The following is a 117537-nucleotide window of genomic DNA, read 5'->3' as shown; positions in this document are numbered from 1 at the left end:
GGTGATGGACTGGGGGCATCTGTGGCTCCAACCCTCCTCAGTTCCCTTGGTCTAGCATGCTGATTGGTGACCTTTTTTGCACAGACCTCTAGCATCATTTCCAGGGTTGGCAGTGGATCAAAAGGTAGACTCAGGATCACAGCTTTGCGTTTTTTTATTGGCATTCTATTTGGTGATCTCCATGTGTATCTCTTGCCTCACCTCCTGGTCTTGTAAATCCACTGCCCTGCGCAGCCTTTCTACAAACTTTAAAAATTATTCAGCAGGAAGTTGGGTGATGGTTAGATAATTATCAATGGGTACATCAGGACACAGCCCAAAAAAAGCTTTTTCTGCGGCCTTGAAACTCTCCCAGAGCACCTCCCTCAGGGAATTTTCTCTGCCTGCTTTTGCCCCTCTGCCCACTCCCCTTCCCCACAAACATGGTCTATTCAAAGCACTAAATCATCATCATTGACCACCATTCTGGGGTCAGCCCACAATGTTGGTAACGCAGCACAAACTTCTTTCTTCCATGCAGTCTCCCATAAAAGGAATTTGGTGGGGCATAACAAGCTTAAGTTGCCTGAGATCAGCTGGGTTAAGTCATTAGAGAGAGCGGCTCTCAGGATCCCTCTAAAATATTTGCTGTCTCAGCTGAATTGTTTCTGGGCTTTGCATAATTCTTTGGTCACCTGGTAGGTGAAAGGCAACCATTGGGGCTGGGCCTTCCCATCCTGCCAGGAGATGTAAGTGACAGGAGTAGCAGTGAAAGCAGGGATGGTTTCTGGGTTCCGGTTTACAGGATCCCTGCTCTCTGGAAACCCAAGCGTGGAAACCAGAAGCAAGGCTGTGGGAACTCTGGGAATGGGAAGTGACATCAGAGGGGTTGTGGCCAGGACAATGGGAGGGGACACATGATGGACATGTCCCTGGAGGGGTGGAGCAAGGAGGTGGAGTTTGGGGGGAGGTAGGAGGAGCTGGATAAGGAGGTGGAGTGCAGGAAGAGGAGGGCTCAAGGGAGGAGTCAAAGGACAGGAAGGGGTTGGTCAATGGGGGATTTTGGGGAGGAGGAGGAAGAGGGTTATGGGAAGAAGGAGAACAAGTGTCAGGAATGGCCACATGCCATCCACCATCTTGTGCCCGCTGGGGGCCATTTTGAGGGGAGTTGGGGTCAGGGCGATTAAAACGAATGGAGGATTTTTGGCACAGGGCTGTACATTTCGAGGAAGCTGGGGGAGAGGGGAGGTCCCTAACAATCTGGTCAGGACTGCTTGGGCAGGGGTCTTGGGGAGTCAGAGGGGAGCCAGGGAGTTGGTAGCAGCCCTGTGTCTGCTGACGGGTTGCTCCCTTCAGAATCTCCATTCTAGGGTAAGAGGGTGAGGGATGAGAGCTAGGACAGGGAGAACTGGGGTTCAGTTTGTCCTTGGGTGGCTATTCCTACATTTCATAGGAGAACTTTAAAGTATTTCTAATTTTTATGGCCAGAAAGACACATTTTGAAAGGAACTATTGTCCCAATTGTAATAACTCGTTCCCAACTAAATCCCAAAATTGCAAATTGTGAATTTTTTCAGCCAGAATGTTGGGGAAATGCAGGAACAACCATCTGACAAACTGTTTAACTTCTTTTTTAGAAAACTGATTTTGCCCCCCAGCAAGGATTCCCACAACTTGGTAATAGACCCCTTCTTGGGAAACTGACAGCTGAGCACCCATTGTGGCTGCAATCTAAACCTGGTCTCGCAGACAACTCACTGACACCAGGATAAAATAAAGACAAACACCTGCAGCTGACAGCCTGCCAAAGTGAGTTGCTGTGTGGCAAAATCAAAAAGCTACAGTAGTAGCAAAGCAAAGCTCCCTAAGGGGAGAAAAACTTGTCTCTTTTCCCAGAGTGCAAGGGGGAGAAAGGCAGGCAAAAAGAATTCCCCACCCCGCAGGGAGAGGACAAAGGAAGGAAAGAGGATACTTACAAATCCAGGCTGCAGGAAAGGTAAAGGTTTCAGCAGTGTCCTCCACGTGGGACTAACCTCCATGATGCCCCAGAGGCTACCAGTCCCATCCCCAGGAACGTCACCCACTAAAAGGGGGTCTGCTCCCACTGGGGTAGCTTGCTGGCCAAGAGACTGATTCCAGCCATCTCTGAGGGATAAATCCACCGGAGTGTCTGGCCATCTCCTCTGTGGGATCTGGAGATGATCAAAGGCCCCACATTGGGCACCAAGCTACAACCGTGCCCACCAGAAGCCCGTTTGGCTTTGCCCGACCAGCTGACACAGTCAGCTGTGGGGTGAAATAAATGGGCAGGAGATTTTTCTCTTTTTTTAATGCCTTTATTAGGATCAACTTGGGTGGAGGCCTGCCAGGTTGCATGCACGCCGTCACTGCTCACAGGAGTGGCATGGAGGAGGAGGTATGCACCTTTGTTCACTGGAGTGCAGGCAGTGCCAGGCCTTCCATCCTTATGAGAGCAGCAGGACATTCCCCTTAAAGGCTTTGCTTTGACATATGAGGTCCTCTTTGTAGGTGATATCTCTTTGGGTTAGGGTGAGAGGTTAAAAAGTTTCAGCAGACACTGGATTCAGTTGCTTACCCTTACATGTCACTTGGATTGTTTAATTCTGTGGTGGCTCATTGTTTGAGGGGTTTTCTTTGCTGGACTTGGCAAAGTGTTTCTTCATTCACATATGAACTCTGATGTCACTTTCTCCTCACAGTCCTGGGTGCCATTTTCCAGGAAGTAGCAGGGGTACTCCCTGACAAAGGGGGATTTCTAACAATTAAACTATTAACAACAGGTAATTAGAGACCATAACTATTAACAAAAGGTAATTAAAGCTCTAACTTAGTAACAATTGGTTGAACTTGTTAACTCTATGACTTTTAAAAAAATGGACAACATTAGGCTTGAAGCATAATGATTCTATTCAGCATATAAACTGGGGTCTAGTATCCCCAGGTCCCATCTTGAGCCCAAGTAGCTGATCCATAAGTTTCAATGATTTCTCTTCAGGTCCAAACCTTGCTTTTTCAACTTGGGATCCCCCCCAGTTTCAATTGTGGTTCTTTTCTTTTGTTTGGCTTGTCTTAAATCATCATATATAGGGACTCCCAACTTTGATCCAGATTCTTTTGGCAATAGAAAGAAGGCTGGTTTTATAATCCCAATGGTGCGACTCCCAGACCAGTCTCCTGGCAAATTAGTGTATGTTGTAGTACCACAGATCCAAAACAGGTGCTTGGGGGCCTCCCAAAAGGTATTACTAGTTTCTGTTGGGCATTCCCAATATTTACAATTTTTTTTCCATTCCCCAAAAGGGGTTTATTCCTTTTTCAGCACATTCATAGTGTCCATACACTTCATGGTATATGCACTTGTTCCCTTTTTTCTTTTCAATGGACCAAAATCTATTTGGATCTCTTGGGATCCACCAGGCAACAGAGTTCTTTACTGTCAAATACCTTTTACAAGCCATTCTTCCTACTTGTGTACTGTACCCCTTTCCTCTTCTTGAAATACATTCCTCTCCTATTATTCCAGCTTTTAGATTCCATTGTTATTTCCCTCTCACCTTTGTAACCCTAGAATCTGGGTTATACTGTATCCATTTTTAAATCTTTCATAATAAGCTTTAAAAATAAGTTTGGCCATAAGTTCTGCAGGAGTTGTTATGGTTTTGTGTGGCAGGTGTGGCAGGAACTTAGTAATTATGAGTGGATCTTTTAGTGTGCTGTTCCATTGGAATAAAAGCCCGTGGAAATTCGGGCACTTACCTAACACGTAGAAATTCAGTGGGAGGGACGGGACCACTCAGTGGGCTTGGCGGGACTTCAAGGCCTGTGCAACTCTCTCCAGGGCTCTGCAGACATCAGATGTTAATTTTTGTGGAGAAGCTAGATCACCATCTCCTTGCAGGAGGTTGAAGAGGGGCTCCAGCTCCTCTGTGGTGAGTCCCAGGAGAGGTCAAATCCAGGTGATGGTCCCACAGATCTGTTGAAAGTCCCGCAGTGTCCAAGGGTCCTCCTTGATGGTGAGTGTCTGCGGGGTGATGGTCCTCCCTGTGATAAGAAAGCCCATGTATTTCCACGGTGCTGACAGTTGGATTTTGTCCTCACCTATTTGAACTCCAGCTGACTTGGTGGCCTGTATAGTCTTATTAAGTGCTGCATTGAGATAAGTCTTTGTGGCTGCACAAACAAGGACATCATCCATGTAATGTAAAATGATTGCCTCAGGGAAAAGTCTCCTCACTGGTGAAAGCACTTGAGCAACAAAAGTCTGGCAGAGGACCAGAGAGTTTTTCATGCCCTGGGGCAAAGTGGTCCATTGGTACCTTTTGTAAGGTTCGCCTCCATTGACGGAGGGTACCGAAAAGGCAAACCTGGGAGCATCTCCAGGATACAGCAAAATGTTGAAAAAGCAGTCCTTGATGTCAAGGACTGCAAGCTGCCAATCCCAGGGAAGCATGGAGGGGGAGGGGAAGCCTGGCTGAAGGGGGCCCGTGTCTTCAATGACCTTGTTAGCCCTGGTCTTGAAGCAGGCACCATTTGTCCCTGCCTGGTTTCTTGATGACAAAAAGAGCAGTGTTCCAAGGGTTGGTGGAAGGTATTAAATGCCCCACGCGCACCTGCTCCTCCACTAGTTCATTGAGCGTTTTTAATTTTTCAATTGGAAGGGGCCACTGATCCACCCATACCAGCGTGTCAGTTCTCCAATTCAAGGGTGGGGAGGTGTTCTCTGCAGTGGCCCATACTAAAAATCCCACCTTGGGTCATGGAGGTCAAGGCAGGCACCCCATTGGGACAATATGTCCCTGCCAAGTAACACAGTATTTGAGGTGGCAACAAAAGACTTAATTGTGGTGATCTGCCCCTCCCGTCCCTCCACACTTACCAGATGTTTACTGTAGAACGAATTAACAGCTCCTCCCATGCCAGAGATTGTGCCACAAGCGGATACCGGCTCCCAGTCACACAGCCACTTTGCCTGAGGGATGATGGTCACATTAGCTCCAGTGTCTGACATTAGGTCACTAGTGATGAACTTCCCCTGCAAAGAGATCTCGGGGAACATTTTGGGTAAAAAAGGTGGTCATCGTTAGCGTCACAAAGGTCCTGCCCATCCAGGATGGGCATTAATGCAAAAGACCCATTTCCAAAGTGTAAATGGGGACTCTTCACAGATGAGAGAGACGGGTAAGGGTCCACACGAACTACCTTGGGGATGATGGCTATTTCATCAGGTGTGTGACGGCTGTCTCCGAGGAGGAGGACAGTCATGGGCCAATCATGGTAGGGTGGGGGCAGGAACCCAGTGGGGTCATGCACCAACTCCTCATCTGGCAGCATGAGATGGACAGAGCTGCAGAGGACTCGGCGGTTGTCCTGGTTTAGTTGGGAGGTTCTGCGGGAGAGCCGGAGCCCATCCTCATGGCTGCGGTCCAAAGAATTGTACTGTCCAGGCAGTGGTTTTCCTGGAGTGTAGGGAGGCCGGGGCCCTGAGGCCAGCCATTTTCTGTCATCACACAGCCCCGCATCACGCTCCACCGCTTGTTTCCCGGCTGGTATTGCTGCTGCTGGTAATTCCTGTGGGGGATCTTGGGGATGGTACATAAGGTTGATGGAAATAATCTGGTGGCCAGTGAGGGCAGTTCATTTGCACATGTTCCAACTGGCCCCAATTAAAACAATAAACATTGTTAAGATCCACCACTCACTTCCCCCACTCCTTTGCTTACAGCAAGGACCACTGTATGTTCCATAGATGAAGCCTTTGTGTATGCCTCAACCTCTGGGGGATGGTGGGTTCTGGGGCCTGAGGCAATGCCCTAAGTACCTTTTTTGTCTCAGAGTTAGCATTTGTGATGGCCATCTTTCATAGAAGCTCATCCCGAGCCTCCACGTTATCAATTTGTCTTTCGATGCCCTTTTAACCTGCCTACAAAGGTGATAAATATTTCCTTGGGGCCTTGTAGAATAGATGAAAAGTTTTGTAAAAGTAAAAGGAGTACTTAAAGAAATGAGGCTACGCAGGGTGCCTGCTCCCCAGGCATAAAAGACACACTCACCGCAGAAAGGGCGCAGGCAAAAAGAAGCAATGTCGTGGGACTGGTGGTTCCTGTCAGTCCTTTGGCTCTCGGGAGCTTCCCTCAAAGCTGCAGGTTCCAGAACACCTTAAGGTGCTGACAGGCCAGGAGAAAGCTGTCCTTGCGACAACAAAGGCAAAGCTCCTCCTGGAGCTGGTCCTTGAATGGTGCTTTTGTTTTTCCCAGAGAATGCAGCCCATGGCGCTCTCAATCTTCAGGAAACACTTTGAGGGACTGGACTGGGCAGGTGTCCAACCTGTTCAGGTGCCAGTTGCAGGCTGCCTTGGGCAGGTCTTGTTGGGGTGCCCGCTGATCTGGGAACGTCTCTGCCCCAGGCCCAGCGAACAGCTCCCCCAGCCAACCAGACGCCCAGGCCCAGATGTTATAGATTTTCTCCTCACCAAAAGAATGGGAGCGCACTCCATGTGGCAGTCCAACAGGGTTTATGGAGGGTGCAGACAAGGATCCAGAGAGGAGCAAGGAAGGTAGATAGGCTGGGTGGGTAGCAGGTAAAGCAGGCTGGGAAACAACCACTGTTGAAGGAGGCTAGGGATGGAGAGCAGGTGGCAAAAAGCCCAAAAAGCCCCCTGGTAAAAAGGCCCCTGACTAGGGTGGGTTCAGGGTGTATCAATTGGGAGAAGGTAGGAGGAGACAGGTTTCACTGGGCCAATGAAGGTAAGGGTTGAGGGAAGAGCTGGGGTGGTATGATGCATGAGCAACCAATGCAGAACAAGAGGGGAGTGACTGTAACAAACAAGCCAATGAGGGAGCTGGGGATACAGAACTTTCTAGTGTCAGGGAGTGAACTTTGAGTGACAGGCACATATTCATTTTCATTTGGGAGAGAGGGATCTTGGGAAGTTGTCACACCTTCTCGCCTTGAGCTAAATATTGGAGTCTTCCCAAGGCATCCCTGTTTTGTTACTCTCAGCCCCAGCTCCCACAGAGATGCTCTTAGGACAGCAGTGATCTCGGCAGCTTCTGCCATGTCACTGCAGAAATTGAATTTAATTTTCTTCTATATACCTTCAAGCATTATCAATGACACTAGAAGTGATCTCAGCTCCTATGGACAAACATAAGATATCTGTATAGTGCTACATCTTTGTTACTTTCCTGTCAAGGCTGTCATTGGGTCTGGGGTCTTCAAAGAGGCAAGAACAGTTGTTGGTTGCTATAAAGTTGTTTATTGCATGAATACATCAGTCTCGAAGGCAAAGAGTTCTAAGCAGCAGCAGCAAGAGTTGTTCCCAGGCACACAGTCCAATGTCCCAAGCAGCAGCAGCAGGAACCACAGCTTCTTTCTTCTTTGTTTTCTTCTTTCTTCTATCTTCTTTCTTCTTTCTTTTTCCTTATTTTCTTCTTTCTTTCTTCCTCCCTTCATAACAAACACCTTAAAACAGGGTGTTTTTATTTGTAAAACATCCAATCAGCTAAAAGCACGATTCTAAAACATTCTTTCTAAACCAATCTAAACTTAGTTCTAATGTGTGAAAGTAGTACAAAAGTATTGTTAGTTCTTACCTAAAAAAATATGTGTGTAATATTACAGTCAGCATTGACCATTGCAGAAAAGCAGCTTTTCACTAGCTTAAATTTCACACCTGGAAGAAAATGCAGAGTAATTTTGCAATTGAGAGAAATGTTCTTTCACTTACTACCTAGCAGTGTAGGTAATTTTGCTAAACTTCTGCAGCTGAGGGAGCAGACTGCAGTCTGATTTCTGACCAAAGTCTGCATGTGTGGAATTTTTCTGTTCCCATGTAACTGGCAGTTTTGTACAGACTAAAGAGAGACAAAAGTTTGTGCCAAAGATTAAACTCAAGTTACAAAACACAGGGGTCATGGTAAGACTTGCAGCCAACCTCTGCCACCTCAATAATTGTGGAAAACCCTCCTGTACCTCCTGGGCAGTGTTCCTGTGTGCTGCCAGAAACTATCTCTACTTCCTGATGACTCTATGACAGCTTGCATCTGTCCCACCATATCTGGTTCTTCCTCAGCCCTAATTGCACCATTTCAAGAATCTAGGAAATAAACAAGCCACAAAAGGAGAAACTAAACTGCTGGACTTTAAAAATCCAGAACAGGACCTCATCAACTAGCTTCCTTGGAAGAGACGTCTGAAGAACGCAAATATATGATGGCCAAAACGCATTAACAGTTACATGATTTACAAATTGTAACAAGTTACAAGAAATATAAAGGTGTCCCAGCCCTCCACAGAAAAGTACTCCATTCCCTATTACACCTACCTGGCACCAAATGCTGCCCTGCCAGCTGCACTGGGAGTCATCAGAGATCCCTCATGTTTAGCTCACATCTTAAATATAACATCCTTTAACATTTAAAAGGGTGGAGGATTTAATCAACCCTCCTCAAAGATTTGGTGTTTTCTTTACTTTTTCAAAATATATTTGGGATTTGGGATTACTTCTTTTGCATTTCAAATTCAGTTTAAACACTTAAGGGGATGTTCTTCCAATTTAAAACAACTGGTGTGTATTAGCAGCTACATTTTCTGGAAGGGCTGGAAGTCTGAAAGACTAGACATGCCTGCCAGGCTATAAAAGCAGAAATAGGAAATACTGCCACATTCCTTCCATCATAATTCAGTGTCCTGAAGTTCAATTAGATGCCACTGGTTGTTGGCTGTCATAGCTTTGCTTTATCTCAGAGCTTCGGAGTTCATGGAAATAGGATTGCAGAGAAAATGTGGAGATGCTGCTCAGAGCTCTGTCTGAGGCATTGCCAGATGTGTCTGTGCTCAGCACACTTCTCCTCTGCTGCTGTTCACGTTGGTACCTAAGGGCAGAGAAATCAATGAGGCAATTATATTTACAGCTATGCATGCTTGATAACAAAATCACTGTGCTCTTGGGGGCAATAAATCAGGTACAGAGTGTGTGTCTGGGCTCAGCAGGTCAATATTAATTTATAATTTTATTACCCATAGGGATTTGCTTGTTTGTTTATTTATTTATTTCACCCTATACTTTTTTAAAATTATGTATTATGCTCACATCACTCTGGAAACTAAGCTATCACCTTTGTTTTCTCCCACATAATAAAGCAAAAATGACTAATTATTTTTACACTTAAGCATTGGAAAGGTGCAGAAGATGATGTGGTGCCTTACAGATCCACAACCAGAAAAGATAAAATCAAACAGAATGGGAACACTTGCATGGTACTTTTTTTGTGTATTCATGCTGTCTCAGGAACAACTGCAGCCACTCCAGGTGCATCAAAAGCATCAAAGTACAGACAACAACCAAAATTCATGGAAACCATTTAGAGGCAAGGGAGACTTTTTGGGTAGTTTCTCCAGGTGAAAGGAGTCAAGGCTGTTTATATAGAAAATACCAGTTCACCCCTAGCACTACAATGAACAAATCTAACAGGAAATAACATCGATGTGAACACCTCTGTGTTGATTTTTAGCTGCAGGTGCTGCACTGGCAGTCAGATTTTAGGCTGAAACTCCTCTCCTCTGTGTGTGCAGTGCACAGTTCAGAGGGCTCTGGATTAAAGCAGAAGTCTGACTTCCAAGATACACTGTAAAGCAGACATTCCTGTCTCAGGGAGTAGTCTAGGTGAAAAAATAGAAGATATTTAAGAGGAAGAGTTCTTGTTTATAAAGACATCTCTTAGTGTTTTTACATCTACAGCAAAAGGATTCTTTTACAGCTTTAGTCTTTGTTCTCTGCAAAAGTCTATGAACAGAACATTACTATTGTTAAACACATAAATTAGATATTATTAGGTACTAATAATTTTTATTACATAAATATAATAACCACTGTTATAGTGAAGCAGAGATATCTGTATATAAATTTTTATTATGATAAGCAATTATTTACATTTATTTCTTTATTTATGAAGTGTAGACTCCTTCTGTGTAAAATTCTTGAGGAGTCACTTTTCAAATAAGGATAAGAATTTTCCAAGCTAAGGAGGAATTTTCCAAGTTTAAGGACTTTTTTTCTCCTCCTTCAGAAAAGGAGGGGGAAAAAGGGATTTTTTAGTTTCTAAAAATAAAAAGTGCTTTTGCCTAAAATGTTTCCGTGCTTTACCTGACCTGAGTTTCTGATGAAAGATCAATCTCTCATTATTAGCTTTCCTTAAACTGAATGTCCAGGCTTGAATGTGAGCTACTTTCCACTGATTGTAGTTAGGCTTCTTTCAGTTACAATACATATAACCCCTAATAGCAGTATATATTTTTACAACCAAACTGGTGAAGTTGTGGCACTTTACATACCTCAATATTTTTTCCATGGAATAACATATTCAAAATAACCCAGATTAAGAAGGAAGAAAAAGCAACACTTCTTCAGTTTTATTTATCAGGAATTTTTCCAAGAGAACATATAAATCAGGTAAATTTAAAATTAGGGGTTTTTTGTTATTAAATATGTGATCGTTACAAAGCAGCTATTAGGTCTATGAGATTAATATAAGTATCTATACATATATAAATTGGTTTATAATGAAATTATTTTTTTTTCTTTCAGAAAAGCTTTATATGTTAGGCAGTTTCCAGCATTTTTGTAATAAATTTACATTTATTCTTCTTTATTTACGATTCTAGCAATTTTTGTAATTACCAGCCAGCCTGTCTACTAGTTACCCCTTATATGTTGCACAATACAGGAAACTCTTGCTAATGATAAAATATATTTTAACATTATATATAACTTTTAATTGTGAGAAAAAAACAAAAAATATAATACTATGTGCTGTTTTGAATATTTGGAATTCTTTTTGATTGTTATTTCATTATTACCTTTGTGCATTTTACATTAGCTGCAAGCAGATTTGACCTAAAATTCTTATTCTACACCCTTTTCAGACTTTTGGTGTACATTCAGATGACCTAAATATAGAGAATTTTGAACTGCTAATGATACATCCAACATTATCTACAGAGAGAATGGAGCAGAGTTACTGAAATGTCATTCCAACAGATTTCTGTTTTCAGATTTCAGTGTGCTTTCTTCTAATGTGTCAAAATCATTATTTCTGTTCTGCATTAGAACCTAAGTGGATAAGTGATTGCAAATGTACTTATGGAACCTGATATTTATTTAAAAATCACACCTTTCTTTCACAATGCCATTTGAAAATTCAGGCAAATTAAATTTATTTTTCAGGATCTCTTCAGTAAATTTCCTGCTGTGGTGTTGTTTCCTAAGCCTCTGATGGAATATCCAACAGCTCAAACCAGAAAGGTGTTAATGGTTTCATTGATTATTGAAAATATGATCCCTAAGTAAATACTGGTAGCAACATCAGCAGCTGTAAGTATTTAAACATTTAATTAACTTGTCATTAGGGCAAATTACCCACTGAGCTCTGCAATGCCTGCTACAGATCCAGTGCAGTAATTTTAAAGTAAGTCAGGTATCTTCACTGTTCTGCACTCCTTTTTCTGCACAGAGGGGGTAGTCTAATAGATACCTGTCAAAAAAGAAAAACCAAATAAAAGGATCTTCTTTCTTCTCCCTTAAACAGTTGTACACCCACCAGCCACTCTCTCTGCACTCTTCCTCTTTGTTTTCTTACATTTGTTGTCAGATTGCTCTGGGATTTCTTTGCCTTGGTAGTGTTGCCTCCACTCCAGCCCCAAGTGGAGGGGCAATTGCTGTTTTGGAACCGTGATTCTCATTTCACTATATCTGAGAAAAATATCTCATTTTAATATATCTGTAAGCTAGCAGCAGCTGTTCATCTGCTGCTTCACAGTGTCTGAGATAAAACCCTGAAAATACAGGTGCAAAATCAGGATGGGGCACAAATAGTTTGTGCCCAAGATCAAAGATTATGAAAGAAGCATGTGTAAGTTACTTAACAATGTGCAGATAGAGGAGATTCACAGGCTGGTCTGGTTCTGGTCAGCATGACCTTAGTAAAGCCCTGTTGTATCCTACACAACTGGAATTCTGCCCACAGTGCAGTAGAAATCCTTTATACTTCTCTGTTTGTTTTAGTTATAATTTATTCTTCTAGAGACACTGATTATTGCTTTTATATTGCACCACCAAGGCAAGGTCTGTGCTGCTGGAGCAAAACCCATCACCTGGGGCTTCTGCTGAGTGCTGAAAATTTGGTGGCCAGCAAAACACAGACACATCAACATTTTCTCTTCATTCCAAGTAGACCACTAACCTCTGCAAAAATTTATTATTAAAGAAATATCAGCACATAGGCTGTGGAACAAATGGTAGTGATATTAGGGTTTGTTAACAAAGAATAAATTAAACCATAGAGCAATAAGAGTGCAAACTTATTTTGTGGCTTATTTTGTGTCACTGCCTCACTTTTTTTTTTGGCAGGATTTTTTGAAGAGGCTGTGAGTGGTACTCAAAGGTGTCACAGGGGGCACAGGAGTTGTGATACTGGAAGGTGGTCAGATTTCTGGCTCATTTTTGGGAGTCCTTTGCACCAGCAGAACACAGCCCCTGCAAAAATTAGCAGCAGGCTTCTTATTTGAGAAATTAATCGAAATAATACATGTTAGGTTTCTAAACATCAGGGGATCAGGTTCACAAAGCCCTAAGCAAGGCACTACTTGAGGTCCAGTTTGACTAATTTTATTTCATACTGTAGGACATATAATTGCCTGTAAATACCTCAGAGATGTTCTGTGAATAATTAAAACAAATACACACAAAATTTTGTTTTAATAGCATTTTGAAGATAGAATCATATTCTTGCCCCCAATGCACTCTTATCTCATATGCTGAGTATCATCAGGTCTCTAAAAAGAATTCTGCTACCTTTCATGGACTAATAACTTCAAGCACTAGAGGAAGTCGGAGAGATTTTAAATATTTCGAAGCAAAGTCGAGCACGAGCCACAGGGTGCCGCTCTTCTGCCAAATAAAGAACATTTCCTGCATTTTACTTGCCAGTGAATCTGGGACAACAGGAAAAGTTGCGGTGATACCTCGGAAGAGCTGAGGAGTGGTTTTGCATTCGCATCCCGATGACTCCCCTTGAGGAATTACGGGGTGTAGTACGGCTGCTCCACTGCAATCAGCGAAATCATTAAAATGAGGAGTGAACATGAGTGAAATGAGGCATGAACAGAATGACAGAAGGGAGTAAAAAAGCACAGGCAGAGCCAGACAAGCTCCAAACAACTCTTCCTTTCCACTCTTAACACCACACAAAATTCTGATCAGATGCTTTAGTCTACGGTTTAATTAGTGTGTACTGTGTTTAGACAGGCTCCTAACATTTGAAGTTGATCCTCCAAGATCTTGATGCTCCACCTGTTCTGGTGTTATGCACAGAGTTCCTAATTTAAAATCTTTACAATTCCTGAGCTGCAAATACCTTCTTGGCAGCCTTGTCCTTCTGTACCTGGGACAAAGATGAAGTTAAGTAGTAAATGGCTCTTCCCAGCATTGCTTCGAGAAAAACTGCTGTGCACTGACTGAGTAAATCTATATTGAAATGGCCGTGGCAGGGATTGACTCTCCTTGGTCAACAAAAAATATTTATTCTGTTGCTTTATAACCAAAGCTGCAGGTACCTTGTCAGGAAAATTGTAGTGCCTTGAAGTTTCTTCTTGTAGTAACCCTGAAGTGATGAAGTGCTTCCTCATCTTTATACTGATTTTGTAATTCCTTGCAGTGATAATTTTCAAGAATAGCAGATTCTCCTGCTTTTTAATAGCCACCTTGCTGAGGAGAATGTAATTACTTTTCTATAACCTCCTGTAGAAAGATTGTATTTGTTTCTATTCAGTAACATGCAGTATTTGCAGTATAATTCCATAATTGTCTGCAAAATTCCCCACCCCTCCAAAACTATTAGGCAAATGTTAGAGCAGTACTAAAAATAATGAATGTATCAATAACAACCCGTTATAGATTCTATGGCCACACCATTTTAGCTACTGAAAGTAATCAGTGAGAAAGATGTTATTCCAACTATTTATTTATGAGTTTTTCAATGTTAATTTACAATTAATTATGTCATTCTGTACCCATGCTAGCACACCATGGTTATGATTAAACATAAGATTTAAGGTACTTAAAACTTCATGTGGTTATATGAAAACTCAGCAAATGCAAGGAACATTTGGAAGCTCATTAGACTGAAGACCTGCTAATTAAAATTACATTCTAAAACTGTGAAGTGTGATTCCTTGATGGATTTATACTGTCTGGCTGAAGAATCCTAGGCACATTTTAAAAGAATTAGAACTATACTGGATATAAACTTTGAATTGTGGTTATTGTTCTGTTCTGACAAAGCCTAAGTCCTCGAACAGATAATTACACACAATTTTTGAGCCTCAATTTTGCCTCCTGACAAGATTCCACTTAGCTAAAACCAAAGGGACATCACAGCATCTAAAGTGGACTTCCCTGAACTATAAGGAAAAACTTGTAAAAAGAGACCCCAAATGCTGTATCTCAGTCATGTCAGTTTAATTTTGTTCTCCAGTTAAAAGAAATAAATTACTACTAACACTGCACATCATCATCAGCATCAATCCAGATTTGTTACCTTATCTGTTATTTTTTTTACAGTAATATTGTATTGACAAAATGTTTATGCACTTTTCTTGGCACCCAACTCTGAAATAAAGATCTGTAAGGCAGCATGAACTCCTGTTTTCTCGAAATACTAGTTTTCTGCTAGTTAACAGGAAGACGGTAAAAAATAGGACTGTAGTTCTTCACCTTTTGCCCAAGATTGCACCCTAAGGAATAAGTTTTGCAGCATGACTCACCAAATTCCTGTCAACACAGCCCCAGTGAAGCCAAAATAGGAGTTCTGCATTTTCTTCTACAACTTTCTGCTTCAGATAAATTTACCTTGTCCTTTGTACGGCAGTACTAACCCAGAATTCACTAATTATTCTTGCCTACTTAGATATCTTTTTGCTTTGTTCAGAACAACTGTCTCAGTATCTTCCTCTTTATCTCACCAAAGAAATACATACAATACTGACACAAAACCTTGAAATGTAACAGCAAAAAAGCCTCTGCAGGTGTTCTCAAAAATCCATTCTGTTGAGTATCTGCTGTATTATTTCGATGCCTGGGCAGCATGCAGTCACGTTCCAGATATGTTTCATGAACAAGAACTTTCCTTGAAGCTACAGGCTGCCAGGCAGCAGGGTCCTTTTTCTTTTCCAGAATATGAAACAACGGTGGAAGTAGAAGAAAACCACAGAAAATTAGGTGAATATATAGATAGTAGCCAGTAAAGGTACCAAATGATTACCTGTTTTGTGTCCCATTAGTTTCTGAACTACTGGAAATAGCTGTTTCAACACAAACAGAAAGTAGCAGAAATTCTTTCTAATGAGCTGAAGCATTGCAGAAAACAATCTTACATGTGTAAGTATATAATAATTAAATTTGTTTATAAATAAGTGCTAAAAATCCATTAAAAATTGTTTAGAGACGTTGTATGGCAAGATCTAGGTAGACTAAAGAATGAACCAGTGAAACAGGGGGATGATTTTGAGAGTTTTCCCAGTTATCAGCTTGACAAGACACACTGTGTGTGATGTTCCACAGTGGCAGAATAAAACAAGATGGAAACAGAGAACCCAGAGGGATTAAAATGATGTCTTACTTCTGTAGAACTGGAAACTAAACTAACAGGAGGAAAAAAGAATAGGAAGGAAAAAAAAAAAGGAACTTAACCAGATACATTTTCATTTGGACAGGAGAGATGTCTAGAATATAGAATTTTCAGCTTAAAGTACCTGTGTTTGAGGATTAATTCACTGACAAAGGAAGAAAAGAAGTGAATATTGTGGAATCCTCCCTCCTTTTAGCTATTTTCAACCCAGTAATCTACACACCTGCACAAACAGAGAGCTGATCAGGAAATAAAGGAGTCATTAGAAAATAATAAATTCTTTTTCCTATATGCCTACTGAAAGCTACACAGTCTTGTTAAATGTTGCTTCTGGATTAAAAATTGACTTTTGGGGTAGAAAAGACAAAATGCCTGCCTACAGTTTATTTAAATTGTGGGAACTCCAGCGTAATCTCTCCAGGAAAGTGTGGAATCTCCAGTGAAGTAATGAATTAAATACCCTGAAATTAAATCAAACAGAAGGAACAGAGGGAGTGAGTAGGATGATATAGCTGCATTGATTAGGAATAAAATGAAGAGTTCATATTTTATAGCACCTGTGCACCAGTTACAACAGGATTGCTTTAATTGGAAATGCTATTGCAATGAAGTTGCCATCCTTTCTGGCTGTTTATTTGATGTAGATCTCAGAGCAGTCAATAAAGTATGATGAGGCACTTTATACCATTGTCTCTTACAACTTTAATTACGGCAACACCCCAGGCAGGAGTTAGCCCATCATGTGTCTCTCTGCAGTAGGAAAAAAAACATTATTAGAAGCTTAGCTCAATAGGGCTTGTGATCAGCCCCACTCAGAGATCCACACAACACTCCACAACTGATTTTTGCTTCTGTCAAACCAAGTTCTTGAGATGTTTAGGCAAGGATAATCTGTAACTCAACACAATTTTTGTAACAAGAGGTTTTACACAGAAAGTCAGATCTCTCATCTGTGGAAAAAAATATCATTGTAACATCACATGCTAGATCACATTCTGGGCAGGAAAATAATGCAGGTAAAGGCCTAGCAGCAAATGAAGATGTTTTTGTGTGACTTTAGGTTCTTGTTTAAGAACAGTAAATCCACAAGGAAGGCATTCTCATGCTTTGTAAAAGTTCTCTTCAGGAGACAGACTCTATATGAATTTTGAAGCTGCACCCATTTGCTTTTGTTCATCTTCCATCTCACTGATAAAAGAAAAATGTTGTCATACAAATCACTCATCACATCCCTAGGCCAGGAAAATCCTCCGCAGCTGAACCACTATGAGGATTTTTCTCTATCAGGGTCAAATGCACCTTTCACTTTTAATTTTGGAAAAATATTATAATTTATTTTAAATCAACACAGAACACAACGCTGCTGCTGTTATAATTAGCAAAACACAAAACACTTAGCAGAAAATGTCCATGGCATTAAAGGGAATGGGTTATAACATTAATTATGCTCATAGTCAGTCAATTATTTACTGGGGAAACTGCAGAAAGAAACAAAATTTCCTTTAAAAAAAATCATGCGAATAGATTTTTTTGTGCCACATGCTGACTTTAATCTGCTAGCTAGGTTTAAAACTATTGTAATTTCAAATGTAAAAGCACAGCTTTTTTATTCAGGTGGACTTCAAAATACAGAGTTTTAACACTAACACTTCTTGTTAGCTTTTTAGCAAAGGGGCAGAATATGACTTGTGTTTCACCATAAAATAATGAATTAGGAATAACAGCAAAAATCAACTTCTGCATGGTAGTAACCCTATCTTGCATGGCTTTGAAAGAAGTGTTAAGAGTGTAAGGTATTAGAAGAAGGATCTATTTCCTTTAGAAACCCATATTATGTGGGAGAAAGTAAAAGAAACACATATAATATTAGGTAGTACTTCATTACTGAACACATCATTGCAAAGCACAAAATCAGCCTGAAAAACTAATTGTTCTTCATTTGAAGACCATACCAGAGCCTCACATTCAGTCTTTTCCCTCATTTTCTTTCAAACTGTGAATGTTTTTTCAAGTGGTGAGGCTTGCAGGGTTTTACAGGGAGAGGCCTTGAGAGACAAAGCATTGGAAGATATTTCTAGGAAGAAGGTATGAACATATAGGAGTAAAATGAAATTTCTGCTGTTCACTTTGTAATGCCAAACAAATGCTATTTGTTCACGTATCACTTATGAGCAATCAAAGGGATAGTGAGCATGTGATGGGAGAGTTTTGGTTAGCAAAGGGACTGCTGCAATCCTCACATAATTTACATGGCCCAAAATTATGCACATTATTTCACTGTCCTGTTATTCTTCAACTATATAATCAGAAATGAGGGGAGTAGGGCATTTGCAGACACCATCTACCAGAGCAGCCTTAATTTGTTTGAAAAATAAGTGTTTATCCTAGATTCCATAAAAACTTCCATTACCCTCAAACACTTTCCACTGAGCCAGAATTTATGTAAAGCCAATTTTACTATTAGAAAAGCTGCTAAACACAACTCAGTCTTAGCACTCAGAGCAAACATACCACAAATTATTTTCTTTGCTGCATGCAAAAGAATGGCCTGACCCAAGACTTTTTAAAGGGAAGAGAAAGAATAGCATTGATTTCCAATAGGCTCTGGCTTAGCCTGGAACCAAGTGCTCTCTTGGTGCTCAGTAAATTAATTTTTGGATACCATGTGTCACCATGGCAATGGTCCAATAGAAAACAGGAGATACAAAAATAAAACCAGAGTTCTGCTCAAATTGCTGTTGCGCAATGGGTCAATTAATGTGTCACCATGTCTAATACTCAGATGATCCTTGAGCTAGCAGACAGTGAAAAGTTAATGGGCAGGCAGTCCCTTCCCTTCTGCAGGTCATTTAAGCAAATGAAAATGCTTCTCCACTGGCATTCATCATTTAAGGAATGCATTATGGGTTTTTCTTAAAAGCATATTCCTCAAGGTGCTTTTCCTCAGGCTAAGATCTCTAAAAGCTGTTCTTTTTACAACAACAAAAAAAAAATTCTCTCATATTAGAATCAAATTCTCTAATACATTTTTCTGGCTCTGCTCCTTATTGAAGTTACTGAATGTGTGATGCTGTGATTATTTTTTCAATTTGTCACCTTTTCCATACTCAAGTTATTTGAGCATTAAGAATTTCACTTTTCACAAAATTATTCCTTCCCCAAGCAGCCTGTTCCAATGCGTGGAACAGTGAAGAGTGTTTTAAACTTAATATCCTAAACCTCCCCTGGCCCAGCCTGAGGCCGTTCCCTCTGCTCCTGTCCCTGTTCCTGGAGCAGAGCCCGACCCCCCGGCTGTCCCCTCCTGTCAGGAGCTGTGCAGAGCTCCAGGTCCCCCCTGAGCCTCCTTTTCTCCAGGCTGAGCCCCTTCCCAGCTCCCTCAGCCTCTCCTGGGGCTCCATTCCCCTCCCCAGCCCCGTTCCCTCCTCTGGCCATGCTCCAGCCCCTCAGTGTCCTCCTTGGAGTGAGGTGCTCAAAACTGACCCTGGGATTTGAGGTGTGGAATGGCTTTAAGCTGAAAAAGTGTAGATTTAACCTAGTTATTAGGAACAAATCTTTCCCTGGCAGGGTGGGCAGCCCTGGCACAGGTGCCCAGAGCAGCTGGGGCTGCCCCTGGATCCCTGGCAGTGCCCAAGGCCAGGCTGGACACTGGGGCTGGAGCAGCTGGGACAGTGGGAGGTGTCCCTGCCATGGCTGGGGTGGCACTGGGTGGAATTTAAGGTCCCTTCCAACCCAAACCATCCTGGGATTCAGTGGTTCTAACTCAAAATGACATAGAGAAATGAAATAGAAATCTGGAGGAGAACCAAATTGAATGCAATCCATCAGAGCATGAGTTCTTTCTAGTTAGGATTGTGAAACCATGTCCACACTTTATTTAAGAGATATATTTATAAAGAAAAAAAAAAAAAAAAAAAAAAAAAAAAAAAGGAAGACTTATGGCATGGCACCTATGCAGGAAATTTAGCCATTGAGTCATAACTGCCCTTGAAATTTAAGGGCATCCTTTGTGCCATAATGAAAACTAGCATGGAGTTGCATTTCTTTCAGATGTCAGAACACATTTTTAAATATCAAACTTTACAGCAATCCATCTCACTCCTAAGCAAAGTGATAGTGAGACATGCTCTAAGTAAATTCTTTCTGCATCTGTCACTATGAAGATTAAGATTAATCTCATAAATATTGGATTAAAACCAAAGCTAATTTTGTGCTGAGATATCTACAGTGGTGTATCAAAAAACTGCCAAAACAAAACTGGTTAATTGTAAAACAGATGTTTGTAGCATAAGAAAGCCTTTTTATTAAAAAAAAAATCTTTTTTTTCCCATTTCTTAACCCTCTTTTTTTTTTTTTTTTTCATACTTATGCTGTATTATATACAACCTGATCTGAGGGTGACACCAGCTTATACCTGAGTGCACAACAATAAACACATCTGGCAGTGTAAGAAAATTTTGACTTGGCAGGAGCAGTCAGTGGGTTGGTTAAGTGAACTATTTTAGGCAACATGACAATCCTACTGAAACCTGGAAAGGAACACAGCCAGATCCCTTCTTTCCTTCAGAAACAATTTAGTTTAAATAAATTGACCAGTTTTGGGAGTTGTCTCCTCCAAGTTCCTCTGGGAATTTTAGACACATGTCCCACAGAAGGATAGACCTGCTTTGGGAGTGAGAGGGATAAAATTAATGTGAGACTCTAAGATGTCAAGAACATGCTGATCTCTTTATTTAAACCTGCTTTCCAAGTTGCCTCTGCCTTCTCTCTGAATGTCCTCCCACCCTTTCTGAGAAAGTAAAAGCCAGGTGAGGGCCAGCTCAGCACTTCCCTTGTCAGGTCTGTCCTGTACCAGTGCCAAACACCAAAGCCTGACACTAGATTTTCTGATGCTGGGGGGAAGAAAAGAGCAGCCGGTGTCAGCTGCCAGCATTACATCTCTGTTCAGCAGCAGGGATTAAGATAGTGCCTGAAAAGAAGTCACTAAGACCCTGAGCTGACTTGCCCTCATATTAATTTAAATGCCAGTTAATTACACATGTCACATCAGCAGGGTAGGATTACTGCCCTGGAGAGCCTTTCTCCTAAGTGCTGCTGTGCTTCTCAAAGCACAGATGAAGAAGACAAGCTGACTTGAGCCTCTGCCCTAAAGATTTGTCTCTCGGCCTAGGGACAGCTACTATAGCAAAACCAAAATCCTGGCAGAAATACAGCAGTGTATGTAAGCATGAGCCTGCTGCTTTAGTTGCCCGCAGTGGACACTTGCTATTTTTTACTTAAAACTTTTCTGGGGAAAGGAAAATGAACACACCTGACAAGCTGACACACCTCAGAGTAGTCAAATGGAGCATCAAGAGCATCCTCTTAGCACCTGAGTGGAGATATTTATTTGTACTAATAAGATCTCATCTCAGTCACCCCTAGACTAACAGGCCCAGCTCTTTCCCTGAGTGCTTTCATTGTTGTGACATTTGTTCTTTAATTATAGCCTCCAATAATGTGGATTTTTTCCATTGTACAGAATACCCACCTGAGTGGGCGCCCAGATTCCACATTGCAGGAGATTGGAGGACAAGATTTCGAGGCTGCTGCCCACTTTCTGGTAGATAACAGAGGGAATGGAGCGAGGGGAGTGGGGAAGCTGCCAGCCAGGACTGTGCTCTGGAGGCAGAACTGGAGCAGTGCTGGTGCTGGTCATGGGGAGCCTGATGGCTGTGGAGCCAGTCACGGCTTGTTGTTGCCAACACACTCAGGAAAAGCAAGATGTGACAGGAAAAGGGGCCATGCAGAGCCAAAGCAGCACTCTTGAGACAAAAATCCTTGTTCTAGGACCACACAAATAAAAGGCAGCATTGGCATGAAGTGGGTATGAAATGATGGCCAAAGGTTGATTTGTGGGAGGGACGAGATCACAGAAGGACCCAGGGCATCTCATCATCTGGATTTCCTCCTTCCCTTCCCTTCCCTTCCCTTCCCTTCCCTTCCCTTCCCTTCCCTTCCCTTCCCTTCCCTTCCCTTCCCTTCCCTTCCCTTCCCTTCCCTTCCCTTCCCTTCCCTTCCCTTCCCTTCCCTTCCCTTCCCTTCCCTTCCCTTCCCTTCCCTTCCTCTCTCCCTCCCTCCCTTCCTCTTTTATCCAAACCTTCCATGCACTCACAGCAGCAGCTCAGAGACTAACACACCAATTCCCATGGCAAGTCTCCAACTCACTAACAAAACGTCGTGATACCATTACTACTATGACACTTACTATTTCTATTATTGCTACTGCATCACTATTCCTGATGCTATCACCACTATTGCTACTACTATTACTATTAGCATTTTACTTCCTCTTGCGGACCTCGGCCGCCCCCTCCGCCCTCGGGGAGCGCTTCCCGAGCCTGTGTCGCTTCCTTCCCGTGGCGGAGTCACGTCACAGCCGGCGCTGCCCGGCGCGGCTCCGCCCGCGCGTTCCGGCGGAGCTCCCGCAGGTGGGTGCGGGACCGGCCGCACCCGACTGGGAGCGGCTGCGGCTCCTCGGGGCTCCGCTCCTCGGGGATCGCTTCCTCGCCATGCTCCCCCAGAAGGCATTCGGCTTTTCGGGATGCGGCTCCCGCGGGATGCGGCTCCCCCCGGGATGCGGCTCCCCCGGGATGCGGCTCCCGCGGGATGCGGCTCCCGCGGGATGCGGCTCCCGGGAGATGCGGCTCCCCCGGGATGCGGCTCCCGCGGGATGCGGCTCCCGGGAGATGCGGCTCCCGCGGGATGCGGCTCCCGCGGGATGCGGCTCCCGGGAGATGCGGCTCCCGCGGGATGCGGCTCCCCCGGGATGCGGCTCCCGCGGGATGCGGCTCCCGGGGGATGCGGCTCCCCGGTTCCTGCGGAGGGTCCGGTTACAGGTTTGCGAGTATCGGCATCGCCAGTCGGGCTGGCTCCTTGCGGGGGGATAACGAGGAGGCCTCTGGATACACTGTACCCTGCTGGGCTCGCCGGCGGGGCTGGGGTGGCTTAGCTCAAAAGTTTCCAAATAGAAATGTTTGAAACTCTTACTGAGTAATGTATCTATAATGTACATAATTCGTACATACGCATATATATATATATATAATATATATATATATAATATATATTTATTTATTTATTTATATATATATATATATATTATATATATACACATACATACATATATACATACACAATATATATAATTTATATAAATAATATTTAATTTTTATTTATTTTATATTTTATATATTTATATTTATTTATACACATAATATGTTTTTATCTTTATTTTTCGCATATATACACACACAAGTGTGTATCTTACACTCACGTATTATATGTAGATGCGTGCAAATATGTATCTTATAAGTAAATATTTATAATATATTTCATATTAATATCTATTTTATGCATTTATAGGCATATCTGTAGGTATATCTTTATATGTGCATATATGTATGTATATATAATGCATACATATATTTATATATGTATAATGTAGAAATATGTATCTATAATTTATGTTAATATATGTGTATATTTGTATATACATATAGATTAACATCAATTTGTATACATACACATATCAATTTGTATACATGTATATGTACTCATACAAATACTTGTATATTTGTATGAATATGTATGTATAGGTATATATTTATATCTGTCTAATATTTATATACTTAAAACATACAAGCTGTACATATAAATAAAATATATACATACCACATAATAGACAAGGTCATTATATACATAATTAATATACAGTATCATTATATACATGTATAGCATAATATACAGTATCATTAATAAAATTTTTGTTACAATACACCAAAGCAATATTAAATGCTTTGGTGCATTGTATCAAATACAATTACAAATAATTACATATTAAAATGACCTTAATATAACCTATCTAAATATTAACATGTATTAATATCAGCAATATCTTAATATTTTAATAATATTGCTATATTTGCTAATATTATAATGTTATAGGAAGCATCTAAGATATTAATATTTCATTAGATACATGGTTATATATAAAACTTATGCTGTGTTCTATGACATATGTTATCCTCTATTATGCTATTATTACTATTATCTTTTAAACTCAGTTAGAAACTTTACACTATGATAGGAGTGTGTTGTTTTGTGCAGGCTCTGTATAGTATTCAGAACAGGACATTACAGCAACCTGTTGGGTGTAATTTAAATTATCTGGAATTTGGAGTGTGGCCCTGGAGCAGACTCTAGGATGCATGCTCCTGGAGGAATGACTGAACAAAATGTGTTACTCATTGGGATGGACTGACACTTCCATCTTTTCTGGGATGGAATGCAGTGTCTTTGTGGCATTTTCCCCAGGTTATTCTACTTTGGAGGGGAAAATGCATGGAAACATGCACTGATTGCATGGAAACATGCACTGATTGCATAACATCACCCCACAGATATAACTGGTATTGCTGATGATATCTTTGAATTTCGAGCTGTCGCAAGAACCCGATTCTCCCTGAAATTCTAGAGTTATGAGCATGTGCAGAAAGATTTTCTTGTATTTTGCAGGTCTCCTCTGAAAGCCTGGTGGGGTAAAAGCTGTGTGGGGATCTCCACAGCTGCAGGATTTGCTGTCCCCACTCACGGGGACTCCCTGTTCTGTGGCTGTGACTCCTATTTCCCTGCTCAGCATTTCCTTGGTAGGTAATCAAATGTAGACTACCAGAGAATTTAGTTTCCTTGATGGCCATAGCTGATTTTGAATGAGGAACAAGAGGAGATAGGTGTTTTTAAATGCCATCGACATGCATTGTGATATTTGCACCTACTTGCTCCCCACATTCTCTTTCAGATGTTACTTAAAAGATAAAGACTGCAAGAATAAAACCATCCATGCTTGTCTTTCCTTGATTGATGCTGAGATTAAGTTTATACAGATACTTACCTCATCTAAATAATGGATGGTTTTACTGTCACAACTTACTTTTCCTGCAGATGAGGATTTATTGGGTGATGGAAATCCTGTTAATGGGAATTGAGTCCAACTTGGCTTTGCAAAGTAGAGGATGGGCCAAGTCCAGACTGAAAAGAATAATTTGTTAAATATGTAGCATTGTGGTGTAGGGGAAGGTAAATTCTCAAGTTTTCAAGCATCCTTTTTTGCGTTTATGTATTCATTTTTTCCCCTGAAGCAAATCTCTATAATTGGGGGTTGTCTAGAGAAAGATCCAGAATAATGATATGAGAAGTTTTGTGCATTTTAGTGTCTTTGGTATCATTTTGCTTAGGTGAATAAATAGACAGGCAGGACACTGATTTCTTTAGGTTATTTATAAAAACAGCCAGCCAGTCTCATGTTAGCCCTGGAAACAGCAGATCCTTTCCTCAGTAGCAGTACTGGTCAGTGAAGATTTGCTGTTGGATTCTGAGTGCAGAATTTCTTGTAATTACGTAAAATCAGTGTGGAAGTTAAGGCACTGCTGGTGGATTTTTTGTTTTTGTTTTTGGTTTTTTTTTTGTGTTTTGTTTGTTTGGTTGGTTGTTTTGGGTTGGTTTTTTGGGGGTTTTTTTGTTTGTTTTTTGGGGGGTTTTTTGGTTGGTTTTTTTTTTTTTAGTCTCAGAGCTTAGGTACTGATAATGTTTTATTCATTCCCCTTCAGCTGATTTTTGGCAATAAAAGCATTCTTAAAAAACTTTCCAGAAAGCAGACCTCTTCCCCCCCATGCCATTTTTATTTTGCATTTGAGCAGGCCAGCATGCTGTAAGCACTTCATGCCAAAACTGCATCCATTACGGGCTTCCATTTACTGGGGGTTTAAAAAAAAAAGACTGAGGCTCTCCCTGTCATCCAGATCTGCATTTTTCCAAAAGGTTCCAAGCTTGTCCATACAATTAACATGCAAAATCCCAGGCAGTCCTATTTCTACCTTGCTAAGTGAAACAAATGCAGTAGCTGTCAAGGACTGTGACCTTTGGCAGTGTGTGCTGTGCCAGTCACTGCTCAGTGACAGGAATTTTATTGCTCTGCCCCTTGGCAGCTGACTCTTACTAATAGCTGCTGTCTTTTGGCTGTGCAGGAAGATTGGTGGAGCAGTGCCCTGTCACCCACTTTATTTTTTCTTATGGTTGTGGCTTAGAAATACAGCTTTAAAGTTTAGAGTCCACTGCAGTGTTCTTCCTTAGTGGTTATTCTGGATAAACCATCTTGTTAAAAGGAAGCTTTGTGATTTTGGTACTGAGAGATCCAGTGAAGCAGAACACTGGGCTCTTTTTTACTGAACATTCTAAACCATGCCTAGCAGTCCTGCTCACTCTTAAGCTGAAATTGAAACATCACGTTGTATGTTTAGCTTTAGATAATAGATCTACAGGTAACTCAGGCCTGAAACTGAGCAGAAGCAGTTTGGCATTGGGTAGAAAGGATTCAGTTTGGTTTTCCCGCTGTAAATTCTGGTATCAGGTGTCATGTCTGCTGGTAATCACTATGCAGACTCCCTTTGGCTTCCTTTTTTTGTCCCTCGGTCCTAAAATGCCTTGTAGAGGTCATGGTAAGACAAAAGTTTGGAGGAAGCAGTGTTGCTATTAATGACATTATGAACAGGTGACTTCAAGACTCCAACGTGGCACCCTTCAATAACACTTTACTTATTTAAACCCTCTCAAAGGAATCACAAACCCATCAATCAAGTTGCTGTTGCAGGGAGGACCTGGAGCAGTGTGAATGCTTTTAATATTACCAAGTTAAATTAACTTGGCTACAGCTTTTTACTCATTGCAGAGCACATTGTATTAGTATTCTGATTAGGTACAGATTAGTTTTTTTGATGGAATAATTCGGTTAAGTAGACTATGTCAAACACTGCAGCAAGATTACAGAGGTTCAAAGCACGGCACTTTGCATTTTTAAATATGTAATTCCAGCTGGCATCTGTGGAGCTGGAACAGCATAATGCATTTATGTCAGCATTTGTGTTAGGGAATTTAAAGGAGGCATTTCAACAAGAAAACATAGGTGGTTTGTTGTTCTTTCTTCCTTTTTTAATGGAACTGCTGGTTTTTGAGCTGCACAATGTTTCTGGCCTGCCACATGCAAACCACCTCCCTGATGGATGTGTTGATACCGTGAGCATAAAAACCCTGGGATGAATGTTTTGGCTGTGTGTGATTTAGAGCTGCCACGGAAGCGTCGCGTTTATCCTGACATTAAATTTCATGAGCTATAACTTGGCACAGAACAACTCAGAGTTTTATTTTTTCCTGCCTGAAACAGGATGATGTTGCTCTGTTTTCTGAGCAGAGCCCTGCCACGAGCCAGGCATTCACCCAGCCCACTGGGGAAACAACTCAGCTCAGCCAGCACCAATAAGCCAGTGTTGACTTTATACACCAAGGTAAGAGCTGTTCATACAATAAAGATGGGCAAGACTGTGTGTTTGTCACCTCTGATACACAGGAATTACAGATTAAATGGCTAGCCCTTGCCTTTTCCCCCCCTCCTTCAAAGTAGTGCTCATCATTTTACTTAGTGGGTTTCTGCACACCAGGTTTTGATGCACAGCCCTGCTCTCATTGTAGCAAGTAAGAATTAGCTATCAACAAATATTTCAGGACAGTTTTGCCTCTGTGACTCTATGGTTCATTTCCTAGTTGAAGATTTGGCCCAGCTGCCAGTGATTCACCCTGAAAATGGAGAACAGACATGAATTGTTACACACAACCTGCCAACCACCAGCATCAACAGTCAAAGCAGGCTCTTCAAAGTGCTCTTGCTTAATTTCAGCACCACCTATGAGACTGTAAAATTTATCCAATTAGTGCTGGGAGCACGTGAGGGAAAAGTAGATTTTCCTTTACCCTCTTTTTTTTGCTTTATTGGCAGCTGATAAAACATGGGTAGGATTCCTAGGCATGTTTAGAAAACAGATGAGATGAGCAGGCAGGGTCATTTGTGGACTATCACATTCCATGAATGGTTTTCAATTATTACCTGCAGAGTTCTGCAGTTTTATAAAGGATGGTACGGGGCGGGGGGTTATACTGAATTTATGTGGTTGTTGCAGCTTTCAAGAGAATAACTACAAATGCAAAGCACTGAGAGTGCTGACATCAGTGTGGTGGTTTTAGATAAGATTAAAATAATTTCCTCCTCCTGCTTAGTGTTTTTTCATTCCATCTCTAACCATACAGGAGTGTTTAAACTGTGTGACAAATGCATAGGTTAAAAACAATAGGTCAGCATCCATTTAATAATCAGAATTATACTTTAAAGTTGCAGCTTTCTCTTCCCCTGCCCAGTTCAGCCTCAACTCATTCGTAATTCAAATGGGGTAATATAAGGATTAATACTCTTACCTTTGGGTTAATAATTGGAAAAAAATCCTCTTTGTGTCTTACAATTCCTAACTAGTAAGGCACTGTGTGAAATCAAATTTTCTAGTAGCAGATTTCCAGCAGTTCTCTGAAATGGCCCTTTGTTGAAGGTTCTTTTTAGCATTATTCTAAATGTTTACTGCTAACTTTAAATGTTCAGTGGCAATTGCAAAGAAAAGTGCAGTCTATAAAAAAAAATCTAATCTACACTATCTTATGCTAATTTGACCTCTTGTTTGCTTCCTTCTTATTTTTAGTAAGGAGAAAAGAGGAGGAGAAAGCAGAAGGCAGTTATGACTTCTGAATAAACTGATAGAAACTACCAAATGGGTTTCCCTTGTTTCCCCTTTTCTGCATTTGCTTACATAAATCTACTTCTAGAAAATATTTCACTGTTTGTTAAAATAATTCAGTTTTGACTTTGAACCAGTACCACCTAGTGCTTAAGCTTCCCATAAGAGTAAAACCATGTTTGTTTCCCAAAATTTAACCTCCTTTGCCAGATGCATTTGTGTGCCTGGTATGTTGGGAAGCTCTCCACAGGCCTGGAGGAGCCAAGTGTGTCCTGTTTTAACTGGAAGGAGCCTGGTGTGTTAGAAAATTGATGTTAGACCAGTCCCTCCAAAAGCAACCAGGACTATGAAGAACACAGCACTTCAGTGTCCTGCATAGGTTTTCAGAGCATAAAGACTTGTCCATGTGGGAAAGGCAGTTTAGATTAGATCTAAATAAAAGTAGAGGTTTTAATCCGAAGGAATTAACGTGCAGGTTCAGATTAATTTATTTAAACAAGCTCTATGAAGACTTTTCAGTGGGAGAAGGAGAAGAAGGTCTGTTCCAGCTATGGAAGGTGTTTTGGGGCAGAGGGACAGAGAGATCATGTTCACCTCCATATACTTTGCCATGTGAATTATGGGCTAAATTCTGCTATTGCAAACATTGGAGCAATGCCTTCATGAGAGTTACTTCTTCAGTTACAGCCTGGGTGGTCAGCAGAACCCAGATGGGGGAGTTTTAAAAAATGTGAGGGTTTTTTGACTTCATCACAGGTCAAAACACTGCAGCTGTTTGCCAATTCTCCACGCTGCAGGTTACTCTCCTTCCAGCTCTGCAGTTTGGAGGATCCTGCTTAAATTCTTCCAGGCAAAGCTACCCAATCTTAAATTGCCTTCTTTTCTGATTTGAACTGAGCTGTGTGTCTTGATCTGAGACAGGCTGGAAGTTACTCGTGTGGCTTTCTCATTCCTCTTTTAGCAGGAATGGCACCTGCATCTGTCATAATTTGGTGATGACAGTACTTTGAATACTCATTGCTGACCAAAATGAGGGGTCTCTGCAAGACCTTTCAGATCATTCCTTTGGATCAGATTTTAGAAGACTATTCATTTCCTCCATGAGAAATGGAATAGCAAATGTAAAATAATTAAATTCAGTGGCTGGATAGTTTGTTGGGGTTTTTTTTTTCATCCATATTGCACTGCTAAGTAATGTTTTAGAACTTCCTAAGACAGGGTGCTTGGTGCAGGGAAGGGAACCTGAATTTACAGTAATGAATGCTCCTGTCTGTGTGTGTTACTTCATAGTACAAACAACTTTTGTGTTTTACTGCATGGTTTAAACTACTTTGAATGTTTTCATTTAGAAACCATGCCCTCTGTGTGATGAAGCAAAAGAAGTTCTTGAGCCATACAAGAGAAGGGTAATGTATGGAAATTCTGTATATGTTTTCTATATGGAAAGAACAGTTAATCAGGATTCTTCCTTTGTAAAAAGAAAATTGCTTGGATTTATTTGCATCTGTTATTCTTTCATGGATGACCTCTTCAAGACAATTTCAGCGCTGATTTACATAAAACTCATTATCCAAAAGCATTTTGTGATAATGCTACTCAAATAAGTACTGGCAAACTAAACCAATATAGACCATGTTGCAGTAGTTCTTGAAAACACTCCTTCTGTAAATACTTTTGCCTTGTCTGAAGGAGGAGTTTGCAACTTTTATGAGCCAGGATGTAATTTGAGAAGGATGTGACTAAGTGGGGCTTTGAATATTCGAAATATGTGACTGCAATTTTTGCCGTTTTTCAACCGGGTTTTGATCTCTCTGTTGAAGGATGAAACGTTTATTGGATGCATTGAGAGCTGTTGCACTCTGCTGCCTGTTTTATTCCCAGCTATGTGTTTGTTGAGGTTGCTGCCCACAGGAGAATGGTTCTGCACAGTGGAGCAAGAATATTCTGGGCTAGGGAGAGAGTCCCCTGTGGAGAGGCAGCCAAGGGTTGTGGCTATATAAATTTTGTACTCAAAAAAGCAGGCCTTTATCTACAACACAAAGAACAACCCTACAAGCTTCAAGAAAACAGCTTTGCATTTCTGAAGAAAACACTGATCAGAAGACAAGCAGGTATTGTTTTTTAGTGTCCAGTAGAAACTGACATATTTCTTCTCTGCCACAGTTTATTCTGCAGGAGGTGGATATTACCCTTCCAGAGAACTCAGCGTGGTATGATAAATACAAATATGACATACCTGTTTTTCACTTAAATGGGAAGTTCCTAATGAAGCATCGTGTCGACATTCAAAAATTTGAGGAACAACTTAGGAACCTGGAATTGCAAAATGAGAGAAACCAGTGAAGAAAATGCAGCTGCTCTGAGGCAGATCTCAAAGGTGAAAAGAACTGTTTGAAAATAACCCCATATTCGTTATGTGACCTTAAATTTCTTAGGACATATGAGTCTGAAAAACTGGAGTGACTTGTGTTCTGCTTTGTGTTAACCACCCAGCCCAGCTGCACCAGGGGCTGCCTTTTCTGTGCTGCTCATTTGCTGCTCTCGTGGGCTGGTGTGTTCACTGACAGAATAAAAGCTGCTCCATAACAGCAGATAAAGTAAACTCTGTTAGTATGGGGTTGGCATGGCCAGGTTTGGGTAGTGGGGGGTGGTTTCTCTGAGAAGCTGCTGGAAGCTTCCCCTGTGTCCAGCTGAGCCAGGCAGCTCCAGGATGGATCCTCTGGCCACATCCTCAATGATGAGGAAGGAAGAAGGAGAGAATGTTTAATAAAATGACTGCAAACTCCATTCTCCATCTCCCTGAGGGGAAGGAGGAAGAGAAAATTGAGAGCGAAGTTAAGCCTTGGAAGAAGGGAAGGGTGGGATAAAGGAGTGTTAAAGGTTTAGTTTCCTTTGTCTTTATCCTACTGTGATTTGATTGGTAATAAACTAATTTCCCTAAGTCTCTGCTGCCTGTGACAGTGATCAGTGACTGATCTCTCTGTGTTCTCATCTCAACCCACGAGCCTTTTATTGTATTTTCCCTCCTCTGCCCAGCTGGTGAAGGGACTTGACTTTTGTGGGTGTGTGGCATCCAGCCAGGATCAGTGTTTAAAAGATGATTAGCACATGTAGACGTAGATTAGACTGTAGATGTGTAGAATTCCTTGAAGAAGTCTAGGAGCCTATCCTAAATGATAATTCAAAATAGAAAATAGAGCATTTACTGTTAAATTAGAAGGACACTTGATTAAAGACCACACACTCTCAGTGGAATTGTCATCATCACAATTTGATACAGTTATTGCTAACACCTAACGCTGAACAGTTTATTTTTCACATTTCAGTTCTGTCTTCCACACAGCTGCAAATCCGTTTATCATGAGACAAAAATGCCATTTTTTTCAAGGATTGCTGCAGTTAGATTAGTTACATTAGTTACATAGGCAATGCAGGCCTGTGAAGGAGACAGAATGCCCAAGTTAAACATATTTTCAGGAAGAAGAGAATGACAGATTCAGGAAAAGACAACCATTTCAGCTTAAATAATCTGTAACAGACTGGAGAAAGATGCTGGTATTTTTGATGTATTTAATAGATTCTTTAACACAGAAACTAATCCCTACCTGCTGCATTTTCATTGTTCTTATCATGGTGATACTCACTCTTTTCTCCTTACTAGGAATTTAAGCAGGCTCACTTGACAGATGTGCCTTCACAGAGGGAAGAATTCAGATGCAATGCCTGGCTGGAACACCAAACTGAAATAAAGCAGGCTTCAAGAAAGACAAGTCTTAAGTTTTGGAGAATGGTTTAATAAGTCAGCTGATCTGCTGTGGTGAAAATGGACTGCTCCTTCATGCCTTGTCCTGCAGTGTCTTTAGCATTTGACAAATAATTTGCAATCTAGTTTTGATGTATACCCCAATATGAAAAATTTCTGGGGAGGAGGGAATCAGAAATTAAAACTTCCAGCTTAGCAGCTTTACTCCACTCAGGTTCTGAAACTATCCAAGAATTCCCAGGAGGGAGACCTGTGCCATTTTTTTAGCAGAGAACTTGAGGTAAGATCAGCCAGATCATGGATCCACAATGTTTTTCATCACCATTAGCAGAAGAACAGAGACAAACATTTCTATGCTTTCTGCAGTTCATAAAGCTACAGTCAAAGTTCTAACTGTTCCACGGGTTACTGTTAAATAAAAGATCTGAATTATCTCTCTATCAGCAAGTGCCAGTTGCCTTTCTTCTATGATTTGAGATGGTTTCAGAGGGCCCAGGTTTTTTCCTTACTGAGGTTTTGTGATAAGAGAACTGCATAGAGCACTTGTCAACCATAGCTCAAGTGCTCTTCTAAAGTGTAACAGCATTATCTCAAAGATAGGGACAACAGAGGTCATGTGGACTTGCCCCATTTCCGAAAATACATAACTGGCAGAGACTGGCAGAACTCTCAGGGAGGTTTTTGCCTTTGTTTTATTTTAGTAAGGTCTGTTTTGGCAAGGAGAAAAAGGAAGCTAAAACCAAACTTCTTAATAATTTTAGAGCTGATTAATCCCTTGTTCCTTTTTCTGTCAGACTGGATATTTTCCTCTGTAGCCACTGCCACATACTTTTTCCCCCACTTATTTTGTAAAGTGAATGATAACAGGATTTCCTTAATTTTTGTCCATTTTGTTGCTTTTGTGAGTGAGATTGTGCTTTTCCATTAGGGCTGTGCTGCTGAAAACCTTCCAGTGGCTTTACTGTTCTGCACTTTTAAGAGAGTGGAAACCTTCTTCTCATCAGTTTGGACACAGGGACAGGAGGTGGGAATGTGTCAGTATGGAGTGTTGGTGACACAGCCTCACCTTCATTTTCCAAATGCAAGAAAGGATGCATCCTATATAAATTTGAGGGGTTTATTTCCCTTCTTGAATGTAAGAAATGCATCAGACTCCCAGCACATGCATCTCTCTAATCAAATGTGTTGAAGTATAACACAGATATTAAAATGAGAAGGTATATGCGCCTGCTGAATATATATTTATGGAGCAATATGCAACTTTATGAAAACTGGCAATTTACTTTTTTGACAGTGAATATTGGCAGGAGTGCAAAAGTTTGTAATGCACTATTTCTGTAGTAAAATGAGAATGAATACAAAATGGATTTACTTCCTATTTCTGGCCAATTAAAAAGCACATAGACAATGTCCCATCTTCTTCCACTAACTACAAAAAACAGATACCCACTGGGCTTACTTTCTTCTGTGTTCTGCTTCTCTCTTTCTTTGTGTCTTTAAATTGTACACGAGACATGGAAGAAAATGTCTCATTTCTTTTAGGCACAGCACTCCAGTCACAGTGTCTTCCTGTCCAAACTGGCCTGTGGTACATAATCTCAGATTCAGCTGTAATCACATAGCCATCTGGATTAACTACACGTGGAACTAAACAAAGCCCCATGTGCAAGTGTTTACAAGATCACTTTTTTTTGGTGGTGTTTTTTTTTTTTTTTGGGGGGGGGGGGGTGTTTGTTCGTTTGTTTTATTTCAGTGGCAATATCACTTTCCAAGCAGTTTTGCTTTATAGTCTATCAATAACATCTCTCTTCTTTTCCATCATGACCTGCTGGCAAGAAGGCTCCATCCCATTCTTGTGAAACTGCTTTGCCTCATAGACCCAAACCTAAGTTTTTGAAAACTATGACTGGAACTGTGAGAACAGAACAGTTTCCAGTTAGGGACCTCCATCTGAATAATGGCTTGAGCTGCTTTGGCAAAAAAAAAAAAAAAAAAAAAAAAAAAAAAAAAACCAAAACCAAAAAAAACATGGGAAGAGAAACAAAACCATTCTTTGTCCTCTATCCTCACCTCTTGTAGCATTTCAGATCAAATTCTGATTCTTGGTCTGGATCTTCCAGAGATAAATTACATATGACCAGGTTATCCAAAGGGTAAAATGAGTTCCTGCAGGAATACTCCCAGCTGTCTTGTCCATGAAATGAACTACAGGGACTGAAGGCAGACCTTCCTCATTTTCCCTCAGTGCTGCCTTCTGGGGCACATATGGCTGATCACGAGGATAAAAACTAAATCCCTCCCAGTCATACCCAAATCTCAGTGAAATGAGACAAAACTACATCCACTCCCTTCTCCTGGGGAGAAGGCTAAAGAGCAATGTTGTGACATGGATTACTGGCATGTACCTAGACATGAGGTCAGGGTGTGCAAAATTCAGGGTCTTGCTACAGGGCAGGTAGTTTTAGCCTGCCACAAAAAGAAATGAGACTTGGGCCATGTAATCATGAGTCAGTCCAATCCTTTCCCTTCCTTTCTCCCCTTCCTGGGTCCCTGGTTTATTTTTATTTTTATTTTTAAGTGTTCTGGTTTTTTGTTGTTTTGGTTTTAGATTTTGATTTTTGTTTTGTTTTCAGTTGGATTGTTTTCCTTACTATGACATTCCCTGAACATTCCCTGGACATCTGCTTCCAAAAGGTGGCACATATCTCTCCATTCAGTGGAGAAAAGCATGGTGAATCAAACCACATTGATACACACAGGTTTGATTTATACACCACACACCAATTCAGGCTTCTTCTCCAGCAGGTGAGACATCCATTGCTACAAGATCTCCAAGGTGCCAGGAGCTGAAGCTGCAGATCTGTTTGCAAGGCTGGGATCCAAGCAACTTCATTGATGTCCCCACTGCATGGAACACATAAATTCCTGCTTAATTTACCTTACCTGCCTCCTGCTAAGGTGTGCTGAGTGACTTGGGCCTGCCAGGCTCTCTCTTTTTATTTTAATACACACAGGTATCACCTGTGTGCTGTTTCCATGCCCACCTGGAAGTGCAGCTGTGCTGCTGGGGGTGAACATGCAGGTGCAAATATAGGTGGGCATTTTTCTTGTGCTTCATTGGAAGGAAAGCAAACCAAGGGCAGCTCCTCCCTGCCCCTGCGATTTGCCTTCTAGTAAAATTTTAGTACATCTTGCTGCTTTAACAGGGCAGCTGTATTCAGGGAACACAACAATTTTAGGAAACACCATCTCAGCCCTGCAACAGTACTTTACTTCCGAACAAAGCAAGCGTGACAGAGGCAGTGAAATGGAGAACTGTGGCTGGGCAAGATAAAATATCAGCCTAGGGGTTTGTCTTTTGGAACTTGGGGCTGTCGTTTTTGATGCAGCTTCAACTGAGTCTCAGCAACTCCGGCGCCTTCACCGACCTCAGCCCCGCAGCAGCTCTGGGAAAGCTCCTTCCCTCTCGCGCTGTGGCTCTGCTGAGGTTTTTAACTCCCGTGTCACAAGAAAAGGATGAAATTCCTTGATTCCAGGCTGGCAAGGAGCTGTCGCTCCCCGGGCGCTCCTTTGTGTCGCTGCTGCTCCGCGGGTACCGCCGGGGGAGGAGGAGGAGGAGGAGGAGGAGGAAGAGGAGGAGGGGTTGATGGAGCGAGGTCCTGTAGCGACAGCCGAGCCGGAGGCTGCAGCTCCTGGCTCTCTCCCGTGGGTTTGGCAGCTTCATCCGTATTTTTGGAAGGACAGCTGAGGGTCCGGGTGGAGGAGGTGAGTTCCCTGTCGCTCCCCGGGAATTAAAATGCGTGGCTGTCGCGTTTCTGGGCTGGAGGTAAATTGCTGCTTCTTTCTTCTTGTTATTCCTCTTATTGCTTGTGTTATTGTCATCGTCATCAACGTTTTCCAGTAGTTCGGCTGAGGTTTGGTTTTTACTCTTTCATTAGAATAAAAAAACGAAGCAAAACCATTTGAGGAGTAATAATGCCCAGCGTGAAGCGATCGGGCTGGCGGCTCTCAGGCAGAATTACCTTCGGGACTTCGGAGCCGGGGAGGAAAGAAATACAGTTTCCTTCCATTCCAGAGGCTGTGACAAACTGTAGCCATTTCTGGGATTTAGCCTAGAAATTCCAAATCTTTTTTTTTTTTTTTTTTTTTTCCTTTTATTTTCTTTAAATTCTTTTTCCTTTTAATTGCCGGGTTATCACAGGGCTCTTTGCAGATATGAGGAGTTGTGAAACTACTCAGTAATGTACCTGCCCGTGTCAGAGGAGTTTAACTTTCAAAGCAAATCAATTGTTTAAACTTGCATTTAACCCTGTGTTGCCCCCTCTGGGGCTGCTGATGGTGCATGCAGCATGTTTACCAAGTAGTGTCTCAACTTTGGACTGCACAGGGCAATCCAACCATTCCCAAGTCTTCAAACCAGTGAAAGCAGAGCGTGTTTGCCTATTAGAGATTGACTGTTTTGGCAAGGATGTTTACAGGCCAGCCAAGGTCCATTGGAATAAGTAGGAAAACTCTCACTGATGGTGACTCATGTCCGTGGGCTTTGGACCAGAGCAGGGTGTTGGAAATGTGCTTTGCCAAGTGGAACTCGGTAGGTAACCCTCCCACAGCCCCCTTGGCTTGTAAAGGGAGTGGGATGAGGTGCAGAGTGCTGTCAGACAGAAACTTGTGTGTTTGTGGCTGCTTTAAATACATTTGCTAATTGCACGTGTGTTCCTTGGGGTTTAACATGTCATTGATCTTTTAATTCATTGCCAATGGCTTAGTCTGCTGCTGTTTGTGAGGCTGATGAGGCAAATTGCAGCCTTTCTGCAGTAATTATTATTGTGGTGGCATCTTGGGGTGTGCAGTGTCTGCTCAGAAACTTCCAGGTGTGGGGTGCTTGTGAGTGAGGTATCAGACTCACCTGGGAAGACACAGATTTCCAGATTTCCCAGTCAGATTTCCCAGTCAGAAGGGACTTTTTCTAATGCCTTCTCTGATCTCTTGCTTATCACAGGCCACACAGGATTCACAAATAAATTCTACATCAAGCCCACGACTTCTGTGAGGTCTCCACTTGCCCCCATGGACAGGCTCCATCCACAGCAGGGCTTCAAGCACGTTTGAGACACTGCCTGGTGGCTCCCAGGCTTGAGCTCTGAAAGAGTGAGTAATATCTTCCATTTTAAATGGCTGTAATTAGGCTGGGAGCTATTTTGATCTATCAAAATATGGTTTTGCAAATAATGCCTATTAAAACACATCAGGGTAGCTGTGGTTGTTGTGGCTCTTGTGTTGGCAGAGCCACTTTCTCTTTGAATTTGTATATTTTCTTGTTCTCTGCAGCAGATGCAAAGAGATGTGTTTGGTTTCTGTAGTAGCAGAAACTTCACCTACCTTTGAAAACATTTGGAAACACATCTGTCTAGTGTGTTCTTTGCATTCCTGTAGGGTCTCTTGATAGAAATTTTAAGGGGGAGCTGTTTCTGAATGGATTCATCCTCACACCACCATTGATCAGATGAAAATATTACCCTAAAGATGACTCCAGCTAGTTGGAGCAGGCCCAGAAGAGCCATTGTGGGCATCCTTCCATTAAAATAAAACAGATTATAGACCAAGGAAAAGTACCTGAGAGCGTCACAAAAGTGGTCACGGCAGATTTCTGCTGCCAGGAGGGTGTCCTGCTCTCCTTATGGAAGCTGGCAGGAAGAAATGTTGCTGCTGCTGCTTAGACCCACAGTCTGAAAGGGAGGGAAATTATTTGTGACACAGTGCAGGAAGGCTTGTCACAAAATCAAATTGCTGAAAACCACCAAAGTGGTAATAAGAACGCTTATCTAGGGATTCTTGCACTGCTCCTGTGTCATCCTCGCTGTGTCAGCCCCTTGGTGCTGTGATATAGGTATTTTTTACTGTCTTTGCTACGGTGCACCCCTCCACACAGCAAAGAATCTCATCTGTCCCTTGCTTGTGATTACTGGACCTGTTTTCAGAGCAATACAAAGCAACAGGAAGGGAAAAAAGAGTCTCTGGTATCTCTCTCACTTTGCTCTCATTTAAGCTTAGTGCAAGGCAATGTAGATCAGAATTAATTACTAATTCTAATTATACTTTGTGTCTTGGAGATATTGATATTTTCAATTTCAAATTTATGCATCTGCAGCTTTTTTTTTTTTTTTCCTCCACTGCAGCAACAAAGCCAGGAAAGCTCTTAAACACATGCCTATTTTAAGCCTGCCAGCAGTCCCTTTGACTTAATTCAGCTGAGTGGCCCAGGGCAATAGTTTAATATAAAATTCTCTCTGTCCTGATGGCAGTCAAAGTTGTTGTGGTTTTTTTTCAGGGCATTGAGGGAAGAGGAGCGAGGGAGAAGGGGAGAAGTTGTTTATTCCTGAAGCCTAACACAACTTAGCCAAGCTCTTCTGGGTAAACCCTCAAAATGGGGATTCCTGTGTGTTAAAAATTCTGGTGTCTTGGTACTTGTTTTCACCCTGAAAAAACTCTGGGTTTTGTGTGATACTCACTCATTCCAGACAGTTTTAGAAAGCCTTGTTAATTCCCACAACACTTAATTATAATAAAACCACAATTAGATCTGCCTCAGACATGTCAGTTTCTGACCTGGAGTGCGCCCATGCCTTGGCACTTTACAATCCTTCTACACTCCCTTGTCTTCACCTTTTTTCTGCATAGTGTCTTGCACCTTCCTGTTTATGCCAGTATTTACCTCACAGTTTTTCTTTCCTTGATGGCCAGCCAGTATATTTGCCAGGACCTTCACTCTGCTTTTGTGTTTTACTCTTCTCTGTTCAGTGTCAGCCTGCACACTCTGAGCAGCTCAGGACAAGGATTTCAGTCGGATTTCTCCTTCTGTGTTTGTCCCCATGCTTGGACATCAGCGTGGTCATCACAGTGATATTTCTTTGATTATATCTCAGAGAGGTGTGCCAGTGGAAAACTGCTTGTTGGGTTTCTAGTGGGACCAGTATGGGGGATAATTCAGCATCCAAATCTGTGAGTTACCAGTGGAAAGGAGGAACGGGGATCAGCAGCAGGGTTAAAGGGAATGTAGCAGTGACACTGATGAAATTTGACTAATATGGGGCAACCGTGGCCCATTTGGTTTGCTGACTATCACCTCATAAATTCCTGATCTTTGGACCCTCCCTGGCTCCTGAACCGAAAGCTGCACTTTCCCATCCTTATTTTTCTTGATACGTGCATGTTGCCATGCATTCCCATCTAATAGCAGTGCATTTCTTATGCTCTGTTCTGGGAAATGATGATTACTAGCACGTTTCTTTCCTAACAACCAGCTTCCTCTTGAAGTTGTCACTCAGCTTTATTTGCTTATACCACAGATTAGCAATATCAGACTTATTCCTTCTGGTGAAACCCAGTGCTTGACACCCTGATATCTGAAAATACACAGAAAGGATGAGGGGGCTATTTATAAAACAGATTGGGGGCAAAAAGCTTGTAGCCTGTATGAAATTATGAAGAAAATGAGGCATATTTGAAAGCAGTGATAGCAAAAGAGCCTACTGCTTACCTCTCTTTAAATTCAGTATTAAATTTGAAGTTATGAAAAAATCTATTGCTGATATTACAATGTGGTAATATGCATGAATATCTGTTGATCTTTGGTATGATTTGAAATGGTCTTCTGATGGGGTTTTTTTTAATTGGTTTTTGGTTTTTTGTTTGTTTGGGTTTTTTTTTGTTTTGTTATTTGTTTTTTATTTTGTGGGTTTTGTTTGTTTGTTTGTTTGTTTTGTTTTTTTGTTATTTTTATAAATTAGTATTTGGTCCCCAGGACTGAAGCTACCACTGTCAGGTATCTGTATTACATTTTAAAGATTACCTCCATCCATTTTTAACAATCTCCACTTATGAATGTATTATGTAAACAGTTTTAAAATGTCATTTCCTAAGAGTTTCCTGAAAACCTTTAAGCAGGTGTATTGCAAGCTGCTTTCACCTCATTTTGGAGGTTTGGAAGAGCAGGGTTTGGGCAGCAGTGGCAGGGGAGGTGCAGAGCTGTTACTGATTCACAGAGAATTTCCTTTCTTAGGTCACTTGCAGGTCAAAGCTAGCAAAATACACCAGAGATTTTGAGTGAGCTTTGACAGATAAATAATCAGTATAAACTTCACCCAGTCTTTGGAGAGGTAATTTTCATTCAAACAGGTATTTAAAAGAAGGAGAGAGATATTTCTAAATTTAAATACCTGTGATTTAACACAGTATTTTAGTCTTAGTGATTATTCAAAATGAGGTTTTATATTTTCCTTTTGCTTTCCAGCATTGTAAGTGACTTTTCCTTGTACTTCTGCCCCTTTTTGGATTGAATTCTGCTGTCTGCACCTCAGTGTCTGTGTGAGAAAATTTGCTCTTGTGCAGCCACTGCCAATGTAAATTCAAAGAGCAATTTCTAGAGAGTTTTGAACATTATGTCATAATACTTTTTTATCAGAAACACATAAGAATTGCAATTCTGCTATCTCTGTGAGGATAATATTAGCAGAGTTCTCATCATCTTTGCACTGTCCTTACTGGAGTCTTAGCTTTGTGTTAGGAGCTCTTCTACAGGCATTCCATAAAATTAAATGGAGATTAAAACTAATTGCTTTCTATGTTTCTAAGCCACTGTAAAAACTTGAATAATAAGTTGAGGAAATTGTCTTTTTGAACGGTTTTCTTTTTTTTTTTTTTTTTTTTTTTTTTTTTTTTTTTTTCTGGCTATTGAAAAATTTTATCACTAAAAGAGTTTTTTCCTCTCCCATCCTATAAAACTTTCACTAATGGCAAAGAATAATTCATTATATGTCTTAAAAGAAAACTGTAAACAATAAGAAATAAGAATCAATGTGATTATTGAGCACAATTTATATCCCCAAGTTTCAGTAATGCAAAAGCAAACTACAGGAGAACTTCCAGCATCTCATTTATTATATTCTGCTGATATTAGTCATGGTGAGTTTCTGGGTGAAAAGATGAAAAATGCAGTTTTCATATTTAAGATCTCATATTTAAGCTTTGAAAAATCCCATGAAGAAAATGGAATGAGGAGGTGATTTAGTGGCATAACATGGGACAGGAAATGTCACAGCCTTTAGAAGCCAAGCCAGTGCATTTTGTGACCTTTGCTATTGTCCTTTGGCGCTCATCTGAAATCCACTATGGATTGAATTTCTCTGCTTAGGAACAAACCCAGGAAGAACTTTTTCTTTAGTTGTTTCCCATTGCCTGCAGAGAGATTATTTCCATAATGAGGAAAATTGAGAGTGCATTAGGTATTTCTGCTGATGACCAAATCTTTGCAGCAGGATCTTCACTAGACCTTCTCTGATTTTTGAGTCTTCTCATCTCTTCCTCTGTTTCCTTGTGGAGTAGCTCAGTCTTGGTATTCTTATCTGAAAATGCATTTAGAAGGGATTAGCTGAGGCATAGGAGTCAAGACACTTTTGAAATGCATAGCATTATAATCTGAAATAATTCAGTGCCCCTGTTAGGAATAGTTTTTAATTTAATCTATTCATAATGAAAAGGGAGAAATAAAGTGTCAGGGGGAAAAATACTTACATGTACTCATGTGAAATGTAGGTAGCTGCTTTAACTTAAATTCCTAGGTTACCTTACATTCTGTTTTACTTAGATAATCTTAGCAGTTAAGTGTTGCCAGTCCAAATACTTGGCTCCTGTTTAAATTGAATTTGATTACTTCAAATAACTTGTTTGCTCTCAGTATAGCCAGAGAACCCACCAGTGGCTATTCAGAATTTTTTCTCTAAGATGAGTGAATATGTTAAATGGAAATCCTGGCATAAAGGTGTTTGTGTATTTAGTATCAGTAAAGGATTACAAACTGACCAGAAGGGGAGAGTCAGGTATGCTTTCTTAGACCTGTAAGTTCCTCAGCATTCTGTGGAAGAGCCTTCAAGTTTTTATTAGAAGTGGAAAAAGAAGCTTTATCTTTCAAAATTGCAGTTATTAAAAAAAAAAAAAAAAAAAAAAGAGAGGGGGCATAAACTTGATATTAATTTAAGCAGAATTTTGGAGCTATACAGAAATATTTTCTGCATCCCAGCTGATTACAGGAGTACCAGACTGAGACTGGCTCTGGTTACTGATGGGAACCATCTCCTCATGCTAATTTAGGTGGTTGAATAGATGCCCAGAAGCCTGGGGTTATTTAGATAAAGTAGGTTTACAGTAGAGTTACGCAGCGATGACTGAATTTGAATCTGTTATGAGGGAGACTCATCATTCACTTGCTGCAAGTCTTGAGCAGAAATAACCCAAACACAGGGTACACCATGCAGGTGACTGCTGCAGCAACCTGTAGAAATTTCTGGGCTCATATTTTCACATAAAATTCTCTGTATTGAACACTTTTTAACTTCAGGCAATGTGCTTTAAATCATCCTCTCAAGCCCTTTTGAAAAGAGCATTCAGGGGGACATTTTTCTTGTCAGGGGACTTCCAGTGCCATGGAAGGTTTTAGTAAAGTTTCAGATCCTAATCTTCATCATGTTATGGATCTAATCATGAGGTCTGTAGGCATGATCTGGAATTCCCTCCCTTTTCACGCTATGGATTTGTGTTCTGACTGTTGGAAGGAGTTTAAAGTCTGACTGTCCAGTCCTCAAGATCATCTTGAGAGAGGCTGCTGCAAACACATCTCGGGCTGCCCAGCCAGCCTTCCCTGTTTGTGCTGGATCTGGCTGGGGTGGAGGTAATTCCCTTTCGTAGAAGTCCATAAATTGCTGAGGTTTTGGGTTTTGGCTGGACTGTGTTGTCAAGGTTTTTGCTCTCTGTGCCTCCCCTGCCTCCTGCCCCCACAGCAAGTAGGTTTTTGGGGGGGTGACCTGTGCTGGCCAAATGGTTTTGCGCAGAATATGTTGTCATGCCCAGCAATAAAACCTTGGGGAGGGGAAGGTGGATTGGGGGTCCTGTCCCACAGCTGGCATAAAACTTTCATTAACTGTGATATTTTTTAGGATCAGTAAAAGCAAATGAATAAATAAATACTGTTGTGAAACTGTTACAACCCAGGCAATTGGAAGCATTTTAGAATTGGTAATCTGTAAAAAGCTAGTATAGAAAAAGAGTTGTACCATATTTCACCCCTGCAGTGGGATTTCATCCAATATTTTGCCTTTTATCTCATGATCAGGTTATGGCACCATGGAGTGGGTGCCAGTCTCCACTGGTGCCATCTCCATCATTCCTTTTGCTTCTCTCTGAAGCCCCTGTTCCAGATTAGCTTCATGTTTCACCTAGTAAAAAGCTGAGTCCTGTCCACAGAGCTGAGGGTCACCCTGGGAATGTGGTGGCAAAACAAATCTCTGTTTTTCTCTGCTGAGAGTGCCACCACTAAAGCTGAAACCTGTTTCTGTTCTGTTAAGTGAGGTAATGGATAACCAGCAGTGAATTTGAACACTGCCCTACAGGCAATTAACTGTAGGTTGCTCTACCCTTGTTTTTCCCACTGGCCACAGCAGTCCTTGACACTGAGTTGTCACCTTCTCTCTGGATTCCACCGTGGAACTCAATTAAAATCCTCTTCAAAGTCCCACATAACTTTGCCTGCTTGACACCTCTTTTCTGCACTGTGTTTTATCCACTTGAATTGTCTCTCTGAGCACTCAGACCTGTCCCACTCTACCCTCAGACTGAGATGAAAACATCTCTGTGTTTCTATTTGTGCTGCCCTATGTGGGACGCTACTCACGACATTGTCACCTCAATGTTCTTGTGGTGCAGTGGAGATGGACAAGGTGACTGCTGGAGGTCCTTTCCAATCTCAGCCTTTCTGTAATTCCACTTGGAAGAGTGGAATTGACCCCTCAGCCAGTGGTTTTCAGCATTAGGTATGTATTGTTAGAGCTGACTGTCCATTTTATTTAAAGTCCAGTCCTATCTCATCATTAACCACTGTAGCACTATAAAAGGGGAATTATCTAGATGTGAGCACCATTTACACCCTGTTGCTTCATTGTGTTTGGATTGCAAATGCCCCAGGCTGAGGACTTTACTTATCATTCCTATTTGGAAAATATTTTATCTGTGAACACAACCATGAAGAAATCAGCAGTAAATAATTTCTGGGTGCAGTGACACTATCACTTCATAGCTGTGGCCTTGTACAGGATTGTTGCTGCAAGTTTGCACGTGGTGTCCATCTGTTCATGTGCTGACAGGTTGTGGAAAGCCAAAATGAAACTTCAGCCCTAATTGAGGCTGAAGGTCTGCACGTGCATTGTCACCCCCCTGATGTCACCAAACAAACTGCCCCAGACCATGGGGGCATTTTGAGGCTCTGACTTCATGAAATCCAAGAGGATTTCCAGAGCTAACAAAGGCTGATATCTACTTTTGCAGGTGCTGGTATCCTCTTTACTCTCTGCTTATTTGAAAAATTGTTGTGGTAACGGGGGCATGGTAAATGTATGCAACCTACCTTAAAGTTTTTGATAGTAAAAATGGTGGGGTCTCATGTAACCTGATTTAAAAAAACAAAAAAAAACCAAAAAAAACCCAGGAATTATTTATTTATCTCTGAACTGCTGATGAGTCCCTGTAATATTCAAGATGTTTAAGCAGCAGCATAGAACAACAATAGAAGCACCACAGTGCTTAGAAATACAGGTTTGAAGGCTTTGCTGTTGACCTTCCCAGCAGTCCGTGTTCAGTAACTGTACTTCAAAAGGGTGGGGATAATTTAAATTCTTTCACTGAGGGAGTTTATAGACTCATGGTGTCTGTAGATGACCATTTGTAATGTGAATATTCTCTATCCTGTGTATATTCTGCAGAATATACATAATATTCTGTAAATATATGAACATGTGAATATATGAGGTTTTTTTTAAATCTATTTTCCTTCATTTCTGAACTTAACAAGTAATATTAAAACCAATTATATCTTGGTGCTGCTTGTGACTAAATTAATTTTTTAAGGGAATCCTTATGAATAAAATCTTAGTTGTGGTGCTAGGATTTAGCATGGTTCTTAGTTGGAGGCATAACGCTAAAGAAAACTTGAATTATCCTTTGGCTCTTGTTCAAGCAGTGAATCCCAGACAACTTCTAGAGCTTCACCTTTACCAGAGTGCAATCAGTGTTGCAAAGGAGAGTTCAAGGGTTTTCTGGGCATTTGTAAATTGAGCAGAGGAGAGTGCTCTTTCATCTCACTGAGGCAGTTTGCAGTGGACATATATGTAAGAATTTCAGGAAGAAAACAAAACAAAACAAAAGTTTCAGCAGCACCCTTGCCTCTGTGGAAGGACCAGTTTAAACCCAGAATTACAGATACATTGGATTTATAGGCACAGCAGCCACAAATTGCAATGCAAACAGACCTGTGTGTCCTACCTCATTAAAAAAAAAATAAAAAATTTTGTGTTGTGTGACCCCCTACTAAGCAAAATCTGAAACCCTTCCCTTTTCATGTCTTTGTCTTTGTCTGCATTGTGCTGGAGCAGCCAGCAGAGTCTACCACCAGAGAAAACATGGGGATTTAAAGCAGGAAGACAAAATCTTGAATGGAAGTAGTCCTTCAGAAAACTGTACATTAGTACAGAAAGAGATTCTGTGAACAAACTGCTATCTTCTTTAATGAAAAGATAAATTTTGGCTCACTCTGACCGTCTCCAGAATTTGTTGTGCCTGTATAAATGTTTTGTGGGAAGAAGGTTGGTGCTTCTTCACTAACCTGTGGTAAATATAAATATTTTCAACCTCTCTCCCTTCCTCTCTCAGTGGCAAATTAATTTAACAGGACTGAATATAAGTATTTGCAAATCTCCTTCTTCACAGAGGTAATTTTCCTTTTCTATTCCTCTCTCAGTTCTGAAATTGCACCTTCCTTTTGTAGACAAGAGCTTTAGGTAGTTTCTGCTATTTTCTGACATTTCAAGTGTCTGAATGAATCTCTGTGTGCCCGTGTGGTCACAACGACCTTCTCAGAATGAAAATCCAGCAGCTTTCAGGTGAAACCAATAGTCTCATCCCCAAAAAAGAATCAGAGGGAGCATGTGTGGACAGGCTGGAATGGGGACATGACCTGTGCTCAGTGAAAGTTCAGGTGGAAATCAAGGCTCTGCCTGGAGGTGCTTTGGATTTGTTTAGCATTTGTTTCACAGCTGACCTCAATGTGCTCACTTGTGGTTGTGCTCCTCAGAGCACATCTCAGGGTACGGGTGCTTTGAGAAAGTGATAGAAAATTGTTCTACAGGACCCTGCTATTCTGTAAACTAACCAACTTTTACACTTCATTGGTGCTGGATATTGCTGCCGTGGCAGCATGGGGCCTCTGGAGAGAGAAAATTCAGCCTGGCAGCTAAAAAGGGGAAGTTGCCAACCTATTTCTGCCCCTGCAAGTGGGAAAAACAGGCAGTGCATCCTTCCACCTCAGTTTTATTATTTGTAGAATGAATATGACTGCCTGAAAGTAGAGGTTTCATGTTTTAGTATGGGTGCACTTGGCTAGAAAGGTTCTAGTAGCTTTGCATGCTACTCATGACTTCAGTAAAGTGACAATAGCTGAATTTGTTTATCTGTGGTGGTCAAACCCTTCAGGACATCTTCTAGAGCAGTATCAGGTATGCTGTCTTCCCTCTGTTCATAGATTATTACCCCTTTCAGCAGTGATCATCAATCACTGGGTTTTCCTTAATGGTAGGGAATGAATGATAGCCAAAGGCAAGAGTGATTTGTCCTCTCTTAGCTTTGCATTTCACTTCCCTGTGCTGAAGAAGTTAGATAGTTCATTCTGCCCCAAGGTTGGCTCAGCCTTCTACATAAAATGGTTGTGATCAAAGCTTCACTTCAGAAAGGAGATTGAAGAAGCCATTTAAAAAGGACAGAATAGCATTTCTTGGTTTTCAAACCTTGCCAGTCCTCAGTTTGTTTTTGTAGTTGTACAAATGTATTATTCTCCCTTCCAGGAAAAGCTTTAAGTTTTGTTTATTGGTTGCTTTGATTTGGGGTTGGGGTTTTTTTGGGGGGCTTTTTGGGGGCGGGGGGGGGTTTGCCTGAATTTTGTTCTGGGCTGTGCCACTGATGATTTACTGCTGGTTGATTACCATTTCCCTGTCTTTGGTTTCCCTCTGCCTTTATTTTTTACCTTTCTTTTCTGCTTCCCCTTCTCTCTTATCCTTCGTGGTCCCTCCACCCACACCCCTCAGGACTTCCCAACAGTGGGGAGCCACCAGCACCTCAGTTCTAACTCCTGTAATTCATGTTAGCTGCACACAATCTGGAACAAAAGGCCCTTTGCAGTGCATTTTTCATGCTGACAATGATCTTTTTCAGGTGAACATGGCACTCACTCACAGGGACATTTCAGAGCTGAAGACCAAACCCTTTTTGCAGTACATGCTAGTGCCTCATCCTATCAGAAACAGCAGAATCTATTTCATTAACCACTGGGGAAAATAACTGTTCTCTGCAGATGTCTGCTTCTGATAAATTCCACTTATGGATCTGTGGATCCTTTCCAGATAGAGCAGTAGGAAGATAAAACACAATGTGATGTGGATCCACAGAGAATTCACTATTCCATGCGTAAAACTCCAGCCACCTGCAGTAGGTTAATTCTATTAAATTCATTACCCCACTGTAAACAGCAAAAGGAAATACTGGTTTATCATTTAGCAACTTTTCAAGGGCAGTATTTCCTCACTGCATTTTGGACACGGATCAATAAAAGGATGACTTTTTAGGCAATGGACTGAGCCCTGGATTTCAGCCTTTAAGTGCCCCTTGTCTTGTGCTGCTGTCGTGGTGCTGACTCCAGTGCAGAGGGCACGAGGGCAGAACCCTCTGCTCTCAGTTTCCTGCCCAAGCAGGTGTGACCAGAAGCCTTTTGGCTCCTTCTTTCCTCTGGATTTGCAATTTATGGTCGCTCAGCACAAACTATCAAAATATTTTGCTGATTACCAAAAGGGAGGTGAGAATACCCTTGAATTTCCGCAAGTTATTTGCAGGAATAAAAATAACATCCACAAATTCCCGGGCTTTAGGATAACCGGGAGCAGGTATGGGATGGTGGCTGATTACACCTGATTGTGGATCTCTGGCTGGGAGTTTAAGCCTGTTATTTTTGAAAGCCATTTTTACACCTCATTAAAGATTTTCAAAGTGTCATGCAACAATAGAGGGGTGTTTAAAAGTGTGCATGAGGATGTTGTGCTCTTGCCAACAGCATTTTCCTGGCCAGAATATTTTTTTTCTTCCCCAGTGTGTTACATTTCATAGCTTGGTTAGCTTTTAAAGGGCTCCTGGCAGGTCCTTAAACTCTGGGCTCCATCCAAAAGAAGCAGCCAAAATAAAGCTATGCCAAACCACAGCTACTCTGCTGTTGATTTGTTCATTTTTGTTACAGGCACAAATTACAGTATTTAGCAAGCAGTCATTCCCTAATATTTGCAGCAGTGGCTGAGTTTGTTAGTGTCTTATTATTAAATAAAAATAATAGTGTTAGTCAAAAAAAGTCACTAAAAGCCTAAAGCAGGATCTTGGGACTTAGTACTACACATAACTTAGATATTATCTGAGATGGAATCTCCTTCGTGAATTTGGGGTTATTTTCCTGCTTTTTTGAGGGAAAACTTTGATTTTTTTTTTTTAACTGGTCACATTTTAAAAGCTTGTTTTTCTTGTGTTTGGGAAGAATCAGTACCCCAATTTCTTCCCGATACTCTAGGATGTCACCACAAACTGTGTGTGTACACATATGGGTATACACACAAAAATATTTATATTAAAGCTAGACATTGAAATACTTGAAGATGATTTTCAGGGTATTGAGAAAAAACCATGAAAACCCCCACATTTTCAGAGTGTTGAAAAAAGTATTCAGTCTTCTCTGGGGGTAGGGGAGGAGGAGGGTGGGGGAAGCATCTGGGTAGGAGATAGCAGCAGCTTTTTAGTACATGCTGCCAAAAATAAATTAGGATTTTCTTTACATGGAGAGACAGTGCCTAAAAGAGAAATAAACCCATGCATTTTGTGACTCCTCGAGTTCTCTGGCTGAAAATATTTTGACTAAACCTTTGGGGTGCAGGTGTGATATTTCTTTTCAATCTCCTCTTGTGTTTTTCCTTCTCTCTTGAGTGTTCATTGAAATATATATAAGTTGGAGCAAGAGTTTGGTCAGGCTCTTCTTGCAAGAACAGAGCAGAGCCTTTCATACAGCTCTCTGTGCCCTTTATTTTTTAGTAGAAGCTAGTTAGAATTAAGAAACCCACACCCAGTGTTTTAAATATTTCGTCTCTTACTTGTTTCATCTCTTACTTTAAAATATTACAGTCAAAACAGAGGGTTTTTAAAGTCTGATAAGTCTGTTTCAGAAACGGAGAAGTCAAATATCTTATATTCTGAAAAACAGGTAGAAATTCTTTCAGGGTGATAAAGCTGGGTTTTTATGTGAAAAGTGAGACTGAGAGCACCAACACATTTTCCTGTCATTTGTGGATCTTTTTAATGGGCAAAAATCCATATTGGCAGCCTTGTGTGTCAGCCCTAAGCCTGTGTAATTTCAATCTTGCCTAAACTCTGTTTTCCTTGGAAGAATTACCATTTCTCATCACTGTGAAAAGGGACAGAATCTTTCAGTGCTGTTAAAAATCTTCTGACTTTTCTCAGGCGGCTTTTGAAACAAGGAAGCAGAGGCTGTCTGTGTGTGTGTGTAATTTAACTTTTCAACATACAAATATTTGCTTTCTGTGTTTGCAAGAGGCTGCTCCTCTTGTGTGATAAGGTCGGGCAGCCTCTGAGCCCAGCTCACTTCTTCCCAGCACCTCTGTAAGACATTAACTCAGCAAGAATGAATGAAGAGGTTTAATTTTTTTTTTCCCTAGGAAATGTTTCCTCATAGCTGGAGGCTTATGTGGAAGCGATTTCTACAGAATAGTAAAAAAAAAATAATAAAAATGCATACAGTAAAAATCCAGCATCTTGCTCTTTTCCCAGAGGGTAGGAAAGAGATTTAGCTTTATAAACATTTGCAAAACTGTTTTCTCATTAGTTTTATCCATTGACCTCCCTAATTTTTAGATGCCACTAATTGCAGACCTTCTGTGTACCTCTTGTAGGGGAGGAGAGAGCAGCTGGATGAAGAAGGGAAAGAGAAGTTTCCCAGAAAAAGAGAATTTTAGCACAGGGAAGCAAAGCTTAAGCATGAGATGAAGGAGTTGAAGAGAGAAGAGAGTAAAAGAAGTGTGTATATCCGAAAGGAAAGAGTAAACACAATGAATTCCACTGAGGAGAAGCCACTGCAAACTCAAACAAGATTTAAAAAAACCAACAACAAAGCAAACAAACAAACAAAAAAACTTTAAAAACCCAAAAAAACCAAACCAAACAAAAAAAAAAAAACCCAAAACAAACAAAAAAAAACCAACAACAACAAAAAAAAACACCCACAAAACAGGAGTCACAGTGTCACAGTATAAATTATTTATCTTTCTCATTACAAGGAAGAAGTTATTGGGTCTTCATGCTTTCAAAGAAGATTTTAAACCTGAAATTCTCTCTCTGACTGTTAAATGAAGAGCAGGGAAGGTTCTGATGGGGATGGCAGCAGGGGCTGTTCCAGCTGCCTCTGAGATAATTTTACAGCACATTGGAACAGGGGTGATGAGTCCACACTAGGCCAAGTGCCAGCTAGTTCTGAGTATTTTATTGTTGGCAACACTCTTGGTTGGTTTTAAGTCCCCTTACCAGATGCTGGTTTGTATCAAAATCAGGCAAGATAAAGCTGTGCCTGTTTAACACACTTTAAAAATAAAACCACAAACCTTTTTTTACTTCATAGCTAGAATTTTTCTCTCCTTTTTAAAGAAGGGGGAAAAAACAGAGTGACACAGATGAGGATTACAGCTTGTTTTGTAGTAAAGTCTTCTCAGAAGAAGGTATAACATCCTGTTCACTTATTTTCTGAAACTTTAAAAAAAATTAAATAGCCATCTAAGAGAAAACCATTGCTACTTGCTCATGAATAGCTTTTGTAATTCTTGACAATGTGTAGGAAATTTATAAGCATGCTATACCTGCTTTGGTCCTCAAGACAGACTGTGGCATGTACAAATTTCTGTCTAAATTACCAATTTAAAATAACACAAAAATTTTAAAACTGCTATTAGGAAAAAGTATGCATCACACAGCAGTAGCCACTCACTGTTTTGAGTGGTTTGTTTGGGTTTGTTTTGTTAAGTGACCTGGCAAAGTGAGTTTTTCTGGTAAAAACTCCATAATTCCATAATTCTTTCACCATTCATCATGTCCTGTGTGTTTAAAAACATAATTCTCTGCTCTTGGATGTCATGCATGCACACACCAGGAAATCTCTCTGTCTGCTGGAATGCATCTTCTGTGGCCTCAGTTAAAAGAATAATAATAATAATAAAAGAGTTAAATAACTTCACATTTTTTAAATTTTTGTATCTTGGAGCTGACATGCAGCCCTTTGTGTGGCGTGCACATGGCATGAGAGATCCCCTTGCTTCAGAAACAGAGAAGGTAAACATAAACAGGGGGTATCACAGGTAGTGAGGCTTTGGGGGTAAATTATGGTAAAAAAAGGGTAAAAAAAAATAGGTTAAAAAAAACCCACACTCTGAGAGAAAGAAGAGAGGGTCAATTTTAATTTGCTCTTGGGCTGTCTAGCATGGCTTGTTCCATTGGGGTTCTGTGACATGCACAGTTCTGGTGTCATATTTTGGGTGTGGGGTGACTGTGCAAAACACCCAGTGGTGGAAGGGATTTATTTATTTACTTGTTTATTTATTTTCATTTTTTTTTCTTTTGTTATTCTGTTTTTTGGTAGGAAGAAAACAACCCATCCCTGCAGAAAGTGCTGTCAGGGATGCACTTACTCTCTAGGACAGAGGATGCTGCATCTACCTTTGGCCTTTTTACAGCACTATTTCTGGCCATGCAGTTTTCCTAATGGAGCCACGTGCCTGATCCTTTTAGCTGAAAGAAACATTTCAGCATTAATGGCTAAGAAGGAATTGGGGCTCTGTGTGTGCAAGACAGGACCTCAGGAATAGTGTGGGAGGCAGCTGTAAATGCCCAGGTGGCTGTGGCTCTGCTGAAAGGATGAGAAGGCTGTGAGGATGAAAAACAAAATTTTAAAGCATTTAACTCATTAAATACAACAAGATTGCAGCTAACTTGTGCTCCTTTTGCATTATGTGTGGGTTCTTATTTGATTTATTTATTTTTTTAATGCACACACACAGGAGAATAAAGAGGAATGGATGTGCTGAGCTCAATCAGTTCTGTCGTTCCATGGCCACCTTTTAACCATTTTTAACCAATTTTAACCACTTTTAACCACTTTTAACCATTGAGCTGTTAATGTATTAGTGAGCTAGAAGTGGTAAAAATAAAGTAGCAGTCAGCTCTTTCAAAGTCCTGAGTTATTTTGGAGAGTGATGCATTTCACAATGAATTAGCTTTTTTCCAGTTGAATACCCCTGTAGGAATTAAGTTTGGATGATGCACAGTTCACAGGCAAAATTAGGCATTGCAGAGGTTTCATGGGTACATTTCCCCAAATTTTTAAAGTACTTAATTTACAAAGCAATGTGGATAAATTTAAAAAATAAAAAAAGTTATCAGGGAAACATCTGATTGCTTTGGAAGTGCCATCCAAGGTTGCACAGGGAGTTAGAGCACAGGAATTGTGATTCTGGGATGGAGGAAAGGAATCAAAATATATCCAGGGTTCTTCATTTTGCTTTGCACACCTTGGTTTTCAGATGTTGATGTTGATGTTTTTGACTGTGATTTGGAGAGGAAAATATTTTTGTTCTTTTAAAACTTCCCTATATGAAATAGAATTACTTTCACACAGTCTACTAAGATATGTGGGAGAGAACAGGAATATGTTTCTGGGAGTGGAAAATGCTCCTTTTTTAGGCATATTAAGCTTTGAAATCTTCTTGTGAAATTTTCATGCTCGATGTGACAAAATAACATGAAAGTAAGTATAGTAGCTTTAAAAGAAATCACAGTTACTGATAACTGTGCAACATTTGAAATGTGATTTTGAAATTGAGAGTTGAAGACCAGATACACAAATCATAGGGATGGATAACCTGAAGTACATTTGGCTATATAATCTAATTATTGTGTTTTAAAGGTTCCTGAAGCTTTTATCCCAGAAGAAAATAGGAGAAAAGTTAGGAGAATATGGGTTTCAATTTTGTACAGTGAACAGCTATATATGTGTTCATGATAGAAATAGATAGAAATTGAACTCATTATATAAATATAAATCTTTATTTGGTTCTGTAATCTCAAGGAAACAAGATCAGGGGCACGTGGGGTGTCTTCAAAGTTATAGAAAACTAAATGAAATATTTGCGCAGTGTTAGTGAGAATGACTGGCTAAAGATGCAAACTCAGTGCTTCTGAATATATTTGGGATGGTCATAAAAATCCCACAAATGCATCGTACTCAGTTTTTTTAAATAATTAAACACATGTTGTGGGACTGGAGCACTAAAAGCTCTGTGAGTGCCTGGAACTCAGTCGGTGGGAGAAGCAGCCCTTGGAAGGCAGTCCTTGTCCACAGGGATTTCTCAAGCAGCTTGGCTATGTTTAGCCAGCAAGATCTCCCTCCTCTATTGCAGGAAGGCTAAAAAAATAACCTTTTGATTTTACTGCCATGAGTTTAGAGAAGCTGCTTATCAGGGCTACGAATAATCAAATGGACTGTGAGTATCTGGTGCTTCTGCAGAATTGAATTCTGGTAAAGCAAAACATCTGTAGAGAGGGGCACTGAAAAGCTTAAAGTCATCTCTACCTTTTTCCTAAGCTGTGGTTCAAAAAATCATGCTGCCCATAGGTGCTGATGCTGATCTGGAGTTGCACTATAATTCCCAACCAAACCTGGGTGCAATGGCAAGAAAAGCATGCCAGCTTTTCTTGCATTAAAGCTTTATCAGAAAAAGTGTGGCCAGGTGAGCCAGGGGTCTGCCCTCACAGCCTTATGCTGAAGTCACTCTGAGCTTGCCAGGGTAATGCATCTCATGGAAGCCTTTTTTCCATCTGATGCCACTGATACATTAAGCTATTTTTTTGTTATATTAAGCTATTATGTAAGCTATTTTTTGTATATTAAGCTATAACAAAACATTAATTCCCAGAGCCTTGAAATATTGTCCCTTGTGGCCGTGGCATTGTGATTGACTGGCTGAATTCTGGGGCAGTGAGCAGTTGCCCAGATTTTACTCACAGCCGGTTTTGCTCTCAACACACCCTAAAATCCACTAAACTTCTTGTACACATTGAAAGCCTCCCAAAATAGGAGGAAGTAAACTCCTTGAAAATATATAATTCTTCTCAATAAAGTGCAATTCTTACCACGTGTGGAATAAATTATATTACTCCTTATCAGATATAAAAGGAAAATAATAATTGCTCCTTATCAGATATAAAAGGAAACCTGTGATCAGTTATAGCCCAGGTTAAGTCATGGATGGTTATCCATGACTGAATGATAAGCTAAATAATATTTGTTTGAAATCTCTGTCCTGCTCTGGCAACTAGAAACTGTGGTGTAGGTACAGCATAACTTTAATTTTCACATCCTGTAACCTCACCTGAACTGCTGAGATGGCTGCTCAGCCTGCCTCAGGACTGGTATGAGGCATTTCTGGCAGACTTGGGTTTTGAGATGCTGAAAATAAAACTAGCCAAACAATGTTTGACACAAAATAGCTGAATATCAAGTGAAGAATGAAAGAGAAATAACATAATACTAATTTTGTCAGCAGGCACAAAGGAGCTGAGTTTAATTCCTGTAAATCCTGTTTCTTAGAATGGTTGGCATTTCTAATTAGTAATTTTGTAATCTGGGTTTCCAAGCCTGTTCTGCAAACATGCAAAATATTTGATCTTGCCAAGACCCTACTGAGATGGATTTTTTAGAGCAGTAGGATGATGATGGCCAATGCAACAGCAAGGAAATCTTGGCCCTACTGAATTCAGTGGCAAACTTGTCCTAAAAAATCAGTGGGTTCAGGTCATCTCAGGTGTTGGATCAGAGCCCCTGGAAGTTCTGGAAGTAGATGGAAGGCTCCTGGTGGAATCTATGCTGATAAAATCAGCAGGACAGGATGCATTCCTTTTCCTCTTTCCTCTAATGCTTGAGTTGCAGTATTGGATTTGCATCTGGCTAAACTCCCTCACGATGAGCTTGCCTCACTGTCTGCTGCTGGGCTTTGTTCCTGTCACAAACTTCACAAAAATCCGGTTTTTTCCCTCAGTGTGGAGTTTAAAAAAACTCATTTTCCAGGTGTCATGAGTTTGGTGCTGCTCTTGGGTCAGTCCAACAGAACGTGACAGGACCAGGCTGCTGAGCCCCATGGGGCTCCAGATAAATTTTGGAAGAAAGCAGCTCTGTTGTTCTGTATTCCCGTTTTCTTATCTGGTGCCTAGGGATGCAATTACTTAAAAATTTAAAGCCTAAAATTAAAAATAGAGTTCTTTTTGTTAACTTCAGCCCTTGCAGAAAATTAGTAAACACTAACATATGCAATCAGGTCAAATGTTCCAGAGAATACATAGATTTAAAAATTTTTTTCAAGAGAATACATAGATTTAAAAAAATATTTCAAGAGAATAAAATAAAGCAAAATACATTATAAATTTGTGTTTGGCAGGAGGAGAGAAGCATTGGATTACCAGACACAGGTTTAAACCAGACACAGGTTTAACAATAAAATACTGGTAGATACTGTGAAAATACTAAATTTAGTATTACAGAACTAATATTAAGATTGTGTGTAAATACTCAGACTTTACCACAGCCAATGTACATTTTACTCTCAACACACCCTGAAATCCACTAAAGTTTTTGTACGCATGGAAAACCTCCCAAAATAAGAGGAAGTAAACTCCTTGAAAATATATAGTTCTTAACAAGATGACCTCTAAGGTGCAATTCTTATCACTGCTGAAATAAATACTATTACTCCTTATCAGATATATATAAAAAAAAAATGTGATCAGTTGTAGCCCAGGATAAGTACTTTTTCTGCTTTTTAAGTATGCAGACAGGCATGCAAACCCAAAATGCTTCACGGTTTCATAAAACCTAGCACGAAGTGATTCCAGGAAACCAATTAGAAATTTGATGCAACAGTCATGTGTCCAGCTCTCCAGATTATCCCAATTTTCCAGAAAAGCCTACCTTCTAAAAAAAAATAGCATGAACACAGACATCACTTTAACGTGACCAAAAGTCATAGTTTTGCAACATGTTTTTCCTCACAATTTAATTGTAAGTGCTTTTAAGAAGTATTCAAAGTGGAGCATGGCACTCAGTTGGGAAAACTTGAAAAAAAAAAATCTAGAGAAAACTGCCTTTCCTGCTCTCTGCTCCTCCTTTAGCTGAAACACAACTTTAATTTCCACCAAGTGAGACGGACACAAGGCAGTGGGGGTGCCTGTGTTGTACAGAGAGTCCAGATCACAGCACTCAGCAGCCCTATAACAGCGGGATAACCAGCTTGGACAGCGTGTGCTGATCCCCAGAAATGAGTAAAAGGTTGTTGGTCAGTTGATGAGGAAATGTTAAATTTTATGGGAGGCACCCAACCTTTTTCCCCTGCAAATGTTTTTCTCTGTGGGTGCATGGCCAAGGAGCTCTGTGATAATAATGATGAATGGCTGAGGTGCCCTCTCAATCTCCCTCAGAAAAGAAGGTTTTTTCCACAGCATTATCTAAAAAAGCCCCACAATACAGAGAATAAGAAGTTTAATGGATCTGCGATTTATCCTTTGGAGTAATTAACAGCTCACTGCACTGAGGATTTTGTCCTCTGTTCCTCGTGGAAAAATAATAAAATTGGTAATATTTGCCATTCATTTTTATTTAATGCAATGGTGAGCTTTTTTTTTTCATTAGCAGAGTGAGGAAATTAACAATCTTGTTGATGCGTTCTGCTCTAAGATGTTGGTTGTCATTGCAACGCTGCTCTGCCAAGGACAAAGGAATGGCAAATAACTTTGGATAATGTAGTCTATAAATTACTTTCACCTGAAGAGTTAGTGTATTCCTGTGCTGAGCAGATCCAAGAAAAATGAATGTTAATTAACTGACTGGTAGACATTTGTTTCAAAGGAAAAAAAATAACAAGAGTTTGAAAAAAATGTTATTAAGAGAGAACAGAGATATCATCTACTTTTAATTATTCAACACTATTTTGTAGGGATGAATCATTGCTGGCACTGCTAAAGCAGAGACAAAATATTTATTCTAACACTGTAAAAAAAACCTCTAAATGCTCAAGACAGATCTTGGATGCTTTTCCTTTGATCCATGCAGATCTTTGCTGAGTTTTATTTTGTGGAATCACACGGAACCACAGAATCAATTAGGCTGGAAAAGAGCTCTGAGTCCAACCTGTCAACCAGAGCAGAGCACTCAGTGCCAAGTCATTCCTTAAACCCCTCTAGGGACAGTGACTCCACCACAAGCCTGGGCAGTCCCTTCCAATGACCAATCCCCTTGTGAGAAGAAATTCCTCCACTAGTCCCACCTAAACCTCCCCTGGTGCAGTCTGGACTAAGTGAAAGTGGAGTGAGAAGATTTTTTTTTTAACCTGTTTTACTTTTTTTTTTTTTTTTAATATATTGAATTAATCAGGTTCTACTTGTAACACGAAACTGCTGAATTTTGTGGACAAAATTTGTCTAACTGCTATGACTTTGTGTAGAGAAGCACATTGCCTTGGATAGAACACACTGACTATGACCAACTCTTTTACTTCCTCTCAGTTTTACTGAGTTTTTTTTTTAATGTCGACTGTTCTGTGGGAGATGTGGAGACATCACACCCTCGGGGCAGTCTCTGCAAGACTTGGGATTGCTAGAATGAGGGGAAGTAGTCAAAGCCATGAAATAAATCTGTGGTTCACAAAGCTTGCCAGGGGACCTTGATAAACTGCTGCTCAGATGTTGGGTGTCTTTTTAGAAGGATTAATTTAAAACGTAGAAGCCATTATTTTCTTCCTAGTAAAAAGCAGCAGTGGAGTTGGCCACTGGAATTTTAGAGTAGAACTCTGGTAGAGATGACCAGTGCTTGATTTTTTTTATTATTCTTATATTAGGCTGCCTAAACTTTACAGCAAGTGTTGTAATACCACTAAGCAAGTGTTAAAATATTAACACATAAAACTTGCAAAGGCATCTCTGTGTTAAAATACACAGAGAAAAAAACAACCACAACAAAACTAGCAAAAGAAAACACTTTTTCTTTCTGGCTTGATGATGGCAGTCATGATGAATAGGAAAATTTTGCAGAAGGTTAACCAAAGGATACAGGCAACTGGCATAAAGCTTTTATTGACTGTGATATTTATTAGGATGTGACAGTAAACACAAATGAATAAATACTGTTATGAGGCTGTTACAACCCAGGCAGTCTGAAGCTTTTTAAAATTGGTATTTTATATAAAGCTGGTGTGGAAAGAAATTGTATATATTTCACCCCTGCAATGGGATTTCATCCAACAGTTTAACTTTTATCCAATGATCAGGTTCTGGCACCATGCAGGGCTGCTAGACTCCATAATTCCTTTTTCTTCTCTCTGGAGCCCCTGTTCCAGATGAACTTCATGTTTCACCTATTAAACTGCTGAGTGAACAGCTCAGGATCACCCTGGTCACTTCTGGGGATAAGGAGGCTGATGCTGCTGCAGAGCTGCAGTCGTTCAGCTCTTTCCACATTCCATCATTTTAGTAGACCTGGGATTCCTACAAGTTGATGTGGAATTCAGGGAGGTTTAAAGCTGCACACTCAGAATGGTGGCTGCAAATATGTGGTTTAATTATTGCAGTTATTATATTGGGGTGCTCAGTGTGAGGTGCTGACCCATAACCTCGTGTTCTACTGGTGCTTAACCCTTCCATTCAGCCACCATCAGTGACACAATGGGAGAAAAAAATAAATCATCCAAGATGTTTAAATTGCAAGTGAAATGCAGTAGACTGTTTTTTTTTTTATTATTTTTGGTCATCAACTCTGGGCTCTGCAGTCCCAATACTCATTGTAATCAGCGCTTTACCTCAAAGAGAGAGAGCATGAGAAGCATGGGGCAGGGTCAGAGCTACAATAGCCTAAAATCCTTTCTTATCCACGTGGCTCTTCCTACCTCTGTGTGAGCTGGGTGTTTTACAAGCCTCACTGGGCTGAGCACTGGGGAGATTAGTTTTCTCCAAACTAGCTTATGGTTTAGGTAATTGGTTTTCCGAGGGCTTAAAAAATAAAAATTGTAAATCTCATACAAGGTCAGTATTGGTTCTTTGCTTATCTGCTCTAGGCTGTTTATGAGAAGCATCAAATGCATTTATCTCTTAAACACTTGGAAATAAAACCGTGTAGCATTTCATGGCTGGAGCTGGAATATAAAGGTGTTGTTTAAACCCTTGGTATCTTCACAGGAGGAGGACAGGTTTACACCTTCATTTTCTGGGCTTTTTGCCCGCAGTTTACTCCTTAAGGTCTCTATGAAACAGAATGAAATAACTCCTGTGGATGCCACTGGAGATCTTATGAACTTTGTATTACAGAAACCCTCAGTGTGCTCTTTCCTAAGGTGAACTGAGCCAAATCATGTCTGAGAGGGCTGGCACAGCAGAGGGAGGAGTTATTAATTCCGTGTCAGTGGGAGAATCAATAACACACAGAATAAGCATTGATTTCTAGGACCAGACCCTGAAGACCATCAGAAGCTGGAAACTGAACCCCACCTCTCTTTTCCCCTCCTATCAAATTGCAGATCCACTTCTTCACAGCTGCTGAAGTCGTGGTTTATCTGACTTAGTGCATGCACCAAGACAGGCAGGAAGATGTGGGAGCCAGCCTGCCCATTCCTGCCCTCTGCTTGTGCCCACAACCTTCCAATCCATGCAGCTCAGTTGCAGCATAAAAGGATAGCTTCCCTTGCAGCAGCTTATTTTAAATTTAGACATGTTCTGAAACCCAGGAGATCAAAGTATTTTCAACAGCACAAGAGGAACTCATCCCTAATAGAGCCCTTAAAGCCAGCTCCTTGCCTGTAAGCTGATTTCATTGTGCAGCAATGGCTGGTGGCTCACTTTTTGTGACTACAGGCTTCTGTGACAATCCTGCTTTTAAGAACACATCTTGGGCTGGCAGTAATTGGCAGCTGCAAGGCTGGTGTGGGCTTTCAGCTGTGACACACAACTCAGAGTTGATTTCTAGTTGCTGTTGGACTGCCTGCTATTCAGCTGTGTGCTGTTTGACTGCCAGTATGGACAGCCAGGGGTTTATAAAGACTGAAAAAACTGCAATGGAGAAGAGCAACTGGAAGTACTTCACTGGACATTGCTGCTGTAATCAGGCTCTGCTGCCACTAAGGTTTAGAAATTGGAGACAACTCTCCCAGTTCTTGGAAATATTTTTAACATGTACAGGTTGCTTGCTGGCTCTCAACACACTCGAACAGATTCCAGACAGAGTTTGATTTAAAAGCTTCTATCAACTAAATCAAATTAAATAATGAAATAGCAAATGGAGAAAAATTAGAGCAGCTGTGGCTCAGGTTTCCCCATGTTTTGTACAAATCTCTGTTGAAGCCAGGTGACACAAGAGCACTTCCATCCCAGCTCACTTGGGTTGTGTCTGCCAGACCTTCACCGTTTGCTGTTCACACTTTGTTAGGGGCACAGCCTGTTCAGGGGTGGGCAAACATGTATTTTTTTCTTTTTTTGTCTCCTCCCTGAAGGCTCAAAAGGCAATGAATCTGTTTCCACCTCCCATTTCTACACACAAAAAACCACCCCTAAAATCCAAGTGAAATTTTCTACCACCTGTCCTCCCTCACCTCCTCCAGGGCTGGCTTGTTGCAATTAATTGCCTTTGTTGATCATTAGGCTTCTGCTGTTTTGCTTTTGACAAAAGACAAGTGTGCTCCAGCCTGGGCTGAGGTTGTTGAGTATTTTAGGGCTGAGACAGTGAATTTCCTTTCTCTGTTTTGCTTATTTCAGTCCTGCTTGGCAGCTGAGAGCTGGTGGCTGTGTGCAGTGAGACAGATAGTCCAAATTTCTGGAAACATTTGGTCACAAATTCCCACCCATAATTAATTTATCCTCTATCTGTATCAGCAGCCAGGAGTGTAATGTGTTTGAAACAGATACTAACTGTTAGAAAGGACAAATATTTCAATATTGGAAGCAAATATGTGGTTTAATTATTGTAGTTATTATATGGGACTGTTCAGCTTTGGAGATGAGCTGCACTGAGGAGGGGTTTGAACAAAGTTTTGGCTTACTTTAAACGCATTTTTGGTCGCTCTTTTAACTCAGTGTTCTTCATTAGGGCTAAAAATATGTTGTATGCCTGGAGGATGTTACACAAAGAAGTATGGCAAGAGTATTAAGATATATTTTATAGAATGATGGGATATCTGGGATTCATTCTGCTCTCACAGCTGTGGTGGGAGATAAACCAGGAGTTAGAAAGGAAGAAGAGCTCTTGGAAGATGTCATCTTCCTCAGAAAAACACCGGGGATTCATTTGATGGAAAAATTGAACAATTTAGGACTAGTATGACTAGCTGAGAACAATGCCCAGATGGCATAGGAAATGTAATTATCCTTTGGCAAATGCAGCAGTCTCAAAATGATGATACAAAAACTAATTAAGATTCACTGGTTTATTAAGATGTTTGTATATAAAGGGATCAGTTTTTCAACTTCAGCATCAATGTTATTGTAAAATACTTGTGGAAGTATTTTAATAATTTTTAATTAAAGACCCAGAAACACCCACTTAAAATCTCACTAGTCAATGGCAAGGAAGGTAAAAGTGATGGAGATAGCCTAACATAAAACAAAAAAAAAAGATTGAAACTTACTTATCCAATTTGCAGGGTGAAAAATGATGTTTCCAACAATAGGCAAAAGCTGGGAGACATGGTATTTAATGAGGAAATTTGTTTCAGTGCTTTTCTCTAACAAGGTGTAATTTCTTTCTGACCTGACAAGCTGCTAAACCTTGGGATGCCATTAAACTGGTAATGAAGTGCCACGCTAAAAATAGTATTTCTGCTTTCTTTCTGGTTGCCATAACCAGCAGAATCATCTGTATACTCAATTTACTGCTGTGTGTGAGACATCTCTGCGTGGAGGCCTCCAGGGAGGAGGAGTGTCATCTTTCCTCTGTCACACAGAGCAGAGCTCTGTGCTCATCAGGTGCCAAACAGGCAGGCAGAATTGGGAGCTGGGCATTTGGTCCTGTGTGTTGTCTCACCAGGTGTGGTTTATGGTCAAGAGAGCCAAGGAAATGAACCAAGGAAAGTGCTCCTTGTGGAAAATATGGTGTGCTTATTCTATTCTATTATTCTATATGGTGGTTTATTCTATTAAGTAGCAGGGTGCCTTTGAAGCCAGGATCCTCAAACTTTACTGGGCTATGTAAATATAAATTGCTCTTGATTAAGAGATGGAGCTGGAGTAGATAGCTAGAGCTGTTTTTTAGGACTGTTGAGGGTTTCCATTTTTAGGTTTTATTGGTGATTGTTCCTACCTAAACTCTCCTCAATTGCTGTTGCACCGTAAGTGTCAAATGGAAGGCGAGTGAGGAGATTCTAGAAATTTCCACAGCCCTAGAGTGAGGTAGGGCTGGCTGACCCTAAACTCTGGTGTTTAGAGTAGTGGAGGGGACAGAGACCCACAAAACCTTGCAGTGTGTAAGGCAGAAATCAATCAATACTTTGTGGAAAACCTGCATCCTAAACTTCCGGCAGGGTTTTCCTTTTCACCTGCCTCAGTAGCAGGCAATGGCAGGAAGGTAAGTCTTGGAGGAGAAAACTTTTAGGTGCTTGTTTACTAAGAAAAAATTATTTTTTGGAGGATGAAGTAGGCTGGTAAAACACATTGTTGAAAGCAAATAAGCATTTTATCTTACTTCTTTCTTCTGGCTGTTCACATCATCTCCAGAAACCCCAGAATTTTGCAGCCCCTAGGGTAAAACTTGGAGCTCTTTAATTACTTTGCCCTTTGGCAACAGCTAACTTCACACAGATTCTTCTGCAGCAGAGCCAAAGTGCTCAGCCAAGTTTTAGCATTTCCACACTTCTGGACAGTTTTTGTGCCCTCGGTGATGTCTTACAGTGTGCAAGGTGGTACAAAGACGTGCAAACATTTTGAGGTTGAAGGGATATCACAACCATCACATTCTCAGACCTCGTGTGACTTGGCCCTGGTGTTTGGGGCAACTCCAGGTATCAGCCTCGGGAAGGGAAGGTTTCAGGGTGACCTAATTGTGACCATTTGGATGCAGAAGGGAGGCTGCAGGAATGATGGAGAGAGATTATTTATAAGGGTTTGGAGCGATAGGACAAGGGTTGATGGCTTCAAAATAGCAGAAGATAGGTTTAGATAAGATATTAGGGAGAAATTCTTCCCTGGGAGGGTAGGCAGCCCTGGCACAGGTGCCCAGAGCAGCTGTGGCTGCCCTGGATCCCTGGCAGTGCCCAAGGCCAGGCTGGACACTGGGGCTGGAGCAGCTGGACAGTGGGAAGTGTCCCTGCCATGGCTGGGGTGGCACTGGGTGGAATTTAAGGTCCCTTTCAGCCCAAACCATCCTCTGACTCTGATACACAAAGCTCCACCAAGCAGCATTAATACAGTGGTTCATAGATGTGGTTCCATGTTTCTGGATTGCACACACCCAGCTTCTTAAAAAGGATTAGTAATTCTCCGGCAGTGAAAACAAATAGCAGAGCTTGCTAAATAGCACTATAAAAACCTATGAAATGTCTTGCAGGTCCAATTACACAATAGTATAATTTTTTAATGTTAGTCTGGCTCACTGCTCTTCTGCAAAGTTCTAATGCTCCTGTACCAAGCTTGCCTTAGGTATACAAGAAAATCTGCATGTCATGGTTGATTTCAATGCAGAAGTCATGACAACACACAGAATAGAATCCCAGCTGAGATCAGCTCAAACCCACTCCAGACTTCCACTGCCTTTATTTCTCATGGAAATAAGGCTCATACCCAGTTCACTTCTAACTGTTGTTATTTCTCTTGTTGGTATTTCTCTTGGATTTGATAAGGACAATAATGTTGTCCAGTCAAATTTTACCTCTGCAATTTTGATTTAGTTCTGTCTTGTAGTTTTGCTTCACTAGGGCAGCATTTCAGTAATCTGCTTGAAGATTACTGAAGAGAAATTGAATTTTATATGCTTTATTTTGCAGCAATAACTTTTCCTTTCCAGGTTTGCATGTCACATTTGATTTGTTTGACCAATGCCAACTTCATGTGACAATGACTAAAAGCATTCTTGGTGTGCTTGTTACTGGAAAATAAAGGGATCTGTTCAGTCCCCACAGTATAGTTTTATATAACCCATGTAAAAGTAGCTAGTGTAGGGAATCTTCACTGATTTTAATTAACTAACTAATATTCTCATGTATTTTTCTCATTCTGGAGTAGAGTGCAAGTCTTGGAGTTTGATGAAAAACTCTTCCCATCCCCCAAACTGAAGTTCAGAGGGAAATCTTTATGTAAATATTATAGAAACCCACAGAGTCCACACTTTGGTCCTGCTGGGAGAAATAGACTGATATGGGAACAGGGAAGGCTTATCTTCCCATGTGAAGGAAAATGCAGCAAGAATATTTTTAGCTGCTTTTGACTGAAGGGTAAAAAGGGAAAAGGGAGAAAAATAGACCTACATTTGGAGGCATTTTGCTTTTTTTAAAGTGTTTTACTTGTTTTCAAATAAGATATTTGGAAGACTAATTCCCCCATCGTTAAACATCAAACACTCAGCTGCTGCCAGCCCAAACACAACAAGGTAAAATAATGCAAAGTAAATTCTCTTCAGGGAAGGAAAATGGCTTGTTAGAGGGCACCTCCAGAAACACCTGGGGTGATCCCACAGCCAGAGAACAAGTGAAAGCACATATTCCACGTGTACATGTATTAGTTTGGGACGTGCTTTGCAAAGCATCACACACAAGCCAAGTTTCATGTATTTGCAGACTGTCATCCAGGTGATTCATTGCTGAATAAAACATGAGAATTTAATCCACCCCACGGGGTTTTCAGTCTTGTAGAAGTGACAGACACAGTACCTAGGGAAGAAGAAAAAGATCTTCTGATTGTACTTGGTGCATGTGGGCTTCAGTGTAGAGCACCAGACAACACTTTTAGTAATGCAGGCACCTTGCAGACAGTGAGATGTTTGGGATGCATCACATGGAAAGGAGAGAAGTCCTCTGTGCAGGAACTAAATATCAATATCAAATTTTTATGCAGATGGAGTCTAAGGAAGAAAAAAGAAATTATATGAAGACACCTGAACAATTTCAGGTTAAATTACAGTGCATCAAAACATATGCAGGGTATGATAATAATCTTTGTTTCAAACATGAAGTCTTAAAGACAAGCTGTGTTCATTGAGCTTCTAATGAAGCTTCTCTCAAATGCAAGACTGATGCAGCCAATATTGCTGAAGTCTGGAATTAAAATATAAAGCAATTAAAAAGAGAAATGTTTTCAATTTTCTACTTACTTCAATTTGAAAGTGGGTTTAGTATTTTTCCTAAGTTTCATACATTGAACTGTTTTCCCATCAATAGTGAGGACTATAAATGCAATAATTGTAATAGGATCATATTTGTGTGCAGTATCGACTGCAGGGCCTGGAAGAATCAAATGTACTAAAACCAGTCAAATAATTAACTTAGCAATGATGAACAGAAAAATTAGCATTTTTGTTAAGCTGCCTGTAGAAATACCATGACCACATTTCTCCAAGTGTACCACATTTTGCTTTTTGCTGGCTCTTGCCTCCATCACCTGCCAGCATTGTCTGTGCTCTCTGTTGCTCAAACTCTTCTGCAAAAAAATTTCTTGATCACAGCCTCAAAATCTGTGTGGAGTTGGCCACTGTGAGCCAGGTAAAGCCATAATTTAAGAGTTATTTGTCAAAGAGATAATTTACACAAGATTTGCATGAAGTGGAGTTCATTACCAAACCCCAGGCATGAAGTCAAGCCTCAAGTATTAAATATATACACCATTTGCAGTTCAAGGAAATAATTTTCAGCTTGGCCTTGTCTGGCCAGAAGGAATCACTTGGATTCAGCTGATGTTTTACAGGTGAGCAAATAGAAGAAGCCAAAATATGGATTTTTTACATGGGGCAGGGCAATGATCTGTGTGATGTTGGCAGCCCTGCTTTCAGCCTTGCAGTGGAAATAGGGAGAGCTATTTTTATGTGTTAAAACATTGCCTTGGGAGTACATAAATATTTAACTTTGAGCGTTTTCCCCTGAGCTCCATCCCACAGCTGTGGGACAGTAGATCTGAGTCCAGCCTAAATGTGGGGAAGGTCAATAATAACAGTTCCACCAAATGCAGGACATTTGGATCAGATCTGACTGAATTTGCCCTACTGAGACCTTGTATTTTAAGAAAGACTTCAAGACTTTGTATGTGACAGAAACACTGGTCCTCCAACTGTCTCGATTCTCCCCATCTGCTGAAAGAATAGTTGAAAACATCAAGGTGTAAGTTCTGTTCAAGTTTTTGGTGCCCTCTGCTGTGTGCAGGTGTGATGTGAATCTCAGGGGGTGGAATGAGCATCCTGCACTCTCAGATTTTGCTTTTTCTGACAAGACAGGCAGCAGGAATGAAGCGCCTAAATGGAGCAGAGGTCAGAGTCCAGAGGCACTGGCTGATGCAGTTAAAACTGCAAAAACAATCTGGAAATTGCAAAAGATGGGTTTTCTGATGAAATCCAAGGTGCTTGCAGAGAATGGGACTGCTGAAAGTTTTACAGTTCCCGTGGTGAAGGAAGTGCCTCATCAGTAAAACACAGTGTGCAAAAGAAATATTGTCACTCTCCAGGACAAAGTGATTTTTAGAGAAGAACACTGGCTTTAAGGACTGACATGCAATTCTTTGTCCTTTGACAGCTGTTGAGAGCAAATTAAATTCTCATCCTTTGTGTTTTAGGCCAAGAAGTGCTTGACTCATTTGTATAAGGTGACATAATTTGGAAGAGGAAAGAGAATCTAGAATTTTCTAGTTGAAAACCCCCAAACTTCTGGGCCTTTTAACATGCAATCTTTGGGTATATAAGCAGATACTAATTCTTTCACTGCATTTTGGTGCCTAAGTGTGAAAACAATTGTGTTTAAGGCATGTTCTGGGGAAAAAGTAGGAATTTTGTGGACAGGAAATAGGGGAGTGGAGGTCTGAAGTAGATGTGACAATGAAAAAAAAGGGAATTTAGGAACACGTTAGAGTAGGTGCCTTGGTAAACTGTGAGAGAAGACATTTCTGCTAGAAAAAAACTAATACAAGGAAAGAAAAGATACATATTTCCTTATACCTTGGGGGAAAAAAATTCTATTTCCAGATCAGTTGTAAACTGAATTTGTGTCTTCTGGTTTTTTTTCCTTATTAACACAAGACTAAAAGGCCACCACCACGAGTACTTCTATATTTATTATCATCTGGAAACTTTCATTTCAACGACCAACAAAAGTATACATATCTAAGCAAATGACCCAAGTTAGTGGCTGTGCAGGCATACAAAGCAATTTGTTAAATTTCACAGTGCCAAGAGGGGAGTCTATTGCTCTCATGAAAAGTGGTTCAAGGTTCAGTACATAACAAAATAATGATGATTTATGGGTGGGCAGTGAAGTTTTAAATGCATGGTCAGACTCTTAAGGACTGGTTGTGCTGAACTGCTTTGTGCTGCTGCCTCAAATGAGCACTCAGTTTTTTTATCTGCTTGTTTATAAAATTGCACTTTGAATGCAGCCTACTGCGTGGTAGTTTTTAAAAGCCCCTGCAGCTCTCTGCAGTCAGACCAGATGAATGGGAAATGCTATTTACAGCTTGAAAAATTAGTAAAACGTGGGCTGAAACAGAGTAAAATTGCCTAATGTCATCTGGGTTTGTGCTGTGCTACTTTCTATGTGTCGAAAGAGCTTAACTTGAAATCTGTCCTCCTCAGCTGGGGAACAATTGCCACGTATTCCTCTTGCACCTTCCAGTGGTCTCTCATAGCTCCTTAAAAGGTGGTGGTGTAACACAGCAAACTGGATGCTGTAGACCGAAATAAAATTTTCTCCAGCCTTCTCCTGTCCCAGAAGTGTCGTGTCCTCTCTCACTGATGGCTTTAGAACTCCAAAATGAACAGGTCAGGCAGCTTTTTTTTTTTTTTCCTCTCCTTGTGCTGAGCCACATGTCATTATCAACTATAGGAATTTGTCTTCTCAATTCAGAGAAATTAATTTTTGCTCCGGGGTGTTTGCAGGTGTTGTGGTGCTGCAGCATCCACAGCTTCAGCTGGAACTGCCAGCTACCTCACCAATTTCTTAATTCAGTATTTGTGTGTTTGGAGCCAGGAGGGCACCCATGAAGCTCTTTGTGGTGGCTTGTGTAGGGAAGAGTCAAGAAACTATCCCAGATATAAGTGTCAGGGAAAGGACCTGTACAAAACTCAATGTTTTTCCCATTAAAATAGAAATCTCAGGTGGCCCAGGGGTTCTTGCTTTTTGAAAAGTGATCTGTCTATTCCACCTTCACAGCACCCTGCCTTGTTTCTTAGTAGGTGTGGGAACCCCAGCCTTGTTTTGGGGCCACATGTGGTGGTGAAATTCCTCCTCCAACCCGTGCTTCCAAAGAAAAACTCCGCAGGCTTAGCTGTTCGGTCTCAAGGCAGTTTATTGCTAGTTATCTAACAGATTATGTTCTTGGACTGCAGCTATTTGATCAGTGGCCTGGGTAGAGGCACACACACACCCTGACATCCTCTCGATCTGCTGTCTTCTTCGTCTCTCCCTCCGCCCAGGGTTGCTGCTATCTTTTATAAGATATATTACGTATAACATGTTTACAATTATTCTCCAATACCTACTACCTACGTTGCCAAGTGTTTTTCTACTCTAAACCAATCTGTGAGTGCCAACATCACCAAGAACATGGAGGTAAGGAAGAAGAAGGAAGAAGGATGGGTTCAGCCCACTTTCCTCCATCTTAGAACTTCTGACCCCCATGTACAAAGTGAAAACCCCCCTGTACATGTGCTAAAACCCCCCTGTACAATACTAAAAAATATTTCCCTCTACTTTGTAACTACTTTTACTATACTATCTAACCTTTTGTGATTGCTTGTTCCACCTCCAAAGTTGGTAATTCATTCCATGGCTCAAACTCAAAATCACAGTTGTTTTTCAGCTGTCTGCCAGGGTCTAGAATGCTTCTGACCAAGGCCTGGAACCTCTAAAAATGTCTGAGAGACATTTTGAGTTCCCACAAGTAGGTAAAAAGCTAGGAGTGCTCTGGAGTTGAGAATTTTGGTTCTTCTTCTGTAATTTTTTGGTGGGAAGGGGAAACAGGGATCACCCAGCAGCTGCAATGGCTGTTTGGGTCTCTGGGGCATCCTAAAGGGTGGCATAAAATTATTCTCTAAACCTCAGTGAGGGAAAGGTGAGCTCCTGCTCCCCTTTTCTAGAAACAGAGGTAATGCATGATCTTGTGGCACTTGAGCTGGTGGAGAACACTGGAACACCTTTTTCACCTCTGAAAACTGCATTGCTGAAAGCTTTTGAAAACAATAATTTATTACTTGTAATGCAACAATTTGCATTCTGAGCAGCCAGCCAGGATTGATAGAAAAGAAGGTGGGAGATGCTCCTCCATGATTTGCACATTCTTCCAGCTCACAGTAAGGTAGGGAATTCTATCTGTGCTCCAGATCTACTGACTTGTCCCAGATAAAAGACTGTTCACACATCACTGGGGTGCAAAATTCTGGAGCGAATTGCACAAAACTATGTGAAATTACATAAATAGTATAAATAAATAATAAAGAATAAATAGTATATAAATAAATAACAGAAATAATAATATTATTTAATATAATAATATTATATATTACATTATAGTATTATATAATGTTATAAATAATAATAAATTATTATATTATTATAAAATTATAATAATTATAAAATTATAATAAAAATAAATAAATTATAAATAAATAATAAATAAATAAAATAAATTATAAACAAACAAATAAACAAAACAGATCTCTGAAAGCTTCTGAAAATGGGGATTTTTTTTGTTGTTGTTGGTGGTGGTGGTGTTTTCTTTGGTTTTTTGTTTGGGTTTTTTAAAATTATTTTTTAGTGTGGGTATGTATTTGGGATTTTTCTGCTGGTGTGGGGTTTTTTTTAATTTTGGTTTGGTCTGTTGTTTTTGTTATAATTATTATTAATACTAATATTAGTATTTTGGCTGTGTTTTTAAAATAACCCAGTATTTCTTGGGAAAACGTTTCCAGATGGGAAGCTAGTGGTTTTTCATGCATATTTTTAAGTGTTGAAGCTGATTGATGCAAGCTTGTGTCACATTTCTTGAAACTAATAGGGTGAACTTGTGAGAACATGGAATAAGAGAGGTGAATGAGTTTCCAAGTTTGAAACCATGACTGAGAGAGGTGGAATAAATGCTATTCTTAGCAGAGGTGCTGGAGGAAAAAAAAAAAAGGAAAAGGAGCAACTCCATGAGTATTTGTTCAACATTTTGCAACCCACTGCTTGAAGTGTAAAGATGGTTTTGGCTTGTGCAAATCCCAGCCACTCACAGCTTCAGCAGGAAAACAGCACTGCTTTAAAAAAGCTCTGCTGTGATAATTTAACTCATCACCCTGATGATGCTTTGTGGGTCTCAGAATTGGGGTGAACTCATGCACAGCCAGAAAGAGTTCAGCAAGGATTCCAGCTGTATTCCAGGCTTTAAATTCCATTTCAGGGCAGTAATGCTGATTTTTAACTTCTTATTTGAGTGCAACTCAGATGGAGAGGCAGTGCCTTGCTCACTGGCACTTGTTGAGCCTTGTGGGTTTTTTGGAACAGGAGATATGAATAGGAATACAGCATCCTATAAATTATTATGGGGTAAAGGGTGTCTTCTGCACTTGAATCTCCTGCCTAGCTTCAACATGCCCTCAGATACTTTGCTTGAGTTTATTTGTTGGTTTGTCATTGTTTTTACACTTACTGCATGAAGAAAATACCTGCTGCACCTTTACTTTTACTCTTATATCCATAAACCCATACACACACACACACACACACACACACACACCTGTATAAATGAAAAACTACAACTAGTGACAACCCAGAAAAGAAAAAACAAAGAGCTAGATACTACCATACATCTATCATGCCAAATTCGACCACTTTTCTCAGAATTTTCTGGCATCTGGGATAAATATTGATATTCTGTCTTCCCCAATTTAATATTGCTTGTCTTCATAAATACTAGCTAAACACATCTTCCTGGTTTTATTTTTTTATTTTCTCTTTTATTGAGGCATGTTTGACAGATTTCCACTTGTTTCAGGTGAAAAACTTTTTTGACATAATACGTACGTATGGGTAAATACTGACTTTAGGGGTTTGTGGCTGTTAAGATTCATGATTCCTTAATGCCAGCTTTAACTTAGGATTTGCTTAGGATCTCTGTGCTTCTGGGGACAACTAATCTCCATTATTTACCATGGGGTTCTGTATTAAAAGCACACAGCATTTAATTCTATAATTGTATCACTTTTCCAGTACATGAACTGATTTTGTGTGAAACTGGTTCTTCTGAATCCAGAAAAAATATGCTGTAACTTTCAACTCCCTTTTAAAAAAAGTAGAAAGGGATTACCTGTATCTGCTCTGCCAAAGTAGGATATCAATGCAGTGCTGTAGGCAGAAATTTGAATTAACTTTGCTGAGATACAGCCAGATTATTTCCCCTGTGCTTTAAAGCTTTGCATTTAGTTGCATCTTCTGATGCACCAGCAAACCCTCCACACTCATCAAGTGGCTGATGGATGTGTTTGTAAAGGCTTGGATGGTCATTATATCTGAAATTATAAACCCACTGTTGTACTTAATGGGGTCAGTGAAGCAATCAGGATAAAAATACATAATTCTGCAGCGTGGGTCTGTAAGCATAGTACTTCTTAAGCTTTTTAAGTTTAATGAAGCAGCTGAACATTCTTGTTAAACAGTCTCAGCATGGATTTTAAAACTAAAACATTGCTGAACACCATGGTCTCCTTGGAGAGTCTGTGGCTCTTATTCCCTTGAAATGTCTGCATATTTTATATGTTAATGGTTTTGACATCAGCCATTTGCTTCATTTTCATTGTAAATGAGGCCCAGAGTCCGATTCCCTTCCCCATTCCCTTAACACTCTCTGCCCTGTAAGCAGCCTCCAGCTCACTCCCTGGGGTATGTGTGGTCTGAAAAAAGCTGAAGTGATCCTGCAAAACAAACCCGTTTTCCTACTTTAGATGCCTTTCTAGGAATATGAGTCCCTGTGTGAAAACTTGTCTGGTGCAAGTGCTCCAGCATCCACACCAGCCCTCACATGCCACAAAACCTTACTGCCAAGGACATCCCCTCAGGGGCTTCCCAAGGTTGGTGCTGCTTTTCCTCAAGCCCAGCAAAGTCAAATCATAGGATTTCTCCCAAACCCTTATATAGACACCCCTGTCCAGAGGGTTTTGTTCATGTTTGGTTTTTAAAGATTCTTCTCAGCTGCAGTGCTGACACCATGGACCATGCAGAACACTCTTTTTTGAGGGGGAAACTCCTGATTTTAACATGGGAATATCATCACTGCAACCTGCAAGGTTTGCACAGGACTGCAGCCAAGTGTCCCAGGGCGTGCTGGGGAATCTTTCCCTGTTTTGCAGAAGGATTAACCCACCCTGTGTGTGTGGTTTTTTGGTGCCTGACCCAAAGGGCAGGGACACAGCCTGGTGGAACCCTCTATGACAAGCACACCCAGCCAGGAGCATCAATCCCATCAGGACATCAGGAATTTACATGCCCGGGCTCCTTGTTGTTGGAATCTGAAATGCAGGGAACTCTCAGAACTTTGGGCCCGTAAACCAAAGCTGAGAGTTAAACACAGGATTTGCTCTGAGACCTTGGAAAAGGCTTCCAAACTTAGGTGCTAGAAGTGAGAATGTGGATTTATAGTTTAAAACAGACACATATTAAACTAAGTGGAGGAAAGTGTAGAGTTTTGGAGTTTAAGATATATAAGAAATAAAAGTAATTAAATAGTAAATAAGGAGTTTCGAATGCAGTACTGTTGGTTTGTGTGTCATAACATGGTTGGCTAAGAAAGCTCATTCTGTTCCATGGGTCCATAAGGAGAAATACTTAAGGATTGGGTCAAAAACATAAATATCCTTGTTGGCTGTGTTTTATTGGTCAATAATTCCTTAAAAGGTCTTGTAACTTGTGTCTTGTTACCTTCTGAACCGTGCTGTAACAATGTGTGTTTAATTCACTCTTCCTACGTATGTAGGAAAAAAAAATAAACCACATCATCAGAAACAACTCAGAAGCCCCATCTCTAATTCCTTCCAGAATTCCGCACAGCTGAATTATCACACTTGTTCCCAGCACAACCCTTCCTTCCTAATTGCCATGTGTGATTGCCATGTGCAAAACATATTCACACGGAGAGAAAGAGCAAAGCAGAGGAGAGAGGCACAGGCAGGCTGTGATTAAGCAGGTTTCTGTGACTACAGCCCTGTACAGGACTAATCGCCAGGTCTGTGCTCTGCTGTGGGTTGGCGATAGAGGACACTAAGCAGCATTTGAGGTGTTTTCAAAGGGGATTTGAAGCCAATCCACCATTTTCTCCTCCAGTACACATCTTTCCCTGTTGGTGGACAGTGGCAGCCTTTAAATTCGAAAGTGGACAGGGTGATGATTGTATATATCTTTGAAACATTTGGAGGGGGAGTGACAAAAGGCTCGGCCTCCCTATTTATCACTGATGACCTCAGGAGTCTGTGGGGAGAAGAAAGCAAGGCTGCTGCCTTGCTCCTTGTGGGAGGTACAGGCTCCTTTTCCTGCAGCACCTAATATTGCAAACCCCCTTTCCCTGTTGAGTGGGCTTGGGAAACCTGGGCTGGGGAGTGAGGGACGCTCCTCCTCACGCCTGCTGTTGGTCAGACAGGGAGAGATGTGCCCCACAGCACCTCCCTGTCCCTGTTCCTGCCTAGATGGGGACGCGCTGCCCAGCACCATGAGGAGCAGCCGCTGCAGCCACCTGCCTGGAGCCCCTCCGGAGTGCCCGCGCCCTGCGGCGCCCGATGGCAAGAGCCTGCCCGGCAGCAGCGGGGGCCTGGCCACCAGCTGTCCCCAGTATGTCATGCAGGTGTCCTCCAAGGACGGGCAGCTGCTCTCCTCCGTCGTGCGGACCCTGGCCGTGCAGAGGTAGGTGGGGGACAGGAGGAGGGACAGGCCCCTTCCCCTCTGGTGCCATCAAAACCCCCTCCCAGCATCGCAGCGATCCTACAGCACTCCACCAGCCCCTGGCGTGCTGGACAGCCAGACAAGGTGTTTCTAGCACCAGTATTGCAGCTTCTGTCATTGTCCGAGTGATTGACCTTTCTTTCAGCTGCTGGTTTAGAGAGGCAGATTAGTGTGAAATATATTGTTTATCTATGCCTTTGAAGCGTGCTTCTGGCTGGCTTTGTTCTCATTAGATGCAAGAAGGAGTATTCTGATGTGTTGGCCTTATCCAGACTTGATGCTTGGGTCAAAATTAAATTTTCTGTGCTGGTGGTGAGCTGAAAAGACTTTGTGGATCTTAAAGCAGTGCCGAAGAAATACCCACCTGCAGCCACACAGCAGAGATGTGTTTGGCACACATATGTTTGTATCCCTCCTTGACCTGCCTGTGGGCTGTCCCAAAGAGAGGAAAACCCTTTCCAGGCAGAGGAGTTTTCTGCCTTCATGTGCTTTTCTGGAGTCGTGGCCCTGCCTTCGAGGTACTACAGGGCAGTAGTTAAAGTTTTAAAATACTTGAAAGTAGTTAAAGTAGTAGTAAAGAGCTCTTTCAGCAGCCCTTTACTCTTGGCCAGTGAAAACAATATTTAGGTCAGAGGGTCACTAAGAAGTGCCCAGCTGAGGCAGATTTACCTCTCTGATGCACTTTGGGATTTCCTAAGGTGGCCGCACCACTGCTTTGCGAAGAGCTGGGAGATACAAAATACAGAAGGACTTGGCCTTCTCCCTCTCATCTGCCACTCCAAAATTTTCCCCTCCCTAATAAAAGAGATGTTTTAAGCAAGAATACCAAAACACCATAAGCCATTAGCCCACCAGCTTGGATTACTAGACAGCAAAGCAACGCAAACACTTCTAGTTCACGACAGAGGAAAAAAAATCCATCGCCACAACCATCAAGCACTGACCAGCAGTTTTCTCTCCCTCTCCTGCAGCAGCCCCTTCAATGACCGGCCAATTTGTAGGATCTGCCACGAGGGCAGCAGCCACGAGGAGCTGCTGTCCCCCTGCGAGTGCACGGGGACGCTGGGCACCATCCACCGCAGCTGCCTGGAGCACTGGCTGTCGTCCTCCAACACCAGCTACTGTGAGCTCTGCCACTTCAGGTTTGCAGTGGAGCGCAAGCCCAGGCCACTGGTGGAGGTCAGTACGGCCCTGATATCTTAATTTTGGCTGGGAAAACCCTGCCTGCTTCCACACAGGCATCGCTGGGCTCTGCAGCTCCAGTGGGGTTTGGCAGTGTGAGGGTGGGAGCTCAGGGGAAAGGTGGGATGTGACAGAACCCCTCGTTTTGGAGGGAGTCAAAACAAAGTATTAGCATAATAACTTGTTTGCTTCACTGCAAACCTTGAGTGGAGGTTTTTTTGCAGCAAATTCCTGGGATACCAGCCAGCTTGGTTGAGGGCGGGAGAGAGGTAAGTTGCAGTTTATGTGGAATGTGGGGCAGGTCTCTGGACTCAGAATATTAAATAGAGGTCAGAAATTTATTTATTTATTATTGCTTTTGAGAGGTAACAAACTTAGGGGCCTTGAAAACCTAGTTTGTATGTCAAGCCTGCAAGAAGGAATTGTTCTTGTTCAGTGTCTGGCATGATTAGACATTTGTGGCTCATCTTTTGGCCTATTCTTGCCTATGTGCCAGGCTTGACAGAGAATTGGACAATTGTTTCTCTTTTATCACTGAAAATTTAGTTTCTGCCAACTATAGATAGCAGTTTCATTAAGTTTTCCAGGTTTTAGGGTATTTTTGGTCCTCAGGAAAAGAAAAGAAACCAAAACAAGCTCACGCTCTTGACACTGTTAATGACCTTTTTCCTCCCTTATTTTATTTTGGGAAAAGATGAAGCAGAGTTAGGGTTTCTTTTGGAATTAAAAGTTAATTAAAGGCATTTTGGCAAAATTAATGAGAAGAACCATTTTGCACCTGCTGGTGACACAGGCACCTATATGCAGAGCTTGGTTTCACAACAAAGTGTATTTCCTGTGCATTTTAATTGTTCCTTTAAATTGTGTCAAAACTGGTGGAAGGAGGTACAGTATGAAAAATGGGTAGGGGGAAGCAGCATTTTGTTTTTCTCCTGCTCACAGAGAAGAGGACACAGGACAGAACTCACTGCTGGGAGGTGGGTCGGGGATGAGCAGTTCAACACTACCAAGATTGCTTTAATTGAGATAGGCATGCACATTTTGTGTCTAAGCATTCATTCTTCCTCAGGATCCCCCCACAAATGGTGCATGACATGGAATTTAGCACAAGTCCTGCACCCAGAGCAGGTCCTGGCCAGCTGTGCTTGGGTTGCTGTCTGACTCTCCTCTCAATCTTTGGAGCAAGAACGATGCTGCTCTGCATCTGCCCACTGAAAAGAAAGACAAGTGATGCTGAGGCATCACAGTTTGATTGCAGAGCCCAGCTTCTGGAAATTGCTCCCTTGTGATGGCTCCTGGTGAGGCTTGTGCTGCACAAATTGGATGTGGTGCTGGCCAGAGCTGCTGATGATGGAAGGAGTGGAAAGCAAAGCTGACCCTGCCCAGGATGGGGCACTGTGGTTGCTTGATTGTTGTTCCCTGATGAAATGAGGCTTCTTTTTGGCAGAAGCAATAATAAGTAGTAGAAACAGCAACAACAATATTTAGAGTACTAATGGTAAATCTGCCAGTTTTTTCTGTTTGCTGAGGACAAATTAAAACCCTGAGCTAGTACATTTCTGAAACACAGCTAAGTGGTTTTAGCTTTACAACTCATTATTTTCTGACTTCTCAGCTACTTACACCCACAGTATTTCAGTGCAGAAATCAACAGTTGGGTGCAGTTGCTGGAAAGATCATAAAAACCCCTAATTCTTTGTGATCTTATAAAGGGAATATGTTTTCAGTTTAGAAGGAAAATGAAGATGTACTTTCAAAGCTGAGAGCAGCAGGGATGAGCTGTATGCCAGGGAGGGGACAAATTAAGCAGAAAGATAAACAAACTTCTTGATTTCTGTCAGTGTAATTTAAGTTTGTCCTGGACATTTATACTTATGTAATACACAGTGCTTTGAAATGCAAAAACCTCCCCATGCAAATAATTGCAGCAAAAATCTGAAATTTCCCAAAGCAGCACTAAAGCAGATGCAAGTTGCCAGATTCCCTCATCTTCTGTGTCCCAAAAAACACCTCCATGCCTGTCTCTCTGTGTTACCCAGAGGGTGAGGACATGGAAGAAGGTATATCAGGTGTAGTAGGACCATTTCTCACAAAAACCCTGCTGTAAGCCAAAGTGGCCACCTGCTTTTAACACCACAGAGTATGTAGGTTTTGGGGTGGGGTGTCAAAGTTCTCTTCATTTAGTGAGGTGATTAGTTCTCCAAAGATTCCCCTCACCTAGATAATGGAAAGAGTAAGTGGTCCTCCTCTGACTGGAGGTGAGTGATGAGTTTTACCAATGCATTTTAGTAGGTCAGGAGGGGCTATTGTACTCATAAAGTGATTTATAGAGCACAGACTCTAAAAACCTATCCAGTAACTCCTCAACAGGTCCTGTCTCACAGAGTGAGCACATCCCATTCAGGGATCAGTGACAGGTAGTAAAGAAATGCTCAAAGCAATCAGTCATCATATTGATCTTTTCTCCACCAGATCTTCCAAGCGGGGGCGGGGAGAAAATATGTATTTCTGACTATTGCAAAATGGATTATACTCTTCTAATCAAGGGGAAAAAAAAAACCAACAAAACAAAGCCACAACAAAAAAACTCACCAAAACCCCACCAAAACCACAAAACCAAACCAACCACAAAAAAAAAAAAAACAACCCACAAAAACCAAACCAAAAAAGCCCTCAAAAACCCAACAAAACAAAACATCATAAGAAAATAAAAAATAGCCATGCTATTATATTTTCTCCTCATCCCTTCACTACATTGATCACTGTTTCCTGGTGGCTTAGGCATGGGTGTGGAAGAAATGTTCGGTGGGAACAAACTGAGGCACTTTACTAAGCACATTTCTTTCATCTAGCAATGTCATATGTGAATTTATTCCTGCTGTTAGCAGGAGAGGCTGCAGCAACAGTGAGCTTGGAATGGAGTAAGTGGTGTGGCTGATGGCCCAGCCAAGTTCCTTCCTCCCTCTGTCCATCCTTATGGAAGCAGCAGAGGAGTGGACCAGAGGCAACTCTGTGCTTCTCCTTTGCCTCTGCCACAGCATTTGTATTTTTGTCTGAGGGAGAATCTTCTCCTTGGCAGTGCACAATGGTGACAGGCTGCAATGGTGTTGCAGCCTGTCAGGCAGATCCATCCCCTCAACAATAAATTTGTGATGCTTCTTGGCTCATTTCTGTTTTTGAACTCGCATTATTCTCCCCAGAAAATTGTGTTTCCACACTGGGAATGTGGCACCAGGCACTATGGTGGTGATTAACACCCTCCTTCAGCATTCACAAGAGTGCAAAATTCAGTCAGAGGAGTCAGGGTCCGAACCCACCCCTTCTACCCCCTGACAAAGGAAAGAGAAATCTATAATATAATAATAATATAATCTATAATCTATAATATGGTGGCTGATATGCACAGAGCTGATATTCCTTGTGACAAGCCAGCCAAGGACCTCCAAGCCAACACAGTGAAATCCCAAGCTGCAGTAATTCCATTACTGACTTTTATGGACCTTCCAGTTTTACATAAGCTGCCTTTTTAATGCAGCCAATCCACAGGAAAAAAAAATCTACATTAGGAATGTGTGGTATTATTCATGTAGCTGCTTTTGCTGTGTTTCAGCATAAAGATTAGTCAAGCTTTATGTAAGTATTATGTATCATCTTCATTTCAATTTCCACATTGCATCTGTGTTGCTTCCATTTGGCTCAGTGGAGAAGCAGGCACGAAATGCAGCAGTACAAATATATTTATGTGCAATAATAAAATGTTAGAGAACAGCCAGCTACAAAATAAAAATGGTATAAGAGTATTATGTGACCATATAAGTCAGGCTTGTATTGCTTGTAAGTTACTTACATGTTTTAAACCAACCAGCATTCTATTTTTTCACTTTTTTTTTTTTTTTTTTTTTGCAAACAAACAGAAAGCACTTAATTAACAATACAAAACTCATAAGCAAAACAGCATGACTAGGAGAAAAAATAAAGTCAGGATAATTACAGCAATATTGGGCAGAAATTAACTTCAGTTTTTCCCTGCTGTGTTGCTGGCTATACAGCCTATATGAGTAAGGTAAAATAAATTTAAAAACACCTATGCATGAAGTATTTAAGATGAGCTTACATTATAAATTAAAACCTCATGAAGCCTTACACTGAAATATGAATTCATTTCCTGTGCAAGACTTTGAGTCACAATGTTTTTATCTGTTGGGATTATTTTTACTTATTTTTCCTCTCCACCGTTCAGTCAAGCAAGTCATTAGCATTAAATTACTGTAACAAACAGACACCAGATTTGCTGCAGGTAGTTTATAAAAGAATCACACCTCAAACCAGAAGGAAAATAAATGGTTCTTCAGCATAGTCACCTACTAGGAAAACTTCAATGAATCAAAGTTTGGAGGAACTGCAGCTGTCCATACAGCATATTAAGGCTGGGAGCAGAAAATTGAGGTGTGTCTATCCTCTTTCCTTTCTTGACCCAAAAAGGGCAGATTAAAAGGGCAAAGTGATAGAGACGTCTTTGTACCTAGTTGTCTTCTGCTGTGAAAATAAATCCCCCTAAGACCAGCTCATGCAGGGAGAAATTGAAGCAGCCATGTAGATTTCCAGTAAAAGTATGTCTGAGTTAAAGAAAGTATTAAAAAAAAAAAAAAAGTAATAAACTTCCCAGCACAGATTTAAAACCATAAAGTCTCCAAGATGCATTTTTTAAAATCTATTTATTTCTAATGGGGTGAAATCCAGAGACTAAACCATTATGCTCTTTCTCCTTTAAAGAGAAATTAGGTAGCTGTTTTATGTTCCCTGCAGAAAGATTTGCTACAATGCACAAATCTTTCTTATAGTACTGGCAGCAAGAGTGCAAACAACAGCAACTCACACCCCATAAAAAATAAATATTTAAATCACTTGTCAGTGAACAGACTAGTTCAAACAATTACATCTGTAACTGCTCATTCCTAAATGTATAACAATCAAGGGCAAAAAAACTCGAGGAAGGTTCCCAGGAGAAAGTAACTGAACAATTAGATTTGCTTCAAAAATGAGTAAGATATGGGAAAGATGCTGGGGTTTCCAAAGGCACAGCTTCTTTTCTTCTAGACAATGGGCTTGGTGACTTTTCTTTGGACATCATGGTCCTGTAAAATAGTTCTGAACTGCCCAGTTCTCATCTATCTCTGTCCTTCCTGCTGGCAGCATTTCCTAGCACTGACAGGAGGCAGTCAAAGTTTATTTTCTAGGAAAATAGAAGTGGTAAGATTTAATGCATCTGTCTTTATTTGTAGACATATCAAGCATTTATTTTCTATCATGCCTTTGCTTCCCATATATTTGAGCTTGTAGCTCAGGACATTTACAATGTCTTGAAATAAGTTTTGCCAATAGCAAATATGCTTTGCTTTTGTTTTAAAATGTGAAATACGATTTTGTTGATTTTCTTGAATGCATATATATTTGTCTGCCTAACTGGGAATACAGTTATCCAAAACACAATGAGAGCATTGCAAATACACACTGATAGAAAGAAATACAGCTTTTCCCATAGTTCCACAAAGTCCTTTTTTCTTTAAACATCCTGAAATGCTTTAACTGATACAAGCATCTCCAGAACTATAAATTAGAAGTGGCTACTAGGAAAACAGAACAGCAGTGAGCCAGACTAACGTTAAAAAATTATACTATTGTGTAATTGGACCTGCAAGACATTTCATAGGTTTTTATAGTGCTATTTAGCAAGCTCTGCTATTTGTTTTCACTGACAGAGAATTACTAATCCTTTTTTGGAAGCTGAGTATTTGTAATCCAGAAACATGAAACCACATCTATGAGCCATGTATTAATGCTGCTTGATGGAGCTTTGTGTATCAGAGTCAGAGGATGGTTTGGGTTGGAATGGACCTTAAATTCCATCCAGTGCCACCCCAGCCATGGCAGGGACACCTCCCACTGTCCCAGCTGCTCCAAGCCCTGTCCAGCCTGGCCTGGGACACTTCCAGCAGTCCATCCATCAAATCCATCTCTCCCCAGTTTAGACAGAAGGCTTTTCTGGGAGAGAAAGAGTCTCTCAGGGGACTCTTTTTCCAGAAATCCAGGTAAATTATATCTATAGCCCTTCCCATGTCCGCTGGTGTTGTCACCTCATCAGAGAAGGCCACTGGGTTGGTCAGGCAGGACTTGCCCCTGGTGAGGCTGTCCTGGTTGCTCCAAATCCCCTCCCTGAGCTCCACAATCCTCAGCAGAGCTTCCAGAGGTTCTGTCCCACCACCTCCCCAGGCACAGAGGGGAATTCAGCTGGGTGTTCCCAGGCTCTTCCTTTCCATCCTTTTTGAAGACAGGTACAAAATTCCCCTTTTTTTCAGCCACCTGGGTTCTCACCTGACTTTTCCAGCCAGAATTTCTCCAGTGTCATGGACAGTGGCTTGGCAACTCACCCAGCCAATTCCCTGGGGAGCCTGGGGTGCATCCCATCAGGTCCCACAGAGTTGAGCATTTCCAGGTTCCTCAGCTGGCCCTGAGCAAGATCTTTTCTTTCAGGGGCAGAGCCTTTGCTCCCCAGGGCCCATCCTGCTCTCCATCCACCTGGAGGTCTGGGAGGAGAGGCTGCTGTTGGAGGCTGAGGCAGAAAAGCTCAGGTTGGGTACCTCAGGCTTTTCCCCATCCCCTGTCACCTGTCTGCCAGTGTTGTTTGGAGTGGGGAAAGCACCTTCTGTGACCCTCCTGTCCTGTTTAATGAAGCTCTAGAGCATCCTGGTACTCTTTCCCCCTTTCCAGGCTCAGTTCCAGCTTCACCTTGGCCTTCCTGATCCCAACCCTCCACAACCTCTTAGAGAATTCAATGGCTGGACTCTTCCCAGGTCACCCATCCTTGCTTTTACTGTCTGTGCATTTGTTTGCTTCTTCCCCTTTCCTTTGGCCAGCAGCTCCCCACCCACCCATGCTGGTCTCTTGCCTTCCCTGCCCAATTTCTTGCTCCTGTTTTTCAGCTGACAAGTGATCCAAGGTCTAAATTGAAAATTTAATTTTGTGACAGCCAACAGCCTGTGGTGATCTTCTCACACTGAGGAACCAACCCTAGGTGGTAGCTGTCTGTGCTGTGATGTACCCTTTCTAGAAAACAAAACAAAACAAAAAATTAAAGTTTTATCATACGCCATCCTTAAAATGGAAAATGTAATCTTTCCCCTTTCAGAAACATGCAAAATAATGCAAAATTTATTTGCTATTTGAAAAAGAAGGCTTGACTCATTGAGACATCCACATTTAAAATATTTCCTGCAATATAGGAGTTAAATATATGAGTTAAGTCCTACAATACATGAGTTAAAATAGGGGTTAAATTTAAGAGCAGACTCATTTACAAAGAGGCCATAATATTGGCACAATAACATTATAGAGATCAAACAATTTTGATTCCAACTCTCAAATACACTCTTTGAGACCAAATAAACATCTCTGTGAGCTGTCACCATGGCCTTTCTAAAGGCACCTACTGAAGACCATATTATTTGTGTCAGTAACAGAATGTTTGATATGAGACTCAAAAACTGAAGCATAAATATTTTTTTCTGCCAAAAAAAGTAACTGTCAAATATTTGTTTTCCTCGGCAAAACATTAACCTAGGAAAGTTTCAGGTCATCTGAAATCTTTAATGACACTGAAAACAAGCATTCTAGTCTGGGCGATTTTATTTTTTAGTTACATGTAGTTAAGCCAAGTTTCAAAACATTTCACTGAAAAATGTTAAAATTAATATTTTGAGTAAAAATAGTGTCAGGAAAAAAAATTTCCTCAGATGCAATATTTTGTGGATGGGCAATAAATGGGAAGAGGAGGAGCAAGACATGGTCCTTCTGGCCTTTAAAAATATTCTTCATTCCAGAGAGCTATTATTTTTAAATAAAGAGGGAATATCAGCCTTTTAGTGCTTAAAGCCCAGTGCAAAATGCTCCAATAGGTGGCTGCTGGCATGAAACCAGAAACCATAATAATTTCCATCACTTCAGCTTGTGTACAACTTGCTTCCACCTGGACTCACTGCTGAGCCATCACACTGAAAATGACAAAACAAACTGATAAGTTCTGATGTGCAATGAGCTATTTTTTGCTCAAAGGACAATGTATTTAGGGGAGATAATTCCTTCCAGTCCTCTCCTCTCCTCTCAGCTTCATGGTGCAGCTCCAGTAATTTTAGAAATCACTTCTCCAAGGAAAATGAACTGAACCAGAAGGGGCTCTCCAGCAGAAACAGATTGTAGCCTTAGGATCTGATCAGGAAGAACACTGTGCACACACTTTACTTTTACGTTTGTGATTTTTCTGACTGAAGTTAGACCTGCAGAGATGAGCCCAGGATCCGGCCTTTGGCAGTGGTGAGGCAGCTCAGGATCGTGGAGGTGTTTTACAGAAGAGCTCTGCTGGCAGCTCATTTTGGTTAGGATTGATAAATTCAGGGACTCTCAGCCTCTCCAGGAGTTCTGGTCCTTGGTTGCTGCTTGCTCCAGTGATTTCCCTCTCCAGTTTCAACTCTGCTTTCTGAAGTGGCTGCAGCAAATCCTTCTGTGTGCATTGCGTGTATGGGGTGGAGAAGCCCCAGGTGTGTTCACAGTGTTTGTCAAGTCGAATACAGTACATCAAAAATCTCTTTCAGGATGTAAGCAAGCTCCTTCTCAAAACTATGTCAGCTTTTAAGGGTTTTAGCCTAAGCTGCTCTTCTTGGGAGGCTGCTCCAGAGCTGGATCCTCTGAAGGATGGGGACTTTTTTTCTGATTCTTATCCTAAATTTATTTGGGGACAACCATTATCCATCTGTTCTTAAGCCAACCTCATCCCTTACCTTACTTTAATGCTTTTACTTCACTGATGGCTCCCTTCAGTTCTCCCTTCTGGCTTCCTCTAGATGCATTTAGAGAGTGACTTTTTGAGATAAATGTTAACCCCCATCTCTCTGAGGTGCTGGATTCTCAGATGGTTTCTTGGCTTGTCTCAGTCATGATCCAAGAATGGGTTTTGCATCAGGTGCTGTGTGCTGTGCTTAAAGTTCTTGAAATAATTTTTGCTGCCATTGCTGAAGTCCTTTTATGTAGTTACTCCAGCTCCAGTTACCTGTGGGTCAGGGACAGAGAACACTGATCACTTCAAGAATGCACTTCACAGAATGCCAGCAGGCTAGAATTTTACTTCAAACATGACTCTTTTTATAACCTCTTTTTTCCCCCACTCCCCCACCCCCTCCCCGCTCCCCTAAATGGAAATTATCACTCTGAAAGTCTAGATTTATTGCAGAAATAATTGGGCACATTGACACATTTTAATAGGACAGATTTCAGGGTGTCACAGTGCAGATCTGACAGTTTCATCTGCCCCTACATCTCCCTCTTGGCCAGCAGGGTAGTCCATACCATACTGCCACAGTAATTAATCAGCTCAGGGCTTTGTTAGGATCCCTGTGTGGGTATGAGCTGCACAAAAGGATCTGCTGACTTAGCTTTTTCACTATAAAGTAACTTGACAGTGCCCATTCCATTCCCAAAACAAATGACTGAAACCTCGAAACAGAAGCAGATTTAGAAGCAGGTGTGCACTGCTTCAGGAGAAAAATAAGTGCTGTGACTGAAATCTGTACAACCAGTGAAATTGCTTAATCTTTGCTTTTGACATATACTTCAGAGCTAGCTAATGAAATCCTTCCAGCTTTCTGAGGTTAGACTGTAGAATTGTGATGGCTTTATTTATTATTTAATACTACTCTTGCCTGTCACAGCCTCATCTACTATTTGAATTGCTTGAGTTTGACTCTTTGTTCGTGTGCCACGGGGCATCAGGGGCAGGGAGCCATCAGCCTGTGGTGCAGCTCCACACCATTTTCATCTGCTCAAACTTTCAATCAGGTTTGATGGCACAGTGAAAAATGCTGTCTTAATTCAGGTGCACTGCACTGTGTGTAGTGACAGTCACAGGGTGGGGATAATAGCACACACCTTGACATCTGTGCTCCCTCCCCTGCATTCCTGATGTTTTTCCTCCCTGCTCTGAACTGGGAACTATTTCTTGCTCTACATGAGGTACATAGGTGCCAAAATTTTGGAGTTTGTCCTGGGAAAGTGGTGAACAACTGCAGTCCTGTCAAGGAGAAGTGTACAAATGCCTGGCGTTTCTCTTCCAAGTGCTTTGAAACAAGTGCTTTCCACAAAACCTTTTTTTTTTTTTTGAAGTCTTTAAAACCTTTAAAAGAACAATCTCTGCTGTGAGGTGCTCTCAGTTCCTCTCGTTTTCTTGGTGGTTTTACATTGCAGAGGCTCCTGGAAATGGAAAAAAGGGGAAGGTTGCAATCAATCTTTTCAGAAGGAACCAGATACAACCTGGAGCCCTTGAGGGTGTTTATAAGTAAATGGACTGAAAGCTCCAAGGAAATCGGTGTGAGACTTTTACTCACTTTTTAGCATTCCCTTTAGAGCTACAGTAAAATAAAAAGGTGTTCAGATGTAAATGTATGTCCCTTTGTTCTGCACAAGCTCTGCTGAAGAAAACTCTGCTCACAGCCTATTGTTGTTCTCCCCATCACACTGATGGGGTGGAGGGGTGAGGAAATGGCTGTGTGGGGACTAGGCTGCTTCTTGGGGTAAACTGACCACAGCTGTTTAGTGTCTCTCCTGGTTAAGAAGAGGAAAAATACAGTATTGAGCCTCCCTCTTTAACTGGCACCTTCCCAAACAACTTCTTGCTCATAGTAATATGTAGCTGATTTCAAGTGCTTTGCACTTCCCTAGCATTTCAGAACTATTCAAGCAAGTTTAAAGCGTTTATCTTGCAAAAAAAAAAAGTTTATGAATGTATTTTTTGTGTTCTAAATTCCTGGGTTTCACATGAGACAGGACTTCTAGTGCCATGTGTAAGACACTTGGGGAAATAAGAGGAACAAAGTTTTTAGGGATGCATGAGCCTCATCTGGTTCTGCTGGCCCCATAAAAGGATGCTGTAGAGCAGGTTTGACCAAATCCTATAGCTCACACTGCCAAAAAGTACAGGGCTGGTAGTTTTCCTGTCCAAATATTGATTTGTGTGATGCAGTTTGGTTTTTCTTTTTTTTTTCTTTTTTTTCTTTTTTTTTTTAATTAAAAGACCTCAATGTACTGTTGTAGGAACTTCTTTCACCTCTGTTATCCAAAATCCTCTTTATAGAAATGTGGGCGTGTGGGCTTGATAAACTGTTCAATCCTAACCTTTGCTTCAGCAGCTGACTTTCAGGAACTCTGTTTCTCAAGATTAATACCCTCTTAATAAAAATAACCTTGTGTGCATTGAACTCTGCTTAAATGTGGGGGTATCTGAAAACATGTTGAAAATGGCTTTGCAAATGTTATGAGAAGAATGTAAAAAAAAAAATCCTAAAATAAAACGTTAAAATATTTTCTGCACGCTCCTTTACACATTAAGAAGGGAGGTTTTCAAAGAAGTTAGTGGGAAATGCTAGGGGCTGCATTACATAAAATACTTCTCAAGGCAGCCTTTACCACAGCTAAATAAATGATATGGTGGCTACAGAAAAAAGTGGACACCAGCAGGAAGCAAGGGAGAGAAATTCAGGTCTCTAGTGTTGCCTAAAAAACAAAGGAAAACCTTGCAAACAATATTAAGAGTGGTCAGTTCTTTAATGAAAGCTTTCAGATGCACAAAGTGTGGGTATGCAAGTAAGTGATTCAGGATTTCTACAATATTAATAAGGTTAATTAATGAGTATATTTAGCAGGCACATGTAATAAGAGACTTGTTGTCCCAGGGTCTGCCCCTTGGAGTTGGTCCAGGGAGTTCTTTGCTCTATATTTTGTGATTGAAAGCAAGATATCCTGGTTAGATGTTCCCTTCTTGAGAGTGAGACTAAACAGAATTCCAAGAACGTGTTATAAAGGGTTGGCTTCTTATTCTGAAATGTGAGAGGGGACAGGAAAAGTGTTGGTGATGAAGAGATACAAGAATTTGTGAGATACAAACTTTTATATACTATTTTAGGGAGGCTAGTAATGTGTACTACAATGATTGGGTTAAAGATCACTTAAACAAACTTACACATTTTAAACTTCTCTTGTTGCAGAAGTCTGATGTAATTTTCTTTTTCTGGTAAACCTGTCTGAATCTTGCAATCCTCAAAGTTCTGTTTGCTTTTGACAAGGCATGCTGTTATCAAATCTCTTATGTTAACCAGGTCCAATGTCCATAATTTGTCTTGTGTCCCCCAGCATTCCAACATCTCCCCTTTTCCTTTTGACCAAAACCACTCCTTTAATGGCCTTATTATTTAATCTATGCACAGATTGAAAGGTAGCATGATTAATACAATTATCACATACATATCTATCCTAAAAGGCATCATTTAATTAAAAAACTCCAGCCACTAAAAGGCTCAGGCTTGATCTTTATAAACTAAAAACATTCCTGATGGCAGCCACATTTCTGCATTTAGAAAGACTGCCAGAAGCATAATTGTACCAAAAGGTTTGATTCTTTTACCTGGGGTGATAGAGAGAAACATTTAAAAAGTTTTAGACTGATTTCTTCCTGTGTATTTAAAATTAACATAAAAATCCAATTTCACAGAAAGCAGGAACTCTAATTCTTGAGGCTCCAAGGGTGTTTCAGGAGGGTAAGGGATAAAATTCGATGTGATTTGCTTTGCTTTCAAAATTTTTAGTGTAAACATTAGTGTAGAGCTCTGGAGGAGCTATAGAAAAGCACCAGGAGCTATAGAGCTATACATTAAAAACCTACAGATCCATGAGAGGCATCCTGGGGGACACCGAAAGCTGCATCCTGTGCCTGCTCTGTGTTCAGTCCTTGAAGGGGTGGGTTTGTGCTTTGAGCTGGGGGTAAAGCATCCTTGATTTATTAAAAAAATATGGCTATTGATCTAGTACCAATATCCAACTGTGATGGACAAAAACTCTCTAACAGTTTAAAGTTAGAAAGTGTGTGTTTATTCAACGCTGGGCAGCGTGCGGGACAGCTCCCAAATACACACTGCGCCTTCCAGGTGATTACAGAGTCTTTTTATCCATCCAAGTATTGAATACACAAAATACAAATACATATTCATCATTTTGGTACATCCCATTCCCCTCTTCATATGCTAATCACTCCAAAAGCTATTAAGCATGCGTAGTTTGTCCCTTAAAATGGGTCAATGGTCCCTTTCATGGGGAGGGATCTCAAAATGAGGAAGTAAATGAAGTCTTCCTCGTTCTGACCTTTCTACCTTTTCCATGCAGATATGACAAATGATCTCTTGGTAGAACTCCCATTCCTTGTCTTCAATTGGTTTCAGAACAGAGGAGGCCACAATTGTCTTACGTTCCTAAAAGCTATTTGTCAGTTTGTGTATTCTTCATTATAAACCCAGCTAACTAAACATTGTGCTGACAAGCAATCAGTTATTAGTTAACTACTAACTCCTAACTTCATCAAGGCCTACTCATTTATTTTAATTAACTCTAGTAAGGCTTATTTCTAACTAAATTCCTTAAAATTCCTTAAATTCCTTAAAATTTACGTTTCATCCTGCCTGTGCTGACACTTGCCTTGCCTGTGTTGTGCCTGTGCAGTGGCTGAGGAACCCGGGCCCCCAGCACGAGAAGAGGACTCTCTTTGGGGACATGGTGTGCTTCTTGTTCATCACCCCGCTGGCCACCGTCTCCGGCTGGCTGTGCCTGCGAGGAGCCGTGGACCACCTGCACTTTAGCAGTAGGCTGGAAGCTGTTGGCCTCATTGCACTCACTGTGGCACTCTTCACTATTTACCTCTTTTGGACCCTGGTAAGTATCGTGGCTTTTGTTTGACTCACAGGGGAAAAAAGGGGAAAGAGCAAGAGGGAAAATTAATCACATGGAGCGTTGCTTCTGCTTGCCTCCTGTGCTGGTGAGTGCAAACTGCTCCTGCAAGAAACCTCTTGTTTCCACAACATTCAAGTTCCCTGGAACTTTCTGGAACACCAGAAAGACAGTTTGCTCCTGGGTAAGGGTTCTCAAATCCCAAACACCAGTGGGGACAGTAGGAGGGAGGCAAGGAAGTGGCACGGTGATTTCAAGACAGCTGCTGCAGTGTTGGAGCCCTGGTTACTGAGAATTTTGGACTTTCTGTGCTGGCCCCCACGAGAACACTGCATTTGACCTGAAGAAGGATTCAAAAATTAAATTATAGAACTAAGATTATGAGTGTGTAGTTTGAGTAAAAGTGTGTAATATCACATAATAGAAAACTTAGAGTTTGATGTTTTAGAATACAGTAATATATATAAAATAGGATAGAGATTTTAGGGCAGAGACTAGTCCTTCTTCATGAGTTTCGGTAGTATTGTGAAATTACACAAGATAAAAAAGTCCACACTGCAGGCCACAAGGAGTTAGTTATTAAGTTAAAAGTAAAAGTAATGTAAATGTAATTTCTTAATTAGACAGTTTATCCTTTAAAAACCTTGTAAAGAGAGATACAGGTCCAATTTTAGTTTCTTAGAGTGAAGTACTGTAGAACTCACAGTTTGTGTGACTGTAATATAGATAAAAGCTAATAAACATCTGAGTCTGAACAAAAAATACCATTTCACACATTGAATCCCAACCTTAACAAAAAAAACCCCAAAGAATCCACCCTACAGGAGGGAGTTCCATCAAATGTGATGTGCAAAGGGTGAAGGCACAGCTCACACACACACAAAAAAGATTAAGTGAACAACATGGCTGCCACAGAGGACTCAGATTTTATTCTAATGCAGCATCTTGTCAATTTTACAATTCAGAAGTATTGGATGTGGAGAAAGTCAGAACACACATGTGCCCAGATCTGTAAAAACAGAGCTGGCTTTGCAGTGCAGGTTAAAGTCACTCTCATGCCAATCCATCCTCAGAGCCACTCGCTCCGTGTCAAGTTGTTGAACTGAGATAATTTACTGGCCCCAGTGCACTGACAGGCAGCTGGCCCAGCAGAAACGAGAGGAACACAGGGGACAGCTGCCAGAAAAGGTGTTCATCAAGAACAGTTCACTGAAAAGCCCGGGTTAGTGCTGTTTTTGGCATTTCACACCCCTTTTTGTGGAGCGGGAGGAGCAGGGTGGGTGCCGAGGGGCAGTACTCACAGCAGTGCACTGGGATGGTGCCAGGCTGTGCTGCTGGGGCAGCAAAATCCCAACGTGCCCATGGCATGGCCACATCCCATGGGGTCAGCACACAGCTCTGCCCCTCGCTGGGTACAGCCATACTCCAGCCCAGACCCCTTCCTGCACATTTGGACCCGTGTAAGTTGCTGAGGAAGCGGCACTTCTAAAATACTGCACTGGTGGAGCAAAAAGCCCCCCTGTGCTGAGCCCTGAGGAAAAGGGGATGTGAGTGGCACACAAAAACCCCACACTCCCTCACGAGCATCTCCAAGAAAGCTATAAAAGGGAAATTTCATGTGCACATTTGTGAGCCCTGTCTCACCCACAGAGGAACGCAGGCAGTGCTCGACAGGAGGGAAAGCTCAGAGTTGTGCCTCTGCCTCGTGCAGTTCATCTTTTTTTGTTGTTTCTGCTTTTCTGTGAGGCAGCAGCACACCCCTGAGACAGGCCATGTACTCCAGAAGTGAGACCACACTTGTTTTTCCTGCAGCACTGGGTGTAGATGTGCCTGGCAGGTATGCAAGCAAATGTTCAAATTTCCTTTGTGTATGGCTGTCTTAGAAACCAAAATGCTGAACAATTTACCTAACACACTTAATTCACCATCACCAAAATCAATGGAAGTGGCTAAAAGGTATTTTTTCAGGTGGGTTTAATTAGCTATGACACTTGGACTTCCAGCCTTGCTTATTAAGACTACTGCAGCATCTCAACTTTGGTTCCTATACCTGGGTCTTGCATTTGCAGAGTAAGAGGCAAAAATCCCTTATATTCACTTTATAAATTTTATTCCTTCAAAAGCACATAGAGAAATGTGCTATTGGCTCTTGGAGAACTTGCTAGTGACAGTGAGCCTGCTGTAAATGCACACCTTGATTTAATTGAAATGCAGTATCTTTGATGCTCACTCAGGTGTCTAGAGCTGTAATTCCATTTTAAGTTGTTATTTAGGGAAGTAGGAGATGGATGGGCTAAGGAAGAACTGTGCTCACCTAAGAAGGGCAAGACAGGAAGGCCTTTAGGGAAGTGAATCACCAAATTATTGAAGCTGGGAGGCACAATAACCCTCCTTTCTGTGATGTAGGAAAGCTCCAGCCTGGGTTTGCCTTGGGGAGGGCTCCAGGCTCCCCTTGTCCTGCAGGAAGGAATGGTCCCACACACAGAAGTGTTAATTTCATCAAATTCTTCAGCAGCACATGCCTTGTCACTTTCAGAATGGGAGAATCCTCTTCCATAGTTTGGCTGTGCAGGGAATAGGTTCAGTGCTGCGGGGTAAATGACACACAAGATGATACAATATTCCTTTAGGTCGTGGGGAAATTAAGAGAACTGAAATTTTGTTTTACTTCCAGTAAATCAGCTTTCCTTCTCTGGAGGCAAAAGCTGGCGTACAGATTATTTACACACCACAGTTATCCCAGTGAGCAGTGAACAGCAGGGATGCTATTTTTGGCATCCCAGAAGCTGTTTTATCCCTCTCTCTCAAACAGACAAGTTATCCATAAAACACTGTTGCTTTTTACTCTGTATTTTTAACACACACACCCACCAAGAAAGGTACCTGGTCCTCCCAAGAAGAAAGCTCCAGACACAAAAAGGGGATTGTTACTTAAACTAAGAATTCATGGCCACACTTTGTTTTCTCTTGTATGACATACTTGCCTGCAAATGAAGCAGCAGTTATTATTCAAAGAACCTCATGTTGTGCTGCTTGAAAACCCAACCCAAACCCCAGCTCACTGTCACTGCATTTTACAGGGCATCCAGCTTTGCAGATGTTGGGGTGTTTTCACCCTGTTCACTACTCCAAGGGATTTCTGCTGCTCCTGCAGTGTCTTCTGAGAAGGGATTTCTCATATTCCTTCCTACACGTTGCTCCACAGAAACAGAAGATGCAGGATGATTTCCTTCAGGGCGGGGAGAGGAGGTTGAAAGCTGGGAGAATCAATCTGAAGAGCTGTCTTTGCAAAACTTCTTAGTAACCTGTGGGTTCTCTGCTTGTTTGCTCCACCTCTGTTGAGGTTGGGATTGAAGGCACTTGAGACAACAGTTCATGTTCAGACTCAGGTGTTTATTGTTTCTTATTTATTGTTTCTTATCTATGTTATTGTCTCATTACTGTGAGTTCTGCAGTTTTTTATTAACAAGGTACAAAATGGCCAACAATCTCATGTTACAAGGTCTTTTAACGCTAAACTATCTAATCGAGAAATAACACTGAAATTATTTTCTGTTTTAACTAAATAACTAATCATTTGAAGCCTGCAATGTGGACTTTTTTGTCTAATTATAAAATACTACCCAAACCCATAAAGAAAAAGGAAGATGAATGTAAAGAAGAACAACCTGTCTCAACCTTAAAACATCTTACTTTATATTTATTTCTATATTCTAAACCCCCAAACTCTATGTTTTCCACCCTGTGATATTACACATTTCTAACCAACTACACACTTGTAATTTTAGTGCTATTATCAATATTGGAAGCCCTCTCCACAGCCTCAGGTCGAATGCAGTGGTCTCTTGCGGGTCTGTGCCTTTCAGCACAGAAAGTTTAAAATTCTCAACATCCAAAGTTCCAGCACTAAAGCAATGCTTTATACGTTTCCCTCAGACAGCTATGAAAAGATCTCATTAAAATTAAAAAAAAGAGTATTTTTTAGCCCTTGTAGGACATAATTTAAAGGTACATTTCTTTAGTTTCTTTAGTTAAAAGCACCCTTTATGCAGTAAGGAAAGGATACAGTGCATGAGGCCACTCCTGCCCACAGCCTGAGAAGAAAACCATCATCATTTGGCACATTTCTCTTAAAATTTACAGTTTGTTGTAAGTTTTTTGTTGGTTTTTTGATGGTTTTTGAATTTTTTTTAACTGCACATATACATCCTCTTAACATAGCTACAGCTCCCACAATGGTTGGCTGCCACTAAAACAAGTTGTCAACTATTTTTTAAAAACATGAGGCTTAGCTATCTTGCATCTCCACAGAAATCACACATTTCTCTTCCACATAAAGGTTGAAATTACCTGAAAACAAAAAAAAAACCTTTCAGAGATGATCTAAATTGAGCACGTTGTCAGCTGATTGCCTCTGTGCAAGCCCAACTTCGATGCATTCAGCATAAAGCATTACAAGGTAGAGCACACCACCCTGTGCTCATCTGCCTGCAAACAACTACATTTTGGTCAATTTAGCAACTTGAAGCAAGATAAGATATCCCAAATTCTCATTCCATGTGTGCCAACGGCTCTTGAGAAAGGCAGAGGCAGGATGTCTGATTTTTCAGGCTGTGAAAAAGGGAGAATGGGAGGTAAAATAGTCACAGGCTGCTTTTCTTTGCCGTGGCACCTTGGGGCATGGTGGGTCTTCTATTTTCACTACTTCACACCCATTCTGTCACACTGGAAGGCATCTGGAGCCCCGGCTGAGTCCTTGCAGGGTGGCAGTGACTGAAGGCAGCTCGTGTCCCTTCTGTCCCCAGGTGTCCTTCAGGTACCACTGCCGGCTGTACCACGAGTGGCGTCGGAACAATCAGCGGGTGATGCTCCTCATCCCAAAATCTGCCAACGCCCCCTCCACCCAGCAGTCCCTGCTGGGCCTGCAGCCCCTCAAAAGGAGTTCCAAGGAGACAATCGTGTGATTTGGGGTGCAGCTGCACCCTAAAGATGTTTTTCTTTTCTCAGACCCACCGGGGTCGGGCAGCGTCCAGCACCCAGGAATGTGCAATTTGGATTTACAGACTGACTGCAGAGGGATAATTCACAGTCAGAATTCAAGTCATGGATGCTGCAGTCATTTGTGACATTTGCTAAGCTGCCAAACGAGTTTAGTTAGCAGGGACCCTATGGATTCTGCAAATATGTTAATTGTTGCGTCATCGAGTGATGCAAACTTTTTTTATTGTTTAAAGTATTAAACTATGGTAATTAACAATGCAAAACAGGTTTAAAAAGTGCTTTGTTTTTATGATTTCTTCTTCCTACAGTACTGTTTCTTTGAGGAGCTGGACAGTAACCAATATTTATTTCTGCTTCCTAAAGCACAGCAATGCCATTTCCTCATTTGATTTTATCTGCAGGTCTATTATACCAATGTTTTGATTATTAAAATCTGTGTGTAATGAGCTCTACAAATTGGCACATTATTTAAATGCTACAAAGTGATTAGAAAATTGAATTACCCATTTTCCTATTTGGCAGGAGAGGTCTGACAGGAAGATTCTTCAGTTATGAATCTAGCATGTGCAAGAGAAAAATTACACAAATTGCAATAATCTTCCTGTCAAAAGTATTATAGCACATAGCTCTCAGGAAAAAAAAACCTGTACTTTTCAACTAAAAACTACCACATTCTTCAGTGAAGTACACATTCTGCTGGTATGAATTCAAACTTAGCCAACATATCCTGCATTTATACCAGGCTGAATTTAACTCTACTGCTTACTTTTGTATAGGGAAAGCTCTGCATACATAATAAATGAGATCATCAGATAAGTTTTAGGAAGCAGGGACTCATCTTGCATGAAGAACAGCATTATTTTAAAGCAACAGAAATTCCAGCTTGACAGGTAGGATTTGGCAGAGTGTGTGCAAACCCTGACCTCTCATGGGAGCACTGAGACAAAAAAAAATTAAAAATATTTAATACACAGTCTTCTATGGTGACCAAATTGAATCTGGAGTGTAAAATCAGACGTTATTCCTGGGTGACTTTATCTGCTTCCCCTTGGTTTTATGCCTAATTCATTCAGCAATTTTTCAATCCCAGAAGAGACACACTTATTTTAAATAACTACACAAAATCTCATTACCAAATGCTTCTAGAATTAGAGATTGGTACAGAGCCCCTCTGAACAGATGAATTTCATAGAATTGTGCATGGATGGCAATACAACCATGTCCTTTGTTTTCTAAAAACTGCAGGAACTGAAAATCAAAAGGAAGACATAGCAGGAAGGCTAATAATTTCTTATTCATAAAGTTCAAGGTATTATGGGTATTTACCACCAGACAAGAAGTTATTTGATGTTTTGTGTGTGCTCTGTGGGAGGGGGGAGAAAGCTTAGTACACAAAGCCAAATCTGTTAAATTTCTTTATTCTGTCTGTGGACCAGTCTAGCTGTGAGCATGTTATTTAACAATGTTCTTTGTAACTGTCAGTCATGGGGATAGGAGAATCATGGGGATATAAAGCAATAACAGCCTCATTCCAACAGAAAGGCACACAATGAGCCAAGGTGTGTAGGAAAATCATGAACCTGAAGATCTGTACTCATCAGTCTGACAAAGCTGGGGTTGTTCATGTTTCGCTGTGAACAACTGCTTCTCTTCCAGGGAAAACTATACAAGGCTCTGAAGCATATCACAATCACTGTGCTAGCCTAAGACCTGTAGTGCTTTAGTCTTCATTCCAAATAATTATTTGCCTTTGGGAAGAGGTATTAAAAAAAAAAAAAAAAAGAAAAACAAAAAAAAACCACACACTTAAGCAGAATGCCAGATTTAAAAAAAAAAACAATATATGTATTGGCTGGCCAGAGGCAAAGAAATAAAGCAAATCTAGCTGGGTCAGGATGCTGTCAGTGTTTTAATGCCTACACACATACTTTAGGTAAGCTTTCTTCCGAACTTTATTACTGCTCTTGAAATCTTTGAAAGAAATGTTGTTCTTAATGAGTGCTATTGTCGGCTTTGCCTCACGAAACCAAAAATCTGGGTGATAGGGAATTAAGTGGCAAAACATTCAGGGAAACATTTATTCAAATGAAACTGCAAGGTCAATGTACAAAGATCAGCACAGTCACTTGGCCCAGCTCATTTGTGTTACTTAATTTTTTTTTTTTTTGGGGGGGGGTGTTGTTTTTTATTTTTTTGTGTTAAGACATCTTTACTTACCTGAAGAAAGCATACTGAAGCAGAGAGAGGTTAAAAGTATGGTCCAGTTTAGCACACACATCATTAACCCAGTTTCTGTGCTTGATGCAGCAGCACAGTGCAACTGCCTGGTGAAGTCGCAGTAGTGTCCCATGGATTTTCTTGAGGAAAAAAAATGACAGGAAAAGTCCAGTCAGGCACTTAACATTGCATTAAACCCTTGGAAAAAAAGTATACTTGTGTTCTTCCTAACACACAAGAACTGGGAGGTGGGAGATATTACTTCTTAATCCCACTTTTGCTCTTAAAGATTTACAGACAGAAGAATCTCCCAGATGGGAGCTTAGTTTACTTTCACAAGCTGATGCTGTAGATGCCACACGAAGCCCAAATTTCCATAAAATACTGGATCATCACAGCAAATATTCTCCAATAGCAGCAACATCCATTTCTGTCTGAATAAAAGTGAAAGAAAAAAATTAACCACAGCAGAAACTGCAGCCAACAAAGCTCCCGGCAGTACAATGACACCTTTGTCATGCTCTTCTTAATAACCAAATTAATTAAAGAACATAATTAATTATAGGATGACTGACCACCTTTTTACCTTTTTTAAATGTCACTCAACTTCTCTCTCGGCAGCTTTATGCTTTCTTCTCATGCAGCTGACCATGTCATTTACATCCCCTTTCCAGATAAGAAGTTACATGGAAGTAACAGTACTCAACAGTATTTGAGCAGTATTTTAAGTTGCAAATGATAAAAGCAGCCTCTTGTGATTCAGTGTGATGAGTGTAATGAAAAATGAGGAAGTTTTACTTTTTTTTACATAGTATTTTCCCTACAGGACTTGCCTATCACGTTACATAAAGATTTAGAAATACCCCAGCTTTCTGTTCAGCTGGAAAGAAAGTTGCAGAATAACAGAAGCAGTTATTAAAGACACTTCAGGTTTTAGTGTTTGGGGTCTTTTTTTTCATTACTCAGCTGAACAGTTCTGCCAGACTGAGACCTCAAAATGTTTACATTTCCTTTATTTAAACCAGCTTTGCTCCAATGCAAAGTCATAGAGGGCAAAGTGACAACTCTGCATAAAGGGACACAGAGCCAATAAATGCAACTAGCCTTTGATGCAATGGGTACCATCAGAAATAGGTTTGAGAACAAATATTGGGACAGACTCTTGCACTAAGAGAGCTAAAGAAGCTCTCCCCTTGAAAAAAACAAAACCAACAAACTGTTAATAATTAAATATCTTTACTTGTTACTTTTTGTGAGATGGCGCTTCATTTAACACAGAACTGGTTAATTAAAGAAGCATTTTCCTTGCAAGCAGAACTGGCCCCTGCCTCTTTACTGACAATTATTGGGTATTCAAAAGTATCTTCAAAGCTACCGTTGCAAACTCATAGAATCACACAATTTTTAAGGTTGGAAAAGATGATGCTCCAACCACTGACCCAGCACCACCATGTTAACCACAAACCATGTCCCCAGGTGCCACATCCACAGGTTTTTTGGACACCCACGGGGATGGTAATTCCACCCCTTCAGTGAAGCAACTTCCCTCATATCCAGTTTACACCTTGCCTGAAGCTGGGGGGGTTGTTGTGACCCGAGGGCAGGACTGCCCCTGGGTGTCCCCCACCCCACTGGCCTCATCCCATGGATCAGCCTGTCCACACCCCTCCTGCCCTCCAGCAGATCCAATTTAGTGTTAACCAGAACTCATATTTTGTTATCTCCAAATTTGCTGAGGGAACACTCCAGATCAATAAAGATAAATACCCAAATTTCGTCCCAACACTGATGATGACACCTCACTGATCCACTCTTGTTATTCCACATTTCAAAATTAGTTTCCCATGCATTTGCACATGAGGCAGCTTTTTCAAAAATCAAAGGTTATATCTTTCAGTCCTTAATCTGCTTTCAGGTACTGAATCTTTTGCTGACAGCCTCTTCCCCACACCTGCTTGTGGCAAGGCTACAAAACACTTGTGCTCCCTTTGGTGTTAAAACATTACAAAACCGAAGGGAATTTATTCTAAGTGTACCAAATACTTCCCCAGTAAAACCTATCAAAGTAAAGAATAAATGTTGATATCCTATGTCCAACATGCCCTTAGGAGAAACAACAAAACACACCAACCTCAAAAACAAGATGCTGCAGGTGTAGGGGAAGTCAGTGTCACAGTTTAATTCCATGGCTTCTATTATTAAGCAGAAAGTAAGACTTGCTTGCCAAAAATAGTATTTTTTTGTTCTGATAGTGCAGAACAGCTATGAAAACTCACATCCAAGAGTTAATTTTTAATTGTAGGAAAATTCTACCAATCAATCACCTTAAGCTGAAATGTGCCTTCCTTTATTAATGCCCCAAATGCAGCTTTTCTTCAGGGTAATCACAGTGCTTTTATCACACAGAATTCCTGTATTTATGCAAACATGCTAAAAAGAAACCAGGAGATCAGCAAAAGGCTCTGAGCAATAAATGCATACCAAGCAAAACCTGAGATAAAATAGCTAACTTCTGCCATAATCCTGTGATGGAGCTAGTTGAGTATAATAAATAATGAAGTGTGCCAGCGTTTTCTTGATGTCCAGGAAAGGCTAAATAAGCATTCACATCCATCACACACAACCTCCACTCCCTTTCTAAAAAATCACCAATAATTACAAGTTGTCCTCTTTGGGACAGGGGCTTTAAGAGCTTTAATTCTCCATCAACTAATTGATTTCTTTGCCTGGAGGAAAATTCTTCACAGTTATCACGTGGCCATTTCAGTAAAAGCAGCAGCATTTAAGTACAGATACATCTTACAGTTCAATATGAATATGAAACCCAGTGTTTCACAGATAAAAATGTCCTTTAAGTCCAGAAACCCCCAAATGAGTATCAAAATGATACACTGATAAGGCAAATTTTCATTGAAAAAATTAAACAAAGATCAGCATTTAAAATTGCATTATTTATAAAAGGAAATTAATAATTAGCATCTGTTGAAAATAACTTGCTTATTAATTTCTCTGTCCATTTTCTGCTGCTGCTTAGACAAATGTGATGTACGTAAATAATGAACAAGGAAATACAAACCAAAAAACAATCTTTAGCATCATAAAGATGCTAAAGCATGCTGTTAACAGCATCATAAACTAATTTGCACCAGTTTTGACTACACTATGGTTTTTATAATGAAACTAGAAAAAAAGAATGCAGTTCACAGGTTTGCTGCACAGGTCTAACCACTTTTTTCCTAAATTCTCAATCTGTTTCTCACAGGAATGAGTATATTTGAGCAGAAATATTTCTGGTAAAGTGTTTATCTGGCTACAAGTAAATTACTAAAGAGTTTTCACCTGCAGGAAAATGCAATATGCATCTAATGCCAGAACTAATGATAATCAAGTTATGGAACTTGCAGGGAAGTGCAGGAAGTGTTGGGTTGTTGCTGTACAATATTGAAAAAAACAAAGCAAAACAAGACCTCCACCTTGTGGCAGGATGTTTCACAGTTGTGTTTCCCAACGTTCCCTTCTTCTAATCTACAGGAGTTCCTGCCACAGCAAAGAAAAAAAGCAAAATTATTCTAAAATCTGCATTTCTACCACTATCATCGAAGAACAGTCAAGAACAGTCAATTAAAAAAAGAAAAAAAATTCCAATCAACTTCCAAAATTCTGGCCTTGCATTTGAAATAATACATTCAGGCTGTGTCAAAGGTAACTATTTTACAGCACTTGTAAATTCTTCTTTATGTTACTGTGCTTGCTAACATTACTTAGCCTGGTGCTTGCAGGATGCAGTAAAAGCCAGTCCAGTAAGAACAGAACCAAGAGCCAAGATGAGCACAAATGCAAGAGTGTGAATAAAGCTCTGAAGAATTGATTTTCCAAATGTGAAGCAGTATCAGCCATTATTCAGAAGAAATTTTTGCACTGTTCCATTTAATGGATGTTTCTTCAGCTTCAAAGCCCATCAATTTCAAGGATTCAACAGTCCTTCAACTTTTAACTCAGTTCTAGGAAGAAACAAATTCCAAAAACTTTACTCTGTAGGACATAGATACTTTATTACAATTTTTTTCAGACATTGGAATAATGTGAAAAGGACAGAAAAACTTTCAACATTGGTAAAATTACAACTGTTTCCCATACAAATGTAGACTAGAGCTCTACAGACTTCGTTTTTTTACTAAAAATTGTAAACAAGTAAGGCAATTCATATTAAAACAGCTTTCTAATTTGTTAGAAAAAAACCACATAAGAAAATTTAAGCCGTTAACACTAGCTCAACAACACAACTACAAGGTGTAACATGAATCCTCTTCCAGAATAAAAAACTCTAAACCAATCCCCAACAGCACCTAAAATACAAAGAGGTTGTAGCAACTAGTCTGGAGTGGTATAATCTAAGAAAAATCGATCCCCAAAACACACTGGAATATTCCTACTCCAGCAAGGTTTCAATGAAGAGAGACTGGTGTATAAATCTGAGAGAGAGACAGGAGCATCAGAACTCTGAATTCTCTGAATTTCTCAGATCTCTGAATTCTCCTTGTCAGGAGCTACTAGCTCACATCTTGCGAGGAAGCTTGTCACAATCCTTTCTCTTTTTTTTTTTCTTTTTCTTTTTTTTTTTCTTTTTTTTTTTTTTTTTTTTTCAGTGGCAGAGGAGGTTTAAGGCCATCAGACTCGCAGCTTTAAAAATTCACAGACTTGGGAAAATAATGTTGTGCTTCTCAGAAGGCTCTGTTCTGCAGGTAGGGATTACCACGGCTGGAGGAGCCTGGAGTGGCTGGAATTTCACATGACCACACAGTTTCTGCTGGATGCCCTTTGCTCTGCCTGTTGTGAACAGGGAGAACCATTTAAATCAAAACCAACCAACCAAACAAAAAAAAACCAGCAAAGAAACCAAAAAAAAAAAAAACAACAAACCACCCCATCAGCAAAATGTTCAAAATGTTTTTCTACCCAAAAGAATCTACTGTGCTTTTTTTATTATATACTTTTAAATAAGTAGATATTTATTTTATATGGATTTTATATTAATTATATGTATATTAGATAATTATATATTTAATATATAGTTAAATAGATATTAAATTTTATATGTATATACATACATACATATATACATACACATACATTATATATAAACACATACACTTTTTAATATATGAAATTATTTGCCTGGCATGGTACAAACAAGAATCAGCAAAGCTGTACAACCTGTTTTACCCTGGAATTATAACAATGTTACATGTCCTTTCCTATTGAGGAGCAATAGAGGACAGGTATCAGAAAAATACAAGTAACTGCCATATTTCAATCAGTGAGCATAAACAAGAACCTAGAGAGGTTTTATGTAATAAATGTAACATCTCTAATTTCCAACAGTCCTTTGGTTTTTTTTTTTTTGGTCTTCAGAACTTCATTTTTTCAGCATGCCAGGCACATTTTCTCTCAAAGAGGTTTCAAATCTCAAATTATCTCTATTAGAGAAAATATGTGAATATATGACAATAACATGATTTTCTCTATCAGACATAAAGAGAGATTTAAATTCTGAAAACTTTCAGTAAACTTTACCTGCCTAAGCCAAACTTTACTATAAACAATTGACATGGGGAGAATCTTATGAGGAACAGAGTTTTAGGGAAGGAAAAAAATCCCCGTATCTTAAATTTTTTTTAAAAATGTACTTCTCTGCAAGAGGATATATCGGGCAATATTTTTACACTGGTTTCAGTAAGACAGCTCAATGCTTTCCTTAATTACTAATTAAAAAAACAAAAATAAAATAACATCCACACTCCATTTTTTATATTTTTTTTAATTTAAGAATTCGTTACTTATATCCCATTTTTTCAATGTAAATAACCTTGTTAAGCCAAAAAAAAAAATACCTGCTGACGGTAAATGTCTTCCTCATCGAGAGCTTCAGCTACTTCCTCCACTTCCTCATCCTCCCCTTTACGTGCTGTTGTTTTGAACACAGTGCTTCTCTGAGCAACCTCCTACAAGACAGTTTTAAGATTTGAACTTTTAAAAAAAAAAAATCTCCTGTTTCTCACCGACTCAAGACTTCAAGAAATGAAAGCTCCAGCTGCTGGGAAAACTACTTGCACTCATTTTAAAAATTTGTATACTTCTCAAGTATTGCTGATCATAAACAGCTTAATTTTAAATATCTTAATGATTAGAAGGACTGTTTCTGACAACATCCAAAGTCTGCTCTTTTTCATCTATATTTAAATATTTTCTTTCATTTGAAGCATGTCACAGTAACTATCCCACAAGAAGTTTTAAATCACACCTTAACTGTATTAACCCCTCATTGCTCCATGTGGATTTCCCTCTGGAATTCCCCACTCCTCAAAATCCCACAGAATTAAGGAAAACTGATCTAGAAGACAAATCACCCAAGAGTTCACCAAAACTTTCTTTCCAAAGCATGTTCTAAGGCACTGCCTAGCTCCTGCCATGAGGGAGGAACTATTTATGTATTTTTTCACTATTTAGAGTAAAAAAAAAAATCAGAGTTCAGTAGAGGCATTTCTAAACTGCAGCTAGTTCTCCAAAAGGAGGAAACTTTAGCAAAAAAGCACTTCAGTGCATTCCTGTATGGAGCCCTAGTCTGAATCCTTGTAGGTGATGCCATCACAGAAAAATCTCACACAGATCTGTGGTGGTTTACCTCTCCCTGAGAATTTTTCAGCACAACTTTCACATCTTCACCAGTGCCCCAGGAATTCTGGTTCTTCCAGATGAGGTCAGTGGGAGGGCTCGCAGTTACTCCAGCATTTGCAGCCCAGATCTGACAACAGAAGTCACACAGGAACATTTTGTGCCAGTCTTACCAGATTTCCAAATTCAGTTAATGTATTTCATTTAAGTGATGCTGTGCGTCTCTTCCAGTGAGGAAAACCAAAGTTTTGTACAATAAAACACACATGTTTTTAATGCAGAGACTCTAGAATATGTAGTATGATATCAAATTTTCACGTGTACATGGTGAAAATCACTGCTTCATGCAGAAAATTCTGAAAAACATCCCTCTGTATTAATTATCCCAGCAATTGACACAAAGAATGCCCAACAAAAACAGAGATGATAATTTCCTGAACATGTACAGAGGAAGGACAAAACTAAAAACTTTGTGTCTTTTTGACTCAAAGAAGTTGGCCTGAAGTCCATTTCAAGAGAAACCTGACAACTTACTGTAACAGTCTGTCCTGCCTTTAGTACATATCTTGAGGTGTATCTGTAACTTGCAGAAGTGTCTCCTATTTTTCGGATCATCTCCCAACCTCCCATAGGTTGATCCTAAGAAAAGAGAGAGGGAAAAAACCCAGTATTTCCACCAGCATTCATTTTTCTGCTATGCATGTAGTGTGTTTTATCTTTAAGGTTGTGGCACACAAAAAGCTTTCAGAGAAGGGGTTTACTATCACTTGATCTTCAGCATGGAATTAGAATAATTTTAGCTAAATTTATCTTACCTCTTATTTGAAGTTAAAGCTTAATACATTCTGCTTTTGAGTTCTAATGTTAACTAATGTTTATGATTTGCATCAGTTTTGTTATCACTTGGTCCAGAGAAATACACATTAGCAATAGGTATTAAATATTAAAATCCCCTTACAAATATTTATTGTTTTTTGAAGCACAGAATGGCAAGCAGGCTTCCTAGAAAACAAAATATTGTTGTTAGTATTCTTGAAGTATTTTTACATATGCACACTTGCCACCACATACTCCCTGTAATTTTTTTTCCTATCAACTACTTGAAAAGCATTAACAAATCATATATATGTCATCTTTACAGAATGACTGCTTCAAAACAGGAGTAGGTATTTTTTAAATTCAAAACAAGCACTTTTTAAACTCTCCCATCCACATAGGTTCTCATCATTCAACAGTTGCCACTGTCAGTTAAAATGATCTAAAATAAACAATCATATATTTCAGTGGATGCTGACATTCAGTTTGTCATTGCACCAAAACATACCATAGTTAGAGAGGATTTTACAAATTTTTAAAATCTATTTATTTATATAAAATGTCAAAGCACTCATGAATATTCCCCAAGTAGAGTTTATTACACTGCACTACAGGGAGTTCAAATCTAGACCCCCTAGAAAAGCACAAAAAACATGAACCACCCATGGTTACTAGGAACAAAACTGAAGCTCCTCCTTCCTTATGAAACAATGGATGTGTAGGCAAATTAAAGGTGAAGGGAAAACAAGTATGTGGAGTTAAACAAGTATATGTGTAGAGGAAAGTTAAAAAAAAAAGAAAAAAGAAAAAAAAGGCAGGTTCTGAGTCACCAGAAATAATTTTTGACCTGGCTGAATTGAATCATCTGTACAGACTGAATTGTTTAGACCAAGAAAAATGTCAAAGTTTCTTGAATTCACTAAACAAAACCATTGCTCCCCAGGTGTGGTAATTACAGGTAATTAAAACCCACATTATCACTGTCTGGAGGAGCCTGTCCATAGCCTCACCAATTAGAGGGGACTGGGACTCTTGGAACCAGGTCAGCTCATCACAAGCTGCCTTTTAGTGAAGATAAAGGAGGGAAATGTAGTGTATGTAAAAGCATCATTTTGAGAGCTTATAAGGAAGTGATTATTATTTATCAAAGGGTTCTTGATTTATGTAGATATGTGTATCCTCCCAATACTAATTCCAACCTGTTCACAGAATCAAATGATCTCAGCAGTCACTGTAACAGTGGCTTTAGCATGGGAACTGAGGCTTGTAAAACTCTGGGTGCAGCCAAGGAAGAACAAAAACTATGATTTAGGAAAGCTTTATGGAGATACAAGGGACATTGGCAGTTAATTTCAACTAGACCTTTATTCTGTATCTCTACTTGTTTATTCTGAGCCTTTTTAAGGCAAAGAAAGGGCTGAAAAGGCTTCTAAAGCAGTCTGGTGTCTGCTTGCAGCATTTCTTATCAGGAACAATGTCATCTGTAAAGTTTTACAGGTGCATTACTTGCAAGGCAGAACGCAGAGGTGCAAGGTAATGATTTGGTGGATGGGCCACCTTGCAGTAAAACAAAAGCACCAAAAATCCCCGGGGAAAAGTCATCATCAACCCAGAACAGTGTGTGAAAGCTGTCTTTGAGACACACCAGCTACTTAATGCCACAAGCTCTGGGGTCAAAGTGAAGCCTGGGAGCTGCGAGGGCAGTGAGGATGCCCCGGCACCTCAACTCATGACACGCGTGTCCAATCCAAACCTGCTCAGAAGTGTTCTTCAAGCGGATGAACTTCCCATCCACGTCTATCTCCTCGATAGACACGTTCCCCGTGGCAGAGGCAGAGTGGGAAATGGTCACACTGCTGCTGGCTTCAGACTCCTCCACGTCAATCCTCTTCCTCTTGCCACCGGCCAAGCGGACACTGCGGCTGGACGAGGCGCGTGAGACGGTCACCCGGGAGGAGGGGCTGGGGGACAGCTTCAGCCTGGCGTGGGCAAGGGAGAAAACACACACACACATCACATCAGGGAAAAGGAGACTCATGGAGGGACCTCCCTGCTCTCCACAACTGGCTGGCAGGAGGGTGAAGTGAGCTGCGGGTTGGGCTGCACCTGCAGGGAAGGCGGGACAGAGTGAGAGGAAACAGCTGAAGCTGGGACAGGGATGGTGTACACTGGGTATCAGGAGGAATTTCTTCACTGAAAAGCCAGTCGGGCTTTGCCCAGGAATGTGGTGCCATCATCAGCCCTGGAAGTGCTGGAAACACATGCCAACGTGGCACTTAGGGACACTGGGGGACTTGGGTTTAGTGGTGACCATGGAAGTCCTGGATCAACAGCTGGATTCAAATCTTTCACAGCTTTAATGACCCCATGATTTGGTTGTATTTTTCCCACCTTTCTCTTAAAAGAAACTTTCTTCCACCTCCTCTTCATCCCATAGATTTATACAGCAACATAGTAAACAAAGCATGTTACATGAAGAAGTGAAGGCTTAAGTACTTAAGAGGTGAATAAAATGCTGTAGAACAGCTGATTAATGTTCCTGGAACACAGAACACTGATGGACTATTACACTGAGAGCATAAAAGCATTACTGTGCATTCCTTGAAGACTACAAGAAACAAAAACCCTAGGGAGATTTAAGCCACTGTGGGAAATTAATGGAAAAACATACTGGCATAAAAGCTTTGGCTGTTTCATCCCCACAGTTGAGAGAATCAGCAGTGCGCAGCTCAAAATACAGTAAAAAATCAAACTGCTTTAAATGACAGTTGTGACAGAGCTGAAAATTCTCAGTACTGGAAGAACTCTGAGGCCAGATGTGGAAAATGCAGCTGGCTGATGAGCTGGGCAATCACAATGGCTATGACTTTATTAAAATTATTCTATACTTAGAGGAATTTGGGTAACAATTAATTAACCCTGCAACTAATTTTGAAGAATATTAAGCACGGCACCAAACAGGCATACAAATGACAATTCATTGCTTCTTCTTTGCTGGATCTTAACAACAGCAACAAAAAAGGTTGTTTGCTGCCTTGAGAGCTGGTCTGATAATCAATGTGCTTGGTCTCATGGTGACTTAGAAGTTGTGTCAGACAGCAGGGGGCAAAAACAGTGCCTTGGAAAGAAGTCAAGCACCACTAAAAAACTGCTTTTTAACAGAGAAAGACACAAGAAAAGCACAGAGATAACAGACACCACCTCCTTGCCATGTTCTTTCCTACCTCTCCTCTTCACCCTCCAGCAATTTCCGGTATGCATTGATCTCCATGTCAAGTGCCAGTTTAACATCCAGAAGTTGCTCATAGTCAGTCAGCTGCTCCTGCATCTGATTTCTTATCTCTGCAATTTCCTTCTCCTTTTCTGCCAGCCTTTTTAGGCAGTTTTCCTGTTCCTGGGCCAAGATGCTCTCCAGCTCCTGTGCTCTGTCCTGCCACGCTCTGGACTAGAGAAAAAGCATTGAAAACATCAATGATGGTGCAAAGAAAAGCCCACCCAAGCCTACAGGTGCTCTGCTGTTCAGGCAACACGGAATTCAAAAACCAGGAATTACATCCTCCCCTATTTCTGAGTTTACGCTCACCTGTGCTCACCTGCTACAAACATAAACACCTCAAATTCCAGTGAAATTTGCAACATCCTTGGAAAAACAACTACTTTGCTCTGTTTTTCTGAGGTCTGAAAATATGCTACTGTACTTGAATTTACTCAAATAATAAATACTGAGCTTAAGAGTTTAAGTGTTTAACATGTGCTAGATAGGACACAGGAATACAGTCCTAAGCTGCACCAGGGGAGGTTTAGGCTGCACATTAGGACAAATTCCTTCACTAAAAGGGTGGTTAGATATTGGACTGGGCTGCCCAGGGAGGCAGGTGGAGGAGTCACCACCCCTGGAGGTCCTTCAGTGCTCTGTAGTCTCTGTCTGCTCTGTGATTTGGCTTGGTGCTGCTAATCCTGAAATCTGGGAGACAACTCCCCTAAAGGAATAGGGGTTGTTGTCAATGCAAACCTGCCTGCCTATCCTTAAAGCCTCCAAGGCTTGCTCAGAGTATGGTGATAAGTATTCCTTGAAGAAATCTGATTTGTCTCCTGCTTCAAAAATCCCATCAGGTCAGCAGATCTTAAAACTGTACACCCATGGAATGCAATGCTTATCAAAAAAAGCCCAAAATGATGGCAGCTTTAGGGTTTACCTTCCATAAGCATGCCTTCTTATGTTTCACAGCCCCTTGAGATTTAATTTTTTTTTTTAATTAAGGAGGGGATACATGAACCTATGCCCCATAATCACAAAGTTGGCTATGCATGCACCCAAATTTAGGAAGTCATCACTTATTCCAGAGACAGACAGAAAAGAGAGTCACCATGTCTGACACAAGGGACCAGTGTAACTGGTTGTCAATACTACGAGTCAGATAAGGAATGTAATAAATGGAGTTTTGTGCCACATGGAAGATCAGAGTGGAGTTTACTGCAGAGCTCAGTGCTGGCAATTCAAACCAGACCAGCACCAGGGATAAGAGATCTCCAAGTAAATAAAGCTTAACTTAATGCTAGTAAAGTGGAAAACAAAAGTGACTGACTTCACTAATGCAACCACAAAAAACCACCCCAAAACCACAGCAAAATGGTTTCTTTGGTGGAAAATCACAGCCAAATTGATAGAAGTTGATTTTCCCTGAAGCTGACTGTCCTGAAATTACAACAAACACTGCTGCCAGTTCAGAAGCAAGTCTGCTGAACCAAGCATTCACTTCTGAAGTAAAACAACAGAGGAAATTAACTTAAAAAACCTGCTGACTGAACCTCCAAAAGATGATGGTCATCCAAAGGCAGAAATAATATCTAAGTGGCCAAAACTTTCCAACTCCTGTAGAACCTCATGCACATTCATTATATCACCTGATCTTTTCCACAGAGACTAACTTGACTAGGTAAAAGAAAAACTAGGAAGAATCTCACTTGTATCTGCCAATTTATTTGGAAAATTAGGAAATAATATCCCCCACATTTATATTTTTCACTAGAAATATACAAAATTTTGATGTCCTGTTAAGAGTCCACCGTACAGGAGGAATAAAATTCAACATGTATCACAGAAAGGATCAAACAGTACTAGTATTTTATATTCCTAAAAAAGTTGAAATGTTTTGTTGCATTTTCAAGTGAGTTACAAAAGCTTACTGCAGAACCTCCTCCTAACACTTCTGATTTTCACTCTGGATTTCCCACTGCAGTGCACATGATGTTACAAATAGGCCAATATTGAACATATCACTCATCATACATTTTGTCATACTTCTCTGTGTGTGATTTATGCCCTCTGTGATCTAGGAATAACCAATTTCTGCTTAAGATCCTGCCCTACAGATGCTTAAGTTATCTGAATGTTATTTGATGTTTTTACTCAGTCTTGCATTCCTAATCTGGGCAAGATCACATCATTAGTTTTGGTTTTTGTTTTTGTTTGTTTTTTTTTTTTTTTAGATGTCTACATGCAAACTGGACCTAGGATGAAAAGAGCCTGCAAATTCCAGTTCTGGCTTTGAATGTTGCATTGTAGAATTCTACAGGCTGGCCCAGTCACTACTAAACTGCTCAGAGTGTCAAGAACATTTAATATACATTTGTCTAAAACTGCTTCATCTATCCACAAAAAATTTCACAAAAGGCACTTACCGGTACCCTATTTGAAACACTAACCCTATAGCAGAACACTACACACAGAAAATGAAAATAAAATTTGTCAAGAAGACACCATTAAGGAATTTGAAAAAGTACAGAGCAGTAGGAGAGAAGATGAACGTCGGTCATGACGCTGAACATACTTACAAATTAAGGGAATAACAGACCTTTAATACAAAAACCAACAAATGTAACAGGAAGAAAAGCCAACATCTGTAAATAGCAGGACCGAGGGGGGCACAGCTGGATACCTCTTTCTGGAGGCTGGTGATGTGGGAGGACAGGCTGTCAATGCGCATGCGGCTCTCGTTCAGCTGCTCCCTGATGGTGTTGGCTGCAGAGCTGCTCATCTCCGAGGACAGCCTGGCACTCTCCAGCTGCAGGGCACCAAAGTGAAGACATCAGTTTCAAAATTACTCCCACTAGAAGAAGGAATGAATCACCAAAAACCCACAGGCAATGCTAAGCCACCCTAGTTCCTCTCTGCAGTTCCAACGCAGTGAAACTTTTCTTCCGTTAGGGCTAAGTGTGGTTACCATTTTGGATTGCCCTGCCTAGAATTCCAATTCCCTGAATATTTACCTTAGGATTAAAACTTTCCCATATAGACATTACTGAAATGGAACTGCTATGTTCTATTTTCACGCTGGACAAAGTTTATTTAATACACTTAAAATGTTCAATATACTTTAGCAGCTTCTTGGTGAAGAAGTTAAACTGAAATTACCAATTCTCTAAAAAGAGGCAAAGTTGTTAACTTTCAGGCAATATAAGCAAATTGGCACCAGTACCCGTGCCCTAAGCCACTACTGCCTCATTCTATCACTTCAATCTTGAATAGTTTTATAAAGTAACTAAATAATTCCTGATGAACGCTACTACACACATTTGAGCTGCATCATAGATTTACTGAACTTGTTGATGATGATGCAAAGCAATCTAATTTATTTTTTTAAACTAAGTTTCCAAAAATACAGCATACCTTGTGATAAAGGCCAAGAAAGCAATGAGAGGTTGCATTTTTTGGCTAGACCGTATTTGAAACAATCTTTTCCAAGCCAGATTGAAGGCCTGGAGATAAGCAGGCTGAAAAGACCAAAACCAATGCTATTAAATTAAGTTTATATAAGCTTTTCTGCTGTAAAGTAACACTTTGCTTTTAAAAAATACTAACTGCAACAAGCACAGCCACTGAAACCAGCTTCAGTTGAGACATCAGCATGCTTCCTGACATAAATGCTGAGTAACAGCAGAGGAAGGAAATTATGAAGTATAACTGATTTCAGCTTTCTGCTTAGGTGAGTGAGAAACAGAAGTTACTGGGCATTGTAAAACTTCCCCATGTTTTGTACAGGGTCAGAGGACTCTATCTCCTGTCTTCTCAGCAAGCCCCATTATGAATTTTTATATAAAATATGGGACACCTTATTGATCATTGTTCAGTATCACACTTAACAATGCACAAAATTTCCTTGACTTCATAGTAATCCCCGCAGATCACCTTCACACAGTGCTGCCTTCGCCTTCCCTTCTGCTATTGTTCCTGATGAGGATTCAACCTGCTCCCAAAGTGAGATGTGAAAATGCAAATCGACTCTCAAACACATGCTAATTTCAAACCCAGTTCCCTAATAAACCCCTCTGAGCTGCCACAATTATGCTATTAAACAAAACAAAAACAAAACACATCAAACAGCCGTGTGAAAACATGTTCTCACTTTGGAGTGGTAAGTCTCTTCGAGCTCTTCTTTGTACAGCTTCACTTGTGCATCATGCTGCTCTCTGATTTCGTGGAGGGCCTGGGCCAGTTTGTGCTCATATTCAATCAGACGCCCAGAATCAACCTCAACCAGCCGAGTTTCATGCTTCCTTCTTGTCTCATTGATCTCCTATGAGAGCCACAGAAACATGGTAACACTAAATACAGGACAAAAATTTCAGAAGACTATCCTGCTGAGTGGAGAGTAATGCAGGTTCTAGTATCAGATTCTGACATGAAACTATTAGTAGAAACGGTGTCCCCAGTCTTATTTTGCAATAGCCACTCATTAAAATAAGAGCTAGGATACTAACAACATTTTCTTCAGAGAGTTGACTGAACTTTCAACAAATACACCTCATCAACATTTGATTTTAGAAAATATATTCCCTTACTGAGGTATCTTTTGTGCTTCAACAAAATCAAACTGCTGTGAAATAAGAGTCACCCCACTTTCCCCATTTAGTTCTGTGCTTTCTCTGGAAAGAAAGGAATTCCAACAATATGAAACAAAGCTATGAATACACTTCTAGCAAGAAAAAGCACACATGGAAAAAAAACCAGTATGGTCAAGTACATTTGTTACTGCCCTAAGGTTCCTCCTGGAAAGCCTTAAATGACACAGGTGAAAGGGAGGGTGGCAAGGGAAAGTTCTAAGAGACAACTATTCATCCACTTTTTTTCTATTATTCAAAAGTATCCTATTAGAAAGATTTGAAATTAAAAATATTGCAGGTCCAGAGCACCTGTTCGAGTCTCCCTCCACTTAATTTCTTATCATGGGATTATGTGAGAAAATACTAACCTATTTTCTCACTAATAAAAAAAGACATGTGCATTGCATACCATGATCAGAATTTAAGAGGAAACAACATGATACATGAAGTTATTTTATCACAAGAATTCAGAGTTAAAATCATTTTTCCTAGAAAAAGGAAGTTAGAAATCTTCATGCTAGAACAGAGGTAAACCCTACTCTGAGTAGGAGTTCAGACAACTTGCAGAGGCACCTCCCAACCTAAATGATTTTCCTATTCTAAAGTGACCTCCCAATTTTCTTGTCTAAAAATGTTAATTCTTGAGGCTAAATTTACCTCCTCATATATATTTTTACGGAATTCCAGGTCCTCACTGAGGCTCTGACAACGGTTTTCAAGATCCACCTTCTGCAAGGTTTCATTTACAAGCTGGTCCTTGGCAGCAGCTAAAGAAGCTTCAAGCTTTAAGAAATAAAAGAATCAGCACAAAAGTTATGCAGCAGAACTCACACAATGGCCAAACTGTCACAGAACTACAGCCAACTACACATTAAGGTTTAACTTCACTATCAAATCCCAATATTTATCCCAGTAATATTATATACCACCACACATACACACCTTTGCAGTTGCTTATACAAGTGAGTTCCATATATTTCACTTTAATAGCTGGCATTAGAACTACTACTTAATAAATTTCCTTACATATCAGTTTTTAATACATGGAAAACACCAGTTTTGTGGTCTCCACCACTCGTCCTCTGGATGTGTTTAACAAAGGCTAACAAAACTAGGACAAGAGGTTTTCCTCCTCATTGTTTCACCAGAACATGAAGAACCAAAAGGAGGACAGAGAGAAACTGTTATTTGTCAGTTATTATCTGTTCTTGTGAAGTCAATCTGCCCCCCAAAACACTTCTGAAAAGTGTCAAATGTACTTTGAGTCTTGACCTGCTTGCTTCCCCCTCCTAATTTCAGCATCTGCAATTTTAAGAGCTTTCTCAGCTCTTAAAATGGACAGCTTTTCATTCTTTTTTTTTTGGTTACCAAGTTATATTTTATCAGACTGGCAGCTCATGATACAGAAAACCACCTCACTTACTAGAGAACCTGATGGTTAGTTATCTTTTCTTCTCACCTCTCTAATTTGATCTTTCAAATCTTCAATTTCTCCCTCCAGACTTTTCTTATCACCAAGGGCTGTAGCCAGTGCAGCTTCTTTAGAATTCAGGGCTGCTTCAAACTCACGAAGTTTGACCTGGGCTCCACTGAAGTCAGATTCCTTCTTTGCATAGCTGGAACAAACCAGAGAAAGTAGTTGCAAGAAAACCTATAAATGCCCCCAAAGTCGACTGCTGACTAATAAAGCAATCTGAATCTTGAACCTGAGAAACACCTGTCAAAAACATTTTGTGTTAGCTAAATTTACGGTGCTTTACAGCACCCCTCAAAATTGGCAAACTTTCACAGACCTGAGGAAGCAGATCCTAATCCTGTCTATACAACAATATCTGCCATGATAGAAATAGGTGCAAAGGTGATGTGATTTCTTTATGAAAGCAAGCACAGATTTTCAAGTTACCTTCAAATTAGTTTTTGTGTCTAGACAAGCAGTCAAGCATTTTCTAGGTGTTTATCTCCTAAACCAGCATATTCAAACACAGAAATCAAACGGGGGAAAAAAGTAATGTCACATAAACACTAGTTTATTATCCACAAATAATACTGTAACAGGCTCCTATCAAAAACAGGAGAAAGGAAACCCATATTCATGAATCAAAGTGTCTCTTGTCCTTAGATGGCACAAGCAACCATTTAATGTGCAACAAGTTCTTCAGCCTTGGAGCTCACTATTTTTCTGCCTAGGATATCCACATTTGTCTATCAAGGGCAGTAGCATGCAGAAGTCCTAGATGTTTTTAATTGAACTATGAACTTTTTAAAGGAATGGACAGATTTAAGCTCAATAATACCAAAGCTGGCATATCCTTCTTCAGTTCTTATGCTTTTCTTTCCAGTTGTTCAACAAAAAAACCCAAAAAAAAAAAAAAAATTAACAACATAATGCACAGATAAATTTATAAATTAAAATTGGATAGATTCAGAATACATCCACTACTCTTTTTAGACACTGTACAACTTATAAGACACAACATCAATGCTTCTTGACAAAATGAAACCTAACGCAAAATCAACACAATTTTAAAAGGAGACACCATCAGCTTTACAAGATCCGTTTTTTTCCCCAGATTACCTGCACTTATCATGCTCAGGAGAGGTGCATGCACACAGAGGGATGCAGGGATGGAAGGCATGTCTGGAGGTTTCAGCAGCACAGCCACACCACATGGCAGGCTTTATGCAACAGATTTAGCGCTTGCTAATGCCGATCCCATGGGATTAGCACCTGCTCCCCCCTCTGTGGCATCCAAGGGCCAGACTGGAAACCCCTGAGACACAAAAACACTCTCTTCTGCACTCAGCTGCTTCCTCCTGCTCAACACTCCCCACTGCCTTAGTGGCATTTCACTCCTCAGACCCACAGCTGGATCCACTGCTCAGACAAAACCACAGGATTTAGGGTTTGGACACTCCTGCTTCCAGCTCTCTGCACTGAAACCAAGCCTACCAAGTCAGGCCCTGAAACGAGAAAGTTGCAGAGCTATAGACATACAGCATGCTGCTCCCCAGTCTGCCCCAAGTTATCCTGGACTCTGAAACAGAGAGATTCCCCAAAATATGCCATTACCCAAAGTGTGTGGATACCTTAAAACTGCTTGGATCTTAAATTATTTTAATGCAAATACCTTATTAATGTATTTACAAACTGAAAGGCAGCTTTCAGTTTGTAAATACATTAATAAGGTATTTGCATTAAAATAATGCAAGAGCATTCTTGCCATGCATCAGCAGAGAAAAAAGCGTATTATAATAAAATGGACTAGCAACAACATGATTAAAACCCAGTGTAGTACCTGTACCACAAAAAGTATTACCAGTTAGATCAGCCCTTTCTGTCTTGTTTGCAATAAGACTGTCTGTGAAGCCACACTATAATTTAATGTAACAAAAGCCACAGCGGTGGGGGGAGAGGTGGAGTGGAGAATTAAAATTAAGCACTATTAGTTGTTAGCGACATGAGCTGTCTAACTATGAGACAGCTCATCTGAACACATTCTCAGAGAGAAAACAGAAACTAGAGCTCAACACTTCAAACACTGGAAGCCAGATGAAATCTCAGCGACTCAACAGTGTCATCCCAGCCCTAAAGGGAACACAGGAAAGGAAGAAAAGATCAGAAGAGCCTCTGTGATTTATAAAAACAAACACTAATGTATACAATACACACTTCACCCTTACACTCACTAATTTTGACCAGGAAGAACTTCAGCCTCTTGACAATAGCTGGCTTCTTCCTCCCCAGAGAGCCAAAGCTACATCTGAATACAGCAAATGAAAAAACCTCAAACACCTTCTTGTTGCAGTGTTCAGAAATTACCTAGAACTGTACTCAATTGCAAGTAGTTTGACTCATGAAAGGAAAATAAAAGCAACCAAGTAATTGCTGACTTGCATCTTTTTCAAAGAAGCAGCTTGGTTTTCTCTCTTTTGACTTCAAAGTGTGTGGATCTTCTTATCCATGGAATTGTTTACAACAACCTAGAATTTACCATCATCTCTTAAACTTCTTGCTAAGTTAATAGAAAAGCCATACAAAAAAAAAAAAAAAAAACAAACAAAAAAAAAAAAAACCAAAAAAAACCCCACCAAACTCCAACCAAATAAAGAAGAATTAATTTTCTATCTTAACTGATCAGCCAGACAAACCACACACCTAATGCAAGGCAGACAGTCAGCAGCCAGACCTTGCGAGGTCTGGTAACTCAGTAGTGAATTTGAAACTGACCAAGTGCAGGATGCCACCAGCCTAACAGCAGATTCTTCTCACCGCCCACACCCCACCCACTCTTTTCTACCACTGCTTAAGAACCTGATCATAAAGCTATGCATTACCAACATTAATCAAAACCTCCTCGAAAAGCACTGGCTTTCAGCCAAGTTATGGCATAGATACACATGTGTTGCGATTCCTGATAAAAATACAGCCTATATTTAGACCCATATAAAATTACATTTACTGCACAGTGGGTTGGTTAGCTACTCCAGAGAAATAAGAAAATAATGAAAATAATAAAAAAACTCCCAACTATAGTAATGAATTTTCTATGTTTTATTTAGCTAGCAGTCAGTTTCCCACATTTTTCCCCTATCACAGACAAAACACTAAGGCCATCTTTTGCAAGAAAATCACTTAAGAACATTCAAATTTTTACATAAAGACCAACATGAAAATAAGAGTAACGGGATGAGTTTAGCTTTCCTGTAAATAAATATATGAAACATGGTTTCAACTTGTCTCATGTCAGCCATTTTATTTAAATGGAGTTGTAACCAAAAATACATCATCTCTGGTCACATACTCCTCAGCTGTGACCCTGCTCAAAGTCACAAATACAACCTGAAGTTCATGGTCATCTATGTGAATCCCATAACCCCATTTCTAAGAGAACCTACACACACATAAACACATGCCAAGCCACTGCTCACTAGCCTGTCATCGTTACATGTCCACATATTTGAGACCAAACATTTATGACCTAGGCTGCACAGAACACATGCTTACTTCAGAATATAAATTCTTACATTTCAGTGTCTTTAATAGTTTTTCAACAAGTTAATCATCCCACTTCTTCCCCCTCTGGGTGCTCTGTGGTACACATCCAAACAGCGACAGATTTCAGATTAAAGCTCAAGTTCCACAGACTCCAATCTTTGCCTCACTTTTCAATATCACCTACAATAACAAAAATACACCTAAAAAATTTCTACTCGGCTTCCTTTCCATAGTACCTCCCCAGCTCCTTACAGCACATATGCACACTGGAAAAGCCAGGAACAGGTGTCACATCTTTGCCTGCACCAACACCACATGGTTCTGTGTAGCTGCTCAGGGTATCAGCTGCAGACTGTCACACATTTGCACCATAATTCAAGTCACAGACTGATGGGAATCTGTTCCTGATATTTATTTTACTACCTAATCTCGGTGCAGAAATGTACTTCAGAGTGTAGATGGGAAGGAAGGCCAACTGGAGATGCAAAGCCAGCCAGCCAGATAA

At 40.6% G+C, this 117537-nt stretch overlaps 3 protein-coding genes and 1 long non-coding RNA gene across 12 annotated transcripts in view; 2 read left to right on the top strand and 2 right to left on the bottom strand.

The window, feature by feature from the left end:
* Positions 1-7232: 7232 nt before the first annotated feature.
* Positions 7233-22088, bottom strand: LOC144248187 (uncharacterized). Of its 5 annotated transcripts, XR_013341577.1 has the most exons (5): positions 21928-22088; positions 20992-21051; positions 20274-20342; positions 13021-13103; positions 7233-8873 (listed from the first exon to the last, which is right to left on the bottom strand). It is a non-coding gene; the product is annotated as an uncharacterized LOC144248187 (long non-coding RNA). The 5 variants fall into 5 exon arrangements; XR_013341574.1 differs by lacking the exon at positions 20992-21051 and having other exon boundaries at positions 20274-20345; positions 21835-22088; XR_013341576.1 differs by lacking the exon at positions 20992-21051 and having other exon boundaries at positions 21835-22088.
* Positions 22089-22096: 8 nt separating this feature from the next.
* Positions 22097-32533, top strand: CZH5orf63 (chromosome Z C5orf63 homolog). 2 transcript variants are annotated; one of them, XM_021551851.3, is made up of 6 exons: positions 22097-22150; positions 24237-24367; positions 26938-27058; positions 29680-29736; positions 30494-30707; positions 31992-32533. In XM_021551851.3, the coding sequence occupies exons 3-5, from the start codon at positions 26939-26941 to the stop codon at positions 30671-30673; spliced, it is 357 nt and encodes a 118-aa protein (XP_021407526.2). In that variant the 5' UTR covers positions 22097-22150; positions 24237-24367; position 26938; the 3' UTR covers positions 30674-30707; positions 31992-32533. The 2 variants fall into 2 exon arrangements, with proteins under 2 accessions (XP_021407526.2, XP_077646193.1); XM_077790067.1 differs by lacking the exon at positions 22097-22150 and having other exon boundaries at positions 22944-24367.
* A 3201-nt stretch (positions 32534-35734) lies between these two features.
* MARCHF3 (membrane associated ring-CH-type finger 3) lies at positions 35735-97981 on the top strand. Of its 4 annotated transcripts, XM_021551863.2 has the most exons (6): positions 35735-35858; positions 37093-37241; positions 74151-74410; positions 75421-75628; positions 89222-89431; positions 94252-97981. In XM_021551863.2, the coding sequence occupies exons 3-6, from the start codon at positions 74157-74159 to the stop codon at positions 94408-94410; spliced, it is 831 nt and encodes a 276-aa protein (XP_021407538.1). In that variant the 5' UTR covers positions 35735-35858; positions 37093-37241; positions 74151-74156; the 3' UTR covers positions 94411-97981. The 4 variants fall into 4 exon arrangements, 2 of the variants coding, with proteins under 2 accessions (XP_021407538.1, XP_021407541.1); XM_021551866.2 differs by lacking the exons at positions 35735-35858; positions 37093-37241 and having other exon boundaries at positions 74198-74410; XR_013341580.1 differs by lacking the exons at positions 74151-74410; positions 89222-89431; positions 94252-97981 and having other exon boundaries at positions 75421-75459.
* Positions 97982-100690: 2709 nt separating this feature from the next.
* LMNB1 (lamin B1) overlaps positions 100691-117537 on the bottom strand; it is a 21745-nt gene continuing 4898 nt past the window's right edge. Inside the window, exons 2-11 of the mRNA XM_021551854.2 lie at positions 113496-113652; positions 112694-112819; positions 111559-111729; positions 110092-110217; positions 107377-107597; positions 105906-106131; positions 103871-103975; positions 103347-103466; positions 102556-102666; positions 100691-101491 (exon numbers count right to left, since the gene is read on the bottom strand). Coding sequence (XP_021407529.1) covers positions 101450-101491; positions 102556-102666; positions 103347-103466; positions 103871-103975; positions 105906-106131; positions 107377-107597; positions 110092-110217; positions 111559-111729; positions 112694-112819; positions 113496-113652 — 1405 coding nt within the window. The 3' untranslated portion in view covers positions 100691-101449. The remainder of the gene's footprint in view (positions 101492-102555; positions 102667-103346; positions 103467-103870; positions 103976-105905; positions 106132-107376; positions 107598-110091; positions 110218-111558; positions 111730-112693; positions 112820-113495; positions 113653-117537) is intronic.

This window comes from Lonchura striata, chromosome Z (genome assembly GCF_046129695.1).
Source record: "Lonchura striata isolate bLonStr1 chromosome Z, bLonStr1.mat, whole genome shotgun sequence".
Lineage (NCBI taxonomy): Eukaryota > Metazoa > Chordata > Aves > Passeriformes > Estrildidae > Lonchura > Lonchura striata.
The sequence above is the reverse complement of the archived record's forward strand: the minus strand, read 5'-3'. Positions and strand labels throughout refer to the sequence as shown.

Bases quoted from the DNA above. Each gene is read 5' to 3' on its own strand.
- CZH5orf63 (XM_021551851.3), top strand. From the start codon at position 26,939: ATGATGTTGCTCTGTTTTCTGAGCAGAGCCCTGCCACGAGCCAGGCAT. The intron at 27,059-29,679 runs GTAAGAGCTGTT...GTTTTCATTTAG, and splicing joins TGTTGACTTTATACACCAAG to AAACCATGCCCTCTGTGTGA. The intron at 29,737-30,493 runs GTAATGTATGGA...TCTCTGCCACAG, and splicing joins TTGAGCCATACAAGAGAAGG to TTTATTCTGCAGGAGGTGGA.
- MARCHF3 (XM_021551863.2), top strand. From the start codon at position 74,157: ATGTGCCCCACAGCACCTCCCTGTCCCTGTTCCTGCCTAGATGGGGAC. The intron at 74,411-75,420 runs GTAGGTGGGGGA...CCTCTCCTGCAG, and splicing joins CGGACCCTGGCCGTGCAGAG to CAGCCCCTTCAATGACCGGC. The intron at 75,629-89,221 runs GTCAGTACGGCC...GTGCCTGTGCAG, and splicing joins AGCCCAGGCCACTGGTGGAG to TGGCTGAGGAACCCGGGCCC.